The sequence below is a fragment of the Microplitis demolitor genome, chromosome 7 (genome assembly GCF_026212275.2).
Source record: "Microplitis demolitor isolate Queensland-Clemson2020A chromosome 7, iyMicDemo2.1a, whole genome shotgun sequence".
Taxonomy (NCBI): domain Eukaryota; kingdom Metazoa; phylum Arthropoda; class Insecta; order Hymenoptera; family Braconidae; genus Microplitis; species Microplitis demolitor.
In genome coordinates, this window is record NC_068551.1 from 360,328 (window position 1) to 493,734 (window position 133,407).

Consider the following 133,407-nt stretch of genomic DNA (forward strand, 5'->3'; position numbering starts at 1 on the left):
ATCACCACCCAGTGCAATTGTTGTGGCATATGCAGCTGCATACACTCCGCAACTACTTCCGTCAGGCTGTTGAGTAACATTATGAAAAGTTATTGGACTTTTCGGATATAGAATTTTCAAAAAATCTTGCTCAACATCAGACATTTGAACGAAGTTATCGCGATTCAAACTATCATATATAGCCACATATTGGCCATTAAAATGTGAACAGCACCAATGAGGATTACTGTGATAACCACCTAAAATCAATATTTCATTATTTGAAGTTGATTCTCCCAGTGGTTCTAAAATAGTGATTGGCAACTGAATCGTAAAACCTTGATCCTCAACTAATAATAAGAAACGTGAAATTGAAATATCATCCAAATAGCTACCGTTCATCACGATATTCTCTTGATAATCTTCAAGTGTTTGATTCAAAACGGTTTCTCGATAAACATTAATGAATTCTTGATAATCATCATTCATAGAAGAATCTACTGGTTGATTTAAATCACTATTTTGTTGATGGGCTTTCTTTGCTAATTTATCAGCATCTTTTTGAGCTTTTTCAGCTCTAGCTTCAATCGTGAATGCTGCTTCACGAACAGGCATACTTCGCTTTATTCTACTATCAATTACTTCATCAACTAAAGCGAAATGATAAAATCTATTAAGCTTTTCTTTCATATGACGATTCCAAAAATTGTCATTTTTTTTAATTATTTCAGCTATTTTCATATCATTTGGAGTATAAACAGCAAAGTAACAAAACTCCTTGCCAGTGACATGAAGCTGCCCTTGGATCATGTAATACAGAGCATGATTGTCGTTAATCTGATTTGACGCAGTTTTTAAAAATAAATTTTTTAAATTTCTATTACTACTTAATACTTGATCAACATTTGTTTGTTCATCATCTGAAATACAGTTAAGAATCACTATAGAATCATCATTAACGAGACCGTCAGGTCTAGCACACAAGTAAAAGCTTTCTTCATCATTGGAAATGAATATACCGCATGATGAAATACTATAGTTAATTTTAGATTCCAAATGTCGGAGAGATTTTTCTCTATGATTGTTCATAGTCTCTAAAATGTCATCATCAAAAATAAATGGATTGCATATATCATTGATGACTGGCACACATGAAGTTGTTTCTAACATCCGACATATTTTTCCAGTTATAGAAGTAGGAATCATATCAAGTTCAAAACAATGTGGTTTTCCAAAGAATAATTCTTTCCGAGTTTCGGTTTCATGGAAAATTCGATTTCTTTGGCGATCGCGAAGCTTTTCATGATGATCTTGTTTTTTTTGTTGATAAATGTTAGGATAGGTTTCAGCTAAATCGGGTTGAGCTGCATTTGGACCGTAATCTTTATCAGGACCGAAATTCTGGCGCCTTCCTCTCGGTTTGTTTTTATTAACGAGTCGACATTTTTTGTTAATTTGTCTTTGTAAATCTTTTTCCTTCTCTAATTTTTCAATTGTTGGAGGAACATTTTTTTTACAAAATTTAATAAGTGTTGACAATGGAACTCCTGATGTCGTTTGATCGAGAGCACCCATGTATATTCTGTCGTGAAATTCATCTGCACCGTTATAAAAAATTCTTTTACCAGAGAGATACTTGGCTAAAATCGCATGATATTGTTCTATCCGATTGCTCGTTTCTTTATGCAGTAAATGATCTGCGTTAGAACTTAAATCATCCATGATTTTTTCGATTCGTGAATACAAGCCAAATTCTTTTATTGTAATAAAATAGTTAGGCTTAGATGTGTCGCAAGTCCATTCAGAAGGGCATTCATCATGATCACCGAAAACATGACGAGCTGCGATGGGAATATTTTTTCGCAAAATTTCAGTATTTTTTTCGAAAATATGCTGTTTTTCATCTTTCGATAGATTGTCGTTGTCAAGTTCTTTTCTTAAACGATCAATCTCAATGGTTATAACTCTACGAATTTTTAATCCGCTAGCTTTAATTTTTGATCGAATAAGGCCAACACCGCGTCTATGTGAAACGGTATTATCAGTAAATCCAGCAGCTCCTTTAATTTTTGTCCCCATTCTACGAAACAAATGATTTATACATTTTATTCTCTCTACAGTGATATTATAATCACGATATGGGTTCGAATCGAGAACTGCCTTATACGTACTACTATCATCATCGGAAACTAATGTTTTAATAATTAGTCCATGTAATTTAAGACTACGATTAAAAATTGTAGTGGTAGCAATCGATTCCATACTTGAGGAGCTATTTTTGCGATCAAAATTCATAAAACATTCATGTTCTGGTGGCTCCATATCACGATTTTGATAATAAACACATTTACTACAAAACTTATTTAAGACTTCAATATCAATTACTTTCTGGGTAGCACAGCCAATGAGTGCAACTGAACCACCAAGAGAATTATATTTACCTCCAACATAACTTCTTTTTCCAAAGAAGCCATCAGTCATACCCTTTATCAAAGGAATACCGCAAGGAGTAACGTCACCGTTTTGTATAGCAATTTCTGCTTCTTTCAGTGCATTTAAATGCATTTCCTTAGCAAGAGAATCTTGTATAGGCTTAATTATGTGGTCACGATACTTTCGATAAGATTTATACGAAATATATGGCACGTCAAATACAGCTAAAGTAGTTTGAAAAGCGGCGAAAGAACTAGCGGAACCTAAAACACTTATGACAGCTGTTTGATTGATATGAAAATCGTTTTCAGGCTTTGGTGGGTTTGTATATAACTTACCAATCATTTGACATTGAAGGCACTTAACATAGCATAAAGTATTTAAGCCTATGTTTGTACAGGCAAAAAAATCTACGTCTTCCAAACGTCGGGTACATAGAGGTTGATGATTTTTGGCATCACCAAAATTTTGAACTTCTTTTAAGAAGTAAGCCATATCAACAATGCGACGTCCAGAAATAACAGAAGAAATATCAGTCCGTTTATTGCAACTAGATGATCGGTTGTGATTTTGGCCAAAACTGCTTGAAAAATGGTTGTCTGATTTATCAGAAACTCTTTCTTGCGAGAGATTTTGAAAGGGTTCATTAATAGTTTCCGTAAATTCTAATTCATCATCACTTTCATACGATGAATTCAATATTAAATTTGAAAAATTCAAATGAGATTTATTGCCATAAAAATGATTAAGGTCTGAGTCATTTGACACTTCTGACCGCAGAGAATATAAATCATCGCTGGAATCATCAAATTCATCAAGTTCGGAGTCATCAAAAATCGTAGATTCTCGATTTTCACCATCCTCTGATTGCTCAGAGTATACTTGACCATTATTATTAATATTAGAATAAGAAATACTGTTACTAACAATGATTCTAGGTTTATCAACAATATTTAAATTAGAAATATCAAGATCGGAGTCATCAAAAACTGTAGGTTTTTGGTGGATCCTGTTCTCTGATTGCTCAGAGTGTACTTGATCATCATTAATAAAATTAGAATTAGTAATACTGTCACTAACTATATTTCTAGGTTGCTGAACACTATTAGCACTGGAAATACCAAGTTCGAATTTATCGAGAGTTCTAATATCTCGATTAATCCTTTCCTCTGATTGCTCAGAGTATACTTGGCCATCATTAATAATAAGAGAATTAGCAGTACTACTGTTACTTAGAATGTTACTAGGATTATTAACACTGTTAGCATTGGAAATACCAAGTTCGAATTTATCGAGAGTTTTAATATCTCGATTAATCCTTTCCTCTGATTGCTCAGAGTATACTTGGCTTTCATTCAATACATCATAATCAGTGATACTACTATTACTGGTAATGAAATCATCACAAACTGCAGTACTTGAATTATCAAAAAAATTATTTACAATTACCGTTCCTTCATCGTTATTATTGTCTGCTTCCATTTGTTCTTCAGCTTCTGATACTTCAACTTCTACGTACAGTTCTTCTAATATCTCCATTTCTTGTTCATGTGCTTCGTCGTTTCTGTCGTCAGCTTTGCTATGATCTTCTAATATCACTTCCGTTGCTTCTTCTTCTTCGTTTTGAAGTTGAATTTCTTCTATACGTTTTCTTTTCCGGCTATCAAATAAATGTTAACACATAATTTTAAAAGTAATTTTAAAAATCTCTAACATGCGAGAGCTAAACGCAACCACACAAATACATACCAATCAGACACACAATCTAATATATATATCTATATATATATATATTAGATTGTGTCAGAAAAAAAAATTAATTTTTTATTTCAATTAAATACATCTAAGAAGTTACTTTAATGAAAAAAAAAATCTCCTAAAATTTCAGCTTTATATCTTAAAAATAGAGCTGGTTCAGGGGGGTGGGGGGGGGGGCTTTCCGATTTAATATACATTGACAAAAATTTGTTTTTTCTATTTTCTAAATAACTATGTCAAAAAAATTTTTTTCCGATTCTTGAATTTAAGTCTTGTAGAAAATTAAACTCTCTACAAAAAAGCTCTCTTATGTCATACGCTCAAAGTTAAGAGAAAAAAAATTATGGAGCTTGAAACTTACACGGAGAAAAAAATATTGTTCCGAGAAGTATACTGTATAGTTACAGTAACAATACGCAATAGTTATCTACTAGATTGTTACTGCAACAATCTACTGTATCGTTCTAACAACAATACGGTAGATAGCTCTGAGACCTATACCGTATCGTTCTGAGCCCTATCTGGCACACGTTTGGAAATCTTTATGATTAATAAATAAATGATTGATAAATAATTTTGATTAAACACAATAATTTATTAAACAGATTTATCATTTGCAGTCTAAATAAATTTAAAATATAAATATAAATATATCTTAATTTTTGAAGTTATCCATATATAAATATTTAAATATAAATTTAATAAATTAAATTAATATAAATTGATTTTTACATAATTTTGACAATTGAAATATATAGCAGTTTTATTAGATTGATCATTAGGTAAATAATCAGTAAGGTTATAGATAGTTGACAAGTTTTTAAAAAAATAAACTCGAATTGTTATATTTGAAAATAGGCGCCAAAATGGATGTTTAATTAAGTTAGACAGTGGCGTGTGACATGACAATTACAGAAAGTCGTATAGGGCTCACAGCTATCTCATAGATAGTTACAGAAACGATACGATATTTTTCCCATAAGTATACGTATCGTTGTAGTAACAATATACGAGTTGCTATACTTTAGATCGTTTGAGGAACAATATTTTTTTTTTCCGCGTAGGGAAAAAAGTCGAATTTTAAAGATGGAAAAAAATTAGTTTTTTATTCGATAACGTAGGATTTTTTTTTTATTATTTTGCAATTAAAGTTCTTATAGAGAATGAATTAATTATGAAAATGGTCCTTAAAGTTGTTTTAGTAGAGCTCATAGAAAGGAAGTTACAGAGCTGAGTTCTGAAATTGAGACTAATTTAATTATTTAGAAAAAATTTTGTAGTCTAATATTATTTTGAAGGATTATAAACCTTAAGAACATAAATAGAAGAAATCTTGATTATCAATTTTAATTACAAAGGAATTTTGTAGAATTAAAGAAAAAATAAAAAATAAATTCTCTTTTTCCCATCCTAAAAATTCGACTTTTTCCCTTTAAGTTTGAACCTCCATAATTTTTTTTTCTATTAACTTTGAGCGTATGGACACAATAGATCTTTTTTTTAGAGAATTTAATTTTCTATAAGACTGTTAAACTCAAAAAGCGGAAAAAAAATTTTTTGACATAGTTTTTTTAGAAAATAGAAAAAACAAATTGTTTTCAATGTGTTTTGAACGGGAAAGGGGAGCCTCCCGTGTGCCAGCTTAATTTTTGAGATATAGAGCTAAAATTTTATAACTGTACGACTTATGATGCGAAGCATCAGAGTGTGTTTACGATCAAAGAATTTTTTTCTCCTCACTTCGGCATCTATTTCAATTATTATACCTTTGTTAAATCACGAAATTAAGATATTTTTCATACCATTTTGAAGATAATTTAATGGAAATTAATTTCATACTTTTCAAAAATTTATTTAGTTCAATAAAAACGGAACAAACATAAAAATAGTTTAAAAAATTTTCTGTCCTTCAAGTATGAAACTCGTATACATGATAACTTGCGAAAAAATCAAGTAACTGAATCAAATTTTTTTTTTAATTCTTTAAAAGATTTGTAGGTCCCCTATTGCGAATGGCTAGGTAACTCAGCGTCGTTCAATTACAATTAATAAAAAAATAAAAAAAGCTATATAACTATATCTATATATATCTGTGTAAAATTAACATGGATGGTGAAATATCTATACATCATAAGTACATTTATTCCACCAGGGACGCTTGCGCATTAGCATCCTAGTATAGCTGTTTTTTTTTTTTTTGCTAATTGGTAAGCCTGAATTTTTTCAATTCAATTTTGTTAATTTTTTTTTTCATGTACATATATTTTTTTTTTGTTATTAATCGAGGTATTTTAAGTAGGTTCTTTTATAATTATAAAAAAAATACTAATATAATTAAAACAAAAAAAAAAAAAAAAAAAAAAAAAAAAAAAAAATTAATAAACGAAAATTGTATATATTTTAACTTTATTTTTTATTCGTGCTTCCCGCTATTATTTTATTATTATTTTTAAAGTATCTTTTGAGATGTATTTAATTAAAATAAAAAATAAATTATTTTATTTGAAACAGTCTAATATATGTATATATTAGGGTGGGCCAAAAAAAAGAACTAATTTTTTTGTCTTTAGTTACGATGAAAATATCGTTAAAGATAATGAAAAAAAAATTCTGGTAAAGTTTGAGCTCTTAATATTAATCTTAAGAGGTAACGCTTTGTGATTTTTGATTTCCCATTTAAATAACATGGAAAAAAAAAACTTTTTTAATTTGGAATTTTTCACCTTGGCAATAGCTTATTGTACGAATAAGCCCAACATGAATATTTGTAGGGAATTTAACGCTCTACCAAAAAACTTTCTTATCATTTTCCGAAAAATCTATTTGTTCAAAGGTTATTAGAGCTCGAAGTCAAGTTAGAGTAAATTTCGAGATCTTTTCACTTTTCCGGCGAAACTATCGGACTCATAAAAAAATGTCGTACAATTTTTTTTATAGACAATTTTATTTTCTACAAATTATCATTGATAAATTTTTTTCAAATTCTACATTGTTTTCTAGTTATTCCCATTTCAAAGCCAAGTTCTTAAAATCGATCAGAACACTATTTTTTTAGGAGCTTGGCATTAAAATGTAAATAACTAATAAAAAAAAAGGGATTTCGAAAAAATTCATCAGAGATAATTTTTAGGAGGAGGGAGGACTTCTTTTTGAGTATATAAAAAATAGTTGTCGAGAGAAAGAAATACATTTTTAATGTTGAAAACAATTTAAAAATAAAAAAAAAAAATTTATCATTTTTTAGAAGGGGGCCTTTCTGCCCCATAAAAAAAAAATTTTCTGCCTTCGTATCCACCAATGATGTGAAATGTAATTTATCTTGAGATATATTACATCAAAAAAATTAATTAATTTAATGAAATTTGATCAACTTTTAGAAATTTTTTTTTCAACTTTTTTTAAGGTTACCCCATTTTGCCCGCCAAAAGTAAAAATTTTATTTCTGAACGGCAATTAAAAATTTTGTCTATTTACCTTGAATATCATTAAAAACAAAAAGATTTAGCGTATTTTAGTCCTCAAAACCTTAGTATTTCCTTAGGTACCCCCTTTTGCCCCCCTCCCCTCCTATATAAAAAAAAATCCTGTGAAAAAGATAGTTTTTTATTTCAACTGTAAAATGTGGCGGTCGCTTTTCGAATTTTCCCGTGCTACTAGCATGGGAATTTTTTTTTTTTATAAAAAAATCCTATAGCTTCATTTGACGTTGAGAACAAAATTGGAGTCATAAATATTTTTGTAGGGAATTTTATGCTCTACAAAATTCCTCGTTAGCTCATAAGCTCTAAAAGGTACGGTTCAAAAGTTACAGCTATTTGAAGATCATAACTTTTAAAAATCAATAAAAAAATAAGTGAAAAATAATTATTTAAAAATAAGTGAAAAATGTTATAACAGTTTTATAAATATGTTAAAATATTAATTTTGATTGTACCTGAGTTTCATTCAAAGTAAAATTAGTAAAAACATTTATTACTTGTGTATTACACTAGCAGAATATAATAATTTCCATGAAAAAGTGTTTATTAAGCATATTAATTAATCATTACGTACAAAATTTATACTGATGTTTTTGAAACCTTTCTGTAATAAATGAAATTCGTTATGAAGCCTTTATTTGATACTTTCCGTGAGAGTAGCAGTTTTGATGTAAATACCGTTTGACCGGGGATTTTTAAAACGTCATCAACTTTAAATACCTGTAACTTATGAACCGTACATTTTAGAGCTTTCAAGCTCATGAACAAATTTGTAGAGTCTAAAATTTCTTACAAAACTATTTATGTCTATGACTCAAATTTTTTCCTCCACATCAAATAGTTATATAATTTTATATATAAAAAAAAAAAATACCCATGATTTAGCATGGGAAATTCGAAGATCGAGTACTATCTTTTAAATTTGAAATAAAAAACTGTCCGTTTGACAGAATTTTGTTTCATTACATCGAAACTTTTATTACAACAGTCAAAAGACTATTTTTTTTTCGATCTCGCATGAAAATTTGTTAGTTTACGATGTTTTAAGAAGCCTCTCCAAAAATCAGCTCGATAAAAAATTTTCAAGAGGTCACTCACGAATTTTGAGAATATTAAAAATGATCGAAATTCGAATTTTTTATTTGAAAATTTTTTCTTTCTCGTGGCAGCAATAGTTTATATTTGTAAAATCATGACTATGCTGAAGATTTGAGCCCAAAATTTAAATATTTGAACCTCGCTTAAGAATTTTGAATGTTTCCGAGTGCTGTCTTTTAGACGTTTTCGAGCGACCTTTAAATATTAAATATAAAGCTTCTCGATTTGGGCTTAAATTTTCAGCGCAGTCATGATTTCAAAAATGACAACTATTGCTGCCACGAGAAAGAAAGAATTTTGAAATGAAAAATTCGAATTTCGATCATTTTTGATATTTTCAAAATTCGTGAGCGACCTTTTACAAATTTTTTATCGAGCTGATTTTTAGAGAGGCTTCTTAAAACATCGTAAACCAACAAATTTTCATAAGAGACTCGAAAAAAAAAATAGTCTGTTTTTTTTCGCCACCATAATAAATATATATATATATATATATATATATATATATATATATATATATATATATATATATATATATATATATATATTTGACTGATTTATAAAAATCGACTACTTCTTTTTTTTTTTAAATTCTGCATTGAAATATCTTCAAGTACCGAAAAAAGACGCCTGTGAAAAGCCAAGCTCTTAATTTTAATACTTAGAGATTTCCATTTTCCATAAAAATAACACAAGAAAATATTGTTTTTTATTTGAATTCTGTAGCTCATAAACCAATCGATGAATTTTTATGTACGATAAATTTTTTTGTAGAAATTGAACGGTCTTCAAAAAATGGCTCTTATTACCCATACAAAGTTTGGAAAGCGGCCCTATATCCGGCCATTACTGGGCCAAGAATGTCGACTAATGGCTCAGCAATGGCAATTAACGTTTAAACTATTCAAGTGGGGTAAATGATGTGAAAAAAACTCGATGAAAATTCTGCTGGGCTCTGGACACGAACTGCCGTCCTTCCGATTGCGGGGCTGAACGCTGGCAACTGGACAAACCTACGAATGTTGAGCGGATAATTTTAAATGATCTACTTATTTATTTTACTACAACCACTCGGTTTTATGAAAAGAGCAATTTAATTAATATTATCAATTACTTAGAAAAAAAAAAAAATTTCGTACTATTTTTATTATAATTACATAATTTTTTAAGATAAAACTTATTAAATTTAATTAATTATTTATTAAGGACCTAGTTGAATTATCTTGCTCTACCACCATTATTAAAAATGACATTTATTTTTAAAATATATGTCTTATTTTTCAATTAAAGTAATTTTAATAAGTAAAGTTATAAAATCGCGGTTGTTGATTGCAAATTATAACGAACTTAAAAATATTTTAATTGTTGCAGCGTCGTATTACTGTCGTTTCTGGTACGGGAAGTCATATTCCGATATGAAATCAGTAATACCATAAGATATACATTCAAAAATTTTAATAAAAACTTCGAATTGACTACGCTATCTTGATGAAAAATAACACGACTGCTGGTAATTAACCAGGTTTAGAATATTACTAATTCCCAATGCTTGGCCGAGCGACTGGAGTCAGACATCGACCACAAATTAATCTGTTCAAAAGTTATTTGAGCTTGAACTCAAATTTATATTAAATTTTGAGATCTTTTCATTTTACCGGCGAAACTATGAGACTTATCGCAAAATCTCTGAAGAACTTTTTTGTAGGTAATTTAATTCTCGACAAATTATTCGCAATAAAATTTTTCGAAATTCCGCATTATTCTCTAGCTTTGTCCATTTTAATGTAAAGTTCTTGAAATCAAATAAAAAATTACTTGAAGAGCTTGACATTGGAATGAAAATAACTAGAAAACTATTCGGAATATCGTAAAACTATAGTCGTAATAATTTTTCAAGAATAAAATCGTCTACAAAAAATTTCTCATGGCATTTTATAATAAGTCCGATAGTTTAGCCGGTAAAGTAAAAATATTTCAAAATAATATAAATTTGACTTCAAGCTCAATTAACTTTTGAACAGATGGAATTATCAAAAAATAATAAGAGACACTTTTCGTAGAGCATTAAATTTCCTACAAAAATATTTATTGCATATCGATATCCGCTAATTGGTTTGTGAGCTAGAAAATTCTAAAAAAAAAAATTTTTATCCTGTGTTATTTAAATGGAAAATAAAAATCTGCGATGCATTCCTCTCTTTTGACTAGTAGCCTACTGCGTGCGCTTTCTCTCTCCGCCGAAACGCATCGAACTAGTTTCGCATCGAAGTTTCTTACATTAAAAATCAAAGAAAATTTTAAAAAAACGAAAAATGTCGATACCTGCAATCGACAGCAACTTTTCTGAATCTGATTTCTGTCGCATCGGTTGGATATTTTGAAAAAATCCATTTGATTATAAAATTAGTTAATAAAAAAAAAAAAAAAAATTGACAATGCAACATAAATTCGTTTTGCGAAAAATTCAGTCAGTTGGAAATATCGTCATTTTATCGAGTGTTTTTTTTAATTTTATTTGTTTTTATCATAAAAAACTCAGAAATATTTCATTTATGTCCAGATGTATTTTGGCGGAGAGAACACAGGCTTGAGGTGAATTAAAAAAAAAACGTACCTTTGTCTACAAGCAAATTTTCTTGATTTTGGACGTGGCCTCTTTCTTCTATAATCACTTTTAACTTGATTGCTATTACTATTCATAGTTAATTTTATCGTTCACTCTCACAAATCGTGATAAAAAACAAACTTTTAAATGTCACAAAACACTGATCTTGGATCACTAAAAAAACAACGTATGTTTAATTAGGAACCCCACCATATAAATTAGCGTTGATATTAAAATTTGTAAATAATGACAAAGGATTTAGCCAATAGTTTTGAAATTTCTTCACAAAAAAAATGTATTAAATAATATGCGTGAATACGTAGGTTATTAATTATAGTAAGCAATGCAGTCTTTTATTTTAACATAGCGGGAGTGCTTGTACAATCAACCGTTAATTAGGCGCGCATTTTTTTGTTTCACTAACACTATGAAAGCGGTGTAAAAATTAACTAATGTTATGTATCATTTCTGTCAATAATCTTTAGATGGTAAAGGAGTTGCGAAATATATAAATTAAATAAAAATATATATCTCAGTCGATAAGTAAAAAAAAAAAAAATTAATGCAAAGAAATGCGTGTAAATAAACAAACGTATACTTAATAAATAAATGTATGAGATTTATATATATATATATATATATATTAGACTGTGTCAAAAAAAATTCATTTATTTTTTATTTTAATTAAATACATCTCTAAAGTTATTTTAATACAAAAAAAATTTCTCTCGAAATTTCAGCTTGATATTTCAAAAATTGGGCTGGTGTACGGGAGGGGGGTTCCTTTTCTCATTTAAAATATATTGAAAACAATTTGTTTTTTCTATTTTGAAAATATCTACACCAAAAAAAAAATTTTATTCCGATTTTGGAATTCAGACCTTGTAGGAAATTGAATTTTCTACAAAAAAAATCTCAAAAAGGTTTTGTCATACGCTTAAAGTTGATAGAAGAAAAGTTATGGAAGTTGAAACTTTGGAGGAAAAAATTGAATTTTTAGAATAAAAAAATTTTTGTTTCTTATTCGATAACGTAGGATTTTTTTTTATAGTAGAGCTCATAGAAAGAAAGTTACAGAGCTGAGTTCTGAAGTTGAGAATAATTTAATTATTTAGGAAAAATTTTGTAGTCTAATATTATTTTGAAGGATTATAAACCTTAAGAACATAAATAAAAGAAATCTTAATTATCGATTTTAATTACAATGGAATTTTTTAGAATTAAACAAAAAATGAAAAATAAATTCTCTTTTTCCCATCCTAAAAATTCGATTTTTTCCCTTCAAGTTACAACCTCCATAATTTTTTTTTTCTATTAATTTTGAGCGTATGACATAATAGACCTTTTTTTAGAGAATTTAATATTCTATAAGATTACTGAATTCAAAAATCGGAAAAAAAAAATTTTTTTTGCATAGTTATTTTGAAAATAGAAAAAAAAATTATCTTCAATGTATTTTAAAGGGAAAAGGGGACCCCCCCCCGTGGCCAGCTCAATTTTTGAGATATAGAGCTGAAATTTCGGGAGATATTTTTTTTTTTATTAAAATTATTTTCGAGATGTATTTAATTAAAATAAAAAATAATTTTTTTTTCTGACGCAGTCTAATATATATATTGATTAAAATATTCTATTTATTTGTATAATTTCAGAAGTAAGAATTGAAAAGTTCGTAATAAGTACTTATTTATATTTATTAAAATAAATATTTACCAAGTAAAGTAAATAATAATAATTAATTGTAATAAATAATAATTTCTTTTTTTAATTTTTTTCCATGCATATCAGTATTTATTTGTTATCAATATGTATCGGTATTTATTACATACTAGAAACATTGAATCTTGTTTTATTTAAATCAAGAACTAAATAAAATTCAGCAATAATTTAAAAATAAAAAATTAAAAATTATTATTACTTTTGATTTGGCTCAAAGGCAGTGGGGGGCCTTACGGCTGACTCGCAGGATCAAAGAATTCTGTTTTTTTTTTAATTTTTATAATTTGTCAATAAATAAACAGCCCTGTTTAGAAAATCTCATAGAATCCGTAAGATTCTCATGAATCCCTATAGAAATTTAATAAGAATGAATGAGTTCTATGAGAAGTGCTATAGTAAAGTATAGGGCCTTAAACATACAGCTATAAGAGTTTATCATATTTTTTAAGCCGGGAAAGTACAAATAAAAAATGCGCAAATCTAGCAAGAATGACATAAAAAAATTTTTTTTTTACATTTTAAAAAATTACAAACTAATTAGCCCGTAGAGATTTCTTTATTATTATTGTTATTTTCAATTAGTTATTTGAATAAATTAGATAGTTTATTTTTATTCAAATACATATGACTATATGTGCGTTCTCGCCTAATCATAATGACAGTACATCTACTCGTTTGTAGGCAGTGCGCATGCGCGCTATATTCATAATTACTCCAAATTTATAATTAAAATTTGTATTTTTTATCATTACAAAAATTTGGTTTGATATAATTGATAAAATTAATCATTCATAAATATTTTTATAACAATCATTTTATCTATGATACATATCGTGTATGGTTAATGAACGACGTTTATCGGTGATAAAAATATCGCATGAGAAAAATGTAATCTAGTAAAATTATACTCATAAATAAAAAATTGCAAAAAAAAATTGTAATGTACCTTTTATATTGGATATAATTAATTTGGAATAATTATACATAATATTATTTGATTATCTTCAATCGAAAAATCTTTATTAATTTAACTACTTGATCAAAATGAATGATATAAACTATGAAGATGATAATGAGATAAAATTATGAAACTATACAAAATTATATATCTGATATTATATAATGACGTAAAATACGGTGGTGTAAATGAGATAAAATTATGAATAAATGTATGTAAATATATAAGTTGATATATCAAATTATAAAACTATATCAGATTTTATATTTTTACATACAATAATGAATGATTTTATGTAAAAAGTTATGCATATATATTAGTAATAACTATATAAAAATATATTCATTCATATATAAAATTAAATAAAAATATCTCAAATTATACAAAACTTAATATGATTACATAAAATTTTTTTTTCTGGAAGTGGTGGGAAAATATGACTATATATATATATATATATATGCATATGTGCATGTGTTCCGAGTGAGGTCTTACTCCTGTGACAGACACTGCTGTCAGAACGCGGACGAAAAGTTCCCCTTCTCAAGTACTGGTTAGATTGTGTGTGATGCTTAGGAAGGGGAACTTTTCGTCCGCGTTCTGACAGCAGTGGAGACAGATCATTGACATACATGGATTTATTAGAGACATCTAACGTCGGAAATTTGAAGGAAAATTGACATTCAATGACATCTTGTAATAGAATTTTAATCTCATTGATTACTAATTTTTATCTATTTACTATTTGTATGATCTAACCCCATAATTATTTCACATTTTGACAGATTATTCAGCTCGAATTTTTATCATAAGGAAAAATAAAAATATGGAAATGATTCTTCAAATATTTCTTTATAAAGTGGTTCTAAGTTTTTCTGCAAGAAGTTTCGCCCAATATATATATAAAGGATTTTATGTGGGAGCATTCGGTCTGTCAATTCGACTTAGCCGAAATTATTTAAATACATATTTTTTTTATAATTTTGTAGACGATTATAGTTTGAATCAGACAAATCTATATACTTATTTGAACACACCTGCAAAATTTCAGATTTTTTGGTTCACTAGTTTTTCAAAAAAACGTGTCAATATAATGATAGTCTCAATCGGACATAGAAGAACATCCAACATCTTCTTAATGATAATCTGTTATTTGGCATGCGGCAAGTGACAACTTTGTGACAATCTCACTAAAAACTTAAATAGACACCACTATATAATACATACATTTGATCGTTATAACTGTTTCAATGACTAAATATCATCATCATCATCATCATCAAGAACGAGATTATTAAAGATCTATATGATATATATCTTTTTAGCTGAGATGAGCACGTGTCGACTCGTGTCTAGAAATACATTCAAAAATACCTGCTCAACTTTACAAGCTATAAAAAATAAAAAATATATATATATACAAATACGGCTATCAATGGGAATTAATTTCAAGATGAGTGAGTTAATAAAACGATAGTTAAAATTCAACATAAAGTATGCACGTGTCAAACGCGTGCTCTATATATAAGAAACGTTTTATACCTGCTGCTGTTTCTATATGATTCTGTCGGTACTTTTTCTGATACGCTACTGATAATATATATGCCAGTCATCGTCATATTATTATTATTATTATTATTATTATTATTATTATACTTCAAAGTCAAAGCTATACATATATGTTTTATATACTATCTATATACACGTTAGAAAATAGTCAAAAACGATTTTATCTTTAAGTGTATGAGTGATAAAAAAGAATGTCGGTGAGTGTTATTTGATTGAAATTCAGTGAATCGGAAAATTGATGATAGATATGCGCTAGGGGAAATACAACTAAGACATTTTATTATTATATTTTAATTTTCATATATTTTTAGAAAATATTTTTAAACTATTCAGATATGATAGTAAATGATGATGATAATAATAATAAAGATGTCAATAAATATATATGATTTGAATATTTAAGAATATAATAAGAGGAAATGATTTATGGGGATGATGGTATTACCAGCCCTATTAATTTCTCTCTCCCTACATCTTTTTGTACAATTATATATAGAGTATATATAGAGTGTAGACACTGGGGTTGACTCCGTGACTTAGCAAATAGTAGCAATATTGTTCGGGTTAGCTAACACCCCTAGTAAATACTATTTCCAACCCTTAAAGGATAATAATTATAATAATAACAATAAGAGAAAGAAGAAGACACGATACACCGGCAAATAATATAAATGCATATCTATATATTTATATATAATTTAATGGATCATCAAAAGATATATATTATCATCATTTACCATTATTATTTGTAATCTGTCAAATATTTGTCTCTTGTCTGCCATTATCTATCTTACGCTTGTGTATAATAAAATATTATTTTCCCAACTCCGACAAATTACAATTCACACGAGTATTTAACTCCACAACGATTGATATTAAATTAAAAGTTAAATATATTAGTTTTCATATATTTATTGAAGTAAACCTCAAAGCCAGCAGAGTTATTGTGTACTGAGGAATGGAAAAGCAATTGAAATCCTGAGGGTAAAGGAAATGGATTCACTTTAATGTTGAGAGTTGGTGCGTCAATATAATATTTCTGTATATATATTGTATCAAAGATATGAATGAAATTTTATTATTTATTCTTTTGCTGTTTCATTTCAATATTTAAATAATTTAAAGTATAATTCATTAATTGTTGTATTATTACAAATGGCTTATTCTTTTAAAAAGATGATTTGACTATTTTTAATTCAGAAGATGATCAACACAAAGAAGACAACCGAACAAAGTATTGAATTTAAATATGAAAAAGTTTAATGAAATGTAAAACCCTCTGGTTCATGTTGAGTTTTTTTTTTCTTATTTCAATCAGGGGTTGTATCTATGGAAGCATGATTATATGCATGGACATAAAAAAAATAGGAACCATTGTGATGACCCTTATCAATAGGGGTTAAAGAAACTCTTGAACTTAAATTGGAATCCAATAACGCAATAACTCTTTACTCATATCTGTATATTATTAATATTATTTTTGGTTTTATTCAAAATTAAATAAAATCTTATTTCAAGAGGCTTCAATAATTAAAATTTTTTTTTTTAAATATGGATATGTATCTATTTCTGATGTAAAATATATGGATAGAGATAGCAAAAATATAATAGAATGGGTGCATGAGTAGAGATTCGAGAGATCGATTTAGCGAAGCCCGTTTGCGACCACTCCCTCCACTTAAGCTGCTGACCAATCCTCGAATTGCTGGCCATCCCCGGATACGAGCTCATACACGCTCTTATTTATATTCTCTTCTCTTTCTCTCCTCACATATATTCACACACCAACACCCCGAGAACCCTCTCATTTACTTGCTCACTAACCCTTACTAACATTTATACATACATACATAGATGGATGGATAGATATAGTAGTTTTTCTTTCTAACTTACTGATGGTGTTATCATCATATCTTTTTCTATCATCATATACACTTACGTACTTGTATATGTATTGAAAACTTTGCAGGAATCGCGTGACGTCAAGACGACGCCATTTTTGAGGCGCGTGCCAGGACGTGACGCCCGGCTGTATCAACACTTTCATATGCTATCAGGTTATCACCTTTCATCACTTTTCAATTTAAATATATATACATAATTTGCTTATGTTTTTTTTTATTTTACACATTATAAGTTCGTTTTGAATAATTAATATATATGCATATATAAACACTGTAAAAAATCGGAAGTGAGTTTGGAGTGGATTGCAATTCTGGAACTTGATAATAAACTCCACTCCGGAGTGAAATTTACTCTAAAAAGGAATTTAAAAAATAAGAAATCATCCACGTCGCATTTACTTCGGATTTGATTCGCGTTTACTCCAAAAATTTTTCACAGTGTATATATATACTAAGAATTCGTGTGTCGGTATCTACTACCGCGTAAGTAGTAAGAGTACAACTTGTACATCTACTCTTTCGCCCTCTTAAAAATAATATTATATATTTTATCATCAGAGTCCTTAATTTTCCTCAATCGTCACACTTAAATAACCTATTTAGTCTTATATTTTATCCACTCTACAATTTACGAAATTACATAATTACTCGAGAGTTTAAACAAGTACATATAAATATATGTAAAGATTTGATGCCTAAATAGGTACTTGTGATATATACCGAATGTCCACTTGGGTAATGAAAGTTGAGTATTTAATTTAAACGTTAATTACTTTTCTAAATTGCAAAAAAAAAAAAAAAAAAAAAAAAAAAACATGTTTCTAACCGTAGAAATAATAATAAAAATAATGTTAATTTATATATTTATTTATTTATCAATTGTTTTACTGTCACTATTTATTTAGTACCAGATGCGGAAGTATTTAATCCTTTAAGAAATAATTACATTATTTTGTATTAAGTATATGTATAAGAAGTAAATTGTGAAACGAATATTAATCAGTAGCAACAGCAGTAGTAGCGGCAGCATCAGCACCAGGTGGCAATTGATCGAGAGATTTCTCGAGAGTAAGACACGACGTAATGACTATTACCAGGAATGACAGAGTAGTTGGATCCATACTACGGCAGTAGCGCACGCCAGTTTAAATAGTGAACGTAGTTTACATTCCTATAAGCAAATTCTTCAGAACCCGTTTGGTCAGTCTTGTATTCTGTATACCGTATATATATTCAACATCTATATATATATATATATTGCATCGTGTATATCATGGTATAGACTTTCGCGAAATAATACCATTTTACAATTATCAGTGAGTAGATAAAACTCTTATTTAGTGAGACCATAATGGATCATCTTTAGTAATTTATATGATATATATTTGCTGTATCGTATACCAGTGACTTGAACTACTGATTTTAATAAATCGGAAAATTGCTCTTGAGAAATTTAAATAATCAATTATGGAAGTAAAATTAACAGTAATATAAAAAAATTTTTTTTAAATCACAATAATTAAATTAAATAAATAAATATTTCGAGTAAAAAATTGAACAAATCGTCAATTATATCAATTAGCTTTTTTAAAAATAAAATGTTACTTTAAAAGAAATTATAAATTGTTGTTATTATTTTTAATCTTAATCTCACGTAACAATAAAAATAAAAATAATTCAATCGACATATATGAGCGTACAACAGGAAAGTAATGTGCATCAACGAGATAGGCGTGGTTTATTTTCTCTGAAGGCGTGTCTTTGCTCGTCCAGAGTTAACCAAGTAGGAGAACGACAGCTGCTTTTACTGCTACTACTGATACTACTGCCGTTGCTACTGCATTGCCAGAGAGTTTTCAGTTAAGAAAACGACGATACAATAAAGAGGAAAATATGGAAATAAAAAAATCCACGAAAACATCAAAAGCCGAAGAAACGATATAGCGATACACCCGCACCCAAACTGACCCCACCGATTGTCGGCCAACATTTACACCCTTTCTCTCTTTTCATTCTTCTTCTTCTTCTTCTTCTTCTTCTTCTTCTCCACCTCTTTCTTATCCCAGTTCTCAATCTTTTTATTGTTTTACTATTGCTATTATTATTGGATACTTTTTTTTTAAGCACTAGTCCACCTCGTAAACTAGTTCTGGTTCTGTCTGACAAGCAGGTACCGTATCTCCTTTGTCTTAAGCCGGCTCTTTGCACCCTCAATTGGCTGTCGCGTCGGGTTCTACTACTTATAATATACGATATACTTTATGACACATTTATATATCGATCCATGTATAGTATACACGTATGATAAATTCAATAAAAAAATTTAAAAGACAACTTTTTTGACGACTATCCAACCGGTTTCTAATCCTTAATCCCAAATACTTATACATATTTATTTAAAACAATGTATAATATTGTATCTGGATGTGACTGCTGATTCCATTAGTTTCAATTATTCATTCGAGTTATTATTAAGTTGTTATGTTAATAATTATATTTATTGATGGTGATTTAATTGAGTAATATATTTTTTTAAATAACAAAAAAAAAGCTACATAAATTTTAAAATATACCTTTTTTATTAATGTAAACAAACATAAAAACTATTGATACAAATAAAAATCATAATTATGTGACGGAGAAAACTGATGCCGTGGGAGCAAGATCTTCAATATATATTAATAATAATAATCGAGTTGCTAGTGGTCTCTTATATAATCCTTAATAATATCGAGTTATTTGTGCTGTTCAGCAATGATGGCGGGAGACGCCTTTTTGCGGACGTGTTTCGAGCACCTTATTCCAGCTAAATGTTTTACGATGACCACACATATATTCGATCTAATACCACTACAACTACTGCTGCTGCTACTACTCCCTTAGTCTTTTTGTCGCACGCGATCATTTTCGGTTAAGAAATAAGAGGCCGATATTGCTGAGAGCCTTCAAGAAGGAGATACTTGTTCCACAACGTTGATACACGAGATGAGGGATATTTCGTATTATAAAGAACATTCGGGACAAGACAAACAAATAAATAACAAAAATCAACAATAACAATAATAGCAACGACAATAATAATATTTAAGTCTTTTTAGATAAAAATTTTCTCTTTTTCTCTCTTTTTCCTGTTACTTTTTAAACTAAAGTATGATAAAGATAAATATATAATAAAATAAATGTCATAGAAAGAGATGAGTGTGGCTATCGGCCGCGGCCTCCATTAAGCTCTTATTAATTGCGGGGATCTGAAGGACCGCCCGTCTTTCTTGTTCTCTTCTACCTGTGCGTCAAGCCACACCGCGCCATTCTCCCATCATCCTCAAAATAAAACCCATCTTGATGACATATCCTATACATACTAATACTATATACCAACACACATCTCTACAAATTGTTATTATTATTGTCAGTCATTACAATTATTATCACTGTAATTGCCCTGTTTACTTAACCCTCATCTGTAAAAATGAGTGATTAAAAAAACAGTATATTTATATTATTTTAATTTAAAAAAGTATTGTCGTTATTATTGTTATTGTCGTTGTTATGGTATTTAAGTTTGTGGTTGTTTTTATATCTAAGTTGATGTCTTTTATTATTAGGATTCAGCATGTCTTTTATTTTTTTATTGCGATTGTGATCAATAGCCATGCGGCCTAGCCGGCTTTCTTAATATCTCAATGCAGCGATCTTTAAGAGAGGACAAGATATATGTTATATTATAATGCTTGTTTTTTTATTTTATTTATTATTTTGTGGTCACTGATTGTTGGACGATCGACGATGTCACATAATGATGGGAGACTTTTAGTGAGAGGGATTAAAAAAAAAGACGAGGCTGAGAAACTGAGAGACTGAGGGCTCTAATAGGAGTAAGTGGGGCCAACACAACCCCACGCACTTGTTTCTGCACTGGGCTTAAGTTATTTTAAGATTGCATTTTTTTTACCTCTCGTTTAACAAAACCATTCAATAACAATAATAATAATAATTATGAATTAAAATTATTTTATTTTATGAGAGATAAAAAAAAATTAAAGTGAAAAAAAATAAAGACTAAAGACAACCTCTGAATAACAATTAATAATAATTATATATTTATACTTTAATAATGGTTTACAAATAACAATTTTACAGAAAAAATAACTGATTAAATTATTTTATACAGCAGACATGGGGTTGGTGTTGGAAAAAAACCCCGAATCATTATTAATAATAATTAAATATGTACATATGTAGTTGTTTTTGATGTTTTTTTTGTTATGAAAAGCAATAAACGTGTGTGTCGGATATGTGATCAAAAGGACCGTTTGATATTTAGGTCCAATACTCACCAGATAGGGGCGCGTAAGGGCCATGATAGGGGGGTGCTGAGGATGCGTCTACGAGGGATTGCGAAGGCGTCGCAGACGTCCAGTCTTTGTATGAAGCTGCTGCTGCGTGTGCGTGATGAGCCGCATGATGTGACGTATGATGGCCTAGACTTCTTGCACCCCCGAGTAACAACCCTCCGTAGCTTGCGGCTGCCGCCATATTGTGATGATGATACTCATGGACGGCTCTAATCATAAACATTTAAAAAAAAATTATTACACGTAACCTTGCTAAGTTATTATTATTAAATTTTTTCTTTTTATTATTTCTTAAAGTCAATCCTTTAAAAGTACGTACCTGTGGTGATACTGAGGATAATGAGGATGCCAAGGATCCGTTGGGTATTCGTACACGTCACCCGGATGCTGACTATTCCAGAAAGACGGTGGGAAATTCCTCGTCGACATTGGAATATTTTCTGAAAGTTAATAATTGTCATTTTTTTATTTTATTATATTGATATAAAAAAATAATTATTTCATATGATAGATTTTTGGTACATATATACATAGATATATCAAGTAAACGAATAAAAGAGAAAAAATTTTATAAAATAAAATAAAATAAAAGCACGCGAGTGGTTGTTTTACAAGCCGGGCACTTTGGAATATAAGCCAGAAGCTTGTCGTCCCTCTCTTTCTCTTTTTCTCTCTCCCATCACACGGATTTTAGGATTCCTATCTTTACTTATTTCACACGGGGCCATTCCTCTTCCGGCGATATCATCGAACCTGTTCCCTTACCCCCTAACTCGTTATTGTCGTTTTCGTCGTTGTCATTGTCATTGTCGTTGTTTGTTGTTGTTGTTGTTGTTGCTGTTGACTCATCGAGCTTTAACGTTAACATCCAAGCCAACATATTTATCAATGTTACATAATATTAGTCCCTAATAAATATAATATAATAGTAGCAATGAGAACACATAAAATTTTCCGGCAAATGTAAACGGCAATATTTTAATTCGCCGCGTGGCCCAGAGAGGGAAGATTGGAGTCCAGTTTGTCTGTAAGAAGATACAACCACCCGCAATAACAGATACTATAAAGAAGAACTACAACGGAGATAGACCGAATAAGAAAGAAGGACGAAGAAGCCAGGTCCGCATTGTTTCCCACGGATGGAATGCAGGCACTGGGGGAGAGAAAGACAGAAAGAAAGGAAGAAAGAAAGAAAGAGAGTCACGGGCTTTAGCTGCTGCTGCTGCTGCTGTTGCTGCTGTTGGTGATGGTACTGGTGCTGGTGCTGCTACACGGACATGCTTTGAAATATGCTTCTCGGACGCGCCGCTACGGATTTCGCGGATTGGCTTATTCTCTTCTCGTCTATATCACCACTATATTGCTAACTCACTATTAGTTTAGATCCTTCCTTTTTATTTATTTTTCTCTTTTGCCAACTGGTACTTTTATTTTTTAACATTTTAATACAACCTTTAACACCCTTTACTTTCCCATGTCTTATTTACCTTTACGATCTTGTTATTGTTATCGTCCAAAAATTATTTACTTTATTAAATAATAATAATAATAATATAATACTTGTACAAGTTACATCGTTGTTAATTATGATATTATGTATGTAGTTCCTATATAAGGATTAATATAATATGTCTTTTAGTCGCACCCTCAATTTATCATTTGCTTTTTAATATTCATTATGTTGGCTTATTACTTTGTATATATATAAACTTATACCATGTTGGTTATTTACCAAACTTTATTTAATTTTATTTGTTAATACTTTTTCTTTTCTCCAGGTCTGTTGTTTTTCCTACCGCGATCTCTCTTTTTAAGTACTGCCACCACGAAAGACGGTCTTTTATTTATTAACGCAATTAAAGAAACAGAGTGTCGGTTTTATCCAGTCGGCATTATTCTTGTGTCTTGTGTATGCATGTGCAGCATATCTTAACTGCATGGTCTCAATGGGTCTGTTAATGCCCAAGAGTAAGACAGCCACACATATAAAAGGATTCCCATCAGGATTATTCCTCAAGAGAGATTATTTTATTTTATTTAAATAATAACAAGGATTTAAAGACTACATATATATTTATATTAGAAATAGTTAAATTAGTGATGCGAAATGGCCGTCATTTTTGTCTTGAGCCAGATCAAGAAAAATTGACTGACAATTGACGTCCAAAATTATTCGGTCAATTTTTCGATGAACAATTGACGTCAGTTATTTGACATCAATAAGTTAAATAGTTAAAGTCAACGATAGATTCAAATAAAAAAATGTATATGCAGATAAATTATAATATGACATCTCATTGATACACACAAACAGTTCATTTTATTTTACTGATATATATGTGTTAGTTAGATATATGCTTTTGGCATCACTCCAAAAGTAGTTCACCATTATAAAGATGTCGTGAGTGCTGTTGATGCGTGCATGTTATTCATTTACTCACACTTGACAACACTTTCACGTCGTCTTTTGCCATATTCGCAATAACGACAATTAATCAAAACGTCTTGTGTGTATATCTATATATTTATCATACTTTTTTTTTTTAAGATTCATAATATTAAGTCGTTATTTTTTTTTTTTCTTTTTTGTTTACTTTATTTTGCACTGTTGAAGACTACCAAAGTAGAGAAACCCAAAATTGATGTCCTCACACGACTCGATGGCTTGTTATTCCGATTTAGAGCGTTGTAACGTATGTCACCCGGTGTCTTTGATCGCAAGCCGTCGCGGCGGCGACGTCGTCGTTGTTCTACACTCTGTATATGTCGTCAAGTAATTGCACATCCCATAAAATCTCCACACTCATGCTGTACAAACTTAAATACCTTTAAATTTCATTCTCGTAATTTCTCTTAGTCCTCAATTTTTATCGATATTTTTAAAAATCTTCAGCCAATAATCTTACGAGTCAGAAACAACAAAAGCTCCTCTACTCGATGATGATGATGATAATATTCATCAAGATGCACGCAACACCCCTCTCATCTTGTTATATATTATATATACACATGTCGAGTACATATATTAGTGAGGCGTTAATTTGACGCTACGACGCGTAACGACTACGCGCTCAATTTATCGGATAGGACTCGGTATTATTACTCTGTTTCAAATGCAACCCAACCGTAGCGAGTGAACGTATGTTACCCATTATAATCAACACATGCCTAACAAATAAATGTTTTTAAAAATAATACCCTATTCTCTGGTTGTTATCCGTCATTTAATTACGATTTTTTTTTTTTTTTTTCAGAAATCAGTGTAATTTAGAAACTTTTACATTTATTGTACCACGACGTCACTGATAAATCTCTAATCCCAAAATACTTCAACTAACATTTATTTAAATTTGTGTATATCAATAAACACTCGAATTAATTAACGTCATTTAGACGTCATCACATATTTAATTGTGGAGTATTGTTGGTAATGGAGCTAGAACTCGATGTAATTCTAAAGTCGAGATAAAATCGTCAGCTTTTTCTAATACCATTTTTTTGAATGTTTTCATTGATCTTATAAATTGTATTATTTAATGATAAGTATAAATCAATTTAAAAGATTTTCAAATGTTAAATTGTACTTAAGTCTAGTGCATATATAAATATATATATATATATTCGTTCATTAGACTCTTGACATTCCACAGGCTAAAATCGTTCCTTAGTATTCATGCCTCCTCATTCTGCTCATCTACGTCACTTTTGTGGCTTGCAAGTAGAGACGAGAAGCTCTTAATTTACCGCTAGTGCGTGTACGGAAAAAGAACACGGAAAAATAAGAAAAAATAAATTGAGAGAATAACGTGGAGTGAAAAGAATGGCGTTTAAGAAAAAGAAGAAGAAAAAAAAAGAAATGATGGTGAGGTTGGAAATAAGGGATGAAGGAATATAAAATAATGGCAGGAGTAAGGATAAAATGAAAAAGCAGAAGAATAAAAGCTAGGCACGTAACAATTAGGTCGTGTTGTCTTGAATTCTAACCAGGATAGTGAACCGATGATCCTGAGTTGCGGCCGGATAAATGTGGCCTTTAAACGACTCCGATATAGCCGCAATGCTGATCGTTTGCCAACCCCCTTTTTTATTTTTATTTATTTTAAAACACTTTCTCATTGTCTTCTTTGGCTTACCAGCTACTTAGTTTTTTATTTTGGTTTTTTCTCTTTATATGCTTCTAGTGGTGACGTGGCTAGAATTTTAAGCTAGACATCACCACTCAACAATTAACAATAAAATACTGGGTAGCTTGTTAGTCGTGTTGATCAAACAATAACAATAATAATAATTTTATGAACAAACCTTTAACTTTGTCATGGGCTAAAGCTCTTTGAAAGTGTTCTTCAACTTCGGATGCAGCATCACCGCGGTAATGTGTAAAGACAACGCAATTAGCATTAACATACTGCGCTCTGCTTTCACCATCATCTGAATCATCGGCTGTCGTTCCTGGGCCTAAGTTATTTATAATAATTAATTATCCATTTCTATAAGTCAAATCCATAGATTACAAATATGATTATTAAGTTTACGTTACCATCCGTAGATCGGTCATCATCTAAAGTTCTCGATGGCTGTGATGCCGCTGCTAACGATTGTTGTCTCGATTGAGGTGTAGGTCGTGGTGATGCTGGACTTGGTGCTGATCCTACTGATCCTGCACTACTTGGCTGACCTTGAGGTACACTACCACTTGCTACTGCTGCTGCTGCACATAATTCCAGTCCTGCTGCTGCTTCTAACGATCTCTGATGGACATTTATCTGTAATACATCATCATCATCATTATTTTGATTTTAATTATAATTATTATTATAAAAGTATCTTTAATCGTGTAAGTTGATATTGAGGTATAAAATTAATGAAACTACTGATAAATGACAATGACAGAAGAATTGTGCGTACTAATGTATAGAATAGAAGAATGTAAAGCTTTCATAGATAGTTAGATCTTAGGTATCCAATTCAAGTTTAGTAGCCCATTGTCAAGTAGCATGCTAATAATACATACATTAAATAAATCTACGACTATTGCTTTGTAAGAACAATGGAATTTATTATAATCGTTACCACGGATCTCGGAAAAATAATTTATAACATATTTTTGAGATTTTAGAGCTTGAATCAAGTATTTAATTTTTAGTTTGTGTTGACTCAATAATTTAACGAATTACTCATTAACTATATAGTCGATGTCATCACCAGGAGCAGTATTAAAGTGGTAAGAAAACAAAAAAATCTGTCTATCGGTTAACCCTGAGGGCCAGCCCTGAAACTTCCCGCTGTTTTCCACCTCATTGAGCTCGAAAACATTGTTGTGATAAAAAAAATTCCCCTAAGTTTTCTCTAGTCTGAGTCTAGGATTTGTCTAGGGTTCAGAGAAAACTTCTAAATAACGCTGGCACATAAATTTTTCAAAGTTTTCTCTCCGGTGACTCGAACAGAATGGCTTTCTCGGACCTCAAAACGTCGACATCTGATGAAAACTCGATTTCCGAAAATCGGGGTGAAAACAATAACTTCTCGAAATTTTTGAAAATCATCGATTTTCAGAGCGGGAAGTGAAAAAGATAATAATAATAATGAAAATAATGAAAATAGCGGTTGTAAGCTCAAAATAGCTTTGACCAAATTCCTCGTCGATTCAGTGTATTTGAAACATGGCATATATACCAAGGAACTATTCAACCATACCCAGCATCAGTATCATCAACATCAGTTGAGACTTGAGGATTGTTGGACAAGAGAAACGATAAATGTGTGATATGATCACGATGTTAAAATAACGTCCAAGTATTTATCGTTAATGAAACGAGGAATAGTTATATTTATGTAGCGGTACAGCAAATATAGCTGTTGGAGAGAGTTTCATTGAACGCATAGCAATGCTGACTGCCCGCCAGCGTCCATTGTACCTCGGGTACAGTTGGAATTAGGGAAGGAAATGAGTAGGATGTAGTATACGAACGGGAAATTGCTGCAAATAGCTCTGAATGCTTATTCTATTTGCTGCACCACTATACATATACATACATATATATAATGGGCATAATCTATTGGATGTATGGGAAAGGCCTTTGGCGGAATACTAGATTTTGCAACACCAGACACATGCTTTCGCTATTAATTAAATCCTACGGATGGAAATCATAAATTATTATGATGCTGTGGTAATAATCTATAAAGATAAAAAATATTTAAGTAGACATCATAACAGACATCAATCAGTATCGCTACAGACTACACGTAATATTATTTAACCTGACAGTTTCCGTATGTCATCAAAAGATACACAATCGCGATGATTAAGCGGCAGTAAGCATTGCTTTGAGGAGCTTCTAGACATTATTTTCAGCAGACTACAGATTTATACATGGAGACTGGTTTAGCTAAAAATATCTCTCTCACCTGTCTCATGACTACGCTTTCTCTCTTTTTCTCTCATTTCGGTTGTTGGGGGCTGAATATACATACGACTAAAGATTAAACGAAACTCCGTGGGCGGCAGTTTATCTCCGTGCTAAATACCGACACCTGGGTGTGGACACTAGTAAGCTTTGAGCGGCAGCTTATCTTACATATTTTAAGGGTGTTTTTATTTTTATTTTTTATAATTTATTGTTATTAATTTTTATCGTGAGTTTAGATATTTATTTTTTCGACATGAAGCTCGTGCTGGGGCATCAATTAAATGCAGTCACCAATTATGTTGATGTTGAGTAGCGTCGCGTTATATTCTGCAGCGTTACAGCAGAAAATAAGTTGACGGTGATGTATGCTTTTCGTGATACGAGTAGGCAATAAACGGGGGTGTATAAGCGCGTTAATCTTATATGCTGCATGATAGTTTTTTTAGTTTTGCTCAATGTTCTGGTTGGTCTTGGCGCATTGCTCTGTTGGTAGAAATAAAAAAAATAAAACTGGATACGCCTTCGAGATGTTATCATTATCTACTCTAATAAACCTCAAGCCGACATTCCATCAGGCTGTATATCACTTTTACGATAGATTATCAAAGACTGTACTTATTTATAGTTATATATATATAGTTTATTTTTATATTAAGAATGATAAAAATCATAGAAAGATGATGTAGCGTAAATTTGCCACCGGGGCTTTATTATTACTGATAATGTGATAATTAATAAAGTTAATCTATAAAAGCAGTATAATTTTTCTTTGTCTATCATCAGCAGATCCTCAAGTTATTTTATTTTGAAACAAACGCTTTTGACTAAAACAACCAAGATCCAAGTCCTCTGGATTATAGAACGGGTAGGGCGTGAGTCGGTCTCTTCGCGGTCCTTCAAAGCATTCCACGACGTGAACAAGCTTGCTACCTAACCATCCTTATTTCTTTACTTCCCTCTCTCCCTCCTGCCATCTTACAATTTCTCTTTCTCTCTTTCTCTACTCAACTACTTTCACTCCTCCCTTTTTTAACCCCAGGAGCTTACTACTACATACGTGTCTTTACTTGACTCTCTGTATTTATATAATTTTATTGCTATCACTAATATTAATTTAGCTAGAATTTTATTTAGAATAAATATAAAAATTACGCAATAAATTTATTCATTTAACTTACTTTATATTTTTAAAATAATAAATAAAAGTGTAGAAAAGAGTAATAAATAAATAGTAATAGGTGTATAAATCAGTTTGTATCAAGGACGCGAGAGATTGATTGATATTCGTACATGTGATGTCGATCATTGAATTTCACATTAATTCAAGTCAAGAGCAAAAAAAAAGTTAAGAGTAAAAGCTGCATATAAAGTTTACATTTTTTTTATTTTATAAAATGTTTTCTGTCCCTATTATTAAAAAATTAATTATTTAAAAAGTAAAATTCTATATGGTAAAAAAAAAAGAAATTGATAATCATGAAGATGAAAAAAAAGGAAAAAGAAAGGTGAAGAAGTTAGTAACAAGCTACCATGAGGTATCGTGCAATTTGTTTGCCGGACACGACCATTCGTCGACACGATTCTCCTATCTTCGCCAAAGATGAGAGAAATCCGACTCATCGAGTTTGTTATTTTATTTATTTTTTATCTTTCAGCTTTTATTGCTAAAATTTAAAGTTTAATACACGGAAACAAAATGAACTATATAAATTAACAAGTGACAAATAATATAATAATAAAGTGATCAATAAATACTATTATTCTAAATAGTAATTCTTCAATTTATATATTAAAACGTAAATTATTATAGAATGAATATTAAAATTTAATGTATATGCAAGAAAAATTACTATTTGAACTTTAAAAATCATAAGTGAAACTTAGAAAATTATTTTGAATGTTAAAATTCCCCATATTGACAACCGGGTTCCGGGTTATAATTTCAAACATTACTTTTTAAAGTTTATTTTTTTCCGTGTAAATCTATCGACTAAAATTTTATTTGCAATTACAACCGTTTGATTTTTATTTATCAATGCCAAGTATGAAAATTTGATTTGTTTATATTTATATATATAGTATTACAGTTGAAATAATTAAGACATATATTGAAATTGAAATAAGCACGATGATTATTTATTTGATACAAGTAAATAAGATCCTAAAGGTAAACGATGAGTGCAGAAATGAAAAAAAAGAAAGAGAAAAAAAAAAAAGCAAGACAAGACAAGACAAGAGCAACAGGAGGTTGAGGATCAGGCGATTGGCAATGGCATCAATTAGCCCTGGGCTGTTACGCTAATGTCTATCGAATGACGATCGCGAGTGGATAAAAGTTGTCGCGCGGCTCTTTGATAAATTCCCTGAAATATTCATCGTATACATGTTCTCTCGCACGAGTTTAAAGACTCAAGTATGCATACATTTTTCTTCACCGCACTGTATAATGAGATACTTTTTTAATTTTATATAAATATATATAGCACGCAATATAAATGTTAATAAATTAGATTGTTACGAAAGTCAATTGACAAATTTAATCGTTATCACATTCACCGTCGGCGAGTCTTTATTGGAGCAGCTTGATGTTTAATATTATTTAATTAAATAATAAATTAAAAAACAAAAAAAATGATATTGATTATAGCAGTTGTTAAGATCTATTTATCATAAATATGTTTAATAAGAGGTTAAAAAGTATTTAATGATAAATAAATGGTCATTTTTAGTGTCTGTTATCAAGTCTAATACGATATGTCTAGTGATCAACTCAACTACCTACCGCAGAGAGTTGTCCCGGCAGCTAAACGATTATACCGTATACTCTGAATCGTTTCCCACAAGAAACTTTTATTTTATTTTATCGAATGTGGAAAGAAAAAAATATAAAAAGACAAGACACTAAAAACTAAAAAACTATTTAATGGAAAAGAGAGAATAATATAAGCTTTCAATTGTGTGGGGTTTTTAGAAATAGAAACAGTTGCATCTGGAACGAAAAGAAACGTCCTAGTGAGGTAGCAAGGACGTATGGTAATTTTATAATATAAACTCATCGTAAAATACAATACGAATTCACATTGACGATCAGAGAAACTTATACATATATATACATATACACAAATATATATGTATGTATATATCCAAGACGCCGTCATTAAAAGATCACGATAACGACCACACAACGTTTTGTCGTCAATGTTTATGTATTTTATTTTTTTTTCCCATTTTGTTAATATATTTAAAGGGACATGAGAATTTCGTGATTTTTTTTTTATTTTACGCTGCCCAATGTAGAACGATTTTCATGCTTTCTGTAGATATATATCTTCCGAATCGTTTTAAGTGAGTCCGTGACAAATTGAAAATTTTTCGTTTTTTTTTTTTTTGTTTGTTTCTATATTTAAACAATTAATAGATTTCATAATAAACTATAAAAAAATATACATATATATGATGTATTTATATATAAACGACTTGAACGGATATTGCACGAACGGAATATCAGGTGCCCAAGGCTCTATAAATTCAATTAATTATTGAACGAATGGCAATACGTATATTACATGTAATGTAAGCAACGCGTATATATATGTATATACTTGTAAATTCTGTTTTCTAATACAAATCGAGTTTCTCAACGCGAGATTAAAGTCTTGAGTTTGCTCGTAATCGCAAGTTAAAGCGATTCGATGGACACTAGAAATCGTGTTGTGTGTTTATAGGCCGGTTGTAATATTTTTTCTCACCTGTTTCACTCTGTTTTTTATTCATTTATTTATTTATTTATTTATTTAATTTTTTTTTTTACATGCTACCGCATCGCATTGGCCCCGTTGCTATCGAGGACACACTGAAAGGCCGGCGCGTTTGATGCTGATGCAAGGACGTCTTCGTCGTCGTCGTTGTCGTCGTAGCAGTTGACTCGAGAGTGCGCCTTTACTTCGAGAGATCGATCCCTAAGGACGATCAGCCGGATTTATTTCTCTCTCACTCTATCTGTATTTATTTTTTAAATATATTATGGACTTCGGTGAAATATGTAATTATCTACGCATTAAAAAAGATATAATGTGCGTAAAAATTTAAAGCTCGAAATTATTTAAGTCAATTAGTGAGTAGTTTGCTAGAGTAATATAATTAAATTGAATTAAAAATTATTTAAAATAGTTGGTGGTCAAGTTTTATTAAAAAGAAAAATTTTATACTAATAATTATAATTAGTATTGAAATTTCATTAAAATTAAAAAATATCATTATCTTGATTTAGTTAAATGATAAAATTAAATTTAATTAGATTGGTATTATTATTATGATTATGATTTTAGTAGCATGATAATTATTTCAAGATCAAAGTCATCAGAGTTTCTAAACTTAAATAATTACAATATATGATATTACATTACAAAGAGAACATGAAAGTAATTATCACGCATACATTTCGTGGACAAGTCCCTTATTTTAAAGATTATCAAGCTTACACTAATTTCATAAAGATAATTACTTAGTCTTGTCAAATAATAACTAAATAATTTAATTTTTTTACGATGGTCAATTAGCTGAATATTTAAAATTTTAGTTATTTTTAAGTCTATACATTTGTACAAGTTGTTGATAATTAAACGGTGAGGCTTAACCTGAGAAAACCATGAGCAATCACCACAACCATATGATGAGAGTATTCTCACCACGTTTTCTGTCTCGCGAGAAGCTAAGCCGGATATCGCGGATCTTCAAAGAGCCGCAAACATCGTTAATATAAATTACCCATGCCATAGTCTACACACTACAATTTACTTTTTATTTTATTCATTTTTCTTATAATCCCACTTTTTTTTTTCTTTTTTTTTATTCATTTAATTCTGCTGCTCGCACTTGTATAAAATGCATTCATGTATGTATGTATGTTCTGTAAGCCATGTTAGCTTCAAAGTCTTTTTCATGTCGATACCAATCTCTTTAAAATGAAAAAATTATAATCACTTAAATATACTGAAAAAAAAAAAAAAAAAAAATAATAAAAGATTTATTTTGTAGTTGTTTTTCTTAAATTTATAATATTTTCTATTGATGTAGGTAAAAATGCGTTGTATGAAAAATTTTTATCCAGTCTAATTTTATCAAACTAAATGTTATCGCAATTAGAAAAGTAAATAACTTATTTTTATGTAAGTTAAGATTAAATTAATCATATTAATCATTTTATGAAGTGCAAACATGTGACGTTACGGCGACAGTTATATTTACCGTCTGTTAAAAGAATATAATATTAACTTTTATAATTGATATTTTATATTTATTTTTTAATTTTTTTATCTTTATTTTTAAATTAATTAATGAGTAAAAATTATTCAATACTCCGTATTTTATTGAAAATATATATGGATTTACTTTATTTAGGTATTTAGCGGCTTAATGTTGATGTGTAAAAAATATTTTCACTTGTATTTATACATATGAAGATTAATGACGTCGATCGGAAGATAGTGGGCCGTAAAGGAGGAATTGTTAATTACGAACAGCATATATATGCATATCATTATTAATTATATTAGGTGATAAGTGTATTATGTATTTCAATTACTCAATAGCACACTTGTTGATTCGTCATGTGTAAATGAAGCTCAATAAAAACCTTCATTTATATACGAAACTGAAAATTAAATTTAAAAGAAAAAAAAAAAGAAATTAAATAAAACTAAAAGGGTTCTCTCGTCACCTGTCACTTGACAAACGTTCGTCACTTGTAACAGTTGCACCTTGTGATTTTTTCTTCATCACTAAAGTCAGTCAGCTCACCAGAGTTTATTTAGGTAGAATGAAATTTTAAAAAAATTCAATTCAACTCTTAGGTAATTGGTAAAATACTTTGGTTTTTTTAAATTTAATTTTATTGTAATGTATATAAGGTACAGAGTAGCATCAGCGACATCCATTATTTAAATGATTATTTATGGGAGACATAAATAATTCGATCAGGGGCAACATTCGAATATGGTATCAATGACAAAAATACGTGGAAGCAGACGCGCATCATAATCAGATACAACACACACATATACACATATTACATATATTTAAGCTGCTCCGCCATCTATACAATTTTTATTGTCATATATGTATTTTATTGTTTTTTAATTTCTTATTCTATATATTATTTAAACATTTATTAACTTATTATATATATATATTCTGAAACCAATGACTTGAAAAGTCGAGTTGGGTCTTTCGATTCGTCACTGTCAGACAATGCGATGTCACGAAAGGTGAGGTAACAACGCATTGTGTAGATGAAACTCAAGATTGTCCCGGTGAAAAATGATCCGCGAAATGGGGGAGGCATTCCAACAAGTCTCTACAGCAGCCAACAAAAGAGAATGCTAAATAGAAGAGATTAAGCCTAAAAATGTTTACTAAAACCTTTACAAGTTTTTTATAAACTTTGTAATGCAATGGAACTAAATAATTACGAAACATTGTTACAAGTAATAGTATATATTTAATGAATATACATGTGCGCAAAGATCGGCGGTTAATTTATTGTTGAATATAATATAATGAGATGGGTTTGTCATAATATTAATTAATTATTTGTAGTTAAGAACGTTTAAGCAGAAATTAAAAAAAGTTAAAGAGATGTCACGAACATTTAATTTACAGTACAAAACAATGTGCAAGCTGCGTGTCACTAACGAGCTCGTCACGCTTCTCCTCTTTAAGGATGTGCCTCAATAATGACAAAAGCTTGTAGAGTATGTAACTTGTGAATATTCGTATCTGATACTTAATGTCTGTCAATCGCTCAACTCTTAATGACGTTAATAATAATAATCATGATTATTGTTATTTGTTGTGAATGACGAGTTAATTATCTTAATTACAATTATATCTATCAGATGTCCATATACATTAATGGTGATGAATGTTATCACACCACTATCAGTTCATTATACATTTAATGACGTACTTATGACATAAAGTCCAAATGAGAATATTTTATTACATCGAGTGCATTGTAATTTGCCTCATTAAAAGTTTTATATCAAATTCAAAATTTTTGATCAGCTAATAGCTGAAGTTTATACAGAAATGATCTATTGAACATATTTAACTTGAGTTGTCATCTAGCTTGATGTGTTTAACTCAAAAACAATGTCTGCAGAAGTTGGTTAGATTAAGAGTGTTAACTAATTTTCGGTTAACGTATCAGCTGCGGTGTCCGAGCGGTTAAGGAGATGGACTTGAAATCCATTGGGTTTTACCCGCACAGGTTCGAATCCTGTCCGCAGCGAAATCATTTTTTTTCATCTTTCACACAGAAAAAAAATTGTGGCTTTCCTAACCGCAATGTTATAAAACATAATAACGAATATTCTAATATGTAGTAAAAGATACTAGATACATAAATAGTGCCGATAACTGAATATTGTAGTAAGCATTGACGATTGTAGTTGGCGTTACTGCACGTGTGGTTCAGGTTATTCTAAGTTGGAGTTGGTATTTCTTTACTCCCATTTGTGGTAATCTTAACTACAGTAGCTGTTATAGTAACTACAATTTTTTTTCCATGATTAATAATTCTTATCGATGACCTTTTCCAATTAAAATACTGTTTTATTGAACTTAAATATCACGCTTGGTTCTTATGAGTACTGTAATCATCGTCTCCCGTGAGCTGCGGTGTCCGAGCGGTTAAGGAGATGGACTTGAAATCCATTGGGTTTTACCCGCACAGGTTCGAATCCTGTCCGCAGCGAAGTCATTTTTTTTTTTTTTTTTTTTTTACTTCATACGAAATTTTAATCGGCTGACATGCAACTGAACAAATACAGTTTAATACAATGTAAATTGAACGTTTATTAATAAAAAGACGTTTTGTTACACGAAATTTAGAAAGCTGTGGTGTCCGAGTGGTTAAGGAGATGGACTCGAAATCCATTGGGTTTTACCCGCACAGGTTCGAATCCTGTCCGCAGCGAATTCATTTTTTACATTAATTTTCATAAAATCTTAAATTATTTATTTTTTATTATCTTTTCTTTGAATAATATTTCGCATATGAATTTTTGGAGCAGCAGGAGCATCAAAAAATTTTTCGGTAGACCATAAAGCTAAAAAAGCTAAAAAGAACGCACAAGTTAGTCGAACAACAGAAGGCGGAGAATAAAAAAGAACCCGCCCAACCCGGTTGTCTAGACAATATAATTGAAGTAACAAAGTAACAAAGAGTCTGCAATTACACTAATATAACTCTTGGTTTACTCGTATGTATATACCGGAAAAGAATGGCTGCTACTTCTCAAGGGTCATTTTGATTAAATTACGAGAGCAATAGTCGTAAAACTGTCACTTTGTATTTTACCTTCAGTATCTAGATTATAATATATACTCAACATTATAAATATAACATCATCGCCGGAAGTAATGCTATTCAATTAATACATATATATATATTCTATAATAAATATTAGTAATTTATTATTAAATAGCTCACGGTCAACGTGTTAGAAATGTAAAAATGATAATAAAAACTTATAACTCGGGTGATGTGTGTAAAACTCTTTGATAAATATTTTTATAACCAAAAAAAATATCATAAAGATGTCAGTATGCGGATGTATTAGCGTACTGCATATTTTTTTTCTTCCTATTTATGTCGAATCCTTAAAGAAAGGTATTGCATTGTTATTTTTAGTTAATTATACGCAAGGATTTAAATTATAATGTAACATGTAGTTCCTTTTTTGTCTTGATTTGCTCCGATAATCAACGAAACCTACTACTCATAATATTTTATTTTTCTTAATTATATACTCTGAGGTTGCATTGAAAACCATAATTAACTAAATTAATATACTTCGAGTTTAATTATTGAATACAAAATTTGCATAGTATATATGTAGTTGCTATTATTGTACTAGTGTGCACATAATTATGATTTTGGATGTAAAAAATGAAAATTAAACGGATTAAAAAATAAAATAGAAGTTTAATTGAAGAAACTGACAACGATAAAGCGAATAAAATTAAAGCATTTTCAAGGGGTTAAAGGTAGATATAGTTTTGAGGGGGTAAAGTTTAATCTTGCGAAGAGGCTTTTCATCGCGTGAATATCGAAGAATTTGTCGCTCGGTTGGAGACGACCCGAGCGCGAATACATCAAAAGAATTTCCATCATCTCTTGTTTTCTATACCTACGGAAAACTCTTACTCTCATTATCATACCCTAGACTGACGGGTTGTCTCTCTCTCTACCGCCATACTCTTTTAAATAGTCTCTCTTTCTTTGTACTTATGATGATACTACCAAGACTCTTATAATCATTTATTATCTTTTACCGACAACATCTAGACACAAAACCTTGTTGTTCTGCTGATAGTATAAAGAACATCAAGAACAAGTTAAACATGGTATGTATAGACATATATATTTATAATATACAATAATTAGTTGAAGGATGTGATCAAGTTGCGAAATTAATGCTTTGTTTAAAAATTATCTGCTGTTCTATTTTCTTAAATATCTTTTGTACTTGAGACGTCTTTATTATAAACTTACTTTCTTAAGTAACCTTTTAGACTTGCTTAACAACTTTTCAATATACTTGTATACTTATTTTGTCGCAAACTTTTCCATTATTTTACGCTGAAGAAAAAATTTATCAATGATATTTTTTTATTCATTAAAAAAAAAAAAAGTTAAAGTCATATGCAGCAAAAATGTAAAAGAGGAAGTGTAAAGTTATTATTCAAAGTGTCTAAGCATGACATTTGGCTCATTTAATTTAAGAATTTCGCATCTGTTTTTCATTGTAAAATTACAGCAAAAGCATACTATCAGTAAGAGCATCGGCATAATCAGCGGTAGCATCTCAGCATCAAAAGTATTCACACCAGTATACTTAAACATCATTTATACTAAAAATCACACATCACTATATAAATTTAGTGTGGGTATTTATATATGTACATATATGTGTGTAAGAACGCGAGCTATCGCGTATCCTTTATTCGAATAAGTTCGGAGATTCAAAGCCCGTCGGGAATGTCTCCTCATTAATAAAAGTGATTCCATGCGCGTCTTTGTCGCCTATATACTGCTCTGTTGCTCGTTCGAATCTGCACAGATGCGTCGTTCACCAGGGGATACGCGTCTTATTGGTCGTTTGACGGTGGAAAGACCAAAGTGTACAAGATAATAATAAAAAAAAAACTTACATACAATTGTATGTATATGCGTGTGTATGAAAGAGATAAAGAGCTCTTTAGAATGGAAGAAAGAGAGAGAGAGAGAGAGATGGTGAGAAAGCAGGAAGAGTGTCTTCGTCATCGTGATACCAAAACTCTTGAAAAATTTTTGGCATGAGCATATTTTAATCAATTTCGCTTGCATACCACATGACGTGTGACATTTCACTTGTCAAAATTCTCAATGGTATAATTGGAAAAATTGATGATTAGTTTATTGAAACTGATCCTGAACTTGTATCACTTTTGGCAGTGGTAATATTCCTGTTAATATATAATAGCTTATGGTAACTTGTGTAGAAGACAATAAGCTGATATGGATGAAGAAGATAAGCTGAAGCGTTCTCTTAATTATGTCTCTTGGTTTTGGAAAGCCAAGGGAAAACCTGGTTACTTAGTACATAGAGCATACGTGCATTCATATGGAATTGAAAGGGTTGGGTTAGTGAACTTAGCTAGCTTTACTATGTATTCTACAAGTACGGTGGGAATAAATAGATAGAGACTCTACATTACCTTTAATCTATCTACTACTATACTAATAGTACTATACCTATACTTTTACATATTAATAAGGTTGGTGGTGTAATAGTTGTAGTAGTAATCCGAGTCTGAAAATTAACCGGCTAATTTGTGTCGAGGTGAGGGTCTTATTTAATTAGAACTACTGTTACCTTGGATGTATACTAACGCTCTTTTGTATATACGTATATACATACTTGAGCAATCTATTGTATTAAACATTAAGTAATATATATAATATAACACTTTAAGGTGTATACACGAGTAAAGAAAAAAATATTGATTTTTTAAAAAATGATTATTTAATAGCCAGTTAACATAAAGATTGTAAATGATAATAAATAAAAAGATTTTAATGATTAATCGTAAGGTTTAACATTTTATTTTTGTAAAATTACCACCACGTGAAACTTGACCTTGGGATATATGTTCAAGATTGGAGAAAGAACCGACTAAGAGATTGTTAGATAAGAAAATAATAAATGATTCTTGACCAAGTGACCGAGGTAAGGGCGAATGTGTGTTTCTTTAAATATATATAAAAAAAATAAATTAATTTTAAAAAATAATACAAAAAAGAAAAAAGCAGAAGTGAAATACAACCCAGGCTATGCCTAAAACGGTATGAGAACGGTACAAGTATGGAAATTAAATGCGAAATGTCAATATTATTAACATCGACTTTTATTTTTATTAAATCTTGTCAATACTTTTATTAACTTTTTTTTCATCATACTCAATTGATTAATATCACTCTGTTATGATATATTATTATTATTATTATTATTATTATTATTATTATTCTTTATTTAATTGACCATGAAGTCGAAGCTTCTTGCGGCCATCCATTAATACAATACAACAATATAATAGTATAGTATACAAAATATTAGAAATAAATACATTATCATTTTTCAATATCATTCATTATCCATTATAATATTGTTACCAAATTATTCAAAACATGATTCACGAAACTCTTTGAATGTTAATTTATTAGAACAATTTATTGGTAGTTTGTTCCATGCCCTTATTGCACATACAATGGACGACTTATCATATTTAGTACTACGACAATTTGGTAATGCTAATAAATCTTGTTGTATATCACCTCTTCGCAGTTTAGGCTCTAAAATATAAATTTCTCGGTGGAATAAAGGCATGTAGCCCATATGAATTGCCTTATATATTAAACAGCAATAAAAGAATTCACGCCTTGTTTTTAGTGTATGCCATCTTAATTTTTTACAATATGGAGTAACGTGTTCGTATTTTTCTCTGTAATTTTAATTTCTGCTGTGCAGTTATATCGCTATAAATCGCTGTACAATAATCAAATATTGGCCAAATTAATGTGGTAATGAGTTTCTTTCGTACTTGCAAATTAAATATATCTTTATTCATTTTTAATTGTGCAAGTGCTCTCATACTTTTATACACTTTAATTTTAGGAGCTACTTTACAAAATTCTGAGTTGACCCTATTAGCGCTTTTGCATGATGGAACTTATGTTTGTATTTACAACCGTTGCCTGCTTTGACAGCAAACGCAAGGTCATCTATCTCCGCAAAGCACAATATGCTTGCCATTATGGTAAAACAGTCAAAAAGTTTTAAGATATGTCTAATAGTAAGCAGCCCTGTCTATTTAACACTGTAAGGAGAAAAATTAACCTCAAATCCAATTAATTGAAGCAATCACAGAATTATAAATTATAATTATTGAAATAATTTTGAATAATCACTGAATTATTCTGTACACAATGATACCCAATATAACTGATAAAATTTACTAGATTTGTTGTATTTAAAATTAAACACACAGCGAAATAATAAGCGTCTATATTACTCTGAATACTATTTAACTATACTATTTATTATACTATATTACTTATTTACTATATTACTATTTATTATTTATTTACTATATTATTTATTATTTTATTTACTATACTATACTATGTCGCTAATAATATATTATGAATAACTCTGTCAATTATATGTTAGAAAATCTTTTACCAACTCCATTTATGCTTAAATAAATTCATTTGGCAATTACCCAATAATCAAATTGTTTTTTTCCAATAAGTATATTTATTTTTCATGAATTTAATTTTTTTGTAAGTTTTATTTAATCAATGCTCAAGTGCAGAAAGAGTTGCCAAAAGAACAAACACGCGATATTGATAAGCCAAGTCAAATATAAAATTATACAAGTGTACAGCAGCTAATTAATGTTAATTTATCGTATTTGTATTAATTGATTCACTCCTTGATAATAGAAATTTAACGAATATATTTTTAAAATTTATATTTATATATACAGCATTATTATTTCCATTATAGTATAAAAATAAAATATTTGATTTTGTAAAAAATTACTTATGTACAATTAAATATTGTGATACAATTAAGAATAAAAAAAATGTCGCGTGACCCACACACTTACATATATATGTATAAAGTATGTATTTAACGGTCCTCATCGCCGATAAATCATCAACTTTCCGCGGGATAACGATTTGAAGAATTCAAAACGGGCGCGAAGTGATTAAACGAGTAGTTGTCATCAGTGACGCTAACATATTACATGCACTGTAGACAAACTTAATGATTTATATTACTGAACGATCTTATGTCCGTTAACTTGCAAATTATCATCCTGACAAGCCTATGAGTACATTTCAGTTTAAATGAAAAAATTAATAACCAGGGTAGAAGTAGCATTTGTGGCCACTGCTCTATTTTTCAAGATTCAATACTTCATTTTAATTAATCAAAAAGTATTAAAAAAAAACTTCTATTGTAATAGTGTGATAAAAATTATCAAATACATTTTAAAAATTGATTATGTCATTGAGAATTTTAAATATGACTATTTGAATTTTTAGAGTGTCCATTACTGGCCTTTAAGTCGCCAAAAACGATCACTCCAAAAATTTTTTACAGTGTAAATAGACAAGAAAATAAAATTAATTATAGTTTTGATAAATAACCAAACTGTTAATGCAATGTATATTTGAATCATTCAAAGTATTCAATGAATTTGTTTTATAAGCGACTACTATAACTTTTTTTTGCAATTTAAAGTTCTTAATCTTTACAGTATTGAATTTATTTCTCTCTTATTGAACTATAATTTTTCTGCTTTCTCTTTTGAAATGTACTGAGTTAATAGATTTCTAGACATCTAGAGTTGAATAAATCTGGCTTAAAGCCAGACAGTACGGTTTATTATAGTTTTGTTATGACAGTCTAACGTTTCGGTAAATTAATGCTGAAACAAATGTATCTTGTGACCCACGGCAACTGCGATGTACCCTTAATTGAATTGGTAAACATCGTAAGTTAACCAGTAAGTAGTCGCGTCGACGTAAATCACACTACGTTCTGTTGTAAATGCTGATGCTCTTTCACCATAAAAAAACAAAAAAAAAAAAAAGACATCAACAAATTAAAATTTTTTGTTTAAAGATCTCAACTAACAATTTAAAAAGTCCATTTTTTTGTTATTTATATACTTATGTATACATAAATTGATAATGTACTTTTGATTTTATATATATACGTATATACATATGTATATGTGTTAAATATTTAATTTTATTTATATAGAGTATCATAGTGGTTTCAGGAGAGTATGTTATTCTCACAAAAGCACTCTCAAATAATTCCTGGTGATTAATGACTTGTCACAGTTGAACTCAAAATAGAAATCGTCGAAGATAAATGATATATTTAATGAGTGTTATTTTGCTTAATAAATTAATTTCATGTAATTAAAAAACACGGATGAGACTTTAATAAAAAAAAAAAGTAACCCATATATTTCTTCGTTGTCTCGAATGTTTAATATTTTATTTAACTGAATTTGAGTAATATTAGATTTTCGTCTAATTAATTATATTTTTAAATATTTCAAATAATTAATTAACAGAATAATTAATTTGTTTTTGTTTTTCCGACAAATTTATTGTTAAAAATATTTAAACAACCAATGAGAGAATGTACTGACAAAAATTTTCAGTCGAATTAAACATTCCACCCAAGTGTACAGAGCATAACTGGCGAAAAAAATTTATTTGAAATGTAAACCTCGTTGTAATTAATAGTAAAATAAAATAAAAAAAGTAAATAATGTTAACTTGCGTGGCAGCACTTTTGCAGGTACAGATAAACAAAGCTAATCCACCGAGAAAATCATCGAGAAGTAGCAAAAGTATGCGGGGTAAGTGGGAAATTAATAACGCCTATAAGAATTTACACATATATATATACATAAATATAAATAGTATATATCAGTACTAAGAGTAAAATCTAAAATTCTTTTATTCTTTTTCTCCCTTGCATCTTTTCTCTGAGCAACTAATGCAAGTACAGTCCAAGTAAAGCGGTAGCGGCAAAGAGATAAGACTCCCATTACTGAAATACCGACGACGGACATATATATAAATATATATATAAGTATGTGTGTATTGACCGACGAGTCGGTCACACACGGAACTTTATTGCATTTTTTTATTATTATTCTTACTCGAGCAATTACTTTAAGGCATATATGCACTGTAATCGACGAGTGCAAAACTTTAATAAATATATTTTTATAATACACACGTGTTTTCTAAATACATATTATTCAATATTTTTTGTTAACTGCTAAAGCAAAATGAGAGGATGAGAAAAATAAATAATATATGTAATGGAAGAGAAGAATAAGGTGGGAGAGCATAGGACATATATACATATATATAGGGATATGTATGTAATAGCAATGCGGATTCAACGAGGTAGAGGATAACGTAGCTGTCATGAGCATATGATTTGTCGCGACGTTCACCAGCTGCCGCCCTCGTTACGTTCCTGCGACTGTCCCTCTTCCTCTCTTTATTTCATTTTTACTTTATATGTATTTTGTGGTATTTATAAACATGTATATATATAAATATACGTATCCTACTACTGATATAATATAGAAAAAAAAAAAATAAGAAACAGCAGACCCCAACTATGAGGCCCGTGTGTCTGAGTTTGCAATATGTTCCACGATCTGCACACAACCATCGTTAAAAACAAAATAATATTCAGCTCTTTTTATTATATTTTAATATACTTAAGTACACAAAGTCATATTAATTGATTAATATTATAAAATATGTAATAAGAAACAAAGTCGTAAAAGAAACAATCAATTTGCAGAAGAATTCAAAAACAATCGATTTAAACTTTGGCGATCGTGCGAATCGATAACCTAAAGATCTCACGATCAGATCGAATACAAACTACATGGAGAAGACGTAGAATATAACGTAAAGCATGGGACAAAAGGCCCTTGAATCCCGGAAACGAGTAATCGAAAATAATAAAAAAAAAAAATATATAAAATAAAATAAAATGAAATAGACAAGTCAGGAAGAGATTTGCAGAACTTGTTCGATCTCAATACATCCAGATTATTCGAGTTTATTTTTTCAGTGGGTAAAATAAAACAAAGAATTGTCAAAGGATCATTTGTAACACAAAAACCAAAAGAAACATTTTTTTTTTCGCTGTTAAATTTTTTAACTCAAAAACAAAAGGAGTTAATAAAAAAAAACCGTTTGTCTTTATTTTTTTTAATTTTTTGTATTGTCTCTGAACCAACAAATCGACAATCAGCCGACTGTCGTGACTGACAAACCTTTAGACGCATTCGCCATTCACGGCAATTGAATTGCAGATTATTTTCGACAGATGGACACGATATGGGCCTTTGCATCGGGCTTTGGATGTTAGTCCACCAATATTATCATTATTATTACTTTTTTTATTTATATATATTACTGTGAAGCTCAAAAGACTTTGAATATATAGGGATTTATTAATCATTTGATCAATGCCTTATATATGGGGATATATATGTGACTTGAATGTAATATATATACAGTCAGCAGCAAGCCCGTTATCATTCAATATTAAAAACAAAGCTGATGCGACGACATGTCCATCGGTGTATATGTATATATATATATAGCTAAATAAAGTGTAGATTTAACGGTGTGATATAAACCTGTGACGAACTTGACGTACTGCGTGTGCCAGAGTAGACCGAGTGATTGGATCTACAGCAGGAGACCAACTTGACACTGAATAAGTCAATGTCTCGATTGGAATTGTCGGATTGACCGTTATGGATTGCATTGCTAAGTCGTTGACGATTGTTGAATAAAAGTCTGCAGACTATATATAAATATACATTTGTATTGATTAATTTTTAAAAAAATAAATAAATTCACTTATTTATTTATTTAAAAAAAATATAATGTTAGATATTAAATTGAATTAATAAAATGGAGGCAATGGTAAATAAAATGAATGAGAATATATTGTATATGTATATTCATTATCGGCGGATTTTGGGCGTGGCAATGCTGACAATAAAATATATGTAGTGCCAAGTCACCTCGTTGATCTATTATCCTTCTACACATGTTTCACATCTTTACAATGTCTTGTAAAATTTAAAAAAATTTATTCAAAGTATGTAAACTTATTTTGAAATTTTAAAAATATTATAAATTTAATTTCAACTAAAGTACTTTCTTAAATTTATATTTAATTATTATTCTATCGTCGTATCGAAAGTACGATGGATGCTATAACTGGTAATTATAAATTTATATAAGTTGATTTTTCTTTGCAAAAACGTTTGAGAAAAATTATATATACAATATATATAACACCGGTTAGCTTCACCACTATATCGATTATAGGTTGAAATATTAATAAAAATTTAACGTAGCGACATATACTTTTTTATTCATACTTGGATGTTCAAGTAAAGGCGGATACAAAGTAAAATGTATATATATGTTTTGAGAAAATACGAGAGAGACAGAGAAAGAGATGAGATAGGAATGGGAATGGGGACGTTGCGTCTTGAGCTTTAATTTATGTAGGAACCTAGAAAACTGAAGGCAAGATATGTACCAAGTATAACCCCGAGAGAGTTTAGAACAAGAAGGGAGTAGCGAAGATGAGAGTCAACATGTGACAGAAGCAAAAACTCAAGATCGTTATAATTTATACACTAAACGCCTTATTCTACGCGCGTTAAGATAACTTTGTTTTTATTTTTATTCTTAATTTTATTTTGATTCATTCCCCAGACGTCCTTCCATGCCACGTGGATAATGTGACAAATATATACACAAACATATACATATATTAGACTTGTTCATTTTTTATACTGTGCGAATGTATGTCTAAAGAAATTGACTTATCAATATGATAGACAACATTTACCGATAAATAAGTATTGGTAGTCGGTTCGTGAGTATCAGCTGGATCAGTGGCTACAAAAGAATAAGACAAAATAAATATAGATATATAAAACAAACATCTCCATTCTTAGGATAAAATAAATAAGAATAACGTGTGTCTTATTTTTCTCCGGTCTCTCTTACGTACATACGGTACGGCCAAATTTACAAGCACCGAGTAAGCATCCTTATATTCGCTGTGTACTATCTTGTTTCTCATTCAATAGGTTTACATTATACTCTCTTACTCTCTCAAGTCAGTTATAGAAAAAGATAAAACAGCCATATCCGTGCGCGTGTATTATTTTAGCCCTCGAATAACCAACACTGCTAATGTATATGTATATATATAGTAACAAAGACCATATAACTGCTGATGTTGCTGATGTTGCTGATGTTGCTCGGTAACCACTGGCTAAGACACATCAAGTTTCTATATGTATATATAAACATATATAAGTAAGAGAGAAATAGTATGGGAATAAAAGAATAAGACTGGTGTGGTTTTGCCGGTCAGATCTCGTGGTACCGATAACCCAGGAGACACATCGCCACCTCGTCGAGACGATCGTAAAATTTGGTCAGCAGGTAAACAATTTTGCGGTCTGTTTGAAAATCTACAACAACCGCCGCAGCTATAAGACAGTAGACACCATCAGCATCGGCAGAAGCCAGTTATATAGACTAGTTAAGTAGCCAACTTGAGTATATAAATGTAAATATGTAGATGTATTTAATCATTTTACCGCAGGGGATGTGTTGTCAATTGAATAATTTCAAAAACTCGATTTATTAAACATAAATTTTTATGAAAAAAATATAAAGTCATTTACAATATATATAAATAAAAATATAGACTAGTGATAAATATTTATTTAACTATATATAAATTGATCTAAGAATTTATGAGATTAAACAACAAACTTTCGCAACATTTATTGGTTATATAAACGGGTTTTCAGACTACTCCCGGTTTGTTTCCGTTCCATTCGAAGAAGATCGAGTATAAGACAGAAAAAGGGATCGATAAAAAGTCACATATATTATATATCGATAGACGAGTGTCTCACAAGTAAAGTTACTATCAATGGTTCCGGTCTGCTTGGTCGCGATCTATTGATTTCCCTTGGTATATATATGAATGTATCAATACGTATATATTTACTACCACTACTAGCGCTCTTTTATAGATCTATCGGTCTCAATATATATTTTTTTGTATGGTGTTTAATTGCGTAATGGAAAAGCGATAAATTCTTTAGGAAACTAGTGACGCAGACTATAGACTGTTAGCTGAGTTTATTCTGAGTCAATAATATCCTTTTTTTCTCTTGACGGAAATAATCATCGGCAAGGCCTTTCTCTTTTCTCAATGAAATCTTTAATACTAATAAAAATCACTCAGCATCCTCATACCTACATTTACACAATTACTCACTGAGTTATTTTTTTAAAAATTCTTTAAAATCTAATAGCGCTGTGAAATTACCGTCACTTTTATGTTTTACATTCAGCCAGATCACGACAAATTTATTGACAATTCCTTGTAAAAATTATTTCGCTCAATTTTTTATAAAATAATTTTCTGAAGTATCAAGTTGATCACTTTTTCGCTGGTTAATTGACGTCAATTTTCTGACAATTTTTCTGATGTAAAAACATTTTCATTTATACATTTATAGAAAAAACTTATAATATTTTTAAGTAAGTAATTATTGTAGTTATTAAATATAATTATTGTATAAACATTAAAGTACATATATATGTGTATGTATGAGTGGAATTTTTTAATTCAAATACTTATTATACTTCAATTTATGTATATAAATATATATATAGCGCTTTGTTGCTGCCTACTTTTAAATTCTTCAAGATTTCCTTAAAACTTTTTTTTGCTATGCTTTTTTAGCTTGTTTTTATAGATTATAATGAAGTTAAGTAGACTTGTCGACATTTTTTAACCAAGGGGTTAAGGGAAAAGCTTCTTCTTCTTCTTTTTTTTTTTTTTTTTTTTTTTTTTTCACTCTTAACATTGGATTTAGTTTACGAACAGTACTTGCTGTTGCTCGAATCTTGTATAGTAATATTATTTTTTATTTTTTTCTCATTTATGTTGCTGTGTGTGTTATACACTCGTCTTATTCAGTGATCCGTACGTCGACATTTCTCTCTACTCAAGCGGTCTCTCCGTTTGGAAGCGGCTCGTGAGCACTGTCGACAGCGATCGGTGAGACAAGACATTCGTCACATGTCAACAGTGACGATAGTATGAGAAAAAAAATAAATAAATAAAATGAAAAAAATGAAAAAAAAAAAAAAAAAAAAATTAGCAACACATTAAAGCACAAAAGTGATAATCGATTCTTGTAAGTATACATAATGTAACGATTAGATAAAAAAAAATTTTCTTATACTTTTATGGGTACAGATAATCCAATTTATAATATTAATAGGATGATAATAGTAATTAAATATATAAAAAAAAGGAATTGTGTATAAATTGAGGAAAAATGATAGGTATGTAATATCTCCCTGACCGCGAGAGAGAGAGGAAAAGATAAAAGGTGAGTGGTGAGCTTACGGACAATAATAATAAGAGGATATGCGACAGGTAAGGCAGCAGTGGCGGCGGCGATTCGTAGTGGGTTCCAGTGAGTCGAGCTCGCAACTTGGCGACACAAGTTTACTTTTATTTAAATGTTTGTTCCTTTTATTTAGGGCCTGACCCAAGGCTCGGTTGGTTTTGCTTCTTTGCCACGCGGTGACCGTTGTGTGTCTCTCCTTAAGTTAACTCTTTTTCTCTTTCCCTCATTCCCTGAGGGACCCGGGAATTAATAGCCGAGCGTATTCCGGCGGTGTCGGACGAATACACGAGCGCGCTTACTCGTACACGGTGTGCGGAACGTTAAAAACTCGCGGGACGATCAACCCGTTTTCTCACGGCTGCCGCCTGCCACCGCCTGCCACCGCCGCTAAACTTCTCTTTCTCTCTTTTCTTTCCTCATTTACTATCACCCATTTCATTTACTTATATCTCCTTCTCTTTCTTTTCGAATAATCTCTCTACCACTCAATCTCTCTTGTTCTTTTTAGTCTTTTATATATCTTTTATATACCTTTCTGTACAATCCCACAAGAATATAAGACACTTTTATACGTGCTTTATTGCTTTACTCAAAAAGTTCACAACTGACCACAAACAAAATTATCATCATTATTATTGTTATTATTATTCGCCGCGATACTGAATACTGGATAAAAAGTATCTTTGATACATTCGCTCCTTTACATATCAAGGAATATAAAATTAAATGCATTATTTATTAACTTAATTATACCATAAATTAACTCGACTTGTGTACTTTACTATCACCATTAAAATCATTTTTATAAAACGCCATAAGCCATTATTTTATTTTATATTTTTCTCATTCATAATTTGAGCTCCAACATTTATGGGAAAAATTAAATTTTAATTCCAAATCATCAATCAAATCATCGGTGGTGACTAAAGCAAAATTTAGTTTTACAAATTAACAAGATTGTTGTTTGAATTATAAAACATATATGTTGTTGTTGACAAAAATTAATTAGCAATTAATTTTATTTAAAAGAAAACACAGTAAATAATTAATAACTTTAAAAAGGGAACTAAATTTATGAAAAAATACGTATACAAATGACTCATGTCTTGCTTTAAATCACCCAGATGTATATTAAATTAAATAACTTTTAATCAACGCGACTGTATATATATACCTATGATAATTTATTCAAACCATCAACTCGACCTAGAAAATAATTCGACGAGATTTGAATCTGTGATAGAGCGATGAGCGGCATTATTTTCTTATTTAAGAAATTCATAAAATTACTTACACACATACATATAAATACTACTCGAGAATTCACGTAAAAAATAATTAATGATGACACTAATTCATCTGTTACACCATTTAAATTTTATACATGCATTCAGGATCAATTATATACAAATTCTTAGTGCAAAAATTTTTTTGGGAAAGAGTAAAAATTTTTCGCGCCAAGAAATCTTATTTTTCTGTGTATTATTATTATTACAACACGATTAATCAATGAAATATTCATCTAAAAAAATTAGCAACTTAAAATGATACTTAATCACTCAACAATAACATTAAATACTAGCACTAAATCTTCCACTTCGTGGTAGGTTAAATAGTCTCTGAATATATTTATTACTAAATTTATGTTGATTCATAAAATTTTTTAAATAAAGTAATAAATACAACAAGAAGAGTGAGTAAGACACCGGTAAGAGCGAAAACGGCATTCGATGCCCCGTCGCGAACGGATGGTCGCATATATATCACCTATAAAACGGGGGAGTGACCGGGAGCACACTTTACCTTCTACCAGATTGTATATTTAAATTTTGTACATACGTAAAAAGATAAATAAAATAAATTATTGGAGTGTCAGTGTCTATGTAATCCGATGTTGACGCATTCCCGAATTTCACATCCGCGAAGTACGGAAATCTCCGACGGACGCATGTTGTTTTACAATAAACACATATAAACTTAATCATGTGTATATAAAAAATAATGTAAACATAAAAATCAGTAACAGTAGCAGTAGCAGTAGCAGTTATGTGATGGATATTAAAAATGAAATTTAAATTTGTTTGTTTAGCAAATAACAAACCTGTCAGCGTGTTTAACAAACACCGGCTATCAAAATATATTATTAATATATGATTAAATTCCCAGCGTGATTATAATTTAGCTGGCATATATAATATCTATGTATATATATTATGATGGTGATGAGCAGATCCAACAGGTCCGGAGACCGCCTCCTTTGTGCTTCATTATTCACTCGGGAGGTGTTAATCCGATTATATACACCGTATTATAATACACCCGCCAATTTATATATACATATATATAAGAAAACATATTTGTCTGAGAGGATTATAATACTCGACTCCTATGTATAATACTATATCATAACTCAATGGGGTTTTAACTATATAGTCACCTGCTGCGCGACAATAAGCTCCATTATCAATTAGTTTTATTAAAACTTTAGTTAATAATTTGTTGTTGTTATTTAGAATCAATTTAGGTGTGACACGTGTTATACATTATCCTCTTGAATATAATATCTATATATTACAAATCTATTGTAAAAAATTTGTGTAAGACGCGGGTTGAATTCGGAGCAAACGTAGATTGAATAAAATCCATACTCACTCCGAATCCACTCCTGTTTTTTTTCAGTGCAAGATGAGTGGTATAGAAAAATTAAAATGGAAAATGATTGATGATAAATATGAGATGGATATTTAAGTACTCACCCTATCATACTGATGAGCAGTTGCAGTAGCGGAAAATGGTTGAAAAGGTGCGGGCCTCGCAGGACTATGATGAGCAGTGTGTGGATTTGCGTGTGGATGAGGATGCGGCGCCGCATGGGGATGACTCGGGTGCGGGGGTGGCGGTGGCCTCTGATAGAGGTAAGGATAATATTGATACATCACCTCGGAGCAGCTCATCACACCCCCCGGACCCGGCACCCCAGAGCCGGCCTGCCGACTAGCGTACCCGAACGTTGCACCCGCGTAACCCGCGCCCTTAACTTCCTCCACGCTCCTTAATTTTTTCACTTAACAAATTAAACCTTCAACCTGCTCTTGCTCTTCCTCCTGGTCCTGCTTCTGCCTTCGCTGTTATTGTTGTCGCTGCTGCTGCTGCTTTTGCTGCTATCTCAACTTGGCTTCCACACTTTCAATTATTATATACATATAATACATCTATATATGTATATATAATATATTTATATATACATATATACATATATGTGTACTGTATTCAGTCAAGTGACATTATCATTAGGCCCTAATCAATTCATTGTAAATATGTACAGTTGAATTTTCGGTCTGAAAATATTCACAATTATTTTATGACAACACTCACTATCACCAACAAAATAAATAAATAAATAAATATGATTGTAATTATATACTTTAATCACCCGACGGTTCTCACTCTTACTGTTGACTCAATTAGTCATCTATATTTATAAATATTAATTTTCGTCACTAGATTTAATTCACTTATATATGTATATATATATATATATATATATATATATATATATATAAATATATATGGCTTATTATACACTAGCACAAAAATTCTTATTTTAATTTAACACCAGTAATTATCATCTTAATCGTTGGACACCTCATCCGTACGAATAATTACATGAGTATATATATATATCTATATTAAAGAATACTAACGAGCTGTTGTTGTTGTTGTTATTGTTGTGATTGGTATTTTGAATAACTTGATTTTCACAAAATAAAATTGTAAAACCCCGATGCTGGGATTATTGTGTTGGATCAGATCCAGGACAAAACGGTACAGAGTCTCTGGTGGGCAAAGACAGACTGAATCGAGGGCCCGTGTCACCCTCTCCCACCGCCACGATACTTTTTCTAGCTGATGCCTTTCCCCGGTGTCTTTTTAGTCAGGCTGTCTCTCCTCTCCCTATAGCTATCTACTATAAACTCGCAACTCCACAACACACTCCCTTTGAATGCACACACTGACACACACTCTTACAGACACATTCAGGAGTATACCCAACCCTAGGAAGGTATACAAGAGTGTATAGGATAATGTCGAGGAGTCGAGGGTCGAGAACCGCCTGATCACCCCCAGCTTCTACAACTACTACACGAAGGGGATACGCCTCCTGGCAGTACCAACCGCAACCAATCGCATGCTACCTTTCTTCTGTCCAATGAGACTGCTGGTGTGCCACTCCTACAACACCGCTCTCCCGTTTGTATTGATCCCACAATGAACCCCTGGCTAGTTCTGCACCCGGTGGTATTAACAAGTTCCTTTGGATTAAAACTATCATCATATCCACCAGCTCGTCCTTGTCCCTGTTCTTTTCTTATTACTATCACTATGCTCTTTATTATTTTCATCCTTATTTACATTTTTTAGGGTAGTTTGGTCTGATAATCGTGATGATCTTTGGGACATGCTAATATCGAATACTTTATTACAATTCTCAGTAGCTATTGATTTTATTTTCTTTAGCAGGATCACGATGATTGCTACTTCTTTAACTACCCCTAATGACTACCAGCAATTACTTCTTCCTCTTGTTCTTTTTCTTCTTCTTCCTCTTCTTATTTATCCTCTCCACTACCCGACACTCCAGACCAGGCGCATAATGAGTCTTAATTAACAGTTTCGTGGTGTTTCGGGAAGCTTAATTTCCTTCTTAAAATACTAAGGAACGAAACGATTAATCCGACTCAATTCTCAGATACTCATGATTTTTCTTGCATCCCTGTTTTTTATATATTTTAAAAAAAGATTTAATTGCTAAAGTTGTGCTACTGCATGGCTTTATTAGTGACATTCTGTTCAAGATATGACCATACACTGATGACTGATGTAATTACTAATTACTATATATATATACATCGAGTTTTTATCTCTATACAAAAAAAAATTTTTACATTGAAAACATTAAAAAAAAAAAAAAAAATTATAACAATAATAAAAAAACACTTGACCGTATCAAATGGTTTTCAAACATGTCCTGTGACTAATCCACTGTGTAATCTAACAGGTCCTAACAGTTTCACTTTGTACGGGGTGTCCAATCCCATAAAATCCCCATGACAAGCGTGAAATTGCACCCTGATAATAGTTTATACTTTTTTTTCGCGACTCACGATCTCAGTATTTATTGCATACATAATTATCCATCGAATATCTGAAACGATATTCATTCTCGCTCACGTGTATTTCTTATCCCGAGCCAAACGTGTATATCATTGAGCGTATGATGATAATAATAATAGTAATAGTAATATTGAGGGGAAACAAGCGCACGTGGCTCTTCCACTTGACAATACTTAAAGTCGCACCCCCGCTGCTAATAGTCAAGCATTAAATTTGTCATTGATATTAGGGTATACAGGGTATAGAGGGTATAGAGGGTGTATAGGGTGCGTTGGCCAGACAATCCGCGATGAATCAAGACAATGATGTGGGAAACATAATGCTTTGGTTGATAGATTGTACCAAAAGCTATTGTACGACTCCAGTTCTTTGAGAATTCTATATAAAGGTTACTATTTTGCGCGCGTGAATAATCCTTTTTTATTTGCCCATAAATAAATAAATATATAAACTTGTATGAGGTGAAAGATGACAGCGGATTCTCTTCTACGCTATCATTGATAGTACATATTTAACTGATAAAATACGTAATACTGGTATTATTAAAATAATAATAATTATTGTTCAGAATCACTCGACGAATTTAAAGAAAGATGGTTTACTTATTTGCTAGATCATGAGAATGAATCATTATAAGTTAAAATCAGTATAAAGTGTAATGGTAATATTATAAAATTGTAACTAGTTGAGAGTAATATTGATATTTACATATTTTAATTATACTAAGTATTTAAATATAATTTTATGTAGTATTGTAAAACTTTGTGATCTAGAGGAGTTATACACTATGATCGATAATAAATCTAAATCTATTGTTGTTATTTAGTGAAAGTCTCTACAAGATACTAAAGTTGTTTATCTCGGTGAAAAGGCATTAAAGAGAATGAAGAAAACCAAGTAAAAGATTTAAAAGGAGGTTTTAAAAAAAAATAAAGTTGGAAACCGCGTGCTCGGAATAATCACGTTTTTTGACAATTCCGAAGTATAAAGTAGTCTCTCTCTCACGAAAGTGAGTCCCACGAAACCCATGAGCAACACAAAGATCGTATGGAATGTTGAAATAGCAAATTAGGAGATTCCTCAGCATCCGCCCCCTCTTCTTTAACGTCCAATTCTAAATTGTCGACCCAACTGATTTTTGCTCAAATCTTTTTATTTCTACTGACAGACTAACATTACTCTTAATTATTTTGTTTTATTTTATTTATTTATTATTATTATTATTTTACTTAAAGTAAATAAATTATGAATAATTTTTTAAAAATATAATATATTTATTAAAAAATTAATTAAATACTAGTACTATTACTATTATTATTTATTAATTAATAAAACAATGCATTAATTAACGCTGTAATTACTGCCAACAATTGATTGCTAAGTCTGATTTAATTTTAGGAACAAGTACTTGTAGAAATCATAATAACAATTTCGCTCGCATTATTGATGATAAATTAAGTATTTTATCTGTACTTTTATACTGTTTGGCATAAATCTTAGCTCGATTGGTGATCGGAGTTGATTTCTACATTATTTGTTTTAGATTGAGTTTGCTTTTCATACTCATCCTCCAAGAATTTGTCCCACTTATTTATTCGTGCCTCAGCTTCTTCCTCTGTTTCCGCAACACTGCAATGAAAATTTCATAATAAATGACAAAATATTTTTATGGGCTTTTTTTAGTTATAAACTGATTTTATCAATCAAAAAAATTGGTAATCTGGGTAAAAGGAATCTGTTTTAACGGATTTCTGGGTTATATAATTCATGAGTAATAGAAATTCTGTAAACGGATTGTGAATAAATGAATTCTGGGCTAATATAAATCTGAGTAATTAGATTATGGGTTACTGATTTCTAGCCATTTTAGTTATCGGTTTATTATTCATTGATATAATAGAAATTTTGAAAATTGTATTCATGTTATCATTTGATAATTTTTATCAGCTAGTAACTTATTATCAGTCGGTATTGCAGTTATTTGAGTAGAATATCTTGATAGTCATCTTAACCGCAAGTTAACTTGAAGCTACGGCCGTATTCTGAAGCCAACTTAAAGGTAAGTGTTGGAGAGCAAACAGTTACGATTAAGTTGACAGTTAATTGTCTGTAACTTGAATTTAATTTGACTACAAGTGTTACTGTTAGAGAATGACGTTAAGTTGATTGAAAGTTTCACTTTAATTTGTCAGCAAGTTTATCTGTCAAATTACGCTCAGATACTTGCACGCAAGTATTATCTAGCCAGAGCTTGCCAGAAATTTGTCGTTAAGTTAGTCGAAATGTTTCACTGGAGAACTTGCTGAACAAGGCGTGGCTATCAGGGGAATACATTTTTTTCCCAAAAGTAATTATAATTTATGTAAAATAGTATGTTACTAACTGGTATTTTGTTTTTCCGTCCCATAATTCAGCAGTGATTTTCCTTTTACCAAACCAACGTCCATTCAATAATTTTATACAAGCTTCAGCTTCACTTGGTTCACTGAATATTATCTTGGCAACTCCTTCAGGATTTGTCTGTTTAAATAAATAAAAAAAATGCATTAGATAAATTTCCAATTTCATAATAAAGAAACCAATTAGTAAGAATATTTTTAGCAAAATTTTATTTTTATACTTTTTCATCGTCTAAAGATTACGGGGCTTTAATTATTTTTTTTGTTCGTTCCAGTTAGGGCCTTGTGATACTTACATTACATTACTTGCTAAATAAAACTTAATAAATGGCAAGAGTAAACGCGATGTAAATAAATCAACAACGACCTGGTCTTATAAATTCGTCTTCAAACACTCCCATCGTCGCGCCTCGACTCTAAATCCATTTAATATTTACGTATAATAATATATTCATTTATTTATCCAAAACTTTTAATTTCAATTATAGTTCATTTTTATTACAATTAATTATCATCACTTTGTTCATGTAATTATAAAATAGAAAAATTAAAATGGTGGTTAAAAAAAAAAAAAACATTACGTACTACAATTAAAAAAAGTAATAAATTTCATTTAATTTAAATTAACAAATAATAAGATATGTCATAAAAGTTAGACATATAATATGTGTCAATGGCGCCAATTTTCGACATTTTTTAGCTCATAAAATAATTAAACCGAGAAGCCAATTAATTAAATAGCTAAAAGCTTTATGATACAAACGTTTGCTCTTAACATACATTTTGTGTGAGGGAATTTTTTCCTCGACTACAAGAATGCTTTAGTTTCAACAATCGTTTGTTGATTTTTGAAATAAAAAAAAAAAAAAAATGAAACATCTGAACAAGGGGTCAAAAACTTTCAGCGAGACTGGAGCATAATTAACGCTTCCGCGCCTAAGGTGTATGGAAATAGTTATTTTTAGAATGTATATGAGTTAAATAGATAAAAACTTACATCATAGATTGTGACCTTTCTTACGTCACCGCACTTGGCACATTCAGATTGTATGTCCTGTTTATATTCAAGACTAAGTGTTACATCTTGTTCAAAATCACTCAGTGTAAATAAATTTTTTAATATCACAATTCGTTCGCATTTTTGTGGCTCGCCTGGTAAACGCTCCGGTCTCCAATCAAATAGCCTGTTAACAATATTTTTATATTTATATTTTTATTTAAATTTCAGCGTCAAAATTTTTTATAATAACAATAGATGGCAATAGTGAAATAGAATTTATGCAATATTTCATTAAGTCTTCAAATGAATCTTCCTATTATTAATTGTAATAGCAATAATAATAATAATACAATCTAGCATTTATAAATCTAATTGCTCTACTCGTGTGTTCTTACGCCTGGTATAGATTAATTTATCGCAGTAGTATAAACTGACAGTATCCCGCAGTGCAATGCGTAGTGTAGTATGTCATCCAAATATACAAGAGTAAATAAAACGTAACAGTGTATAGAGCACAAATAATAATAAATGTTAAAAAAATTAACATGATTTTTAAACAATCACAAGTGATGAATCAGTATATTTTTTTTTCTACTAATTATTTCGTTAACAATAGTAAGGACAGAAATTATTGAACTGTATCATCTAAATTCAATTTAAAATAATCGTTTCTAGTAGTAGATGCATTGAGTCGACTATTAACAATTTATTATTACTATCATCATCATCATCATCGTCATGATTATTATTATTACTATATGTAAATAATTCAAGGGATTGGTCGCATGCTCTCGTCATCATATCTGTAACCACTAATAGAAAATTTATATATCACTTATTGAGAACAAACAATATAAGATTAATCACTCTCCTTTTTTTAAAGACCAATAATAATTAATTTGAATGAAATAAACTGATAATAAAAAATGATTTTGTAATTTTTTTCATAAAATTTATGTAACTGACTCCACGTGTCGATTGCATTACGAATTATAAATTGCTGTAGTTATACGACTCGCCCACACTGACAACATATTATTTTCGTAGATGGCAATCAACATTTTTACGTCATGATCCAATTCAACTTGCCCAATTTTTTTTTTTATTTATGGCTATAATAACTTTACCAAAATTTCTTGTAGTATTTTTTTTGTAATTTGTAATTCGCTGTATATTAGTCTAACATGCTGTAAAAAGGGTTTATTATTCGTAGTTTGAGTTATAAAATCGTTAAACGGTTCTATGTCATAATAAAAAGAAAAAAGAAATAAATAAGATAATGTATGTGAGATTTACTGGAGACGAGTGAATGAAAGCTTCCGGTTGGATCTCATACCTTCTCGAACATGTCTGAGTAAATATGTATTATAAGTGGCTTTTACTTTATGCCCTCGAGACAAATAACGAGACTCGCAGTCTCGCTGATGCGTTTTAAAAGGTTTAAAAAAATTTTTAATCTTATAATTTTCAAAATATTTAAACGATTGAAAAGAAAAGATTGAGTAAAACAAAATACTGAATTTAAATTTATAAATAAAATGATAAAATATAATATCGCGTATTAAATAATATAAAGACATGTGTAATGTATGAATTGAGCTAAATACAAGTAATTAGGCAACAAGCCAACTGGATAAATAAATTGTTAACCAGCCCATAAATGGAGTCATTTGCATGGACTCTTTTTCATGACTGGTTTCCTTGCCCGAATACAGACCATACAGACACTCATCATCAGTGTTTCTGATTTAATGTACAGATGTAAAAGCACATGGAGCTCTGAATTATAAAATATGTATATATATATATATATTTGTTGTTGATAATCAGAGTGCACAGCTGGTGCTCTTTTGCCAGAAAAACCAACGCCAAGCAGTCTAGTATAAGCGAAAGTGATCTTTAAATATAATAAACTGGTATTTAACTAGTTTGCATAGCGTAGGTATCACTTATGTCGTTTCCTTTACTCATCATCATAATATTCATAATCAACAGAGTTAAACACGAGCAAAGAAACAAATAGAATTTAAAATCCTTGAGTTCCAAAAATATTATTGTACTTGTTGAATTAAATAGCTGGGCGCCAGGCTGCCAAGTTCAATAGCAATATGTGTGTACATAGTTTTAGAATAACCGTGATCTTTTTTATAATTGTTGATTTAATAGAATTTGATTAATTAATTTTTTATTACTTACTTCTCTTGGATTTTCTTTTGACGATCCTTGTCTTTTTTTCTACGTTTTGGTTTCAGTGATGGGTCGTATGAACCTTTCATTTGAAATTTAGCCCGCTGGACTGACAATGTTTTATTACCGAGTCGAGTACCGTCGAGAAATTTTAATGCAAGGTCTACAGACTCCACCTGTAAAAATTATTTATTTATCAATTTAATACTTTTTACCGAAATGAAAACCAACGGTTATTGCGCAGAAGTTAAATATGTCATATTTTGAGGCAGGGCAGGGTCATGAAAATTTTGTTAAAATACTGCCCATTTATAGAAATAATAACTTTTTATTGTTATTCATAAACAATAGGCGAGTTAACGCGGGTTAAATAAATAACGGCAATATAATAATTAAAAAAAATCTCGCTCAATTGACCGTACTTCCGAGTAAATTATAATTATGTAATCATTGTATATATTTAGTAAGCATTGTCATGAAAATAAATAAATTATTATAATCCGACAATTGAAAAATTTTTATTTTTTTATCCTCACAATGAAGACTATAAAAAATAAAAATTTTTGTATTTCAAGTAAATTTAAATAAAAATAGAAACCAAATGTATTTACATGACTATACGTAGAAAATATTTATCCAGCAGAAAAAACTCAAAGAAATAAACAATAACATTAAAAATACTTAAAGTATTCACAAAGAGATATTTTCAAACTGGCAATAAAAAATTTACGAGCTACGTCTTGAAGATATTTTTTATATTTTTCGATTATTTTTACGAATAGAGAATGAGACTTTGCATAAGCTAAAGTCTACTGAATGCACAACATAAAATCGATGAAGAAAAATGAATAAAAAAAATTACAAGATGAAAGATACTGTAAACTGTATGGTAATGACATTATTACCCGAGTGTACATATGTCGAGAATAAGTTTTATGCACTATTAAATGGGAACGTGGTTAGAGTGACGAATGCCTAAATATGCACGTATTAAACTGGCGCCGGCTTTTATGGTGATGATGATGCAATCCCACTTCTTCCTATACAAAATACAACAACAACAACAACAACAATAAAGTAGCATAATTGTTCATTTATATCGACATCATGCACTAGCATCACTCAATATTATCATCATATATATCTGATGGTAACCTTGGAATATTTATAGTTAACATTTATTACATCTTGAGACTTGACTTGGATGAAACTACCCAGATATATAACGATAAATTATTAGTTATACTTGCATAAAATTATAAACTATAAATTGATACTGACTATTAAAAAAAAAAATCAGAAAAATTTTTTATTTTTTAATATTTTTTATAAAAAAAATTTTTTCATTCAATTTGTATGGAATATATGGTATTGCGTAGGCGTGTTATCAGTGTATGAACAGTTTAACACGTTGGTGATAAAAAAAAATGTAAAAGCTACATATCCTTGGAGGAGGGTGTGCCAAGTTACAGTGTCTGAAAAAGTAGCGTGGGTTCATTCAAGACTCATCGTCACCAGTTATTTGTTTCTCTCCTCTGCTATCTTAATGTAAGACAAAGCTGAATTACTCTTTTATATATTTTCTTCCTCTTTCTCTCTCTCTCTCTCTCTCTCTCTCTTACTTGTTACAGAGCAAATAATATACATTACATTATGTACAAACTTCAGAGCGTCATTGTGTGGGAGGTTTAACGTTACTCCAACCAACGGCAGGGTAATTTACCATCGTATATATTGTATGAAAAATTAAATTTTTTTATTATAAAAATTTTTTTGACAGTATATATATGTCAGGTTCAAGTTCGCAATGGCTAGTAATTTTTGCGGAAAATTAATTGAGTAATTTGCATATTTATCTATCGATAAAATTAAAATTGATATTTATTTTTACATATTTGTAAGGCTGTGCTACTTTTGTAATGTGCTAAATTAATCTTAATTTGAATATATGCATATATATGTATAATTAAACGAGTTTTAGTATTACATGTTAATTTTACTGGAAAATGAAAGTTTTTTTTTTTTTTTTGTTTTTTAATTAAATTGAAATAATCATGAAAAATGTTGTCACTGATGATTAGATTGTACGGATAACCGATAATTTAGTATAGTAATTAAGTAATTATTTCAACTAAACGTGTCTTCATTCTTAAAAACAGGTTATATATATGTATATGTATATTAAATATCAATGCTGATTGGCAAGATAAGAAAAAGGACTTGGTGCAATAGATTTGTAAACAAATAATTGACATATAAACTTGGATTACTCATCTTTGATGTATCAAACCAGTTGAATTTAATTAATCAACCTCTATTTGTATATAAATAGTCATGATTTTATCGATTACTTGCCATTGTAGCTTTTTAAATTAATTATAAAAATAATATATAAATATTTATCGAATAGGCGTTAAAATAATACGCCGATGACAATTGCTATTGTAACAAAATAAATAAATATCAAGGACAATAAATATAAATAGCAATAAATCATTGCTTTGGAACTCTATAGAATTAATACTCCTTATTTTTTATTATTCCATATAGTCAACGATTATTATAGACATGACGAATCTAAGTAGTATAACTATCTCGATATCTGAGCACGTGTTTTATGTCTTGTAAAATGTCAGTTAATTTATTACCGAGAAAAAAAAGCCATTTAAATTTTAAATAAATCATATTTTTATGAATTATTCTGTCCTACAGGTCATCGAAATATTTTTTTTTTATGGTTATTATGCCGTTTTATTCCTTTAACACAGATAAATATTCGTTGAACCACAGAAACTCAACAATTTCCGAACGTGTTAACTCTAAATTAAATTTTGTTTATTATTATTACACATTTCTTCCATGAGACCATAGCTTCGGGGAATAATGCTATAATTATATCTTATAAATACTTGATCATTTCATTTTTAAAAATCATTATTGTTATTTTATCTTACGGCTTTTTTTATATTCACTAAATTTAGTCAAGGAATTTCGTAAAAAAATTGATGTCGCATTTTAGTAAAATAAATAATAAAACATAAAGGGCAGAAGAAATCTTTGAAAAAAAAATAGAGAGAGCATAACAGTAAAATATATATCTATATATATAGTGAAAGGAATGAATCATTCAGACCACCCGTATGATCATCCCCAAGCGCACTTTAAATTACAGTAATTATTTTCCCGAGTATAAAGCGTAGATGGGAATTCAAAGAGTGTATAAGTAAAAGTAGACACTTTTAGCGGATATGACCATTAAAATACAATCCGCTGTAGCTTTTTTTTTTTGTTTTTTTGTTTTTGAGTATACAGGCCATATATCACCAGCAATCAAGCCTTAGATTATTCAGCTTTTAGATCCGTCGATGATACGTAAATGTATATATGTTATACATAGATATATGTATGGTGAATGTTAGTGAATTCACGGTACAATAATACTACGGGTGAGTATATTTGGCACATGATGCTATTATATGCGCTATACACATTTCTACCATGTATTTATCAAATTCTAAAAGCCAGCAATTATTATTATCTGAAAATATATTTTTAGCATGTAAAATCATAATTTATCACCACGTCGGTAAATTTTCTATTTCAAATATTATTAGTGTGTTCGTAATGTAACATTCGTAAAATAGTACTTCCGATCGATATATATATATTAGTAATGATTTTTAATTAATCGAACTGGTTGATAAAAGATGAAAATAGATGTGTAAATCTAAAAATGACATAAAAGTTAAATCTAGATTGATCTGATTAAATATAATGAATTTTATCATGTTAAATAGAGACGACCACCCAAGGAATTTAGCGACGTAGTAAAAATCAAGTAATTTCTTTACTTACATCAGAGAATATCTAGCTTCAAAGCTACTCTACCGCTACCACTACTGACAAGCATATATCCTACACTTGCGTAATATATAAGGCCTTAGATTTATGATAACAAAAATTAAACGTATATCTGCTTAGTCTAGATAGAATTTTTTGTTGTCATAAAATAGAAAAAAAATTATATATATATATATATATATATATATATATAATATTTTAGCTGTAATGCCGAATAAAATTTAAGGCATCACATCTGGAGTTGTTAAATATCTTAGGAAAATAAATAAGTAAATAATGTCATGTAGATTCAAAGATATCTGGTTGCCGCTGCTATATTTGCGATTTAACGATGACAAAAATATTCGTCGGAATGAAAATTTATTCCGTCAATTTTCAGTCAGTGAAGCATTAAAAATTTTATTATATATGTAAAGTTGATGCAATACTTGATATTATTTTGAAAAGCAAAAATAATTTGAATCGTTAACTCGACAAGAAAATCGACAAAGTTGTTATCGTGTATTATTACTACTGAACTCAAAGAGTTGTGTATATAAGTAACATTCTGAGTTTGAGGTAAAATCGACAGTTTAATTAAATTGCCTGATAACTCAGTTAAACAATTTCCGCCTGATTGAGGAGTGGCACTTTTTTTTGACAAACCCACCAGCTTTTATTATTACTATCAATCTATATGTAATTTATAATGTCCAAGCAACCTCTGTAATACTAGTTTAATTTAATCATGATTTATATTATAAAAATAGTCCAAGATTGTATAAAATTCCCGCAAGCGATTTTTTTTTCTTCTTACTTTTAATGCAGTAAGTACTAGTTTAATTAAATAAAGTATAAATATTTGAGATAACAAAATAACTTGACTTTAATTTTATCAAAATAAAATAGTGTTTTGATGTATGTGAGTTGAATATTAGTACAATCATAACTCCAACAGTCTTTTATGCATTGATAGATTTATAAATTGATCAATTAATTTCTCGCATATCGAAATCAATTAGGGGCAATCACTCACGATAAACTTTAATAATATATTTAATTTTTTGTACAAATTAAACCTTACTGACGTATACTTAAATTTGTGTATAACAAATATACTTGACTTGAGCATACATTTGAACTAATAACGTCAGAGTCATTAACACTTATTATATCTATATATGTAGTATACAGCGGTTACATGAACTAATTACTGTTAATGCTCAGATCAGTAATTAACAACAGAAAATTTGAAAAGTGTTATCAAAGTTTTTTTATTTTTCTTGTTGCTAATTACTGCTGATAATTAGACTCTTTGTAGATGACCTAATGAAAGCCATACATGAAATGAAGACAGATATGATCCTTCTGAGAAAACTGACAGTAATATGTATAAGTACAAATGGTGATTCTTTGTAATTTCGCAATTACTTTATCGCAAACTTTATTTTCTTTACAGTGTCAATTATAATTAAAAAATTTTAAACATTTTATTAAAAAAAGAAATATTTACTTATTAAATTAATAAGAAAAAAAGTTTCGTAAATTTTTTATCTTAGAAATAAATTAGATCAGTAGATTAAAATAAAAAAAAAAAAGTTGTAAATAAAAAAGGACAATGGGATAAAAATTTCGCAAGGTCTGAATCATCGTTATGTCATGCCGAAATCCGAAAAAAGTACCGCCAGTCATAAACTGTGTTTTTGAATGTTCTCGTGGACATTGGTGGTGATTTTAACCAGTGGTGCTTTTATACTGCGTTATTCGCTTTACTCTCACCGTTTGTTGACTAACCGGTTTTAATTTCGAGTGAGTTTCGCAGATGGAACAAGAGACAGAAGGTTGTGACTCGTCTGTCTGTTGCTGGAAATTTTTTTATTATCATCCTCATTTAATAGCATTGTTTTTTTTTTTTTTAACGTTAGCATGACTAGTTTGATTTTATGTTTTCACGGTATATTGGTCAGCTCCAAAAGCACAATAACATATATTTTAAAAATGTATGTTGATACGCGGTGGCTAGAGAAATTCTATCATAACAGAAATCTACGGTATTACTGTCCATTGTAATATTAAAAGTTAATAATGCACGAGTTTTAATTTATTTATATGAACTGACGTATATTCTGACGGCTAGTCATATTGATGACCCACTTAAAGTTTAAAGCTTCATTATGACATTCTCTCTGACCTGACCTTTCATGAACAAAATTTCACTCCCTTGAGCGTTTGCTACTTACTCACCCTTAAGGAAAATCAAAACTTTAGATAGTTTTGCATAATAACTTAATTAGTATACAAATTTAGTCCAATTACCAAGTTTTATATTTTCTTCATATATTTTCATGGTAAATTAATGATAATAAATTTAATAAACAATTTCTAGTAACTTGGATGTGTCAATTATTTGTACCAACGATAGGTATTTCTAATGCGAGAGACTACTGAGGAAAAGTTGACTTCAATATAATATTTTTATAAGTATATTTCTGTTTATTGTAATAACTCTAATTATAGACGGCCTTTGAGAAAAGCAAGAAAATTTTTTTTGAATAATAATTCAAAAATTATTAGTGAAAGATCGTGAGTGAATGTGGTAAAGAAAAGTACCGGAAAACTACATAATACAGTCACTTATGCTGACGGGATTGTTAGCTTGAATATAAAAACCAATGAGGAGTTTTGCATAAACCCACTTTCAGATTATATCATTGAAACGCAAAGTGCAAATAAATGGCCAGGTGCCAATTGGACGCATATCGGAGTCGAACATTCAAGTGACAACTTGTAAATATATTTAAGATATATCAAATAACAATAAAAATTTTTATACTAAAGTTTTATGACCTTTCCCCACCACGTACAATAATGAGTGTACTCTAAACATATATATGCATATGTATTTTAGAATAAAATAAATTCAGAAGCGGAAGTTTAAACTTGCAAGTCGTTAAACTTGCAAATGTTAATTCTTTATGTATTAAATTCTAATTTTAAACTTATTTATTTGCTTTGATTTATTTTGTCAGGTTAATTGACTCTATTTATTTTTATTATAATCTATACCTGATAAAACATTAAACGTGCAAAATTTTCTAGATTATCTCGAAATAGACTGAAGTCAAGTAGAGACGATGTCACGTAAGTAATAAACAATTCACGAAAATAGAATTCAATAGAATTTTGTGTAAACGATAGTTATAAAGAATGCAGATATAGGAGAGATTTTAAAAATTTAGTTCAAGTGGATAAAGTTGAAAAATAAATTTTCGTTTATATTGCACACTTCAAACACTAACTCCGTGCTCTATATTTTTTATATTTTTTTCACCTTCTCATTTTTATTTCAAATTTTTATAAAATAACTTTGACTTTCGTCATGCGGAATTTTATTTTGAATTTGTTTTCTCTATTATTACAAATGTTTTATTATTATTTTAACTAAAGAATTTTTAATCAAAAATATCTACCGTCAATTTAGTTTTTCCACTTACATACAAAGTGTGCGTGGTAGTGTAGTATACAGATTAATTATAATAAAAAATAAACATGTCAAAAAAGAATTAAAAATATGGAACACCGATAACTTATAATTTTCTTAAAAAAACATGTATGCCTCATTGTCGACGTACATACATATATATAAATATAAATATGTGTAAACAAAGCGGCATATTTATTACCGACACCACACTCAATTAATTTAAAAATATATCAGAATATATGCAATTTATTATTTAAAATTTATAATTTTATTTAAAAGCTCTCCGTTAGATTTAAAAAAAAATAAAAATAATGTTGGTGTAAGTACTTGGAAAACTAAAACTTTGAACACCATAAAGTTTCAGTAATACTCTGATAGTTTGTAATGCCCTAGAATATTAAGTTGCAAGTATATAAAAAAAATTAAGTCTTACAATAATAAACTTGAAGGTAAAAAAAATTGACAGTTTTATTGATAGAAAAAAAAATTGCACTGGTAAAAATGATCGAGCTTAATTTATAAACTGGTAGTTACGGGATTTAAGTAAACACAGAAATTATGAATTGATCAAACACGAATAAATTAAAAGTTTTCGATACAGAACATTGAAAAAAAAAATAACTTTTAGTAAAAACAATGAGTTTCGCATAGTATTAGTATTAGTATTAGTGGATTGATTTATAAAATGATAATTTATAATAAACTATGATCTAGTGAACTGTTAATGTAAAAACATATACTGGTACAGAACGATGTACCTAGTATGTTTAATATACCGACACCTAACCAGTACATAGTGGAAGTTGCTGACACAGCTTCAGTTTTATTCAGTCTGTTGCGAACCTCCACCGTAGACTGTTCTTTATATATTTGATCCTGCAAATACTATTATTATTTTTTTTTAAATTATCCTCGAAGTAAATAAAAGAAATATAATGTCCGTAATTATTTGAATTACAAAGTAAAATTTAGTTTTTTTTTTTAATGATATTTTTGAATTTATGAATTTTTATTTTTAAATTAAATCAAAAAATTTTGCTGATAAATTTTGAATTTAAATGAAATATTATTAATAGTGATGATGGGACTTTGTTGGGAGTTTTTCTCTATTATTACGACAATTAAAATAAATTAATTAAAAATAATTGAATTTAAAAATTACTTAATAAAAAATCGTCATGTGGAAGTATTGGATTTTATTATTATGCTCAACAAGTAAGACCAGCTTTTTTTATTTTATTTAATATATTTTTATAAAATTATGTAATTTAAAAAAAAGACAGTGATATAAGTAACAATAATAATAATAATTATTATTATTATCGGAGTTTTTAATTAAACTTTAAAAATCTGAGAAAATAAAATAGTTTTTTTTAGATAAGAGATGAGATACGTTTATAAAATAAATATAATATATTTTTTAGTTGTTAAGATATAGTTATATTAGCAAATAACGAATGTTACTGATTATGATATTAAAATATAAATATTTAAATTTTAATTTTAATGTATGAATTTACTATCAATAATTAATTCATCGATATTTAAATAACGAAAGTTAAAAATTCTACAATTTTATAGAATTTAATAATATAAGATATACATTATTAATGTTGCGATCCGCATATTTATAAAAAACGACTATTTGATAATCATATCTTGTGTGTTGAATAAAAACTATTCAGGTAACGCGTAAATTTACATTGAATATCGTTATATTTTCCAAGTTTGCGAATCCCTTGACAATGAAATCACTAACGACAGCACATTGACCCTCGCTCACATCGATCTAATATATCACTCAGGTATCTCTGCCTTATATGTAAATTGAAACGAGTAGGAATAGAAACGTATTATTGTCCTAATCAATTTCTTGAATGAAATGTTTTTTTTTTTCTTTTTTTATTAATAATTAATTGGTAATATATTCACAATGAATTATTGATGACAAATACCGTTCAGCTCATTAACTTGTAACATAGCGTAGTATTATTATCGATTCATTAGTTTTTTTTATAGCAAATCATTAAAGGAAATTTTTTTTTTTTAAAAGTGAGAAAAAAAAAAATTATGAATAACTTGGATGATAAAAAAAAACGAAACATGAATAAGTTACAGTTGAATAAATATTAATCGTGTAGATAATAATCTATACCTTACAACACATATATTAAAAAAAAAAAAAAAAAAAAAAAAAAAATGAGTTATCTTAAATATATTTAAACGACAGTGTCATGATGTGACAGGTCGAATTTCATTGTTATTATTATTACTTATTATTTAATTTCTCACATAAGAACAAGAGTATTATATGTATTTGTAACGCGACCTTATTCTTTTGCAAATGCTCAAATGATAATAATGATAATACAATATGATAAAAATTTTGATATTTTTGAAAATTTTGAGTTTTGCTAAATTTTTAAATATCTATTTTATTTAATTATAAAAATTTAATAAGAGATTTAATATTTTATGACATATTGACTTTTATTGAAAAACAGAAACGGAAATCGAAGTGATTTCAAGTCTGGCTATCAATGCTATATTTTAAAAGTTGTTAATTGACTTGTAGATATTTATTTATCGGAGAATATTAAATAACTGAAGGTTATTGATCGACTAAAATGTTGCGTTGAAATTTAATAAAGAGCTATTGACGAGTGATGCATAACCATCTAATTGCTCATATATGACGAGCAGATATATTTATTTAATGACGTTACTAAAATGCACTCACCCGTAAAATTTTTATATTTTAAAAATAGTGATATTGAAAAATTTTTTAATTTTATTTTTAATATAATGATAATTATTATTTTTATACATTAAGGTTTATCATGGAGTAACTCTGTAGCGGGGCCACAGAGTGTAAGTGTAAATTTATCTGAAAACAATCACGTGGATAATGAAGATAAAAAAGAAATTCGAGTGATACGACGTTTTGCTTGTCCCGTTGGATTCTTCCGGTTAAAGAGGAATTGTTACTATTTAAGTGCTGGTATGGCGCCGTGGAGAGAAGCGCATTTTCATTGTAAGGACAGAAATTCCACACTGGCTATTCTTGATAAAAAAGCGAAAAATCGCAGACTGAGAAAGTATTTAATGGGCGATCAATTTAGTGAGTTTTAAATAGATTTTTAAACAATCACTCAAAATCATTGTGTTAATTCTGTTTTTTTTTTTTTCTTTTTTATAGCAAGACTCGAAAGATGGATTGGCGGTATTTATAATTGGCAGCAAATGTCATGGGAGTGGGGCGTATCGGGTGAAAAAATAGTATTTCAAAATTTTGATAATTCAAGTCACAGCAAATCAAATGAAGAATACGCTTGGCACTGTGTGGTCTTAGATCCATTAGTTAAATATAAATGGAGCCCTAGAAGTTGTGTTGAAAAAAAACACTACATATGTCAAGTACGCGCTGGACGAATAGGTATCACTAATCATTTTTTTCTTTTGTTGATTTTATTTTTTCGGGAATAGAAATAATAAAAAGAGTATAAAAAAATTTTATAATTATTTCAGGACGTAGAAAAAAGAAAATTGCAGACCCTAATGTTGAGCTTCAGAACCAAAGAGAGAAACCGAAAAAGAGAGGAAAAAAATATAACAGAGAAAAGAATAGTGAAGAACGTCGACGTAATAAAAACCAAAGAGAGTCGAAACGTAATTGGGCAGTACAAAATTATGATAATAATGATTTTAAAGATAATAATAACAGAAATAACAATCAAGATAATGAAGAGTGGGCACACGGAGTTAATATTGGCTCAAGACCTCCTACGTAATTATTTTTTAAATTTAATTAATATGTATTTATATTTAATATCGTATTGATAATATGATAATTTTAAAAAAAACCAGATCGAGATCAGGAAAACCGAAACCAATCAACAGAACTCGTCATCAATCAAACAAAATTCGCCAACATGATGGTACACCCAAGATAACTCAAATTATACCACAAGGTTACGAGCATGGTGCATTCCTGGGAGATGGACCATTTGATATGAACCCTCAATCTTTGTCAGACGACAAAACTCTATCGCAGTATCACAACAAAATAAATGATCTATCACTAGAAGAAGTCTTGTTTAAAACATAAATCTTTATAAAAATTATTAGGTATTTTTTAAATAAATGTCTATGAAAAATAATAAAAATAATATATCGCTTAAATATTTATCTATATTATAAAAAATATGTGCTTGCGAATCTATCAAAGATATATATTATAAAATGCTCTCTCCAACTCATAGTTAATCAGTGTAAGAACATAAATAATTTAAAAGTTGTCGTTTGAATGTTTATTTTTTTATAAACTAAATGATCTAAAGCTTATATTTTTTTGTTTATTTATTAATTACTGAAAATGAATAATTAATAGGATAATAATAATTTAATTATTTATAATTTGATGCTTCATCTGTAAATATTGTTTCATGTTAATCACCGATTATTTCAACATTGTAATTGTAAAAATAATAACAATAATAATAAACAATAACATTAACTCTATTAATTGATTCATTTTTGTAAAACTTGAAATTCCTCGTCCGTTTTTTAATACAATTATCGTAAAAAAAAGGTGGCTTACCTTTATGTATGTACAGAGAGCATCACCCTTGGGATTACCTTCCGAATCTCGATACAATTTGATTTTGTCTTTATTTTTGTCATCCCGCGCAATGAGACCGTATTTTCCCACTAGTTCGACAAGTTGCTCCATCGTAATATCTAACGGCAACCCGGAAATGTAAATAGCTGTATTGTGAACTGGATCAATTTCGAACCACGTCGGTGGCTCTGTTGCTTTCTTTTTTGCTTCAACTTTGTTTCGTTCTTTTTCAGCTTTAGGATCAATTTTTTTAATTTCTGGTTGAGCCACTGAACTTGAGGTAGTACTTTGATCCGTAAAACCATAATTTAATTGATACATTGCTATGAAATCATCATCAACCTGCAATAATGTTTTATTTTTAAATGAAAATAATTAAATATTAATGACATTAATAATAACTATAGTAACCTTAGGAAACCAGGCATTTTTTTCTCTATCCCAGAAATAAACGGAGCCATCAGTGGTATCAGTGTAAGTATGAGTATCATTTTCAAAACCATAAACGACACTGTCGTTATTACTACCACTGGGATTATTAACATCTGGTTCAGCAGAACTATTATCAGTTTTTCCTTCTTTATCATCTTTCACGACCCATTCATTTTTACTATCGTTAAATTTATATGTTACATTTGTTACTTTATCAGTGTATATATAATTATTACCATCAAATTCATAATCTTTCATTGGATTGTCGTCGTTATTTTCGGTTACTTCATTTTTGGGAATCCAACTATTTTTCTTAGCGTCCCAAATTAACTGTCTCCCAGTTTTTGGTTCTGTGTAAATGCATAAATCGCCTTCATACGTCAAATGTTTTGAATAATGTGATGAATCCGATTGTTTATTTGCTTTATCATCTTTTTCAATTGGCTCGTCTTCATCGGTATCAAACTCTTCAATGTCATCATCGTTCTTAATATTCTTATCATTTATTCCTATTTTTGATACTTTTTTAGTTTGATAACAGGGTAAATCTGGTGTTTTATCGCTTGATTTATGATTATCATTGTCTGAACTAATTAATTCTTGAGATTCTGAGTTAGTTTTATTGAAATTTGGAGACTTTGACGGCTCACCGTCAATTGAACTATTTGAATCTGACATTTATGTTTATTTACTCAATTCAATGAACGTTCTTTGCTATCGCGTTTATTGATAAGTCAAAAATTTTTGACAAATATTCTTGACAATTAAAATTTAAAAAACAAAATTCTGTTATTGTTATTGTTAGTTTACTCGTGTTGAGAAAAACAGCTGATGATTATAACACTAACGAAATTAACCTCACTGTAAACGTTTCTGTAATCTAGTGTTTTATGATCACCTTGCTGTTATATTAATAACTATGAAAATAATATTTATGAAATAAATAAAATTCATTTATAATTAACGGTTACTTTATTTAAAGTAAATAAATAAACTAGCCAATTACAACACAACGTTTTTAAATGTTTATTATTTTAATTATTACTTGTCGGACTGATCTGATCACTGCGCTCTCTACATTTGAATTGTGAACTTTATTAGCGCGCATGCGCAATTTGTCAATCTGTATCATGTCGGGATCTGTGTAATCGACACTCACTTTCCAATAAGTTGCCAAGTTGTCAAATTTGAACGTTGAAAACAGCGACGCGCAGTAGCGCCAACTTGGCGCGAAATTTCAAAATTGAAATTTAATAATTTTATTAAAATTTGTTTGTGATCGCATTCAGAAATGCTCTAGCTCTAGCTTTAGCCAATTATTGCCATATAGCGAGAGATAGAGCTAGAGCATTTCCAAATTCACTCTGAGCCCCTGAAACCGAACGCGCGCGCAATCTATTCAAATCTGCGCAGACGCCGTTTTATCTTAAATAAAGTAACAAAAAAAAAATGATGTAACCCGAGGGAAATAATTCATTAAATTAACTGTGATAACTAAATGACATGTTATGGCTATCATTTGAATAAATAAACAACAACAATACTTTTGCGATTAAAACAACAAAGCTGAAGCCATCGAAAGTACTCGTTTTAACATACTTCCAATAGAAATAGTGTTGGTTATCTCGTACTTTCACCAGCAGCTCCGGTACAACTTCCATAACCTGGATTATTGCGGGCACATATGACACGTCTTGTGTGCTCTGTAAGTGTACACTATAGATGATTTTAAGCCTGTGTTGTTTCGTATTTGTCTGTGTAAAAAAACAAGGTCAACGTTCTTTTTTCTTTATGCTTCAGAAGAAAAAAAATTATCCAAAGACGCGTGCGCGTATGAACATGACAGTTGTGTTGTTAGTAAGTGATCATCATCATCATCACCGACAGCAACAGCAGCAAGACCTACCAATTTTATCCACTTTCTAAATTAAAAAAAATATATAATTAGTTTTCCAAAATGGAGTTGATTGAAAAACAAAAAAATTATGTTTTTGTTTTAAAAAGTTTATTTGCTGGTGGTATGTTTGTTGATTTAAATATTATTATTTTACGCGGGAGTTATAAATTATAAATTTAAATTTCCATTGTTTTGTTTTAATTTATACTCAGTAGTAATTAGTTACAATTATTTAATTATCTGTTTTTTAATTGCAGGTGTCGCTGGAATGTGTTCGAAAACTGCTGTCGCTCCTTTAGACAGAATTAAAATACTTTTACAAGCTCACAGTAATCATTATAAACATTTTGGTATTTTCATATTATATATACATATATATTTTTTTATGAACTTATATGAAATTATTGATATGAGTTCATTTATTTTCTCAGGAGTTTTTTCTGGTCTGAAAGAAATAATTCAAAAAGAAAAATTCCTGGCACTTTACAAAGGAAATTTTGCTCAAATGATTAGAATATTTCCTTATGCAGCTACACAGTATACGTCATTTGAAATATATAAAAAGGTTTGATGCTTATTTTTATTGTTATTTAAATTATTTACGCAAATAGTTATTTTATTACTACAGATATTTGACCCCAGGTCATTTTTTATTTTGGAGTAAATTTTTTCTGTCACTTAAACTAAAATTACATCACAACTATTGAGTTTACGTACAAAGGTGCAGATATCTTATTCTCATAAAATTAAATTCTCTACAAAAGTGTTTCAGTATATTTTTATCGTATCTCTAACATTTGAATCATAATTTTAGATAAAAGATAAAATTTCCATGGAATTGTTTATTTGCTAAAGCAATAAACTTGAATAACGGCTAAACTATTGAAGATACGATAAAAATATATGAGACCAAATTTGTAGAGAATCAAATTTCTTACAAAAAAGGTATGGGCAACTTTTTTCATAAATCCAGTATTTTAATAGTTATTCAATTAAATGATTACAGTATTTAGGAACCGTGTTTGGTAAAAATTCTCATATAGACAAATTCATCGCTGGATCATGTGCTGGAGTGACGTCAGTGACTCTAACGTATCCTCTGGACACTATCAGAGCTAGACTTGCGTTTCAAGTCACCGGTGAGCATATTTACACCGGTATTGTCCATACCGCGGTGTCTATTTTCAAAGATGTGAGTTTTACAAGTCAGTAAAACAATATAATTATATTTATTTATCATGATATCATTATTTTAGGAAGGAGGATTGACGGCATTGTATCGTGGATTTTGGCCAACTATACTGGGAATGATACCATATGCTGGTTTTTCATTCTACTCATTTGAATATCTCAAATTTTTCTGTATGAAGTACCTGCCTCACTATTTATGCAATGACTGTCCAAGAAATACCGGTAAATAATAATAATAATAATAATAGATGAAAAAAATTAAAATGAATTATCAGTTCAGGTTTGTTTTATTATGAATTCAATCAGCGTCAGATAATACAAGACATCAAATGAAATGCAATAGAAATGTTGAATATTAATAGAGATAATTTTAATGAAAAAAATATTAATAATAGTTGTAGTAATAAATAATTAATAAAATAGACAATAGAGACGTAGAAAAATTAATGCTCAGTAAAATAATCGACCCATTAATTTTTTTGTTACCAGGTGGCCTTGTTTTAACATTACCGGCAAAATTACTCTGTGGGGGAATTGCTGGTGCTGTTGCACAAAGCTTCTCTTATCCACTTGATGTCACCAGAAGACGTATGCAATTAGCCATGATGGATCCAGCTACGCATAAATACGGGTACATTATTTGTTTATTCGATTGTTGGAAGATAAGAAAAAAACATTTATCTTTATTTTAAAATTTTGTAGATCGGGAATGGTCTCGACGATTAAATTAATTTATTTTGAAAACGGAGTAACAAAAGGACTTTACAGGGGAATGAGTATAAATTATCTTCGTGCTATACCAATGGTGTCTGTTAGCTTTACGACTTATGAACTGATGAAACAATTGCTGGATTTAGACACCGGAATGAAAATTTAGTAGTTTAATTACTTATTTATTCTGATTATTATTTAACGGATTGAAGTTTATTTTAGAAAATTAATTTTATTCCTTAAAAAGACATGGTATATATATATTTAGTATCGATTGTAATTGTAAGTGTTGCATTAGCTAAAATAATAATTGCACTTTTATACCTCAAGTAAATGTTAAAAATAATAGTAATATATTTTATATGCTGACTTTTATATAAATAAATTTACCTTTTGTATTAATAATTGAAAAATTGTTTTAATTTAATAAATTATTTAAATAATTACAAATATTAAATTCAAGTAATGACCTTTTTATTTTTTTTTGACTAAATTAAATTTTATATGCAAGCGAAAAAAAAAGTTAACGCGTCAGCGTTAAAAAAACGCACAGTAAGCGTACTTAGATAAGTATAAACATAAATTACGTCTTATCTAAATAATTGCCCGCTATAGGAATATTAAAATTTGACAAATTAATTTATGTTATAAAAGATTTACAAAAAGTTAAATATATAAATTTAAAATGCATTCATTTTTATAATTATAATTTATAATAATAATTAATAAATGTCTTGTATAAGAAAAAAATTTAATTATGTTTCACATGTGTAGATTGTTTAATTATTTTATTTCATTTTTTTTAAAATATAAAATGAGAAAAAAATGCACCGCTGATAGCGGCAAGATTTTTTTTTTAATATATATACTTGTTTTGTATATTATTTTACAATTGAAACCTAATAATGCGCATCTACACATTTCACGTTCGTTTCAGTACTCATACCTAATTTATTATTTAAAAGCCGCTCTAAACTATCATGATTTTATAATAATTCAAATAAAAATTAATAACTAAAAAAATAAAAAAAAAATAGTGAATAAAAATTTAAATTTAATAAATGTTTATTTTACATCGCCAATAATTGTAAGCACACGCGATTGTTAAACACAATTATACTTATTAAATATAATTATATTTAAAATATAATCACGCATGAATTTTAATAAAAATTATTATTATTTGTTCATAATTTATTTAATAATTTGACACAACGCAGGGTTGGTTTGATAAGCATCAATTTATCATTAATAATTTTTATTTATAATCTTAATCAGTAAAAAGATCGTCAATTACTTATTATGAACAATTGGAAATTAATTGTTTATATTTATTTATTTATTTGATTAATTAAATTATAAATATGCTATTTAAAAAATGCACATTTGTTTTTATTTATTTTTTTTTATTAATTCTCATAGCTCGTTTACGGGGGACTTGATGCAAAAGTGTTTTTACTACGTCTTATTACCTATTACATTTTCTTACATTCATTATTATTATTTTTATATTAATTATTGTATTGATTTATTATTTTTTAGTTTCAAGACTTAAATTATTTATTTGTTTCTCAATAATTAATCAGTGAAAAAAGTTTTTTTTACATAGAAAGTGTACAAGAAAATGATCCAATGATTTTTTTTTAGACAAAATGAAATTTTAGTAATGATAATGTATATATATATATTTATAGTTATTATTGTAATATATAATAATCATTAAATAATGGACAGAAAATAATAAATCAAGGCATGAAAAAGGGCAATGATCGAATAAAAAATAGAAAATTATAAACCGTCGTAAAAAATATCTGACTCTTTTTTTTTAAATTCTCAAAGTTGTTTTTTTAATATGAATTATAATAAAAATTACAATAAAACTTATAAACAACTCTGTTACATTTGAATCGATAAAACGACAGCTCAAAAAATAATTTATCGTGTCTGAAGATTTAAATAATAAATTACCAAAAGAAAATAAGTGATAAATATAAATAATGTTTAGTCAATTAAATTTTATAAAATTATTTATTAATAACTTTGACTGATACCTTTAATTATTTTAAGTATATAATAAACTAATTGCTATAAATGAGTATTTGAATTATAAAAAAAGTTAATTACCAAGTGCATATTAAAACAATCGTTATGGTAATTTAAATAATTTAAATCTTCAATAACACGATTGTTTATAAATTTTCAAATTTTTTTATTACGAGTCAACTCACTATTGCATCAATCCGTATCCGTATTGTTTGTTTATTTAATTAGTTTACATACTGAAATACCTTCGCGATTATACAATTAATTAATGCGGATTGGATTGAATGAGCTGACACACGAGCACATGCGCTTATTATTTCTTATTCTTTTTTTCTTTTAACTAAAATTACAATTTTTATTTTAAATAAAATATTTAAAAATAAAAATCATATTTTAAATCCAAATAATAAGGTATGCTCATAATAATAATAATAATTAAACGGAGACTCTTGGGCACTAATTAGAATCGAGATGTGTGTGTACGGTTCACTTGTTCAAATTTTATAGTTTTAATTTTAAAAAATCAAAGCGACTGACTATTACGTAATTTAATAAAATAAAAAAAGAATTATCGTACCGGTAGAGTTGTTACAAGTGTACAATATTATTTATTATTTATTAATTATTATTATTATTTCTTAATGTGTAAAATAGTTGTGTCTACATGTCTAGTATGTGTGTGGTGTGTACATGTTAATGGAGACGCAGGCGTTTATTTAATTAGTCACATTACTCGGCGACATGTTGATCAAGGGCCATGTAATAGTGATTATACAATACTTGGGATCTATGGAGTTTTATGTAAGAAAATAGCTCAGGATTGCTAATCCACGAGCTCAACACATCTCTTACACTTATTACCGATGTTACACATTTTATTATTATTATTATTATTATTACTTATTAAAGATTATGTTTAGTGGCTTCACTATTAAACCAGCGTCGTTCCATGCCCCTACCTTATTTAAAATCTATCTGGATATTTAAACTCCTTAGAGGAAGTAATCCGGTGTCCGCCTAGTGACATGTGGTTCTCCACGTCGTGGTGCCGGATCAAATTGCAGGCTATTTAATAATAAAAAAAAAATTATTAAAAATAATTTATAATTAATCAATCAATCAGTAGACTTACAATGAATATTTCAATGCATCATCCAATTCCATAATTGCAGCTTGATTACCACAACGATAACAATAATTTGGTGCAGAAAATATTGTTACAACATTACGATCATGACACCTAGAAAAATATTTTAATCATTACAAATTTAATCAAATAATAGCACCCGAAAACTCAGTATTTTCTTAAATACCTCGTTTTGCCCCCCTCTCCCCACCCCATCCTATAATAGAATAATTTAAAAAATATACCAATTGTAGCCTTCCATGACAAGCTGATGAGCTCGTGATACCAGAGTCAGGCCATTAGAGTGATTAAATGTTTCAGAAATGTCCTGGCCAAAGGTGTAACCGGCACCACGAGGTGAAATACCCCATCCTCCTCTGTCATCAGGGTCTGACCATAATAGATCGCACATTGGTCCCTGGTTTATATAAATAATAAATTATTAATAAATGTCATTCATAGTGAACTTTGTTGTGATTCATTCATTGATTATTAATAAAATCGCACGGCAATTTATTTATAAAAAAAAGTTGGCTGGTGGATTGTGAGTAGTGGATAGTAAGCAGTGAGTAAACGATCAGGCATCTTACCTCGTGTGGTACTTCTTGGAGACGGTCCAAAGCACGAATGTGATCCAAGGTATCAATGGAAGGTGACAGTCCACCGTGCAAACAAAATATTTGACCGTCTACCAGCGCAGTCAAGGGTAGGTAATCGAATAAATCGGTAAAAAATTTCCAAACATTTGCGTTACCGTATTTACGTAGACATTCATCGTAAAAACCGTACACTTGTGTGATTTGTCTTGACTCGTGATTCCCTCTTAAAATAGTTATTCTCTCTCTGTATCTCACCTACATCAACAAACAAAATAACATTTTATAAACAATTCGTCATTTAATTTACGCTCCATTCTAAAAATAATTAAATAAATCACTCGATTATTTTTGTGTTTATTTTCCATGTAAAAAAAATTATTTCGGAAATCGATTAATGAAAAAAATAATTTGTATTTTAGTTAAATAAATAAATAAACAAATATTTATTACCTTCAGTGCCACCAGAAGAGTAACAGTTTCCACAGAATAGTAACCTCTGTCAACATAATCGCCCATAAACAGATAATTTGTATCCGGTGATTTTCCACCTATTCTAAACAATTCCATAAGATCATGAAATTGTCCATGAACGTCTCCACATACTGTCACCGGGCATTTAACTTCCTGGACATTTGACTCCTTTGCCAAAATTTCTTTAGCCTAAAAAACATGAAATTACCGCATGAGTGCATTCCATTTATTAAATATCCATAAATAAAATCTATATACATCTCTATATCTATGTATACATATTGATGTAAGTTATCTTTTATCGTACATTTTATAGAGGATGTGATACGTTTAGTGATGACACATCAATTATTGATTACATTTTTATCCTGTATACAATTACAACTTTTAAAACTTTAACTCAAATAATTTATAACTTAATCTTTAATCAATACCAATAAAAAAAGAAACCAACTAATTAATTATGACTAATTACAATGCCAATAGAATACCTTGATCCAATTATTGCTATTTAAGTTAATTATTTAATCAATCAATAATTGATGTGATTGTTTGAATTTAAATTTGAATTTTTTAAAATTTATTATTCATCAACAAACTGTTTTTTTTTTCTCTGTACTAAAAATAAATAATTGTACAAATAATTAACCGGAAAAAAAGGAATAAAACAACGGCGACAAAATTTGAAAATGAATTTTAGATGGTTATTATTATTAGTAAAATAGTTTTTGAATGCGTGGTCAGAATTAAAAATTATGACATGCCGCCCAATATTGGTATCTGAGTTGCTCTCAGGACGTTCAATACCTGGTATTAGATAAACTGACAATCGACTCGAGTACAAAGTACTTGTGAAATATAAATATGTAAATGAGTTTGAAAATAATGAAAAAAAATAATAGAGGAGTGGATACCTTGTCGCAGAGAGTTTTAACTTGGCTTTCTGTCAATTGTTTGCAGTCATTTAGCTGCTCTATCCACTGATCAAGCTCTTTTAGTGACGCTTTATCCTCCATTGTAGAAATCTAAATATATGAATTTACAAGGAAACCTAACACTTGGTACATATATGCCGACAAGACCAGATAATTAAGCTTTATTTACTATTGTATCATTAAGATTAAGATTATTATTATAAAATTATCAATCCACTCAACACCAAACAATAATCACGATCCTCAATATTAACACAGTCACAAAATGGCTGACTCTTCATCTGATACTTTAGTTTAGTGTTGTCGGTTCATGACGTCACGGCTAATTCGCGCACGCGCACGCTCAGAGACCGGATTGACCAATTGGGTACAATCTGAAATTTTCGGGGTTTGGTAGTGGCGGTGGAAACTTGGCGGCAAATTTTAAAATTTATTCATGACTCATTCAACGTGTCTCGTAGACACGGGACTACGGCCCGTACATGCATATGTATAAATATATTTAAAATACATATGTGTATATATATTTAAAATAATTCATTAATTATATATTTTTTGTTGATTTATTTCTATTGGTGTGTTCGGACCCGCCACTCCAGGGTCTTTTGACGCTTTTTTTCGCACACGAAACTAACATTAATTTCTATTAATTAAGGATCGATTCGAAATACTAAGATTTTTTTCACTTAAATTTCACTTTAATCAATACACTGGTAATTAATACATTTTTTTTAAATTGGTAATTCACTTTTTTTCTACTAATTAAATTTAATTATGAATTAAAATTTTCTTAGGTATATTGCAAGCGTCTCTGTGCGCCGGGCGGAGAATCCGAACACACCATCTATCTCTCGCTTCATTTTAAATTTCGCGCCAAGTTGGCGCTACTGTGCATTGCTGTACTCAACGTTCAAATTTTTGCTAAAGTGGGGGGTGAGAGAATCGCAAAATCGTTTGCTTTGCATCAACTGACGGTCCAATAGCGGCAGTCAGTATCATTGTCATGGCAGTAGTAGTCCAGATCTTTTTTTACGTTTGAATCGAAACCCGGTGTTGCAATTAAGTCGTGTAAAATTTAACTGTTATTAATTTAAATTGTGCAAAGTGTCTGTGGTGAAGTTAAGTGTTTAGTGCTGTGTAAAGTGTTAAGTGTTCAGTTCGGGTGTAAAGTGTTGCTGATGGCTGACGCTGATGACTTCCAAGTTCCTGAACCAACTCATCTGGCATCGTCTGGTAGGGAAATAGCAGTTAAGTGACGTTTTTTAGCTGCAATACACTTGGAGCAATTTAATTCAAATCTCCAAGTGTATTAGGACACCCTTCTGCATATTATTTCCCCGCCAAGGTTTGTACAAACACTCAAGTGTTTTTTTTTTTTTTAATATTTTAAATATTTGTCTATCATATTCTGCCGCCATTTTATTTTAACCTACGCATTTTAATTTGTCTCTAATTTTTAATAATTTATTCATCAAATATTTAAATTTATCGCGAAAGTAATAATGATAATTAATAAATTAATGACTGGGTGGGAAAAATGAAATAAAATATCAGTTATTAGTTTTATAATTGATTTAATTACAATAATATTATTTTTAAACAAATTACAATAACTATTTAAAGTGACTTTGGTCAAAAAGTTTGAATAATACATCAGTACACAATTATGAGAAATAAATTTCCTTCAAAGTGAGTATTATTTAAAAAAGTATATATAAATATTATTTATACGATAATAATTAACTTAGTTAACATTTAACATTTTTTTTATTCAGATTACTGACAGGAAGCTGCTGATAAACTTGAGGTAATTCCAATTACTTTCAGTACATTATAGTATTAATTATTTATTTATTTATTAAATACCATTTAAAATGGAAAGTATTCATTGTTTCAAAGATATAATATTCAGTATAAGTATTTTAAATATTCAAGTAAAAAAAAAGGACCCAAGTTCTGAGTAATTGGGAATAAGGTTTAGAGTTTTGGACGATTTTATTTTTTTTAAGGCTATCACCAATTTACCTGCAAAGTGTTGCGTCTAATTGGACTAACCAGGGCAAAAGTAATTTTATTTTTCTTCTATAATTTGGATCACTTGCAATCGGATTGTGTTCCAGATAAACTGTCTGTAGCTTTTTATTCTCAGCCAGAGTGTCGATTGCTGTCCAATCTTCGATTTGATTATTATTTATCTGACAAAAAAAAATAAAATTAATTAAACAAATGATGAATTTAGGAAAATAAAAAAAAATTGTTACCCAGAACTCTTCCAATAACTCCAAATGTTTTATGTTTTCGATCTTCTTGATCTGGTTATTGGCGATGTCGAGTGTAGTCAGCAACTTGCAGGACTCCAGTCCCTCGATGCAAGTCAGCCCGTTCTCTGACAAGTACAATTGGTCAAGTTGGGTCAGAGTTTCCAAGTTTTCAATCTTCGTAATGCGGTTACTCTGCAAACTCAGCAGCTGGAGATTGACCAAGTGGCTCAAGTTTTCTATTTTCGATATTTTATTTTTTCCCAAAAATAAGTTTTTCAAATTTGTCAGCTCGTCCAGGTTTTCAATGTTGCGTATTTTGTTGTCACCCAACTCCAGCATTGTCAGATTTTTTAAATGCGAAATATTTTCAATTTTTGTTATTTTATTTGAAGATAAAAATAATTTTTTTAAATTTGTCAGTCGATCGAGATTCTCTATTTTTTTGATTCGATTAAATGAAATATCTAAAGCTCTGTAAAAAAATAAAAAAAAATATTAAATTTATTGCTAAATTATAATTAACTATTATTTATTTTAATAACTGACGTAACGAAAAACAACTTCAGTAATTTAATTTTTATTAAATGAGGACAGTGTCAGAGATTGCCCTTAATCAGTATGACTTGTATGACATTGATAACTTACTGAAGATTCACCAGAGAATCGAGATTTTCAATTACTGTTATCTGGTTATCACGTAATTCCAATTCAACTAGAGTGACAAGTGTATCCAAATTTTCAATCTTCGAGATCAGGTTCCAATCAAAACACAATTTTTTAATTTTTGTCAGCGGCTCGAGATTCTCCAGCTTACTCAGTCTCGAATGATTGAAATCAAGCTCCTGTAATTTATCAACTAGATAATATTCACAGCCTACGCGCTAAGAAAATTAACAGGAAAATTTTGAATTACCTCTGACTCAGGATCCAGGATACAAATCCGCTCGGCTCCGATAGTAGAATCGCCGTTGTCACACTCAACTTGTTCATCACTGTCAAAGTTAGCACTATTGAAATCCAGGTCAGCGGAGTTACCATTGTCACATACTTCGAAACTACTCTTGTCGCCCTCGGCTTCTACTTCTTCGACTTTGTCTCCTAAATTAAAATTTTTTTGACTCAACTTGAATCTGATACAACTTCTCGCGTTGTTATAACCTAAATGAGTAGTATAAAACAATAATAATACCTGCAGGGACGGATTCGACAGCTTGATTCTCCATTATATAAGTTGTCGTGTACAAAAATAAGAGCACCAATTAATAATGAGAGTGCTTATAAATTATATCTATTACAATAACTCTATTTTATTGGATTGTTGCTTTTTTTTCATTGATCATAATTTTTTGTACATGCATATGCGAAAAAAAAACTGTTTCTATGTGTGACATCATTACGACAAGCTTCATGAAAATCAGACTTGCTGCGAGTAGCGGTAAGTTTGAATTTTTTCCGGCGCAATAACGCACTCTATGGTTTGGGAAAGTAAGAAAATTGTATAATAAAGAATAATCGTGGACAAGCAGTAAGTCAAATGTTATATATGCAGAAAACCGGCCAGTTAATCACTTTAAATCATGGAATGTGAAATGGCCAGAATCAGCCTTTTTGCCCATTTTTGAGGCCAATAGCTCTCCTGCTAAGACTTTACGGCTTCGATTAATTGCTGTTATCATTTTTTTTGTCCAGGTGGTCACCCTGAATGCACCTGCTGAGTTGTCGCGCTATAACTTCATAATTTGAAACTTTTTTCTAAGATTTTGTGGCCAAAATGGGCATTTTGACCCATTAGTAAAGTCTTCTACAAGACCCTAGCACATAAAAGTGAAGGAAACAAATTCATACTTTTTATGAAATTAAAAGCGCTTGGGTTTTTGTTCTATGTCGTTGATGCTAAACTCCGATAGCAAACTAGGAAATAGTGACAGTTATAGGAAAAAATATTTTTTCGAAATAATTCTCAAGTCCGGATACTCACTTGCAATAGTTAAATATGTAGAATCGTTATTAACACGAAAGCTTTCTGACAATAAAGTGGTCATAGCTCCTTCCTTTAGTGACACTGCTTAAGCAATCCTATTCTATACGCACCACCGATCATTGCCAACTAGAAATCACGAGATAACAGAAAGTTAATCCAATCATCAGAGCCTACTCTTGAAACATCCCAGAGTTCAATAATTCATAAAATAGTTGCCTCAAAGATTCTTTTACCGCAGCGTTAGTTTATCAAAAAAAAAAAAAAATAAAAAAAAAAAAAATAATAAAATAAAATAAATAAATAAATTCTCTCCAGTACAGAAGTCGCGTCTCCTTTCATTTCAACGCATGGTCACACACCCGTATCGACCTGCAACACACCCACTAATCTTTAATCCGTTAGTATCTCTTGCCAGCTCTTTTGCCGCGGCCTCACTTCACTTCTCACATCTACAGATACTTATTTTCTATGTATATATATATAAAGAAGTGTGAAGGAGCGGTTGAGAGAATGAGAGACAGTAATGAGCACTTGGGCCCAATATTTCTGTGTTCTGAATTAGTCCAGACACTTGCAAATAAATTTAATTATTAATTCTCGTAATTAATTTTTTTTCAAATGCAGTGACGATCCAAATTAAAAGGTAAGACTTGAGATAATTGTTCCATGGACATCTCAATGGCCTTAACAAGTTGATGATGCTAATTATCTCGAAGAAGATTTATGTAATATATATTTATATTTCTCATAAATGTTTGATCTTAATAAATACGTTTAAATTTGCATTCTGAGCAGCTTCAATGATTCAAATGCCCACGCAGCATGCATCATCCAGCCTTATATTTATTTATTTATATATATCAACTGGAAACTACAAACTCGATTATTTCGAGTACGTGTAAGTGAATTTAATTGTACCTGAGAGCTTCCGCTTTGACTTAGTTATAACTAGTATTATATTTTATAGTTTTAAAATTCCCACGATTTTTCTTTGCGTGTTCGATCTGCAGTTTTATAATACTGACTGACTGGTCAGCTGTCTGCGATTATCAACGCTTCTACTACACAACTCTTGAATTTTATTTCGTCATCTTTATTCAATACAAAAGTATCCGACGTCTCATTTAATTACTTAATTATTATTATTACTATTAATTTTTTTTCATATTCACAATTTTTATAAATATCAAATAATCACATTGAGAGCTAAATATTAAATGAAATAATCTTTAAAATGTCAAAGCAACCGAGTAAAAAATTGGCAACGAACTCGTGACGGTGGTACCGGTATCGAATAAATGGAATAATCGGGACGTAGTTTCTGCTCTGTACCAGAGTCACTAGATGTAACAAGAATAGAAAAAACAACAAACTACATCCATATATATATATATTTATATATATGTATATAGAGATAGAGATATAGATATAGATGAATTTATATATTTGTATGTGTTGAAGCTTACATAAAACCAACCACGCCCTGATCTCCGCGTATCCATTTGATCCTCGTATTCCGTGAGAAGTTCTGAGTAAATCGAGTATGATCTTCAACAGAATTCAAATCACACATGTGTGCAAGCCACCAATGCTCTGACAAAGGTATTCGCTCTCAGACATACGTCTAAATCATCAAGTGTTTTCTGGAATATTTTCTAGAACTGATAAATCAGTACCTACGCCTTGACGTCTTCAAGTCTACAATCTATCCAGCATTTGTGGTGCTACAAAATTCTGTTCTGTCTAGCTCGTTTAAACGTGGGTGTTTTCAGACAAGGAAATACGCGTTTACGCAATCGAGATATACATTTTTTAAATAAACTACTTTGTATTACCAGTAGGTAAAAGAAGCCGGGTAAAATGGTTCTGAATTACTTTCTTATTTTTTTAAAAATCAAAATTTTTTTTAACTTATACTGATTTGGGAATTGGAGATAAAAAGCTCACGCGAAATTTTTTTTTATCCCTATTTAATTAATAATTTTTTTACTGCAAAAAAAAAATATTAAGTAAACAAATTTATAAAATTGGATAATGCAAGATAATTATTTATTCAAGTATTGAATGTATAATGGGTATGTTATGCAACAACTGACAATTGATTCGTGATGATTTTGGCCCAGAAAACGACTAAATTATCCAGGCCCTACGGGTTTCATTAAAAATTCTTATGACCTCACGACTGGATTTTTAAATTCGATTTAATGGTTTTATTAGCTCGGTTATTTATTATTATTATTATTATTATTATTATTATTATTATTATTATTATTATTATTATTATTATTATTATTATTATTATTATAATATTTTTGAAGAGTATAACGAAAATGAAAAACCCACATGATTAAATAATAAAGATATTTTTAAAAATGTAAATCAACCGGCGGAATGCCAAGATCGGGAAGCCAACGGCCTGTGAGTGATCCACGACATCGATCGATCGACTTAACGGCGTTTCGAAAGCGAAATTAAACTACCTTCTCCTCACATTACATAGTTACACACCAGATATAGTTATTTTTATTATCATTATCATTATCATTATTATTATTATAATTATTGCACTCCCGATTCGGCTCCAAGGAGGAGTTACGTTAGACTCTTTTTATTCTACACTCTCCTATCATTACATTTTAATTTTATAATCTTCTCGCTTGATCGATCACTCGAGACTCGAAAAAATCTTAAATCTATAATATAAATATCGACAATCACCAGCATTAACTATTTAATTGCTTTGCCTCTCAATCTTTGGTTATTTTTAAAAAACTTTCTAATAAAAAAAAAAAAAACAGTAATTATTAACATTAATCAATTTTATTCTAGAGTCGAGTTGAGTTAAATAAAATGTAACTGGAGACAAGATTTTAAGTGATCAATAATGTCAGATAAAGTCTTAATCCGATGGAAAGATTAATGTGGTACCGCTGGCTAATTTGGAGCTTGACGGCGTACTTAGGCTTTGCTCATCGTTTAATTACATGACCAGTAACAGAGCCCAGCAGCCTCTGGGAATGTTTATTTGGAAGTTCCTTTTAACGTAAGTGTAATCGACGCGTCAATTAATCTGCTTTTCGCCACAAGACTTTGAAGAAGAAAAAAGGTTTTAAATAAAAAAAGATATTGCGCAAATCCTACTCACAATTCGCAACTCACGAGTCAAGTCAGGGTGGCATCAGCACTCTTGTTGCTGTTGTTTTACACATGAAATACGTCAACGGAGCCCAGTGAATTCTTATTAAAACTTTCATCTGTCCATCAAGGGCGTAAAAAATAACCGAGCAGACCTCGGTAATGACGGAATTAATAATAAGAAACAAAAAGCTAAATTAAGAATAAAAACCCGGCATAAACTGATCGGGGAGTAATCATCCTTTATATTGCCGGTACGGGATTTGAGAAGAGCGTGACTGCCCTTGGCCGGACTTTATTGAGCAGAGGAGTTAAGTGTACCAACACGAGACCACTTGACTTTATTTTCTTAGCTTTTATTTTATTTTATTCTCTTCTCTTCTTTTCTCTTCTCTTGTCTTCTCTTTACTTTAGAGTACACACGTCCATATTAAAAGGAGTTACGAAATATAAAATACTCTTCGAAAGATCTCTCACGAGCGTTCTGCCGAACCGGCAATTCGGTGCATCAATTATCTTTATAAACCTCTCGGTTGTCGAGTAGAGAGACTTTGCCTGGTGGATCTGGATACACCTCGGATACGGACTTGCCAATGCATCTCTACTCTGTTATTGTGAACGGTGCATGGCTGGGATGCAAATCCTACCAAGGCCTCGCCCATCAATGATTCACATTCACATTCACCTTCTCTCCTTTTTATTTCCATTTTTATCGGCATTTGCATAATGTATCAATGAACAAACTCCATCATTTTTGGCTCCTGAATTATTATAACTTTTTTATTCATTTAATTGTCCGACATTTATTTTATTCACTTGAATTTATTAGACTCGAGTTATTTTTTCCACCAGCTGCAGCAACGGTCTAGATGGAGCGGAACTGGATAATTACCAAAAAAAATGATTTAAACGGCATTAAATCATCTTGGGAACTCAAAAGATGTCAACTACTAGAAAATAAATCTAAAAGTTTCATAATTCGACGTGCAATCATCACCATCCGGTTCTGCAATAAAATAATTTTTTAAATTCGCAAAAAGTACTGAAAATTTACTGAACATTGCTTAAACATAAATAAATATATAATTGTCTAAATTACCTCGACGCAAATAAAAATAGTGTATAAAAAAAAATTGCGTGTCTGAGGACGAAAGTCAGCATAAAAATATCGGAGCCAAGCAGAGGCTGGATATCAGCAGAGCGGTAGGTCGATCTACTTGGATCCCATGCACGAGTGATCTCGATTCATTCCCAGTTGCTGTAGCTGTTGTATCAGTACTATACGGGTGGAGTCACGTAGGAGTACATAACGTAGTCTTGCTCTACAACAACGTTAAAACGTCTCGAGCACACTTTGTCTAGAAAGCCAAATAGCTGTGCTCCTACACTGGTACCAGACTCACACATTCCCTGTGTACGTTAGTCTAGATTGGTTGGCACACACGTGTGTCCGTGTGTGATTCCTCTTTCTCTTCACCGTCATTAAATACATTAAATGTGTTCTGTTGCTGTTACTGTTGTTGTTGTTGTCGTCGTCGTCCACTATTTTATTATTATACTTGCACGGCACTCGGTACCCGGCACATGGCACACGTTATGCTGCATACGGCATACGGCATACGGTAATTTAAAATACCTACTGATAAATAGAATAAAATAAAGGTCCAGGTGAGGTGATCTGCGTGTTTGTATATCCGCAAGTAGACGAATAAAAGACCAATGTATACATTTATCCTTGTTGATTAAAATAAAAAGAGTTAACTTGGCTCTCTCGCGTCTCTCGGTGAAAGTGAGCGCATTCCATGGCCACCGGGACCACGCCCGACTAACACAACTTGTCCTGTATAGATATACATCCACATCTACATTCATCTTATTAAATATATGGATTACTTTTACACTTTATAGTACATATACATACATTGAAAAGTAGAGTAGTGTTATGTAGGGATTTGTAATGTATAAAATCATCGGCGTGGTCCATGCCGCGTTTTCCCTTGCGCCATCGCATGTACATATCACGACCACAGCCTTTACTCAGCTTAAACATACCAATCTACACCAATGTACCTACCTAAGTACGTAAATATGTATGTATGAGTAGAAAAAAAAATTGATGCACTAAATCGCCGGGATTACGCAACGGCATTCGACGGACAGCATAAGCAGCTGACCCATGGTTTTAAATCGCGTGTGTGAATACTCTCTTCCTTACTATCTTATATATATTTTATGTTGTATTATTTGGTATTACATGGTCTAATTTATGGTTTTTATGAATTTGGTATGATGTAAATTACGGTGCTAAAGTTTATAATTAAATTACAGGTAGTTAATTAGATGAAAATAATAATATAAATAAGGTGGGAAGTTTAGATTTAATTTAGGTTTCAGTTTGATCTGTAGGATGAGTATTTGAGACATCAAACCAGTTTTATAATTTGAACCATCGCTATCTCCATTTATATATTTATAATCTCCGAATCAAGTGTTTAATCTATTTAGCTTTTATTCTATACTTAGTTACTTTTATTCTCTACTCAGTGGTATCCTTTCTGTATCGGTATACTTAACTCCGAGACTAATGACACCGCCGATACTTGACTAATGACGACAAGCTGATAAAAAAAAAATAAAAAAACCAAGAAGAGTGTGCTGGTACTTGTTAATTCACACTTTTTGACATTAATCTGAATTTATTATTCACATTTTATTTTAAATTAAAATAATTTAATGAATCACTTTTTTTTTTACTGCTTGTAAATATTTCTATAAAACATGATAAATAGAATAATAATATATATAAAATAATTATGGGAGTATAATAGTAGAGCATCTGAATAAGGAATGAATTTAGTACCGTTATGATTGCAGGACACCACACGGTGACTATACAACAAGAAGAAGATGAAGAAGAAGAAGAAGAACAACAACAACTACTAGTGGGTTTAATGCTACTCGTTGTCCAGCCTACTGTTATAATAATAATCGTGGCAACATAAGAATGGACGAGAGAATAGAAATAAATGAAATGAAAGAAGATAAGCTGAGCAGACTCTGTCGGGTTACGAGTACACAAGTACAAGTAAAGAGGAATGCAAGAATCTGGACTGGGCACATCTTTTATAATATTACATTTTATTTTATTTTGTTATAGAGGCTTCTTCACAAAAGGTATAATGCTACTGCTATTATCGTAATTATCTGCACTTATCAATTTCTCAGGAGTCTTTATCAATTACAAAACTATCTCGAGTCGTGACCAACTCGGATCGGTTTACGACAATAGTTATTGTTTAGATAAATAATTATTATGAATAATTTTATGAGGAATTTTAGATAAATTGGAAAACTTTGCTTTTGTTTTGTCAATTTTTTATTATGGTAATTGTAAGGCAGAGAAACAAATGTGTGAATATGTCGAGGCCTGGTTTAACGACTCTGTTTACGACAACAGACGGGTTTGAAGTTTTGCTGATCATGCTCTTGCTACCCATGTGCAAATACTTTTAATTAACAGTATTTGTTATTGCGTAAACATTAAAAAATACTTGCAATCACTAAGTAATTATTTTCTCAATTTTTTTATATATGAAAACAAGATTGATAATGATTCTGGAAAGTTGAATTTTTAGGCTTGATCTAAGCTATCATAATTCAGTAAATAAAAGTCGTAGGAAACTTGAAAACCTCCTCTAGGAATCGGAAAAAATCAAGAAATTAAACCTAAAAAAATTACCTCAAAAGTTACAGCCCAAAATGAAAAATTTTAAATTCTGAAATTTTTTTCCGCTGATATTTTTGATTTACAAGTTGATAGGATTATTTTTTCCACAAATTTAATAAAAAGTATGTTAAAGTAGAGACTCAAAGCTTATAAAATTATCTTTTTTGCGGCGCGTGTAATTTCAATAATAATATAAATTATGAACTAGTCTCTATTATGGAAAGTAGACAGCGCAGACAGAAAAAGATAATAAGTAAAATAAAAAGTGAAGAAACTGGATCAGTGACGAATCCGCATGGATCTGAATTTCTCGATCGAATCGTCGATCCCGTTCCCCATCGAGGAAATCACCATCGGGATATCGATCGCCTGAACATTTCCGCAATCACGCTTTTTTTTTTTATTTTAAAAAAACTTTTCCTTATATTCGCCGTCTCCCGATTTATTTCGGTCTGAATATTAACACAGGGCTTTGTTGCTTTGTTCCCAGTGCACTCTGACACACAACAACGGACAATTGGACTCGAGAAACTGCCGCGTTATGTATTTTGTCCAAGTGTTTCACGCCGCGGCGGTTATTCACGATAACAAAAAATAACTAAAGACACATTAAAGTCCATTGTACTCGGAATTTATTGGATTAAATTCATTGTCGATGTTACCATGTGTAAACATTATTGTCTCCAGGTAAATTGTTGTCGTCGAGCTATGAGTTTGCTTCGCCTTACAACTGGGCTTTGCTTTTTATTCAACCGACTATTCATCGGAAATTTTTAAAATAACTTTATATATATTCAGTCTCGAAGATAAATTTTAAAATTAGCCAACAATTTTTTCCCTCTATACATCTGAGGAGATAGATCATGGATACAAACAATAAAAATGTCTATCCGAGTAATACAAAAGTGGAGATAATTATTGGAGACGCAAATGGATGTTGACGTTAATCCGTTCACCTCGAGCATAAGTAATCACCTTGTGATTTTTATTTAGGTAAATAACATAAAGAGATTTCTATTTTGTGCATTAAAAGCCGATGTCCAAGGCGTCTGCATAAAAGATACTGATATCAATGATACTAAATATCTATATAACTTCCGGCAGGGACCTTGGATAAACTTTTATTCTCATCCTTCCCACTGAATAAGCGACGCGTTGCACCGCCGGTTTACCTCAATCTCAAGCTCTATCTCAACATTTATTTCGAGGGATCCTTGAGCACATATCGCTCCGAGCGGTTAAATACAACAGCAACAGCAACAACACCGCGCCTCCACAAAGATAGATGATCTCCAACTTTCCAAAACCGACTGGATATAACACTCGAGGTTACGTGTCGATCTCAAAGAATGCCAACAATTATAAAAATTACGAGGGGTGTGGAGTCTCGAGTCATTCAGGATTCAGGGTCGGGAATTTTAAATTTAAAATATATTTAGAAGCCAACAAACAATTTAACAGTAAATTAACAATTTCACCGAACCGATCATCAATAGAGAATAGCCAAGTTGTTTTAATAAAACAAACAAACAAGAATCATTTTGTATTATTGAGCACGCTTGTGGCTATTAGCCTCAATTAGCCGCAAATAAAAGTCAGGAACTGTAGAATTGGAAAAGTCGTTTGGGATTAACGAGCATGCATGAAAACGATACGTGCAGTGTCTCTCTTCTGATAATATGTGAGGCTCTGTTGTGAGCTGGTATTCTGCCGGCTCGGACGGTTCGATCTTAAACCGGAAGCCACATTATAACCAATACAACCAAGACTATCGCCAGTAATCACAACATTAAGCCCTAAGCTTTAATCTCAGCTTTATTTAGCGGTAAAAGCCAGAGCCGGCTCTATAGGAGATTAACAGACGATCTTTCTCCAGTGAACGTGTTAATTTGATAGCTCTCTGGCATCGAAATGGAAAATGGAGCAGCATGCACGCATATTTACACGTATAGTAGTATAGCTGTGCAGTAAGTAGTCAACTGTGTGTTAAATCTCTCTTTATTTTTATTTATAGTGCTCGAGAAACTGCATTAGTATAGTTAACTTATGTATAGAAGCTATAAGCTGGCACAATCCAAGGCGTAGATGCTGCACTGATAGCAAGTCCACGACTCGACTAGTTTAACTTGTGTCCAGTATAAAACACGCCTGCTTTTTTTTTTTTTTTTTTTTTTTTTTTTTTTTTTTCATTTTATGTTGATCGTATGTTTGTGTGTATGTATGTGTGTGTGTGCTATTCGCAGGTGATGCAGACACGAACCGAGAAGTTGAGGCATAGAGAGCGGGATAAGAGTGGACGTTGCTGGGTGGACGTCTTCAAAAAATCAGGAAGTGGATCAGCACGTATATCGCCTCGTAGGGGGTCGCAATTTCTAATGCTACGGTGTACTAGACTACATTACGCTATCCACTGCACTAGGACTCTCTCCTCGGCTGAAAAAGGATGACGATGCGTCTTTCTCTTTATGCGGCTCAGAAAGACCTCAAGAGAGAGGAAGAAATTTTATTATTTTACTTTGCATACGCAAATGTGACTTTGGTCGAGAGGTGAATGTACAAACACCTTATTTATACTTACTTTTTATATTTATATATATATATATTTATACAAGTTTATTGAGTTATTACATCATTTATAATTGTCTCGTTATAACACACTTATAATTAATTAAACGATGTAATAGATAATTGTTAATCAAGTTTTATATTTTAATTTATATATTTATTACTTTGTTGCCGCATTTATGGGCTATTAATATTATTTTTATCAAACAAATTACTTGTCACATTTCATTTGTCATAGAATGTTTTTGGAGCTTTGCTCTAAGTTTTTTTTTTTCATTAAATTAATTGATACGATTTTAAACTCGCGGGGTTTTAATTTTTTTTTTGGGCCCCACTCTGAAAAAGACTGCGAGTGGGTATTAATTTGGTGTTGAATATTAAATATGTAATTGAAACTGTTATATGTTTATTAACTTACAGGTGGTATTTAATCTGACGTGACATGTGGGTCAGCTTACAAAACACAAAACACGCAATTATAAATAATATTAAAAATTTCGAGGCACAGGTCAACTGAAATAAAGACACGAGTATTATTATTATTATTATTGTATATAATGATATGAGTAAATGACGATAGTTAAAAGTGATTGGTTTCAATTTCCCGTTTTCTCATAATATAAAAGCTTCAATTTAATGGACATTAATTGCTTTACTCTCGATACTTTCCAGATTGATGTATCCAGTATCATTTTATTCATCCAAAGTCGGACTTATAGAGATCGAGTAGTCTTCGCTTTCATCGCGGAACAGCCAGAGCGAGCTAATATGAAACTGAAACTAGATCGACCGGATGTTCTCTACTGGCTCGTCCTGATGGGATTTTAAATTTCCCGATATGTTTGTATACACGCACATACATTCAAACCATCGCTCGGACTGATGCCGAGCTACTATTTAATGACATCGATGATACCTTATACCTTCTACGTCGCTTCTAACTTCATTAAACGGCTGACATTTAAATCGTTACCGCTTACAAGGTAATCAACTCTATCGACTTTATTAACTATATTTATTTTTTTCAGTTTTTATTCAATCACAGCAAAAAAATTAACCTGATCAAGACGTCCAGACTGGTCAGACTGTCAATTCTTTTATTAATTTATCAATTACAATTAATCCGCAGGATTTTTTTAAATTATTTAGCACCAGAGCTACACCCCAAAGGCTTCTTCGGAAGTTAAAAAAAAAAGTCCATTGCTAGGGCCGTTTTGGAGGTCTAGAGCTTCCGTACTTGTGAACATGAAACTGTGCCAATGTTCGAATTAGATTTTTTGGCTTTAATATCAAGAAAATTGATTAGAAATTTTTGTAGTCTTGTTCATGATAGTTGTCAATTTTTAAAATGATAATAATAAATATCACGGTATTAATATAAATCAATACAGTAGTGCAGTAAATAATAATATGTGGCATAGAGTGTACGAGCATAATGACATTTAAACGGTGGAGATAATAGCGAGGTTGTTATCGCCAGCGTAACGCCGTTAATGTGACTCGCATCAGGTTTTCTAGGGTCGTGAGCACGCGAGTAAGCGGGACTCGGGCACGTTCGCCCTCGCTCGAAAAAATAACCGCAAAAAAATAACCGTGTCAGTGATCAGTGAATAAGAATGAGAATGGAAAAAAAAAGATAAAGAGAAAGAGAAAGACCGCGAGTAGTCAGGCCGATGGAAAATGAGAGATAAAAAAGCGGCACACGCCTTGCGGTGGCACAAGACGAGCGAGTGTGTGTCCAGATCAACAGCACTAACTGATACAGAGAGTTGAGCTGTGCAGCTTGCGCGTGGCTTTCTCTACGGATCACCCCGCCCACAATAATATACATATATCTATATCTATATATTTCATATGAATATGTATATGTATAGGTATATATGTGTAGCAAGTAGAAGTAGCTCTGCATGACTAGGATCTCACTTAAACTCAACGTTACACTCCTTCAGCTCGAATCCTCAGGCATTTTAGACCCAAGACTAAACTGTGCGTGCGGAAGCCTCAATGTTCACTTTCAGTCTTCCATTCAACCGTATCAATAGAAAGGAAATCGATGAGTTTTATATTGGACATAAATTTTTAGAATTTTTATTCAAATCACTACTCCACATTTATCGTGTCGTCTATTTTAAATAAATTCCGATAGTTAATTAACATTTTTAAATAGAGTAGGTACAGACTTCAACGTAATGAGGAGTTTGAGATTTAAATGACGACAATTAATGGGGATTAGGCAATTGGTGATGCAAGGCGTTAATTAATCCGGTACAACGAAAAGTAAAAAAAGAGGACGAGTAATCGAGTAGTTGAAGTCAGCGTGTCGGTTGGCTTAGGCGTGTAATTGATCTCGAGTCGGATAGTTGTAATAAATAATTTAATTGAAATAAAAAAATATATAATTTCTCTTGGTTAATCATCTCGTTTGGCTGTGTATGGCTAAGCGGCGAAATTGTCATCGCGATCCCACACTTTGTGAGAAAGAAAACGGGCGATTGATTCGTTAAGCTTATAGGTGTGTATTTAATGCTTCGGATAGATACTTACACTTCTATTAACGGTAAGCCTTGCTCTACATTCCTTTATATAGTCTTTTATATTTGTTAAAAAATATACCATTTTATAAAATTACCTGATCGTTACACTCCGGTTGAATCTCCGAGTTTAAAAGGAACTATCTTAAATCCTAAGAGGAGAATACGTAAACTTTTCTCAGCGATCTAATCGCCAGGAGACTTGAGCTGTCTTCGATAAAGACCATCCACTAATTCTCACTTTCTCTGTATCTTGATCACTCGACCTTGGGTTTAAATCTTCTTTCTAATCATCAACGAAATTATTTTATTTAAATTATTTAGATTAAGTGTTAAAAAGACTGACAGATGCGTGGAGAATTAATAATTTGAATCGGTTGGTAATAATTAAGGATGTCCATTAAAACAAGTTGTCTTGGTGGTCGTTAAATAATTTTACATCATCAGTTAATAGGGGAAAAATAATCTTTGAAGGAAACAGGATATTGCCGAAATGTTAGTGAGTATTGATGGAGTAAAATAATTATGGAAGTTAAATGTTGATGGATGTTTAGTGTTGCAGAGTGTCGGTAGTTTGAAGAATAACGTTTCGCAAGTGTTGATGATGATGGGAAATCTGGTGAAACTTAAGTGTATCTGTGGAAATAAGTGTGTATCGAGCGTATTTAATACCTCCGGTAGACTCTGGATCATTTCACCTAACCAGGAATGTCAATGATCGTTATAATAATGTGAGGCAAGGAGAAGTTCTCGAGTGTTGGTTAGTCTGGCTGTTAATTTTAAGATGTACTTTAATGCTTTTAGACTCAAATTAAAATAGAAAAGGATTTAATGATGCTGCTGACTGGGTGACATAAGACGTGTAAAGCGGGAAAGATTCTAGCAGAAGCGATTCCAAGTCCAGGCGTCGTCGGGTCCATAAACGAGATGGAGACCAGGGGGAAAATAATTGTATCGTATCGAGTTTACTCTCCGCGGACTATACTTTGCTCTGGGTACTATGACGAGTGAAAGTGAAGTATCATATCTCTGTGGGCAATGTTAAGCCACGCGCCCTCCTCTATCATGTCCGAGAGTTTACGAGCACATGCTCTACTCACGCATTTGTACAGACGCGATCTCATGTATTTGGTTATTCATAAAAATTATGGTTTTTTTTTACCCGAATAATTGATCGGTCAGTAAAAATCCTGGTCTAAGAGTAATCCACTTGAGCATAAGCCAACAGGTAATTTTTCTCTCAAGTCTTTATAAAGTCTACTCTTAGATTTTTTTTAATGATCATCAAGAATGACAGTGAGGTTTAAAGTTAACGGTAATCAATAGCGATTTTCTTAAGAAATAAAAGAAAAAAAAGTAACAATGATTCAATCACGAATATTGAAACTACCTGAGTGGTGTATTTTGATCGGTGTATCAATTTATATGTCGTCACCGAGGTTGTTCGTGATCATTTTGCAAGTACTCTCCCCCCAGTTGGCTCCTCGCATCGGTTGTTACGGCTCAGAAACCGCGGGCACAATCCGCGAGTCGAGTCCCTAGACTACTTACTCGGCGCTGATACAATTGATGAGAGATGGAATTGAAATTATTATAGAAAAGACAAGATACAAGATCGTGCCGTGGATTGGCGTCCGATGGACGGATGGCGCTTTCCTATCGATTTTATTTAATTCAGTGCCTCAATAATAAATAAACCTGATACATATATATTTATGTCTGTATCCTTCTACTCGAATTCTCATCCAGTAATTTAAATCAATACAACTCAGTAGTATCTCCTTTTTCCACCTCTTGTTTGTTATTTTATCCGTAGGCTTGCAGTTGACGAGTTTGTTGCGCAAAAATAATCCGAATGCCGGAAGAGGCTGGCTGGATGTGCCTCGCCTTTTCTCATTGCCATCCTCGGCACTATACTCGTTAACTTGCCCGCAAATTCTTCATCTCTGTCTTGCGTCATTCAGCGTTAACATTATTTCCATGTCTAATTAATTCAAAAGTACATTAAATTCAAACTACACATTAATAACTGATTAATATAAACGCAATAACGACACAAAAGAGTGACATGTACCCCTCTACCAAATAAATAATAAATATATTATTTAAGAATGGCCTTCGCACTCTTTCACCTCAACATAATCTTTATATTCTCAGCAATGAAGCTCTCACTTATAGAGCTGTCACTCAGTTGACAGATGTCACAGCTACCTATTTATTTAAAACATACAACAATTTATTTAATACATTAAGTCTGGAGTAAAAAAAATAGACAACTGTCGAGTGACGAACAGAATAAGGCATTCGGCAGAAATAAAACAACTAAAGCAAAAAAACAAAAAAAAAAAAAAATATAAGTAATATAAAGATTGTCGGTTATTATTGTGGCCCGAAGGCATCTCTCAGTAGTGAACACGCCCGATTACAACATAGTAGCCATCATTATTGCGAATACGGTTTAAGCCTTGTCCAAATGTCCGCTGGACTAGATACCATAAATTATTTTACATTTTATTTTTTTCATTTTATATCTATCATTCAAGATAATACAACTTTATTGTAAGAAAATTGAGATAACTGAAAAATTTTACTGCTGATTGCTAGTTCTCATGATATTCCAAGAATCGTTTTGATTTTATTCGATTTTATTTTATCTGATCTGATGATTTTTTAACCATAAGAAATAAAAAACAAAAGTCTGTTGAGATGAAAAGTATACAAATGGGTAAATGTAAAAAATAATAGACGGTAGCGGTTGTTTTGAGCCGAGTTGGTGGAATCATATCAAGGTTTATATAGAGTAGAGAATGGTTTAATGTTTATTAGCATAGCGGACCACCCATGACTCGACCCTGCCCAAGTTAAGACTTGGTTTGTTCATTCGTTCATGAGTATTATACGGCTGTGTAGATGCTGGATGTTGGCTGATTCTGGTATTGAGTATAGAGAAGTTGAACCTTATAATAAGCAGCCGCTCATGTTGCGATGCCCTATGAATACAAGTTCCGCTCGTGTATACCCATCCGATCTCGATTTATAACGATATATGTCGATCCTTTATTGGCATTTATACAGTTCTCCTTTTTTTTATGCACTACTGTCAATTTTATTATTCTAGCTGCATTATTATAATTACTAATAATTAAATTTACTCAAATAAATAAATATTTCGAATTTTGAGATGAATTTGGCCGAAATCACGATGAAACCGTACAATTTTATACAAAGAGCCATAGAATTTAATTGGGAAAATCCGGGAATTGATCAATAAACTGAGTCGGCCATTTTTAGGCCAAGTTTGGTTTTAAATTTTTTAACCTGGGACATAAAATAAAGTCAATTTAAATATTATCGGTACTAATTATATACTAAGTAACACTTGTCGTTGGTCAGTTAAGTATTTTACATAATTTATAATAATCAGCTAATATATAATGACTGACCATGATACCAAGGTCCAGGATTTAAGTAAAAAAAAAAAAAAACAATTGGAAATCTTCTGATCTATAAATGATAGAAAAAAAAACTACCGATGCATAACGAAAAAAATAATCCTTGATAAAGATCATTGATCAGGTTATTTAATTATTACGCAAAAAATAATTGTTTAAAAAATATCTTTTTACACTTAACGTCGCATTTGATTGCTTGTCCTTAGTCCAGATTTCTTGGTGTAAAAAAAAAAAATAATAAAAAAGAGCAAGATGCTTAAGCCCAGGGTACTTGGGTTGAGAAAATAAAAAATAACAATGAATATTAAGTTGACAACTAATTGAGTCCTTGAAGTATGCAGAGAAAACGTCTTGTCTCGGGAAACGTTTAGCTGGAGAACTTAATGGAGATTATTGCAACCGATTCCTATTAATTAAATCGTCTACGACGTCGATTTATTTATTAGCAGTCATCTTGTTTCTATGTCTTATTCTTAAGTTATGCTATAAATTAAAGTTTAAGTTATTCTAGCCAACAAAAGCATCATAAAATACATAAACAACTGGCTACTAAATTATTTACAACCATAAAATGCAAATATTTGTCCATTAATATAAAAAATTTAACGATCTATTATTTAATTTATAAATTAATAAATCACGTTATTATTAACCGCTGAACTTATTTAAAGTCATTAATCATCAGTTTAAAAAATACTAATGTATATTTTAAATTCACTTGTTACTTGTACTTTCCTTTCGAGACTTTCTACCAGTTTTTAAAATAACAAATAAATAAATAGCCAAAGAAACGTAAATAAATGAAATCGAAATGATCTAGTAGTTTTTTAATAATTTCCGAGTAACGTCGTTCCTTTTTTTCTTTTTTATGTATATTTCAGTTGTAATTGGACGGGTAAAAAATTGTGGAAAGAATATCCTTTGATTTTTTAACGTCTATGTAATTTAAAAGTTGTTTAGTAATGCGACGTTGATTTTACGAGCAGTAGTAAACGGTTAGAAAATATTTAGATCAAAAAATCTTCAAACGATCAAAAGAGTTATTTGGTTGTAAAACCTGTACCGAGGAGTTACAATAGTCCGAGTTAAATATATTTATATATTTATATAGATATATATGAGTATGACTTTCTATGGAATTATAACAAGAGTGTTGTAACATTAAACAAAAAATTTACGGAATCTTTTTATTGTAGATTATAAAAAATAATAATAAAATATATAATAACATTCTATTGTAGATAAATTATCTCGAGTGTGCTGGTAACAATTGTGTTAACGAGTTGCTTTAGTCGGAAAAGAAAAAGCCGAGAAAAATTTTTGTAAAAAAAATAATAATGATAATAATAATAATATAAAAATAAATATAATAAAAAATAAAGTTAAGTTAAGAGTGAGAGGAATACTGGATCTCCTTCGAGCGTCAACGCCCGTTTCTTGGGCATATATGGAATTCGGTAATTGTAAGATCTGACTCAAAACCTTCTCGTCTTCTTTTTATCATTTTCTATTTTTAAATTGTCGTAAGAATTTAATTTTTAATTGATGGCTAGGTTATAGCTTTTGTAAATTAAAATTTCTTTTGCGCGTTTCAGGGGACGACTCACCCCAACTATGGACAATTTAATTTTTTAGTCTGTATAGGAATAAAAATATAAAATGTAATTATATCATTGGGAATAAATCTGAAGACTCCACCCGATGACCCTCGACGAAAAATCTTCTCGTTCACTTTCATCCTCGATTTGTAATCGCAGACTGGTTTGTGTGTTTTTTTAGTTTAAATAACCCATGTTACAAACCTTGCTCTTATATACATAAATATAAAGAGTAAAATAAGATGCAGCAAGAGCTGAAAGAGCAGACTGTTGAGTGTCCTCGCGGATATGTCGGTTAGCAGTTTCCTGGGAGAGTTGTCTTGTCAGCGTCCTTGGAGCCGTTACACTCCCTGTGGAAACTTGTGCGCTGTACAAACTCAGTACGCACTGATATTACTAAAACTTTATTCTCCAAGATATTCATTTTAATTTAAATAAATTTAAACTTTTTTATAGATCGGCTTTGCTCTCTACACCCACCGACACGCCTCTCGTCTACAGTTAGCTCGGCATCGGCATCAGCATCGGCATCCAGTAGCCAGTGGTTACCAAGCGAGCTTCTTTTTCTTATACATTAGCCGACTTGAGTACGATACGGAACTAATGGTGAGTTTAGCTTTACTAAACGTATCTCTTATCTATACGTAATACAGGACAGAGCTAGAGGTTGCACCAGAGCAACAGCAACTACACCTGGCAAGTGTCCGTGCCCAGTAACGCAAACGAGCGTTAAAAAGTCATACGATCCGGCTCGAATAGCCTACGTGGGATGACAAATCCACTTTCTGATACTCCGATCATAGGTCTTTGCACTCGTTACGCTTGACACGTACATTTTTTGCTGCCCCACCACTCTACTCTTTTTTTTTTTTTTTTACTTTTTTTATATTTGTCATTATTTTTTGCCCACCGTATTTTAATTCTCCGCGGTAAATTTTATTTTTGTTGATGGAAATTAAATTAATAATAAAATTTAACTTGTGGTACTTTCTAAATTTCTAGGATCAGCCCGTCTGTTCGAAGCTATCTGAGCCGTTTTTTCAATCGAGTCTTGACGATCTTAAAATTATTATTATTTTTTTTCTCAAGATGATGAGTAATTGGTACTCGAAATAATGACGAAATTTTCGCTTGAGAATTTAAAATTCTTCATATTTAATTAATTAATTACTTAATTAAATAAATAAATGAATAAATTATTTATTAATTAAATAATTAATAGTGATTAGATAACAATGAGGAAAAAATTCCTACATATTTAACCAATTAAGAGAGTCGCACCCGATAGAAAAAAAAAACATAACGTTAATCCGGTCTAGAGTCTGGAGTAGTATCGCTGGGGATTATTGAGCAATCTTGTTGTCCGAAAGGTTGAATAAAAATCGCAGCAACTTTCCTTCGTTAATTGAGGAATTCACACCTCTTAATGATTTAAGTTGCTGGAAAAACGTTAAATAAACTAACTAACTCTAGACTAACTAAACTCCAGAATAGTTTTACGTATCGTGCACTTCACGTTTATTTATTTATTTATTTATTTATTTAGTTGGTTATTTATTTAAGAGCTCAAGTTAACTCTAACATCGTACCGTATCGTCTAACGCGTTCGCTGGATTTGGTGTTCGCTAATGTAGTGCCTCGTACCGATTCTGAGGCAATCGATTTATGGGGTGGAATATAAACTAACGTGCCAGAGACATTCGTCGTTTTAGTCGTCTCAGTTGTTGCTGTTGCTGTTGTTATTGTTGTTGTTGTAGATTTTCTCTACTCGTTATAATGCATCCGAGTACTTATACTGAGTTCTGTTGTACATTCACTACACACACGATACACAAGACAGTGATCACACTCTTCCGCATATACTAGATCTAATTTCCTCACTACTCACTATTTATTTAAAATATCAGATTACTTTACCTACCGCAGTTAAATTTAGTTGGCCGTTGATTAAAAATAAATAAAAAATTTTGATCGAATTAAAGACCTGATATTACTTGAGTTTGATCCCGGATTTTAGTGGGCTGGACCTGCCAGAAAAGAAGTAAACGGTGCAATTGATATGATTAAACAATAGTGCAAAGTCTGGGAATCTGTCGTAGCTATTAATTGACCGTGTTAATTTGATGGACATTGCATTACTGCTAATGGACTGACTGCCCGGCAGACTTCTGCCCGAAACCAGTTCTCCGTACGTTCACCTTACACCTTATATATTTAATCCGCCGATGAGCCTGAGGGGTTGGCCAGGGAGCTCGGTTGCAAAGTGAAAGAGGGATCGTGGACAAAAAGGCCATCAAGACACGCGAGATCTTTTTTTAAAATAATAAGCTAAAAAATTTATAACGAGCTGAGTGCGAAATTAATTCTTCACACGATATATAAACCTCGGAGAAATCTGATCAAGCTGGTTAACATATGTTTTGAGTGACCTTCATACTTTACAAGGGTACAATCATCTTTTTATTTTTAAAATTTAAAAAAAAAGAGTATCAAGTATAAAACGTGAATGAATATTTTACTTATGAGATTAATGAGCCCAATAAATCCCTAATTGTGTGTGCTGTGGAAAAAATACCGGGAAATGCGTCTGTTCGATCATTGAAATAGCGAGGGTGTGTACTAAGGTGTGTTCACCACATGGAAGAATTTCGCACACCGCATGAGGTAGAGGTATAATATAGTAGAGTACGCCGCTGTAAATGGTATCCTGGCGCTTGTGATGCAATAAGTGAATGTATAACGGATGTTAAGGCACGCGTTTATTCATCACAGCATCCCTTTGGATCTTTGCCGGAAGTCATCTGTCCACTTGACGTCTCAAAAAAAAATCTAATTCATATTAACTCCAAGTCGAAAGAAAGAAAGAAAAAAAAAAACAGACTCTAATTCACTTTGCGAAATCACTAATGCAATTGTGCAGGTCTTTACTCAATCAAGTTACGGTGAAAATATTTACCATTCATTGGATTATTTTTTTGCAGTACAACCCGGTATCAGTTTTAATAACTCGGTTAGACGTAAATATTGATAATTAATCTCTGCAATGGATCCCAATCCGATCTTGCTGGAGAATCGATTGTGCCCTGAAGGCGTTAAACGGAAAAGTGTTTATTACATGTACATATATATGTAATGCAGCGTAAAAGCGCTTGAGAATATTGCGCGATGAATTGTAATGAAAAAATAAATAAACGTGAGATATACAATAGAATAATATTTCACAGTTGCAGATAGTGATCGACCTTGGGCGTTATGGATCCAATCGAGCATATATCTACGCATTGACTAGCCCATTACCGGCTTGCCAATGCAATTGACTCGTGTCCGCGTCTAGCTTTATACAATTTTTTGTTTTATTTTTTATATTCTTCTATTGACTATGGTGGGCGCCAATAAATATTTAAACAGCTTCTGACGTACAAGTCTATTAAATATTTCTATTGACGTTTATTGTAATTTAATGTCATAAAAATACAGCTACGCAAGTGCATAAGGATTTGATTCATAAGGACACAAGCCGACCGATAGTTCAACTGAAGTTCGCGGTTCGAATCCAGGCCACTGCATTTTTTGCAATTGATTTGAAGAAATTAAAAAAAAAAAAGAAATTAGTGAGTAATTTTATTTACGTCCACTTGTCAATCGTAATCGCACTCGTAATACTTTTTATAATATATCTCAATCGAGAGAATGCAACATCTCGTACGTATCTTAAATCCACATCGACATCAACACATTTTTGATAATTCAGATTAATTGATTTCTCTGAATAAAAATTCCTCGGCAGTCTCGTAACCAACAATTACATTTTAATTTCGTAATTATTATATTATGTTGTAGAGTTGATGTTTCTTTTGTTACCAATACGACAAATCGAAAGTTATTCAGTCAGTTTTGACATTATAGAATTAAAGTTACTCAATACATATCACTAACTAAAATAAAAAATTTATTTAATTAAACAAAAAAAAAGAAATCTCTATCTGATTAATTCACAGGCTTATAAGATTAAATTGTAATTAATCGATCGTTTAACAATCAATAAAATAATTTTTTAATTGCAATAGGCGAGCAGAGGTTAGTGCCGATAAAATCGACAGCGATAGTTTCTTCACCGGTGCTTCTAAATTGAGGCGCAAAACGGATTTAATCCTGCGTTGATCGACTGTCAATCAGACTCCAATTCTCAGGGGAAGAGTGTTGCGAATTGTAGCAGGAAGCGTTATGGTATGTTCTCAACTTTACTTTTATTATTATGTTTTTTTTTTTTTTTTTCGTAAAAACTTTTAAAAGTTTTAAAATGTTAACGATCGTTTTCTTAAGAAAAGTGATTGAGTCAGGAAGAAACGTTCTTTGACAAGACGAGTATCGATACACGTTGGAACTCATCGAGACGTAACAACTTTTTAACTTTATCTTCATACATCCTCGTATCTTATATTTATATAAACTTATTTCAAATATATATATAATATATGTCGTCGGAAAAAATAAGTTTACATCAGATTCTTTCGCTTTCGCAAATAATTATTTAGATGTTTATAAAACAATCTTCAGGTATTTTAAATAATTCCCGGTCTTTCTCTTTGTTATAAACGCTATCATTTAACAAATATATATTTGCTTATGATATTTAAGTTTATGATCTCAGGTTAGGCAACAAAAGCCGATAATTCAACATTCTTGATTGTAGAAAATTTATTTTTAAAAAAATAAATACACGCTATGTATATATATATATTATATATATTGTATTCTATAAAATCATCTAGCGTATCGGTAATTGGATTTGTTTGTACTTTATCGATCTTTTCAAGCGTATTCAATTCTCAGATTGTATACTTTTTAAAATTGCAAAATAATCAATTATTTAAATTATTATTTTTAATAACAATAATTTTTTAATTCGATGAATGATATATATATATATATATATATCTAAGGCGTGATTCGTTACCGAATTACATAAGTGTAATTTAAATAAATTGTTATGCTATCACGATATCCAAAAGCCTTAGGAATAAAAAAAAATAAATGAAAAGTGTGGCTATTGCGCGATTAATTGTGTGACCTGTTGGCCTGATTAATTTACTATCGTTTGTAGTAAAGCGTAATCACTCTGAAAATAATCTCGGAATTTGATTCAAAGCAGCGCGTGCTGGTAATATTTATTAAATTCAGAGTCCCTCTGGACGCTGTATCAAGCCGAGGTCATCGTTCATTTTTCATCTTTCATCTAGATTACAGATAATGAAATTCGGCGTCTCAGCTCATAATTAGTCGTGACTTTCATATTTTTTATTTTATATTATTTAGATTGTTTAACTTTTACGGCGCTCTATTCAAAGATCTAATCCTCGGATTTAATGATCAGTTAAATTCGTCGCTAAAATAAATTTGAAAAAAAAATTGAGATGGAAAAATGTTTTAAAATTCTTAAGAATTTTTTCCTTTCTATATTTTTTTAAAATTATAATAATTATTTTGCATTCCTGTGACCGCAGTAATGAGCATTAAAATATCAATAATGATAATTTCTGTAGACTTACAGAGGAATAGAAAATAAAGGTAATTTAACAGCTACTAGGTAAGCGTTGGCGTTCTCTTGTGTTTTACCGCGAGGATAACGATCCACTGAATGATCTATAATAGAGTATTAGTGTCTCTACATTCACAAAAGAGCTAAAATATTTGCAACACCCTCTACTTAGTCTCTAATGCCCATGCCCGTGTTAAGAAATAACGATACATTTTTTTTTTAAAATTCAACCATTTTATATTATATTTTCTGTTATCTATTATTGTGACACCGGCAACACTAAAAAACTCTTAAACTTTACGAAACAGTGCATTAAGTTAAATAAAATATAAGTTTCATTTCATTTACATCAAATGAAGTATTTTTTTCTTAGTAAATACGTTCATTAATCATTATGTAAGTACGAAGAGAAGAAAGTATTACGAAGTAAAAAAAAATAGCTCAAGACAAAATATATAAGATGAAATGAATATTTCACTGCCAAGGTGATTGGATGGGTTCATTTTATCATTATTCACAATCATCTTCAAACATATTTCTAACGTCTCTTCTCTCAATCTATTACTTACTTCATTTTTTATTCTCTATTGTCAAATCGTCTTCATCAATTCTTTTTTACATCCATCAAATAATTCTATGTGTATTCAATGATTGCAATAAGATAAAAGTATCGTTTAATCTTTTTTTTTTTTAATACTTGACCTTCTTAAATATTTTGTTCAAGGTGTTGCACATCTCAATATAACAAAAAGCTAGATGAGCTCTTTGATCGTTTTAAAATTTTAAACTTGTACTCTCACTTCTAATTGTATCTATAGCTCATATATTTAATAATAAAAGTATACTATTACCTATAGAATAATCTAATGAAAAAAATTTGAGCATAGAGTCGGATAAAAAAAATACTTTTAATTTTTGTGAGTTGAATTTAAGTCAGCTAAGCCAAAACTAAGAGAAGTTTGACTTTTTTGATTGAAATGGATACTAAGCAAGTCAAGTTATCAAAATCAAATCGCGAAAAGTAAAATCTGTACATTCCTATAATTTTATATTCGTATGTAAAGTATTTCTGCATCTTCAAAATTAATCGATCAATCGATTGCTTTAAAAAACGCAACAATAAATTTAAAAAAAAATTTTAATAAATGACATTTAATAATTATCCATCTGTCGGTTAATAAATAACAGCAAAAATATATAAATAAATAAATAAATAAAATATACAGCTGATTCATAATTAAAATCGTATCACCGGAATCGTGCGAAACAAGGTCAGAAAATCATCGATCGAGTGATTTATTGATTGCTCGAGGGTAATAATTGACACTCATTATCGTTATACATATATATTCATCTTCAGTTAATCATTAAAAACAACAGCGGAAGATTTATGTTTTTTTTTTAAATTACTTTACACCGAACAAACAAATTTCTTCGCCTCCACCCAATTATTTTTAAAGATATTTCTCAATAAAAATATTTTTACCGGTTACAAAGTATAAATTAATATCAATAAATAAATAATTGAATAATAATTAACAGCGAAATTGGCAAAACAATTATTAAAATAATTATCCAGGTGAAATGACAATCTACTGGCGCTTTAAAATGTCACCGGCGCTAAGAGTAATTACCTTAGGCAATATAATTATTGATCTCATAGTAATTACTTCCTTGGAAACAGAAAGTTTTGTAAATTAATATACATGCATTAAACATGTACTTATGTATTTATTAAATATTCAAACATCCAAGGGTTGATTGACTTGATACCTTCACTTGTCCGACAAGGTCGTTTACTAATTGTTATAATTAAAATAAAAAAAGTCATATAATATACATATGTATAATATGTAGAGCAATCTTGAGGTCATTAGAAAGCAGGAAAACAAAATTATTCAGATCTTCTTTAACGTCAATCCTGTCAGGTCGAGTTAAATATCAATACCAATGTTAATAAATATCCCATTGGGTGGTATATCGATATATGATTTCAATAACTAAATATATACATGTTTTAATAATTAAACGTTCTACTAAACAATTATTCACTGGCAAAATAGTTAAATTTCAACCTGTGCGGGAATATATATATATATATATATATATATATATATATATATATATATATATATATATATATAAAGATTTATGAGATGCAACATGCAAATACGACTTAATCATGATTAATATATTTATCTCAGTAGTTTCATATACAAAAAACGAAAAAAAATAATGAAACAATAATTACTGGAGTAGTCAAAATTTTATAAAAATTAATTAAACATAATTTAGTTTATTTCAAATCTTTTATATTAATTGAAGTAGATATTCTGAAAATCTTATCAACTTTATTTTTATTATTAGTTTTTAAACAATTAGTATCAATAGTTATTTTAGAAGGTTAAAAATAAAATTTGAAAGAATCAAGATTTAAGCAAAATTTTTTATAGGTGACACGAAGAAAAAATTTTGAAATATGTTATTCCAATTAATTTTGTTCTATTATAACCGTTAAAAATATTTTCGATAGTTTTAGGTGAATGTAAATTTAAATTGTTTATAAATTTATTCTTCTGCAATAATATTCACCGTCAATATAATATTTATAATAAATATTTTATGCTCCAAGCGCATTTTCAAAAATTAATTTTTTTTATTCCAACTGATGGATGGCTGATAACTTTAGAAAAATAACTATAACTTTCATTGATAATTTTGAAAACAAAAATATTTTAGATTCTAGGCTGGTATTTTCATCCTCATACAAGACAGTTATAACGATTGGTTGATAAAACATTAACATCTATATATAAAGTAATATCTGATTTTTTTATTAAATAAAATATAGTATCTAATAGCTGACGGTAGTAATTTTAACTTATTAATGATTGATCTAGATCTCAATTTATTGAAAAATGCTTTTATTCAACTCAATACAATTTGTCTAAATATATATTTATGAGAGTATTGTCGTATTCTCTATGAAAGAGTTCAGAAAAAAGAGACACTCTAGCTGTATAATTATTTGCTAAATTCATAAGACTTTTGTATGGAAAAGTCAGATTTTTGAGATAATTTTCTGCCCAGTGTTCGAAGACACGGTTTGTAGTTGCTGATAATATTTTACCTATGTATAAAATAGGCAGTGCAATTTTTTCATCTTCATGCGTGTCATTGTAATTTGGATACACTAGTGCCTGAAACACAATAAAATTTATTTAAAATAAAAAAAAAAAATTGGTAAAATAATATACGAAGAAAAAATTACAATGTATTATGGAAATGATTCCCATATTATAAAGTAACAGGGTTTTTTAAATATCGATTATAGAAATGGCGCCCATACAAATTATGGTAACCATTCCTATCTGTATGGTAATCATTCCTATAATGTATGATAAAAATTACCATAATATTATAGGAATATTTTACATTTGTTATGGAAGCGGTTATCGTGATATATAGGGTTTATTTTTATAGACACCAAGGATTCGTTCCAATGTGGTTATAGAATTTATTTCTTCGTGGCGATGGGAACCATTCCTAAGAGTATGGTAATCATTACCATAATTAAATTATCATAGGATGTAGGAAATTTTTTCATAATTGTAGGAATTGTTTCCATCGTTATGTAAACTTTTCCAAGAAATTATTATTATTATAACGTTATGGGTTGATACTTCATAAATGTACTAAGAACGATTACCAAAATTTTCTCTCCGTGAATAATAAATAATTACCTGGAATAGGCAATGTCCTCTTTCTGTACGAGCAACGTAGTGTGTTTCATTAGCTACCTTATAACGTAAAACGATATTTTCATTGTCGAAAGTATTTGACTTATTGACGGTTTGTTTTACTAAATTAATTACATGGACAGAGGGAATAATAAGTTTTTGCCTTTTAAATTCTGAGCATATTGTAATTTTCATACACTTGTAATTTTTATTTAAATATCTGCGATCGACTCCGTAAAATTTACGCTTAATAATTTCGTCGAAAACATTAAATTTCCAATAAGATTCGTTGGGATGACGAGAGTATGATTTGTAAGTAACAAATTCGAGATTAATTTCGTCATTTTCGTTATATTCATTACAATCAGTAAAATTAAATGCCATAAATGGTTCAGTTGTTTCATCGTGTATGTCAACTAATATATTATCGATTATTATAGGTGAATTTATTTTTTTTAAATCATTAACATTAATAATGTCACCTGGTTTTAAATATGAAGTCAATAATGGATAAGTAATAAAGGATTTCTGTAATAGTTTTTTTGGTGGTTCTGGTAATTTGAGTAGTGAATGTAATTTAAGTCTGATAACAGCATTTTTATTACGAAGATTCAAAATTTTGCTGTGTGTTATTTTTGTAAAATCACTTGAATTGAATAATAAAACCCCAGATTTAATCAAATATTTATTGATCTCATTTTCACGGTCATGATTCTTACTGGAAATTATTATGCGACTTTTATGAATAGAAGATTCTAAAAAATTATCAATATTTGCATTTTTTAATTCACTATCATCAGTTTGGGCACATAGTTCAGCATTATTTACAAAAGTCTGAAATTTTAAATCATTATAAATTTAATTAATCGAAATTTTTGTGTGACTCATTTGACAAAGTATCAATAAATAGAGATGGAAAATCCCGTTGGTGTTATTTTTTTTTTTTTTAATAAATTTAATAAATGAAATCTTACTTGGAATATACAGTCTCCAGAAGTGATGGAAGAAACAAAATGTGTCTCATTATTTTTTTTGAATCGTAAAATAGCCGTTTTGTCAAGCAACAACTTATGATTCATACCATTATTTATGTTGGGAAAATCATTTTCATCAATTAATTTAATGTTTAAATTTTGTGCTTCTACAATCCAACATAATTTTACAATTCCATACAAATATTTACGATTCATATAATTTTTATTAAGGCCAAAAAAATTATATTCGGTTTTATTTGTATTGTAAAATATTCCTGATGTATCAAATTTTGTATTATCGATGTTAATTTCTGGATAATATTCTGATATTAAGGATTCAAAATCTAAACAACTCTTTTTACTAAATGAAATATCTTCAAACCCAGCATAATTGTCTATTTCAATAAATCTTGTCCTATTATAACCGTCAAATATATCACCGTAAATTTCAGTCGATTTCAAATTCAAATTATTTATATTAATTGTATCACCAGCAGACAATTCTAATAATGACACTTTTTTGGCATTAATATTTACTGTAACAAGTATAATTATAATATTGATAAACAATAATTTATTTTTTTTCTCACACATTTTTCAAATTTTATTTAGCTAAATAAAAAAAGTGGAATTCTGAGACAACTACTGAAGCTTCAGAAAAAATGTAAGGCTCTCAATAAAATATAAATGCCTTAGGCTAGGAATTTGGTCAATATCAACTATCGATCGTAGATGCTATTGGGTATAGAAACATTAAAAAATTTTAAACAATGGGACGTTTTTTATTGGCCAGAATGCTTATCTCACATTTTAACAAGTTTAAAATTTTTTTAAATTACAATTTCATGCTTTATTGAAGGTAATAACAAACAGATATACTGAAAATCTTATCAACTTTATTTTTATTACTAGTTTTCAAACAATTAGTATGTCTTCTTCAAAAAAATATTTATATTAGTCTTATAATTGTAACGAAATTCATTTAATATAAATAAAATGTCTATTGGGTCATCTTTCATAGTCCAAAGATCTTTTCCATTGCCATTAAGACGTTTTTGTACCAAATTTTCCAGAGTATTATTATTATTGGCTGATAATATTTTTCCTGTGTACACTGGGGTTAAAAGTTTCGCCTCATTACGATTATTAGTTTCCACAGGATAAATTAGAGTCTGAAATTGTTGAAAACTCATTAACGTTTATTTGATATTTATTTAAATAATTATTTAATTACCTGAAACAAACATTGTCCTCGTTCAGTCTTTGCAACATAGTGCGTTTTATTATAATTATGTAATCCCAGTACAATATTCTTGTTAAAAAAAATATCATTTTTCGATTTTTCGTTCAAAAATTCAATATTTGTTTTTCTCCTTACCATTTCGGAACAAATAGTTATTTTCAGGCACTTATAATTTTCATTCAAATATTTTCGTTTTACTCCGTAGTATTTGCGTTTAATTATTTCTTCAAAAAGGTTTATTTTATCATAGACTATCTGAGATCCATAGTGTGACGTATAGTTTATCGGTTGCAAATAAATTCCTCTAGTTTCATTATATTCATAACAATTTGTGTAATTACTCTTTAAAATTGGCATTTTTGCAATTCTATTGGAGCTGACATCTATGCTGTTTACTTTCAATCGCGAATTTATTTTTCTTAGATCATTTATGTTTATAATATCGCCTGCTCTCAAACCAGCCAATCTTTCATAGTGGTCAGCTTGCAATTCTTTTTGTTTTTTTTCTGTCTTTGGCATTTCGAACAGTGGTTTTAACTCAAGGCTTATTATAACGTCATTTCCAAGACGATTTATAATGTCTAACTGATCGTTTGGTGTCAAACCAGAAAATTTGTGTAGTGAATAATTAATATTATTTGAAAAATCATAATTTTTTCTCCAGTTCATGATAAATTTTTTTCTACTAGCAGTTGTTATATGACTTTTGTACAAAGGAAATTCAAAAAAATTATTTATCTTGTCAATGTCAAAATAATAACGCTTGACGTTGCATAATTTTTCTTCATTTACATAAAACTTAAATTAAAAACAATATACAATCGGTTAGTAATAATAAAAAATATATTTTTGTCTGTACAGTAGAATTCTATTGTCTGATAGCGAGTCGATAAAGAAGCGGAAATTTTCCGGAAATTCAGACTTATCGAATGCTTTTTCTCCTTTAAAGAGTAAACTACCCATATTCGCTTTTTTATTTACATGAATATGCATTTATAAACACACATAATCAGATAAAAATGTGTAACACTGAGTTGGAGACAGTATTGCTTGTAGTAGGAGCCAAGATTGAGGGGAAATTTAAAGTCAATGGAATCAGACAATGGAATTCGACTGTAATTCTATAATAAATAATAATTTTACTTGATAAAAACAGTTTCCGGTGGTAATAGATGATACGTAATGTGTTTCTCTATTATTTCTAAGATGAAAAATTGCTGTTGCATTTAGTAAAATATTATAATTCATACCTGTATCCATATTAAAAAAATCATATTCATCAATAACTTTAATATTTAATTCATCGATTTTTTTAATACGACAAATTTCGATAACACCATAAAAATAATTATTACGCATAAAAGCTTGAGGGATACCAAAATTTATGTTATTTGATAGTTTTGTGTTGTAAGATGAATATTCTCCATTATTATAAACATTAATTTTTAAATAATTATATAACTTTAATGATTCTAGTGACAAACATGGAACTTTTGAAATTGTGATTCCACGATAATGTTCGGGATAATTGTTTTTTTTAATATATTTAGTTTTATCAGTACCGCTGAATAAATTACCAATTATTTCGACAGACTTTGAATTTAAATTGTTTATATTCAACGTACTTCCAACAGATAAATTTACCAGTGGTTGATTTTTTGCACTTACATTTATAGCATCAATTGTAATACTAATAATAATAATAATAATTATAAAAAATGACAACTTAGTTTTTGCTTCACACATTTTTCAATTACTAAATTAAAAGTTTACTGTAGAAATTGTAGACAATTGATGAATTTTTATTGTCATTAACAAAAAGTACACGTCGCAATAGATAAAGTAATTTATTTTTAACTTTAAGATTGTGAAAAAAAATCTAAAGCTATTGTTTGATAACAATTAATTAATTTGATACGTGTCAACGTATTTTTATAGGTGTCATTAGTCACTCAAAAATTATTTTAAAATTAATTTTATTTCGTAGTAAATTAATTTTTTAGCTGATTTTCTCTAGATAAGGATTTAATAAAGTAGATTTTTTTTTTTTTAAATAATTTTATTAAAATTTTTGAAGCACTCGCATAGAAAAATGTATATGCAAAAATTATTTGGCACATATATGCGGACAAAAGACAAATATTTTTGATGAACTTTGTGTACATGTTCATATATATTTTGAAATATATACGACAAGATCTATGTTGACATATATATATCAAAACATATATGTTCCATAAATTTTTGAATATATATATATATATATTTCTTTGTAGGGCAGTCCTAACTCCAGAGCTTAAAGACTGAAAAGTTTTGGAACTGATGAACAAATTTTGAACATTATTTTTCAATACATTTCATCTAAGTAGACATTTATTAAAGCATTCTTCGTAAGAGCGTTTTTATTTAATCCATCAAAAGTTTTTAAGGTAAACAAAATATTACTGTTGGCTTCTATAAAAACTCTGAGATCATTATTAGAAAATAATTCAGTCCGAAATTCGAATTCAGTGTTATTGGTTGCTGATAATATTTTACCCTTGTGTATAGGATTATCGCTGAGTTGTGTTTTGTCTGCATAGTACTCAAGTTCAAGCGGAAATATTAACGCCTGAAAACATATTAAATATCGTAAAATACAACAAATCTGTTGATTAAATAATTTTTTTTATATAGATAATTAGATAAAGAGAAACCTGGAATAAACAGTCGCCTTTTTCCGTACGAGTAACATAATGTGTTTCATTGTTTTTAGTGTACCACAGTAAAATATTATTATTTTCAAAAATATTATATTTGGTATTGTCCTTAGCTTGTTCATCTAATTTTATTATTGTTAATGGAGAAAAATGCAATCTTTTCTTAAAAAATTGTGAACAAACGGTTATTTTCAAACAAGTATATCTATCACCCAAATATTTACGATCGACTCCATAATATTTCCGTCTCATTACTTCTTCAAAATAATTCAACTTGTAATCAGTCTTAAAAAATTTATCCGGTGATAAATAATGGCTAAATTCTAATTTTACATCATTTTTTTTAGCTAAATCATAACATTTTGTGTAATTGTATGACACAAAGGGCACTGCCAAATAATCATTCGAGTCAATTAATACATTGTCAATAGATATATTTGTCGATTTATCATCAAGTAAATCATCCAAATTCAATATGTCGCCTGGAACAATGTCTACTGATTTTGTTTTATTTTTCGACGGCAGCAGTTTCGTATGTCGCGGTAATTCAGGCAAGGAATTTAAATCAACTCTCACTATAGCATCGTTTTCAAATTTGTCAATTATATCTGCTTTATAATTAAGGGCTAGGTGTGGAAATGTAAACAGAGAATAGTCAATATTACTCATAAGATAATAATGGTCGATAAAATTTTCAAGACTATGATTATTACTGAGAGTTGTTATGTGACCTTTGAATATTGGATTTTTAAAAAAACTATCTTTATACTTTAATGATTTATCACCATCATTAGTAATACATTTATGAGCATCATTTATATAAATCTGGAATTATAAAAACTAATTCAAGTATTGTAAAAAAAAAAAAAAAATTCAGATTTACTTTTCTTACCTGAAGCAAACAAGTTCCGGTAGAGATAGATGAAATATAATGAGTTTCAGAGTCCCGTTTCAGCCGAAAAACAACCGTTTTATTTAATAAAATATTATAATTTGCACCCGAATTGATATTTGGAAAATATTTATCGTCGATAATCTCAATATTTAGATCTTTACTTTCTACGATTTTGCATATTTTAACAATCCCATATTTGAAAAAATTATTATTCACGTAATTGCTATTAATACCCAAAAATTTATTCAATGAATTATCCATGTAACTAAATAATTTTGACGGTGTATTGCTTGATATTTTTCCATCGATAAAAACTTGTGGATAGTAAAAACGTTTTAGAGATTCAAATGTCAAGCAGAATTCATCGGCTACCAAAAAGTAATCATCAATAATATCATTAAATTTTTTTTCTTTAATAAACTTTAATCCGTCAAAGCCGTTAAATATGTCCGCTACTTTATTTATCGAATTTATAGACTCGAATGTATTTATTGTATCACCTACAGTAAAGTCTTCCGCTTCATTGATATTTATAATTATTGAAATAAATGAAATAATTTTTATCACTAGATAAATTTTATTTATTATTGCGTTCATTGTTCACATAAATTGAATCTTTGAGTAACTTTATATTTGTTAAAAAATTATAAAACCGTGTTAATTGCTAAGACAACTTGATACGCAATAAGCTGAAATTGTAAGATATAAAAAGTTTTAACTTTTTTTTCAATTATGATAAAACATATTCTTGTAAATTTTACGAGCAGTTATTGGTAATAGTTATTTTTAAAAGATGACATGTTCCATAACAACGAAGTATTTATTTTTAAAATTATATTTTTTCATACAGTGACTTCAAATATATATATTTTATACATTATTATTAAAATTACTATTAAATAGCTTATTGATAATTATAAGTCGTATAAAATTATCGCTTGATTATAAATTACGACTTATTATATTTTTTTATTAAACGCATATCTGATTATCGCGCCTTATTATATCTGAATAGCAAACCCTAAGTAACCATTTATCGATCACATATTTCTGTAATGTCATTATCAATCGTTCTCAAAAACAAACTCTACTATTATTACAAAAATAAATAATTTCGATACTAAATCAAAAGTTCAATCAATCTAATTACTTCCATGTCGGTGTCTATATATAAATACGTTGTTTATTTTTTATTAATTAAAATAAAATAAAAAAAATAAATAAAAATCGAGTGATGAAAGCAGCCAAGAACTAGGATATCATATAAAATCCCAACTGATTTAGGATTTACTTGACTGATATAATGATTCACAAAAAACAGACATTCGTTGAATAAAGTATAGTGCATAGCACATGGGTTGTCTTTATCTGTCAAACACAATGTTCTTAGCACTCGTCTCTGGTGCACATTGAACACTTGCTGGCGCTCGTGCGTGTGCACCTACTACTCGTGTGAAAAACATTGTGCTTCTTGTATAAACACTTACTTAGCTCACTCCTTATGCAATGTAAAATTAATATATTTCATCTAAGTAAAAATTTATTAAAGTAGTGCTTTCAGATATTTGATTTTCGAGTCGGTCAAATATAAAATTTTTAACTTTTTCATTTTCGTTTACGTTTAAAAGTCCTCTTGGATCATCATCGAGCAAATCGTTGATCCAAATTTCTAAATCATGATTATCACTTGCTGTTATTATTGAGCCCGTATGAACAGGAGGATTCATGAAATTTAACAGAGTTACGTCATCAGGTGCTCTGGGAAGTTTAGATGTGGAATATACTAATGTCTATAAATGTACAATAAATAATTATTTAATTTTTCCAACTTATTGATAACTTGTAATATTTATAATTTTAATTAATAATCAATATACCTGAAATAGACATTCCCCTTTTTCAGTGTATGCCACAAAGTGGGTTTCATTATTTTTTGTTATCCACAATACAATATCATTATTTTTAAAAATATTATATTTTTTAATTTTTTTCGACCTTTCATCAACTCTAATCATTTTTGTTGAAACATTATCTAATCCGTGTTTTTCAAATCGGGAGCAAATAGTTATTTTCAAACACGAATAATTAATGGTCAAATATTGACGGTGAACGCCATAATATTTACGTTTTACTTTATCGTAAAATATATTTCGCTTATCGTAATTTCCGAACAGAGACGTTGAATAAGATTGATAGTTCTTAGTATTTAGTTCTATCCCGTAATTTTCACTATATTCATGACAAGAATTGTAAGTTATCGAAATAAATGGCTCTGTTTTATAATCGATTGATTCACGGAATATATTATCAACTGGTATGTTATTTGACTCATAATTAAATAAGTCATCAGCATTCAAAATATCACCTGGTTTAATATCCATCAATTTTCTCATCTGAATCGTTTGTTTCAGTTGCTTTTTAATAGCAATGTCATTGAATTGTGGCAATTCGGGCAGCGAACTCAATTCGATATCAATAATAATATCGTTTTCCATTTCATTTGTCAAATTTATTCTATCGCCCAACTTTAACCTTGTAAAAGTATCCAAAGAGTAGACATTATTTTGCGAAAAATAATAATTATTTATCCACTGTTCTAATTCAACATCATTACCGGCACTTATAATATGACTTTTGTAAAATGAATGCTCAAAAAAACCGTTTATATTTATTGAATTCCTAGCATTGTCCTTGGCACAATAATCTGGCGTGTTTATGTGAATCTAGAATTCAAATGTATATTAGTAATATTAAACACAATAATTGTTTTTATTTAACTTCCCACTATGAAAATTTTAAATTTTCAAACAAGGAAAGTTATTGATTTCAGTAAGATATCCAAAAATCGAGTTTATATTAGATCTCGACATTTTGATATCCTAGAACGCTATTCTGACTATTTCCGAATGGAAATTACTAATAATAACGTTTTCGAGTTCTTTAAGCTCAAAAACAGAAAAATATTTTAGGATTTGCCCGCAGGGTCAATAGGTTTTCAGATTTTTTTTTTTTTATTTTGATTACCTGAAATAGACAATTTCCGGTGGTAAGAGATGATACATAATGCGTTTCACTGTCTCGTTTGAATCGGAAAACAGCCGTCTTGTTTAACAGAATATTATAATTTGTATTTTCGTTAATATTTTTAAAATCCTTTTTGTTGATAAAGTCAATGTTCAATTTTTGTCTTTCAATTATTTTGCACAATTTAACCATTCCATATTTATGCTCTTTTATTTTCAGGTAATATATAGGAATCCCAAAAGTTCTATCTCGCACAACATTTATATTATTTAACTCATCTGACTTGTAACTATGATTTTCTTCATTAAAAAAAAGTTCTGGTGGATATGGCGTCAAAGCCTCAAAGGGCACACAGAGTTGCCGCGATATTGTATATAAACTATCATCATAATCATTAATATAATTTTTTTTCTCGATATACTTTGAGCCATCGAAGCCGTTGAATATATTGTCAAAAATTTCTGTAGTAATTAAATTAGATTTTTTTATGTTAACAACATCACCAACAGATAGTTTAATCAGTGGCTCTGGATCAGTATCTAAAGGTAGTGCAGTAATACTCACAATAATATTGACAACTAGAGAAATTTTATTAGTTACCCGATACATTTTCAAAATCACTCTCTTTCACTGAGTTATTCTAAAGCTTTAATTTGTTAATTAATATTTTATTAACGGCGGGCTTTTATTGAAAATTTTAATAATTAAATCTATAAGTGTTTTCATATCTTTAGTAATTATTTATTTTTATTACACTAAAAAGTTTACATTTTTTTTATATAAATATAACTTTTTATTTTATTGGTAATTATTTAATTATTGTTTAATTTAGAACTGAATATTTATGATAAATTACTAATGCCGCGATTTTAAAATTAAACTCGTTTTTTTTTTTTTTTTTAATTAAATCATGCAGTTAATACACTTTATCTAAATAAACATTTATAAGAGAGTTATTATTCTGATTAAGTCTATAAAAAACAGTCGTTGTAGCTATGGGATTTTTAACTACATCCCAAAGAGATTTTTTTGAATCTTCTGACAAATCATTTATATAATTTTTCGCCCAAACTTCAAGAGTGCGATCGTTATTTGATGCTATTACTCGGCCTATGTGTACAAGTAATTGCGGAGGGTGGGCTTTTTCTTCTTCATAAATAGTTTCGGTGAAGTATATTAATGCCTAAAATAAAATTAATTATTTAGCGAAGATTATAGTATATTACATACCAAGGGAGGGAAGTAGGATATCCCAGTGCGCCTGTTTGTCAGCCTCAACTTCGGCTCAAGAAGGCAATTATACATGCAGACTGGAATGTCCTAATTTCCTCCCTTGGTATGTAATATACTATTTGAAAAACATAAATTACCTGAAACAAACAACTTCCGGCTTCTGTTTCAGCAACATAATAGCTTTCATTTTCTTTCATATATCGAAAAACAATATCTTCGTTATAAAAAATTTCTGAATTGTTGAGTTGTGGTCCTAAAGTAACTATACGCAAAGGCAAAACCAATATATTTTTTTCAAATCGAGAACAAATAGTTACTTTCATGCATTTGAAATTACTATTCAAATATAAACGATCGACTCCATAGTCATGGCGTCTGACCATTTCATCAAAATTATTCACTTTGTAATAAATTTTATGGTCTTCGGTGTCTGATTGATTTTTGAAAATCTCAAGATTTACAGTATCAATGCCATTGAACTCGCGGCAATCAGTGTAAATGACCGAAGTAAATGGCGTTGATGGATAATCAGCAAAATATGTCAGAAGGTTATCGATTATTTTCACACCATCATTGTATTTTAGTATTCCAGCACCAAGAACATCACCTGGTTTTAAATTTATCCATGATATTTTTTCACTATCAATTGATAATTTTGGCTCTGGTAATTTTGGCAACGACTTCAGTGTTATTCCAAAAACATAGTGTTTTTTTATATCTTTCAGAATGTCTAGTTGATTTAATCTTGGGAAATGACAAAAAGTAAAAAGTGAATTTTCCGAAGAGTCCAAAAAATTATTCATCCAAATTTCCAACCCACTGTTATTGCTGGCAGTTATTACGCGGCTTTTGTGTACAAAAGATTCAAACAAATAATTTTTATTCATTATCGATTCGTTTTCATCAACTTGATCACAAACTCCAGCATTATTTACGAAAACCTGAAATTCAATTAAACAATAAGTTCAAAATTCATTGTTTATTATTGGTATGTGCTATATATCATAGTAAGATGTCCTTAGTCGCAAAAGTAGGAAGGGCGTCAGAAAAAAGCAGGAAATAAAAAAGCAGATTCAAATGGAAAGGCAAAAGCTCTCTCTCTTCTCCTTAAAAAGGCATTCAAAAAGGCAAAAGGTCTTCAGAAACTGTACACTGCAACCCACTAATAATAATGATAATAATAATAATTTATATCTCACTTGTAGTAGACAATCTCCGGTGGTAATTGATGACACGTAATGGGTCTCATTATTTTTTTTGAATCTTAAAATACCGGTTACGTTGAATCGGAGTCTATAATTAACGTAGTTACTAATTAATGAATAATCATTTTCATTAATTACTTCAGTGGCCATATATTGTTCACCTGTTATTTTGCATAATTTAACAATTCCATATAAATAATTACTGTTAATATATTTTTTATCGATACCAAAAATGTCTTCTAATTTACTTCCATCGTAAAATGTACTTAGTGGATCAAATTCTTCGTAATTTATAGTTATTTCTGGATACAAATACTGCTTTAAAAACTCAAGGGGCTTACAAGATGTTTTAAATAACCTAATATGATCCGCGTAATCATCATTTTTGACAAATTTATTTTTACTTTTACCGTTGAATATATTTCCAATACGGTCAGCTGCCTTTGAATTAAAATAATTTACATCAATTGTATCACCAGCAGATAATTCAACCAGTGGTACTTGTTCGGCATTGATATTAACCGACAGTGCAATGAAAATTAATAATATATTAATAATATTTCTGTACATTTTAAATTATTTTATTTTTACTGTGAACTGCTTCTGAAGCGGTCGGTCTTTTATATATCCTGTAGAATCAATTTTAATTCATCAATAATATTTTTTTATTAGCATCACGCGAAGCTTCGTGTTTAATTTTTATTTATATAAAATATATTTAATTGCTATTACAGCCATTTATAATTAATTAAAATATTTAATAATTACCGGGATTTTTTTTCTATTAAAAAAAAAAAAAAAAATAATTATATTTCCGTGAGTAAATTTAAAAGCCAGTATTAATGTCGGTAAGTAACAGCTGAGTAATAACAAAACAATGAGCTGATCAGCTCGGTGATACTTAGAGCATCTGAAATTAGCAATAATTATAATAATACAATAAAAAGTATCGATAATCAGGAGCTTATTCGCACTTGAGGCGATTAATCCGTCAGATTTGCGTTTCGTGCCAGCGCAAGTAGCGATCCCGACTTACCTCCAGTGACCTCTTGATGTATCGTGAAACGCCAGAGGTCACTGATGTCAAGTCGTGGCACTCGACTATTTACTGCTGGGCTAGGATCCTAAGAGAAAAGAGCCAACCAGGCGGTTCGTCTTTAAGCCAGAATTTATTCATCAGAAGCTCATAATTTTATCATCAATCCACTGGAGCCTTATAATGTACTCGCTAGTCAGGGCTTGCTATCGAAACCCATTATTTATAATTACTTAATGTTTAATTTAATTTAAACTTAAGTCAACAAAATTAAATAATGGTGATTATTAAATTTTGCACACTGCACACCACACGCGGTGTGCAATAATTTTGATAAATGTTAAAAATAATATTTTGCTGTGTAACCAGTTTTGAAAGTAGGCTTAGCGTGTTGTGTAGGCTGTAAAGCATATATTGACAAAACAAATAAAGGGATTGTAAAAAAATATTTAAATGAGATGCTAGGAGAACGAGAACACGCATTGCACACGGTTCGTAGAAGTGATAAGACACCAAGAGTGATGATGTTGTTGAATCGGGCGTTAACGGTGTATGTGTAACAGGTCGGTAAGTTTCTTCAAGCCGTATGAGGATTTTTTAGATGAAACGCACACGCTGAAATAGTTGTAGTCTCAGCTAGGTACATATTTAATCGGCCCATGTATTTATATATTATAGAGAGAATTAAATCTAGTGATAGCCTTATTCAAGGTATTTATAAGTGTGGATATGGGATTTAAATGGATGGTCATTGAGATTTGTGGGCACGTTGTATTTATGCTTTGCTCAAGTGATAACGTGCAAATGAGAAATCTCCTGCTTTAGTTTTTCAATACTACTGGACTTGCGTGACTATTTCCGATAAGCTCATTGGGTTTTTATTTTAATGCAGGTCGAAAGTTCTTCAATAGCTCATTTTTATGAGTAAACTAGTGAGTCTACTAAATTATAATAATACCCGTTTTATCATCTAAATTTTTAACTCATTTTTTTTTTATTTTCTCTCTAGTGATAATGTCGACCAAATTCTCAAATCAACAAAATTATTTTTTAGATAAATTTTACATTTTTATTTTTAGAAATAGGAATATTAAACTTTACATTACTACTTTTTTTCCACGTCATTAAATTTGTAGTTAAAAAATTTTAATGTTTATTTGATAATTCTAGAGTGGAAAACCCGGAAAAAAAAAAAAAAAAAAAATTCGGCTATCAATAATTATTTATTTATACTACATTACGACAGTACTTACCCACATTACGTGTATGGTTTCACTTGTAATTAAAAAATTTAAAAGCTTGTTTAACGATAACTATTCAGTCAGCTCATAAAAAAAAAATAATAATAGACTTTTGATTACTATTCCGGTAAAAATTTATTTTTAAAATACTATTGCACGTTAACTTGAATGTAAATTGGCTATGAAGTGAATATTAGATGAAATTATCGAATCGTTTTAAATAGTATTGAATGATGTAATGAGGGAATTTAAAAAATGACTAAGTTCAGAGCAATAGGAAACCCCGATGTGAACCTACGGCGAAGAGTACAGCGTACTCATGACGTTACCGAGTAGTCGGCATGTAGATATGTATATGTATATACACATTACATTATCCTCAATCGAGTGTAGTACACAAAGTCTCGTCTTGAGATAAACTTTGGCGATAGAATCCCCATGTAATAAGTGTATATATACGGGTTCGCGACGTACGTGAGAATCGGGACGGTTACGCGATCGCGAAGACGTTCCCGCGATCGCCTCGCCCTCAACCGAGTCAGCTGCCGCTGTTGGTATAGCTGCTATAAACCGCCTTGCCCGAGTATCTCTCTTTCTCGCGTAAGTGACTCTAAGCTACCTGCGCAATACCTCCAGCCATAATACTATACCTTATACATAAATTTATTATAACTTATAATAGTTTCTGTAAGTAGATAATCAATTTGCCAATCAGACACGTTCTATTTCGATACTTTGAGGATTCCGTCTCAGAATATTTATCAGCTCTTTTTTTTTTTACCATTCAAAATAAAAAAAAAAAATTATATTTCTACTAGTTTCAAATTTCTGATAGAAATATTTTCATTCATTTAATATATCAGCAACTAATTAATATAAGTAGACATCATGTATGGTTTTTAGATAGGAAATTTGATTTCCTACAATTTTTGTTTCTTTCAAAAATTGTCTAAAATCAATAATTCAAACGATAGAGTCTTTCAAAGTTCTGAAATAAAAAAAAATTACCCGAGAGTTTAAATGGCTGTAATTTTAAAATTTAAAATTTTAAAAATTTTTGTAATGAGACAAAAATTGTAGGAAATTAAATTTCCTCTCCAACGGACATATATAACATATATTTTGCTTATATGTTTAATGATATTTGGACAGTTGATATGTGAAATGTGAGTTAAAAATTTTGATTAAATTTGTGAAGTTTAATTTTTAAAATTTTTCTTACAAAAAATGTAATTGGCATTGAATAAATAATATTTACAGTTACTGAGGGCAAAGAATGTTGCATTGAGGGTAAGAGTTGGTTACGGTACAGAATGTAATGGAAGATACAGAGAAAGAATCATTGCAAGTAACGAGAAAATAAAAACATTATAGGTATCTAGAGAAGCTGCTTCCTCGTACCGAGCCACGCCTTGTGGTCACACACGACAATACATGTATAATGTGCACGCGATCATCTTAGTTTATCTATTTTATTTTCATTTATTCATCTATCATGTTACTCGCATTCTTAAAATAATTAACTTTTTATATTCCACTTCAATAAATTAATTGCTCTCAAGTATTTCAGTTAAAAATACTCGGTATTTTTTTTAAATCGATATCAACCTGAAAAAATTAACAAGCTATTAAACGAGTTATTAAAATTTCTCGAAGTATTTGAATGCCTACAATTTAATAATATTTTTTTTAAAAATAATTTATTTATTTAATTGATTGATTAATGAGAAAAATGATTGAGCCGTCATCTCGCCCGCGGAAAACAATACGACAGTTTAAGAGGCGGTAATAAAGTGTCCGAGTCCTAGAGGCATGAAAGAGGTGGAGGAGGTACCAGGTGATAACTAACTGTTGACTTGAGAGTACTTGGTGCTTGTAAGCAGATATCCGCGCGAATAAACCGTCAAAACGCAGCAACACACTACCATCTGTACACTAGACACATTACATTTGCTGCTAGCGATAAACTTTATTCGATCCTATGTACTAGTCATCAGTTCTTGTATCCCTTATATATATTTATTTATTTATGTCTCTTGTTTTTACTCTTATTATTATTATCATTATCATTATGTAGCTTACAGTTGTCCTTAAATTTAATCTCAAGTGACTAAACGATTATTTCAACTGCGAATCAATGCCAAAGTCGAATAATTTCATTGGAAAAGGCCGATAATTTCTAGCGACTCATTACAAAACAAAAAATTTTTAAGTTTTCGACCATTTTTAGACCTAGTTATCGGTCAATATTTCAGCCTAGATAGCTTCCGGCCTTTTTGGGCTTATAAAAATTGATAGTTGGAAAAAGTAAAAATATCAATTTATGAACAGCTTGGAGTAAAAATAGATGATTAATTTGATATAAGTATAGATAATCTTATCTAATGAATTAAAGGAGTAAAAAATGATAATTCAGCAGTAAATCCTCTTTGGAAACTTGGAATAGGCATCAGCTGAAGTACAAAGCAGATAAGAAGTAAATGTAATAGTGTATGTACTGTTGAGTATGAGTAAGTAAAGAGAGAAAGGTATGATCGTTACTGGTCCCGGCAGTTGTGTAGGTCCAGTCGCCCTTGTCGAGAGGCCCGAGGCACGGGCGTGGGCCTTTCACTCCTGCCATCCGCGTATCGTTTCTACAGATATACGAGTGCACTTATACACATCAAACATAAACACGCTTATTCAACCAACTACTTTGTTGTTATGTAGAAAACGCGCTCTACCTCTGCCTCTACCTCTATCTCTATCTCTGCCTACTCTGAGACCTCGTGTGTCCTCTACTTCTGCTTCAGTCTCTTCGTCTCGACAGTGGCACTAAAATTTATTCCACATATTTACGATCACTCATATCATCCGACCGTCCACTCTATATAAAATACCTTCCGTAAATATTATTCAAACCAAAGTCACTGGAATTTTTTTTTTTATCCGTCACTTTGCGACATTTATTCATAAATTTATAGCTCAGTTATGTCAAATCATTTATTTTATTGATCATATCCCCGTAACTGATTGAGATAAATAAATATCATTAGAGGTTTTTAGAGAGGAAATTTTATTTTCTACAACTTTTGTTTCAACAAAAAATACCGTAAAATTGATAGTTTTTGAGCTATAGCCGTTTTAAGTCCTTGAAAAAATGAATGTGTACTGAAAAAAAATAATTCAAATCTTAAAAACAAACGTAACTTGTAAATAATTGGATTTAGAGTATTTTTCAAGAGTACTCGAGTTGTAGATTATAAAATTTCCTGTAAAATGACCTCATACAGTAAATACTTATCAGATATACTTTGTGAGATATCGGTAATTAAAGTTTAATTTATATTGCACGGTTTAATCTGAACGATGATTTGTTGAATTTTTTTGTAGCTTTCACTGTAATATGTTATCACTACTCGTGTACAAGTGTTGTATAATTAAAAAATAAATGTAAATATATATATGTGCATATATCGGTTATAATTGTAATGAATTAGAATAGTGAGACAGCATAAAAAAATAATAAAATTCATGACCTTCGATTAATCACGACTAAGCGATCTGAAACCGCGATTGCAGTGTTAAACACTGGCCGATTATACGAGCTATTATGTTAAGATACGGATAGATATGTACATAAAAGTATAGTCGGGAGAGAGTATAAGCTAGTGGTAACGACGACGGCAGAACGATATTGCTTATTAACTTTGTCCGAGAGAGTTTTATCCGGTGAGACTCGGGCTCAGACTCGTATCGGGCTACTCTGGTGTGGCTCTACTACTTTATATTTACCTGTACCGAGTAGAGGACTAACGGGTATGGACTGCACTGATGGTGTTCATATGCTTAGCTGTAGCACACACCATTGCATTTCCTAGGAGTTCCACCGAGTAAATAAAAGATGTATCGGTATAGTTTTAGATTTATCTTTATGTATACGTATTATAAAACGTAGGACCGGTTGCAGATATCTCGCCCCGGATTATCCGTTAATACCGATCCCAGTACAGTTATATACGTATATATAAATTTATTATTATTATTTTGATTATTATTGCTGTTATGCATTCTGACATTTATCGCTCATTAAATGATAATAGATCCGCGAATTTAATATTTTTTGTTCTTCCGCCCAGTTACATCAATGCTCCTTCAAGGAAATTTTTATTCACCGCAGTCCATAAAAAATACTTATTTTTCATTCTCCAGAGGTCCTGTTCTGCCCTTATCACTTTTTTTTTGCATCAAAACTGGGCGGTCCATATTTTACTTCAATTCAAACGTCACGTGATAAATTTAAAAATAACAAAAGTTTCCATCAAGAATATACTCATGTAAATGTACTTAATTAGCTCGCAGAGTCATTGTGCAGCGCAAAATGAAATGAGATAAGTCTGAGTATAAAATGATGTAGCGCCATTCATAACATAAAGTTCATTCATAATCGTATCTTATTACAAACAGTAGCGATGTCACGGGGGCTAAAGCAGAAGCGAGACAGCAGAAGTGAGTTTTACATTTGTAAGTGTTATAATGTTCCAACACACTACATAGAGTACAGAGCCGTTAAAGTAGCGAGTGAGTAGTGCAACAGCGAGGTACGTTTTGAGTGCCATTAAACACCTCCGTGTCATCCGGCCATTCAAATAGACTCTACCTCTACTTCTACCTCTACCTCTACCTCAGTACTATACTTGCTCACTTACTTCACTTGTATTACTAAGTACGTCCGTACATTAATACACTGATACATTGATACACTAAATGTATCTGCATTCATTCTATGCACCTACGCTCGTCTAATACAAGTATCGCAGGGGTCGCTATTCATTACCTTTGTGAATTCACCTTTTCAGCCCACGGTTTGTACAAACGGGTTTAAAATAACACCCATACCATCCTCGTTTGTTTTATTTTCTTTTTTCTTTTGAATTCGTTTTACACTCTCTCAGCTTATTTATAAATACACACCCGAGCTTGCATTACATTAGCTCTTTTAGGTTTAAAATAAAATTCATCGGATAGAGTATAGATCGGTGTGCATTTATCACACACATGATTTAATGTCTCAAGATGTTTAAGGTGGCTTTAAACTTGACTCGGTTGAGATTTTACCCCAACGTGGGCGTTTTAACGTCTCGCCAAACGCGAAACGAAAAGATAAACCTCTTAGCTGGTGTGCTCTGTTATGCCCAATGGTGTGCATTTCAATGAGAGAAATGTTGAGCACAAATGGACGACGGGGTGTCTTTTAAAGATAATATATATATATATATTTCTGTTTCTGTTTCTGTTTCTATATACTTTTGCTCACGATTTAATGACTCATGATAATTTTTAGTTTTACTTGAAATAGTAACATACAAATCAGGTGTGCCGAGCCTTTCTCTTTATTACAGGATTAATATTAAACGGTTTTTCGACTCTACTGTGACCTAATGACAGTCACTGTTCAGTCGACAAAAGATTTGTTTATTCAATATTATTTTATTATATAAACAAGTAATTATATTGTTTATTGTAATTAGCGGCGATGATTTTTACTTTTTTGGTCTAGATCTTTGTATCGCCTAGATCGGATTAGGCTGCTCCGAGAAACTTTCTAAAGATCAGAAAAAGTCCGATGCCCTTTTTAATATATAAATAATATATATTGCATTTCACTTCTGATTAAAAACCGGTAGGAGTTAACGGCCCACGTACTTCACTTGTCTCCATCAGTCTTGTGTATCCATCGATATTTATAATATATTTATTTAAAATAATAATAAATATGACTGAAGACATCATCGACTGGCGTCTCTGAGAAACTTTTGATTTATTTCGTATTTATTAATGCCCAATGTCAATTATTTTATTTATTTGCCGTAGATATCATACTTAAAAGTTATTTATATATTTATTTTACAGCCAATGTGTGATATTGACAACTGGACTTAATTGCTAACGCGTGATATCGCTCGTGATGAAAAAAAAAAAAGGCTAATAGATTAATAGATCTCGGGGAAAAGTAATGGTACCGATAATGATAAATTTAATTGCTGTAATTAAATAATAAAATGTAGATGATAGTGGGTGGAGTCGATGCCCATGTCCGCGTCGGCATCAGCACCATCAGAGTTAACAACAAATGCTGAGTGAGACTTGCTCAACGAGATGTCCTCGAGAGTTATCGCGATAAGAAAGGCCATCCTGAGGACACGCCTAAGCTCCGGTTCGAGGTGTGATAAGCATCGAGAATTCTAGTTCTTAGTTGTGGAAGGAAGGCTGCGGGGAAGAGGGACCGTAAAATAAGTTACTGAGTAGAATAATCGTACATAGAAGCATAGCGAGGATCTGTTGCATGCCCGCGCTTTTCGAATACCACAGCACACACTGGGCATGGTGTGCATGCTGTGCATGTGTGCATGCGGTGTGGCTTATCAGGCATTACCGATGATCATGAATCGACCCCGTTTGTGAGACTAAGACTTACGAGCCTGTCGACATCTATTCCGTTATATCTTCCGTGCGTTAAGTGGGAGCTGATTCTTCTTCGCCTCCTTCTTCTTATTCTTATTGGTCATCTTCATTATTTTATTTCTGCCTCGGCCATTTCTCTTTGTAATCTCATTATATTCATTTTGAATTATGGCCAATGTTGAGTTACTGCTGCTGCTGCTGCTGCTAAATAAGTTAAAAGAATTTCTTAATTAAGTAGAAATAAAAAATGCACATCTGGAAATTTTTTTACGAAATTGGTGATAAAAAAAAATATTAACAGTACGGATTCAAGTTGTTGAAAATATTGAGTAAATAAAGTGAAAATTGCATCAGTATCTTCCGGACTTTTTTTTTCACGTTTCAACAATAACTTAAATTTCCTTGAAGCGACGCCCTGCCTACACATAAAAACATATAATTATCTGAGACGTTAAGCTAATCGGCGGAAATCGATCTGCCCTCGCTCGTCATCAATATGTATGTTTCATCACCGTCAGCATCCTCATGCATAAACTATTTATAAACAAATATATCACACTTGATGAGCCCAAGCATCTATACAAATTGCGTTTTGCGTTACAAATGACAATTATTCGTATTTAATCACTCTAATGTCTTCTCATGATCTCGAAGGCCTCCCGGTCGCACCCACATGCGCAAATAACATCACAATAATAATAATAGTAAAAATACTTGTAACTTATAAATGAATATAATAACATCAACTTAAATATTAACCTGATCCGCGCATTTAATATTCAGTTTATTAATTCCATATATTATTTATCGCGATCGCCGCAGATAAATTCATTGCGATTTTAACTTTTTTATCATCACTGTGAGAAAACTTTGTATTTTATAAAATATATATGAGTATATTTTATTAGTGAATGAGTGGATAGAAGATATCTTGAGGGCCTAGAGATCATATTTAATTGGAATATTGCTGTAATATCATCACCAAGACGTGAGAAATCATCTCAGTATGTTAATTCAAGTTATTACTTATATATGTATACTTGTTGATGTATATATGTGTAGTGTGCTATGTTAACTAGTTCAATCGCATAAATATTTATGTAAGAGCTGGCTGAATAGATCTCAGTAGATGACTCTTCTATTTCAAGGTGTCCCGGATCTTCCTGATGTGAACGAGGTACAGGCTGTTATTATTTTTTGTCGACGCTGTTAAAAATACGGGTTTAAAAAAAAGTGAATTGATTAATTAGCCAGGCCGCTAGACGGAGGATGAATTAAAAATATATTAAATAAAAAAATTAGTGTATAGAGAAATATTGGTGATGTTTAGTCTGGATATTTTATAATATAATGCGGTTTTATATTATAAAACAGATGCCCCTGGGCTGAGAAAGGCGTGGTGAGTCCATCAAGGCTTGGAGATTAGTGTCGTCATTCCGCCGAATGATTTGCTATTGAGCTTGTACTTAAATAGTTAATACTTTATTATTTATTTGTGTTTGTATGGGTGTGATTAGACGGGTGATAGACGTGAGACGAGAGACACCTTGGCCGTATCATCGGACAGGTTTTAGATACTTCTAACCACTTGACTCGACAACGCGGTATTAATTAAGACCGAATTTTTTTTTTCGGTACTTTTACTCCTACGCGGCTCCGTCAGAGTGTTTACTCTCACTTTGATATTATTATTATTATTATTATTATTATTATTCAAATACATTTATCAGTTTGTATTTTCGTTGGGGATTTGTGGTGGGATCCCCTAGAAAAGAAGAAAAGAAATTTTTGAAAATTTATAAAACAGGGGATACCCCATCTTCCCCATCCCCGACCTCAATGAAACTATAACAA

At 30.2% G+C, this 133,407-nt stretch overlaps 8 protein-coding genes and 3 non-coding genes across 12 annotated transcripts; 5 read left to right on the forward strand and 6 right to left on the reverse strand.

The window, feature by feature from the left end:
* Nucleotides 1-21,679: 21,679 nt before the first annotated feature.
* On the reverse strand, nt 21,680-52,973 carry LOC103575419 (protein vestigial). Its single transcript, XM_008555202.1, has 7 exons — nt 52,624-52,973; nt 52,344-52,391; nt 51,676-52,257; nt 26,395-26,620; nt 26,160-26,312; nt 22,177-22,297; nt 21,680-22,066 (listed from the first exon to the last, which is right to left on the reverse strand). Exons 3-7 carry the CDS (start codon nt 51,871-51,873, stop codon nt 21,823-21,825), a joined length of 942 nt encoding a protein of 313 aa, XP_008553424.1. The 5' UTR covers nt 51,874-52,257; nt 52,344-52,391; nt 52,624-52,973; the 3' UTR covers nt 21,680-21,822.
* On the forward strand, nt 35,477-35,558 carry Trnas-uga (transfer RNA serine (anticodon UGA)). The gene has a single exon. It is a non-coding gene; the product is annotated as a tRNA-Ser (tRNA).
* Trnas-uga (transfer RNA serine (anticodon UGA)) lies at nt 35,942-36,023 on the forward strand. Its single transcript has one exon. It is a non-coding gene; the product is annotated as a tRNA-Ser (tRNA).
* Trnas-cga (transfer RNA serine (anticodon CGA)) lies at nt 36,164-36,245 on the forward strand. Its single transcript has one exon. It is a non-coding gene; the product is annotated as a tRNA-Ser (tRNA).
* A 2,371-nt stretch (nt 52,974-55,344) lies between the features above and the next one.
* Nucleotides 55,345-73,134, reverse strand: LOC103575422 (HIV Tat-specific factor 1 homolog). The gene is made up of 6 exons (XM_008555204.3): nt 72,037-73,134; nt 71,605-71,967; nt 59,690-59,856; nt 57,491-57,677; nt 56,478-56,614; nt 55,345-55,723 (listed from the first exon to the last, which is right to left on the reverse strand). Exons 1-6 carry the CDS (start codon nt 72,733-72,735, stop codon nt 55,591-55,593), a joined length of 1,686 nt encoding a protein of 561 aa, XP_008553426.1. The 5' UTR covers nt 72,736-73,134; the 3' UTR covers nt 55,345-55,590.
* Nucleotides 67,826-71,432, forward strand: LOC103575420 (uncharacterized). Its single transcript, XM_014442528.2, has 5 exons — nt 67,826-68,219; nt 69,838-70,125; nt 70,204-70,440; nt 70,533-70,791; nt 70,872-71,432. Exons 1-5 carry the CDS (start codon nt 68,183-68,185, stop codon nt 71,110-71,112), a joined length of 1,062 nt encoding a protein of 353 aa, XP_014298014.1. The 5' UTR covers nt 67,826-68,182; the 3' UTR covers nt 71,113-71,432.
* Nucleotides 73,135-73,458: 324 nt separating the features above from the next.
* On the forward strand, nt 73,459-77,439 carry LOC103575424 (solute carrier family 25 member 16). The gene is made up of 8 exons (XM_008555208.3): nt 73,459-73,762; nt 73,858-74,075; nt 74,212-74,304; nt 74,386-74,519; nt 74,961-75,146; nt 75,211-75,367; nt 75,635-75,776; nt 75,848-77,439. The coding sequence occupies exons 2-8, from the start codon at nt 74,015-74,017 to the stop codon at nt 76,020-76,022; spliced, it is 948 nt and encodes a 315-aa protein (XP_008553430.1). The 5' UTR covers nt 73,459-73,762; nt 73,858-74,014; the 3' UTR covers nt 76,023-77,439.
* Nucleotides 75,458-81,329, reverse strand: LOC103575423 (serine/threonine-protein phosphatase 2A catalytic subunit beta isoform). Of its 2 annotated transcripts, XM_008555206.3 has the most exons (7): nt 81,010-81,329; nt 80,075-80,284; nt 79,616-79,879; nt 79,271-79,443; nt 79,032-79,139; nt 78,859-78,964; nt 75,458-75,760 (listed from the first exon to the last, which is right to left on the reverse strand). In XM_008555206.3, exons 1-6 carry the CDS (start codon nt 81,109-81,111, stop codon nt 78,892-78,894), a joined length of 930 nt encoding a protein of 309 aa, XP_008553428.1. In that variant the 5' UTR covers nt 81,112-81,329; the 3' UTR covers nt 75,458-75,760; nt 78,859-78,891. The 2 variants fall into 2 exon arrangements, with proteins under 2 accessions (XP_008553428.1, XP_008553427.1); XM_008555205.3 differs by lacking the exon at nt 75,458-75,760 and having other exon boundaries at nt 77,533-78,964; nt 81,010-81,120.
* A 1,328-nt stretch (nt 81,330-82,657) lies between these two features.
* LOC103575425 (protein phosphatase 1 regulatory subunit 7) lies at nt 82,658-84,669 on the reverse strand. Its single transcript, XM_008555209.3, has 5 exons — nt 84,481-84,669; nt 84,205-84,389; nt 83,937-84,133; nt 83,292-83,763; nt 82,658-83,225 (listed from the first exon to the last, which is right to left on the reverse strand). The coding sequence occupies exons 1-5, from the start codon at nt 84,512-84,514 to the stop codon at nt 83,052-83,054; spliced, it is 1,062 nt and encodes a 353-aa protein (XP_008553431.1). The 5' UTR covers nt 84,515-84,669; the 3' UTR covers nt 82,658-83,051.
* Nucleotides 84,670-113,412: 28,743 nt separating this feature from the next.
* Nucleotides 113,413-115,571, reverse strand: LOC103575426 (uncharacterized). The gene is made up of 3 exons (XM_008555210.3): nt 114,920-115,571; nt 113,768-114,574; nt 113,413-113,705 (listed from the first exon to the last, which is right to left on the reverse strand). Exons 1-3 carry the CDS (start codon nt 115,520-115,522, stop codon nt 113,457-113,459), a joined length of 1,659 nt encoding a protein of 552 aa, XP_008553432.1. The 5' UTR covers nt 115,523-115,571; the 3' UTR covers nt 113,413-113,456.
* A 288-nt stretch (nt 115,572-115,859) lies between these two features.
* On the reverse strand, nt 115,860-118,028 carry LOC103575427 (uncharacterized). Its single transcript, XM_008555211.2, has 3 exons — nt 117,368-118,028; nt 116,473-117,300; nt 115,860-116,387 (listed from the first exon to the last, which is right to left on the reverse strand). The coding sequence occupies exons 1-3, from the start codon at nt 117,965-117,967 to the stop codon at nt 116,124-116,126; spliced, it is 1,692 nt and encodes a 563-aa protein (XP_008553433.1). The 5' UTR covers nt 117,968-118,028; the 3' UTR covers nt 115,860-116,123.
* Nucleotides 118,029-133,407: the final 15,379 nt, after the last annotated feature.

What these genes read in the sequence shown, in the direction of transcription:
- LOC103575424 (XM_008555208.3), top strand. Translation starts at nt 74,015, where the DNA reads ATGGAGTTGATTGAAAAACAAAAAAATTATGTTTTTGTTTTAAAAAGT. An exon ending in TAATCATTATAAACATTTTG is followed by an intron (nt 74,305 to 74,385) that starts GTATTTTCATAT and finishes TTATTTTCTCAG; the next exon opens with GAGTTTTTTCTGGTCTGAAA. An exon ending in CCAGCTACGCATAAATACGG is followed by an intron (nt 75,777 to 75,847) that starts GTACATTATTTG and finishes AAAATTTTGTAG; the next exon opens with ATCGGGAATGGTCTCGACGA.
- LOC103575427 (XM_008555211.2), bottom strand. Translation starts at nt 117,967, where the DNA reads ATGAACGCAATAATAAATAAAATTTATCTAGTGATAAAAATTATTTCA. An exon ending in CCGGAACTTGTTTGCTTCAG is followed by an intron (nt 117,301 to 117,367) that starts GTAAGAAAAGTA and finishes TTATAATTCCAG; the next exon opens with ATTTATATAAATGATGCTCA. An exon ending in AAGGCGACTGTTTATTCCAG is followed by an intron (nt 116,388 to 116,472) that starts GTTTCTCTTTAT and finishes ATATGTTTTCAG; the next exon opens with GCGTTAATATTTCCGCTTGA.
- LOC103575419 (XM_008555202.1), bottom strand. Translation starts at nt 51,873, where the DNA reads ATGAGCTGCTCCGAGGTGATGTATCAATATTATCCTTACCTCTATCAG. An exon ending in TGATGACCGATCTACGGATG is followed by an intron (nt 26,313 to 26,394) that starts GTAACGTAAACT and finishes TAAATAACTTAG; the next exon opens with GCCCAGGAACGACAGCCGAT. An exon ending in AGCCCATGACAAAGTTAAAG is followed by an intron (nt 22,298 to 26,159) that starts GTTTGTTCATAA and finishes ATTAACTTTCAG; the next exon opens with AAAATATTCCAATGTCGACG.
- LOC103575423 (XM_008555206.3), bottom strand. Translation starts at nt 81,111, where the DNA reads ATGGAGGATAAAGCGTCACTAAAAGAGCTTGATCAGTGGATAGAGCAG. An exon ending in CTCTTCTGGTGGCACTGAAG is followed by an intron (nt 79,880 to 80,074) that starts GTAATAAATATT and finishes TTGTTGATGTAG; the next exon opens with GTGAGATACAGAGAGAGAAT. An exon ending in GTCATGGAAGGCTACAATTG is followed by an intron (nt 79,140 to 79,270) that starts GTATATTTTTTA and finishes ATATTTTTCTAG; the next exon opens with GTGTCATGATCGTAATGTTG.
- LOC103575422 (XM_008555204.3), bottom strand. Translation starts at nt 72,735, where the DNA reads ATGTCAGATTCAAATAGTTCAATTGACGGTGAGCCGTCAAAGTCTCCA. An exon ending in CAAAAGAAAATCCAAGAGAA is followed by an intron (nt 57,678 to 59,689) that starts GTAAGTAATAAA and finishes TATTGTTAACAG; the next exon opens with GCTATTTGATTGGAGACCGG. An exon ending in GAAAGGTCACAATCTATGAT is followed by an intron (nt 56,615 to 57,490) that starts GTAAGTTTTTAT and finishes TTATTTAAACAG; the next exon opens with ACAAATCCTGAAGGAGTTGC.
- LOC103575425 (XM_008555209.3), bottom strand. Translation starts at nt 84,514, where the DNA reads ATGGAGAATCAAGCTGTCGAATCCGTCCCTGCAG. An exon ending in GATTCTCTGGTGAATCTTCA is followed by an intron (nt 83,764 to 83,936) that starts GTAAGTTATCAA and finishes ATTTTTTTACAG; the next exon opens with AGCTTTAGATATTTCATTTA. An exon ending in AGTTATTGGAAGAGTTCTGG is followed by an intron (nt 83,226 to 83,291) that starts GTAACAATTTTT and finishes TTTTTTTGTCAG; the next exon opens with ATAAATAATAATCAAATCGA.
- LOC103575420 (XM_014442528.2), top strand. Translation starts at nt 68,183, where the DNA reads ATGTGGAAGTATTGGATTTTATTATTATGCTCAACAA. An exon ending in TTTATTATTATGCTCAACAA is followed by an intron (nt 68,220 to 69,837) that starts GTAAGACCAGCT and finishes TTATACATTAAG; the next exon opens with GTTTATCATGGAGTAACTCT. An exon ending in ATTGGCTCAAGACCTCCTAC is followed by an intron (nt 70,792 to 70,871) that starts GTAATTATTTTT and finishes AAAAAAAACCAG; the next exon opens with ATCGAGATCAGGAAAACCGA.
- LOC103575426 (XM_008555210.3), bottom strand. Translation starts at nt 115,522, where the DNA reads ATGTGTGAAGCAAAAACTAAGTTGTCATTTTTTATAATTATTATTATT. An exon ending in CCGGAAACTGTTTTTATCAA is followed by an intron (nt 114,575 to 114,919) that starts GTAAAATTATTA and finishes TTTTAATTTAAG; the next exon opens with TTTTATGTAAATGAAGAAAA. An exon ending in GAGGACAATGTTTGTTTCAG is followed by an intron (nt 113,706 to 113,767) that starts GTAATTAAATAA and finishes CAACAATTTCAG; the next exon opens with ACTCTAATTTATCCTGTGGA.